Source organism: Syngnathoides biaculeatus, chromosome 5 (assembly GCF_019802595.1).
Source record: "Syngnathoides biaculeatus isolate LvHL_M chromosome 5, ASM1980259v1, whole genome shotgun sequence".
NCBI classification, from domain to species: Eukaryota; Metazoa; Chordata; class Actinopteri; order Syngnathiformes; family Syngnathidae; genus Syngnathoides; species Syngnathoides biaculeatus.
Genome location: NC_084644.1, coordinates 25,574,117 through 25,716,889, shown reverse-complemented (window position 1 = coordinate 25,716,889; position 142,773 = coordinate 25,574,117). Strand labels below are relative to the sequence as shown.

The following is a 142,773-nucleotide window of genomic DNA, read 5'->3' as shown; positions in this document are numbered from 1 at the left end:
GTATGGGAGCTAAGGTTAGCAGTATAGGTAACCTTTATTAGCTGATACACTTAATCAAATGTGGCTGTGCGCTTTTAACATGTTACTAACATAACGTTACAACATCACTACTTCATAGTACATCGTTGACAACATATATGACAGATACTTACACTTGCTTAAGGTAAAATTGAATCTTGCATTCTTGTCCCGGGCCTTGCTCAGTGTGACAACAACAAAAACAAAACAATAATTACCTGTCACTCAAAACGAATTAGCGAATGACAATACACTCCTCATAAAGCCTGCCCACCTGAGAGGTTTGTCCCAAAAAGGAAATCCAGAAAAAAATCAGGCACACATGAGTGAAGTGTCTGGGTTGTTTATGTGTACAAGGAGCTTCAAAGTAGCACTTTAGAATGGTCGTTGTTTTGCTGTTGTTTTGCCCTTTGGCTTCAATGAAATTGGATAATGGAACTTTAAAACATTACTGGTTTATCTTGAAATAAACATCTGATCATTTTACTGTGTGACAAAGTTTGTTCAAGTACAACACACAAGGAAGTGCTGACATAAGCACTTTGACCAAATATAGGTTTTGTCTGACCTCATTTATCATAATTGCAGAATTTAAAGCCGCACTGACACGAAAAGCATGATTTTTAGTATGTTTTTAATTTAAAAAAAAAGGGCAGCTGGAATGGACCCATCCATTTTTTCACCACACAACATGATTTTGACGTATATGGTTTTTTATAACTCCCGTCATAAAATCCTCTCGAGGGATTTGTTTTGGAGAAGAAGCAGGAAGTGACGTTGTCAGCAGGAGCGCACTCGGGCGGTCTTGTGTGTTTATACTAGTTTTACCAGCTGGAAGGTAGCTCGTTGTTCCTTCGTGTTAGCCAAAATGCCAACTTGTTGTATTGCTGGAAATTGTTTGCACTCGGGAGGATGGATTTACCCTCCATACTTTTCAAAAAGACCCGGTTCGTCGTGAAAAATGGATTGCACAGGTGTAAATAGTTATAATAATAGTTATAATATATATATAATATTTACAATAGTTGGGGGGGTGGGGACGTAACCCTCTCAGAACGTAACAAAAGATCTGTGTACATAAATCAGGGGTGCTAAATGTGTCGATGTGCGTGTCGGCGCCACGTCCGCCGAACATGGCTTCGGCAGTGCCTCGTCTGCTGCGGATCACTTCAGCAGCGCCTTGTCCGTCACGGACATCTTCGGTGGCGCCGTGTCCACTGAGCACGGTTTCAGCCGGGGTGGTTCATTTATACTGTTGGGGAGTCTGTTGTTGGTTACAAGTGATCTGCATATCATCTAAATATGGCTCGAAATGATAGGGTAATATTGCCCCGGTCACTTGACTCGATTGTGAGATGTTGTCCTCTTCAAAAAGAGCTTCCGTGTCCCATATCAGGGGCCACTACATGTTTTCAATGGCGAATGTCCCGGTATAACATCTGCCGATGACGTTGTAGGCAATATGGCTACCACTTGGATGTCGAATGAGACTTCTGCAACTTTACGCATGGATGACACGCTCTCCACTCATAGTATTTATTTTCTCGTATAGACATTGAAGTGAATAATGTTAAATGTATTTTTCATGACAATATCTATTTTACAATGTACTGTATATAGGGATGTCAGTGGGGCTTTAAATATCTGCCCATATTTTTATATCATTTCTCCTCATTAGGTTCTCAAGGCATGTGTACAGACAAATAACACTCAATAAATCCATGCTCACATTCATACATTTGGACAATTTAAGGACTTTGATAATTCTGAAAAATTAATAAAGGAAGCAATTTTGTCCTTTATTTTCTACTTTTTCACCGTATTTATCATTTAGTATTTGTTGTGCATGTTTTGGCCTGTTTTCAGCATTTTCGGCCAACAACTCCATTACTATTTCCTTATTTGACACATTATACCCTTTTTTTGCATTGTGCTGTGTTTCGGACATGCCATTTTATTGTTTTATTTTAGTTTTTTCTTGGCCATTGTATTTTATTGAGAGTGAGCAAGCGAGAGAGAGAGCGAACGAGAGAGAGCGATGTCTAAATGGCACAAGTGGTTTGAACCTTTACTTCTGTATGTTACTCGGCAACAAACTATAGGCTCTTAGAAAACTGGTTTGTTTACATTAAAAGACAGTCAGCAGCAAACATAATTGATGCATTTGATCCCATGCATGCTGTGATCAAGCAATCAGAATTTCATATGATTCCGGTGTCTTAATGCCGGTGTTTAGAGACTTTCATTTTGGTCCTCTCTCTTATCTGCTCGCAGCTTCACATAACATGTACACAGTGCAACAAGAGGAAATAAAATACTGCACGTCCCGTATGCTAAATGCCCATGTAAAGGGACCTCTTGCATTTACTATTTAGAAAATAATGTATACTTTAGTTATTTATATGATACTAATTATTGTATTTTATATTTCATGCACAGGACTTTGTTTCAGTGCTTTAGACATAAAGTTGACCTTAGAATCGTACCGGGCAGTTTTAGGAAAGAGGGAGGAGTCAGTACAGGAATTAAAAAAAACACAAGCGTGCAGAAATCATGCAAACACCACATATGAACCCCTGGGAAATGTCAGGAAGGCAACACTGCAGCTACAACTTGACTTATTACATTGTTGAAAATCAACTTCCTTGTAGCTACCAAAAGTATGGACTTTAAACCACAGTTATTGTTTTTTACAGTTTTATAGAGTCAAGGTAAAAAAGATGGCATACAATTGCTGAACTAAAGCAAAGTTATGGCCTTGTTTCTCCAAATCTTTGACAGTAAAAGATCTGAGGTCAGACACAATGCCTGTGCACCTCAGACTGTTAAGATTTCACATCCTTTAACTTGGATGAAGCATGAATTATACAGTGATCGTTGTGTAATCCTTGTGTTTACAATAATAAAACTACCAACAAAATAAAACCAAATACAATGATCACCATTAAGGAAGAATTAAAAAACATTGAAATCTAATGGAAAAAGACAACCTAATCATTCAGGCACTCACTAATCCGAAAATTTTGTCTGACATCATGCCTCATGTTGGTTCGATTTCTGCTTTTTGTGCACCTTTAGTGGCATATTCTTACAGACTTCCCTGCCTTTCAAGATCCCCCTACATTTGATTAACCTCATGAATAATACGTGAGAGCAGACTTCCTGCTCAGCATCAGCTCACCCGAAGGCTGTGAAGGTCCACATGTTTTTTTTCATGAGCATTTTATCATATTTAAAGTGTGTAGAATATAACTTTATGTTTGGATTTTATATATATTCTCATCTCAGTCTTATGTTACACAGCAAAATGTGGCAGGTTGGTCAACAGTTTGGTACTTCTTTTGCATTACCCAGATATTTCCTGTGTGTGTGTGACAACATGCTACGATGATGCTTATTATTTATTATCTCTTGAGTGTCAGACTGTTATTCTAAGGGAGGCTGACTTAAAGCTGCATATGTGTAAGATGACTTGCTGAGCAGGCACTGCAGCCAATACAGCCACAGACTAATGCTTCCTTCCATAAACCGGGTCCTTCAACGACTTTGTGAGCCTAACACAGGCACACTTTGAAGTGCTTTTGTGTGTTTGGCCAAAACAACACCCTCAAAAGTCTGCTCTTGAGTAACTCCAACAAACTTTGCCCCTACACTTGTCAGATAATAAAAGCTTTATTGAGTTCTGATAACAAGTACAATGATGCATAAACTCCTTCTCCTTATGTCTTTCCCAGTAGTAGAGATACGTGCACACACATTTAGACACGTACCTCAGCAGTCGTCAGAGAGGTCCAAATGATGGACTGCACGTACGCTTCCACGTGTACAGTGAAGAAAATGAGTATTTGAACACCCTGCTATATTGCAAGTTCTCCCTCTTAGAAATCATGGAGGGGTCTGAAATGTTCATCATAGGTGGATGTCCACTGTGAGACAGATAATCTAAAAAGAAAAATCCATGATGATTTTTGATTGATTTATTTGTTTTTAATGATTTATTTGTGTGATAGAGCTGCAAATTAGTATTTGAACATCTGTCTATCAGCTAGATTTCTGTCCCTCAAAGACCTATTAGTATGTCTTTAAAAGTCCACCTGCACTCCATGTATTATCCTGAATCAAATGCAGTTGTGTGAAGTCATTAGCTGCATAAAGACAACTGTGCACCCCATACAATCAGTAAGACTGAAACTTGTAACATGGCCAAGACCAAAGAGCTGTGCAAAGACACCAGAGACAAAATTGTACAACTCCACATGGGTGGAAAGGGCTACAGAGAAATTGCCAGAGAAAGTCCACTGTTGGAGCAATTATTAGAAAATGGAAGAAGCTAAACATGACGGTCAGTCTCAATCGGAGTGGAGCCCCATGCCAGATATCACCTTGTGGTGTCTCAATAATCCTTAGAAAGGTGAGGAATCAGCCAGGGACTACACGGCAGGACTTGGTCAATGACCTGAAAACAGCTGGACCCACTGTTTCCAAGGTCATCAGCAAACATAATATAGTATTGGTAGTACACTAAGACGTCATGGTTTGAAATCTTGCATGGCACGGAAGGTTCCCCTGCTTAAACCACCACTTGTCAAGGCCCGTCTTAAGTTTGCTAATAACCATTTGAATGATACAGATGAGTCATGGGAGAAAGTTTTGTAGTCAGATGAGACCAAAATGGAACTTTTTGGTCATAATTCCACTAACCGTATTTGGAGGAAGACGAATGATGAGTTCCATCCCTACTGTGAAGCATGGGGGTGGTAGCATCATGCATTGGGGCTGTTTTTCTGCACATGGGACAGAATGGGTGCACTGTATTAATGACCGTTGCCATATATTGTGAGATTTTGGAAAACAACCTCTTTCTCTCAGTCAGAGCATTGAAGATGGTTCGTGGCTGGGTCTTTCAACACGACAATGACCCGAAACACACAGCCAGGAAAACCAAGAAGTGGCTCCGTAAGAAGCATATCAAGGTTCTGGCATGGCCTAGACAGTCTCCAGACCTAAACCCAATAGAAAATCTTTTGAGGGAGCTGAAACTCCGTGTTTCTCAGCGACAGGCAAGAAAGCTGTTTGATCTAGAGAAGATCTGTGTGGGGAAGTGGGCCAAAATCCCTCCTGCAGTGTGTGCAAACCTGGTGAACAACTACAGGAAACTTTTGACCTCTGTAATTGCAAACAAAGGCTACTGTACCAAATATTAACATTGGTTTTCTCAGGTGTTCAAATACTTATTTGCAGCTGTATCACATAAATAAATTATGAAAAAAATCATACATTGTGATTTCTGGATTTTTCTTTTTAGATTATCTCTCTAACAGTGGACATCCACTCACGATGAAAATTTCAGACCCCTCCTTGATTTCTAAGTAGGAGAACTTGCAATATAGTGGGGTGTTCAAATACTTATTTTCCTCACTGTAACTGTAGCAATTTGCCACACAACTGATTGTGATTACACATACCAACCGAAAGCCACACATAATGAATTCAGACTTGTTTGTGTGCAGCCGCTTTAGGGAGGAAAAAAAACACCAATTGTATCTACTGTAACAGCAGTAACTGTGTCTGTATTTGCCATGGTTACCCAGATTCACTGGTTTCTCATCACTCCTTCAGGGATGGCAGAAACAAGTATCATTCTAAGACATTTCCATCTTTTGCTATTGGCTGCTGTAAGTCAACCATTCTGATCATACCACCCACTGGAGGGTCAATGGGCCATTTGGTGCCATTTTGAATGAATAAATTCGATTTTATTGATCATTAGAGTTTGAAAACTTTTATTTTGAAAAGCAGATAATATACCTGTACTTCCTTACTCATCAAACTGCTAGTTTCAGTCATGTCATAAGATATTTACTGTATAAAACTAAGGTCACAACCTCGTAGGGTTTGAACCAATTAGTCAACCAGTCAATGAGTCGACTTACTGCTTCACATGAATATTTGATACTTGATGTCGACTATTCGGCAATCATTTTTATTTTGGCACTTCGTCTTACAATCAGACAATTTACAGAGCACTTTCAAATTACTGGTGAAAGAAAATCCACATGATTAAAAGCCATCTTCACATATCTGCCCGGGGCAGAGAGCATGAAGATAAGATGGTAGTAGAAGAGCGTTGTCGTTCAGGCAACTTTACACTCCTGTGCTTGCGCAGTTCAAATCATCACGCGACCTACGCAGCACCTCTGCGTAGCTTGCCGCGCACAAATCAAAAAAAGTTGTGAGTGGAGAAATCCGCGATCATCCCCCGTAATCAGTCCGATTTAGTTGCATGTTGTGATGACGTAGTCACCGTTCCTCCCTGCTCCATGTACTACCTATGCCACTGCCTTCTCAATCGATTTTGCGGAATAATTAAATGTATCATCTGGTCGTTTAGGTCCATTTGTTCAAGCAGACACTGTTCCAAGTTTGCCATTATTGTTGCCTGCAAAGTCAAGTCAAGTAAAAACGGCTACCGGAAATGACCAAAAGTGCTGAGGAAATGCCACCCTGTGGTGTCCTAGCCTATACCAACCATAGCGACACATCTGATTTGGAGAGGAACTTCAGTAAAATTTGAAAACTGCGCGCTTGAGTTGCACTCGAGTATAAAGGCAAACTATGCACGGGATAGCTGCAGTGGTGTGAGCATAAAGACACCTTTAGTCACGCAACCTTCAGTTATTCCAATCGCTGCTCATCTTAAAAGATTCATCAGTGGTACCGTGGAACTGGTGGCCATCTTTGTTGCGAAAATGTTCTAACCAATAATCTGTGGACAACAACTGCGTGCTAGAAGGAGCAATCATCATCATAAAAGTTATAGGATGCAACACACACCACCATCACAACAGTTGTGTAACTTTACAACACTGACTGATATTGTTGTTGTAGCCAGGCAATCGTATTGTTCAGTCGACTTCTAGTTCCAGGAAGGCAGCCACTTCCTTCAGGCGTTTCCACAGGTCCATTACGGTCAGCGTAGTGGGAGCCGCTGCGTAGTGTAAGATGTGCTGCGTGTCGTGAGGGCCCTGTCTGCATTTCGGGCAGAGGTTGACGATAGTGTTGTCGACACGAGCCATATAGTCATTGAGAATGAGGCTTCGTCTGGAGAAGAGTTGCGACAGTTTGGATCTTGTGGCCTGCGGAAGATCAATTTCGGTTACCCTCCAAAGCAATCACTTGCTGTCTCCTCTCAATGTGTCTTGAGTACCTCCTAGATGACCAAACCCCCCATAAGCTCTTAGTGTGATCCCAGACACTTTACAAAAGGAAACCCATTTCTGCTGCTCGTGTATAATGTTATTATTTGTTTGTAACTGTTGTTGTATTGATTTTGTTTGGTAGGTTTGTCCGAAAACTTTGACTGATAGCTGGGTGACTTGCAAAATAATCAAGTCTGTCCACATTACAATAAAAGGTTAAATACAAAGGGAGAAAAGGCTTTTATTTTTTGGACCCTTGTTATTATGTCCAACAAGCTATGCTATGGAACACAATATGAACTAATTGAAGAGAGAAACATGAATACAAAAAAATTGGGGGATAGCTCTTATATGATTAAAACATATTAATGAGATCATTGATAGATGAACTTCTGCTTGACTTTCATCACATTGTAGTTGACAAAATAGTTTGTTGTTGAACTCCTACAAACCAGCAAAATGGTAAAAAAAAAAAAAAACATTTTGGAGAGCTTCTTCGTAAAGGCTAAAAGGCAAAATAATGTGACAGAAGAAGGGCACAGCAAATACTAAGAACAAAGAAACTCCCTTAAAGAGACAATATCAACAATTATACTGAAAATACTAATTACGTCGAGAGGTGAGTCTCACACGCCAGGCCCGGTTTACATAGTATGTGGCAACAGGATAGCAAATATGGTGATGAAGGCTTCATAACCACTTCAGCACATGAGTAGTCTTCTGGATTAAAATTTTAAATATTACTGAGACTGCCAATAAATTGGTGAATTCCTTGCTACCATTTTCAATATCCTGTCTTTCGAAGCAGGATTTTCCAGATAAAAGTTAAACAATTCAGGTTTCATTGGCTATTTGGCTACACATTGGCGATACCCATTACCCTAAGATTAGGCTGGGTCATGGAAGAGAAACAAGCGGAGGATTCCTGCTGATTATAAGTACATTCAGTATAATGGTTTGATGTATTTTTCTTAATATTTATTTATTTATTTTCAATGATGCTCTGTTGAAATATTACTTCCCATGAAATTGATCAGTGGGCTAAAAAAAAAAAGGTCTGTACTGCCGGACTTTAGTGTGCATTATGATGAAATAAATTTTGAGAAATTCTGACCTTAATATAAGTGTTGTATTTCTCCTCAATTCTCACAAACAGCCACGGCTCTATTAGCGCACATCTAATAGCACACACAGCTTTAAGCTGCAGTCTTTGTTGTTTTGTGCAGTTGCTCTTAAGCAGGGCTTAGCCTACTGTTACACGTCTGAAACGATGGTCCCTTACTGGCATGTAGGCCAGAGAATCACAGAGCAACAGAGCAAATATGACACACTTATCTTGTCTGATCTTTTGGGGTTGGATAGAAACAATCTGGGTGATGTTTTATAAAGGGCTGCATGTGCGCTCTTTTAGTTGCGCAAAATATCTTTTCCAGCCGGCCTAAATAGGCAAGAGGCAGAACAGCTTATGGCTCAAACCCAAAGTGTTTACTCATGCACCCCACCCAAACGCGCACACCACCCAGCCCTCAGAGACCAACAACTACCACTATTGTGGGTGGGTGTGTGTGTGTGTGTGCGTGTGCGTGTTTTTCACCCAGATATTTCGCAATGTGACATGTCATGTGTTAAATCTGACTTTCTGACCCCCTGCTAAATGTAGTTATTCATTTCTGAGCACACTACTAATCATGACTTTTTTTTGTCTTTCTCTCTCTCGCTCACTCTCATCTTGTCCTTTGCCTTGGTAATCTGCTCGGTAACGCCGAGCTGTTTCTGGGGCCATCCAAAATAAATTTGACAGGGCTCAGGTTACCCTTTACCCTCATGTTGCCCCTACCCCTTGGCTTCCTCCTTCATTGCCCCTTGCTCCATACATCTCAGTGAACATTTCCTCTCATACCAATTGCCAGTGTTTAATGTCTTTCTTTTTAAAATTTCCTGGACTTTCTGGTTCCCCCGTGGATACTGTAAAATATATGGCATAATTAAAATCACACACACTCTTAATTGGCCCTTTCCCAGTTCCCACTCATACTGTTTAACGTCACACCTCTCTCAGAATCTATGCATCTCTGTGTGTCACTGGAGGCACAAGTGGGAAATTACGGGAGCCAGAACGCAGTAAAACGCAGCGCTGTCTGGACACTGTGAGTGTGCGTGGTGCACTCATTAGCCCGTGGCCTCTCATGAGAACCCCAGGGGAGTTTAACACCTATAGACCAGCCTGGCCAGCCTGGTTATAATTATAGCAGCCAGTCTGAAGCGCAGTGCATTAACTGGCTTCTCTCGGCTTTGTAATTAGAAATGTCAGAGCTGACCTATTGTTCATCTTATCCCATCTTTCTTTCCCACTTCTCTGTGGAAGCTGAAGGGGGTATTGAACCAATGACTGAGTCCCTAGGCAATTATTTCCAGTGTGGTCACGCTGGTGTGGAGCCCAGTAAAAGAGTGATAAAAAGCGAGAGTCCCAAGAAGAAGAGTGTGGCGTCCGCACCACAGCAAGCTTGCCACAATGAAAATGTGCAATTTGCTACTCTAAGAATATTGAAAATACAGCAGCAGAGAAAAGAGTTGAACTCCAATGCCACCATACTATGCATTGCATATGCTGTCTTTTTTAATACAATGAAAAATTACAGCAAACCTCTCAGGGGGATCTGTTAGTTTCCTATTTACTTGCTTAGTGGCAAACATAAGCACATCACAGGATATTACAACTTTGAGATTGCTTGACTCGAGGGCTCTTCTTCGCCCTCGAGGTTTACCGATTAATTTCGCATTCATGCCATCCTCCAAAGTTGCTTTAAAGTCATTTCCAGCCGGCTATATTTTATTTCCTCCAATTTTTCCAGTAACTAAAATGTGAGGGGCTGAGCAGAGGCGGATGGAATTCATTTGAAAAGTTGACAGTAAAAATCCATATCGGTGCTGTGTGGTGGATTATGCCAGTACTAGAGTCGCCCGTGCTTCCCAGTGATTTTAAATCCTATTTTCGTGCAGCAAGAGTGGAAATAAATAGTAATATCTTGCTTTGAGCAATGGTGACACCCGTGGGAACTGACATTTCAGGAGCCATACCCCAATGAACAGAGATGGCTGAAGCAGCTAAATATAATACTTGAGTAAGAGTACTGTTACTTTAGAATAATATGATTCACATATAAATAAAACATAGTGCTAAAAATATTTACTTCAGTAAGAGTAAGAAAGTAAGATGTCTTCTCAACTGTAGGCTGAATTTTTCCACATTTGAGCAGTTGCAATTTAAGACTACACTACATGGCAAAATGTTGCTTTTCGGTAACTGTCAAGTAAAAACTAGAGCAGCTTTTTTTTTTTCCTGAAATGAGTCAGGTTGACATCAGTGATCATGTTGGATTGGCCATGACGTCGCCCGATTCAGAAATTGATGATGAAGTCTAAAAATAGATCATAGTAAAGAATAAATGAATTGCGAGTCTAACGGAGTAAAAAATCTATACTTCTTTTCTTAAATACTCAAGTACAAGTAAAAAGCATGGTTCATTCAAACTACTCTCACTCAAAATGTTACTTAAGTAAATGTAGGGCGCTACTAACTACCTCTGCCGAAATAATCCAAATACTATAAGTAAAATGTATTTATTTGTTGCATTCACTGGATACAAATGTAAAATAAACCATTGTCTCATACTTTCATTTATTTTTATCATTCCGTAATCCAGTGTGAGTTTTTGTCTGATTCAAGCCAATACCGGTTACCACAATACTGTCATTCACACCAAAGCCACTGACGTCAAACCCACTTAAATACAACATCCAATGTTGGGATTTCCTCTCTCACTCAAAGAAGAAGGGGTGGAACGCACTTGCAAAACCATGAAATCATCATTGTCAAGAAGTTCATTTTGATACTCCTTCCTCCTTGCTAGATGACAGAATATTGGATGGCCGAATGATCAGTACCACTTGGCTGCTTATAGTCTTTTGCCGTCAACTTGCTTGAAACGCATGTAGCTGCACCTGCCCGTCTGTTATTGGACAAGGGTTTCTTTGAGGTGCTAAGTAACCCTGTGCGGTGGTTTCCTTTTACAATGTCTTTGTTTAACCCAGTGACCTACCCTTCAAGTGTATCCACTCTAACCTGACCACCCCGAAGGTCGTGTAGGATTACTTGCCTCCACTGCATGGATGTTTTCCATACACAAAAAGTTGCTTCTCAATGGAAAAGAAGTCAAATGAATACCGAGAGAAAATGACGCTCTCAGGGTTTCGCGTGGAAATACCCTCATGTGGTTACGATCCTAGCCAAACATCTCAAACACTCCCAATTTTATTTCATTTGTCATTTCCAAACTCTCATTCCTTGACAAATTTGTCTGTATCGAACAATGCGTGACATTTAGTTTTGAGGGTGTCGTGCGTGGCGCAGGGCCAACATAGGGCGGTTACACACTCACTCCCTCGCTGACAGTCCAACAAGGTCCCACATCATTTGAGAACATTCTGTTTGAATGAGGAGATGAGGACCTCCCTCTTATTGCGACCAAAAGGCGGAGAAAACAACCTTCCCAGTCCCTAAAGCCTCTTTGAACATGTCTGCGTGGATGTCGGACTCAATCAACGTACTGGAGCCTGACACTCCACTGCGGTAGAGGAGGCCATCTGTGAGCAGTTTCCAGTTTGAGATGAGAGCACCCTCTGAACTTTCTCTCCGTGCCTGTTTTAATTCCAAATGTGACCTTCCAACAGGCCATCACCTGTTGTCATCAGCCAAGTGCTTCTGCCTGCTTAGGACCTTTCAGTGAATGCCTGTCAATAAATCACTCGAGTCAAGTATGCCTCTTAGTATGCATGGATGACCCTCAGATGACCAAGTGTGCAACATCCCACCAGAACATGTTGTACATACTGTACATCTGCACGAGAAACCATTGTAACCCCTAGCAACTGCGTGTTGTGTTTTCCAGAGACGTTTGACAAGAATCATGGGAAAAGTTAAGCATTACTGTATATTAATTTTTGTCAATTGTTTTTTCCAGTCTTATCACCGCAAAGCCCAAAATGCTCCCCACAAATGTCAGTCATGTTGCTGCATGCGCCACAAACGAGACATCCATGCTAGAAAGAAGAAAATAATAAACAGTGAGACATTGCACGTCCATTCCTGGCTGTTTTTATGATTTCTTTGGATTTTGCCACGATTTTTACTTACTGGAAATAATGGAAATATCAGCTCTTGGGTCAAACACAGCCATTCTCCAGAACCCTTCATGTACTATGACAGCAGCAGTCCCGTGATGCTCATGAGGATAAGCAGCTCAGAAAATGGATGGATGCGTGGATAGATTTGAAGTCACTTTTCAAAATAAGTCTACTAAGAGTACAAAGAGTTGTTTTTTTTTTTTTTAATCAAACACCTTTGAGTCAGACGTGAGTTAAGGAATCAATTTTTGAAATCCGTAAATCCATGCATCCATCCATTTTCTGAGCTGGTTATCCTAACAAGGATCACGGAAGTGCTGGAACCAATCCCAGGTGTCATCGGGCAGGAGGCAGGGTACACCGTGGACAGGTTGCCAGACAATCACAGAGACAAAACAATGGTCACACTCACAATCACACAGGGGGGCAATTTAGAGTTGCCAAAATTTTAATGTAAATGATCACAATTTTAGAAAATCCATGAAGCAATTTCTTTTCTTGAGTTTCTCAACTAAACATTGCAACGTCTTACCAATTTTATTGAAGAGAGGCTCATATCCCGGCACTAACTGTTATTTTAGTATTTTTATTATTAATGTTGATGTTATGTTATTTACTTTACTGTATGTTAATAGAGCTTTGAATGGATATATATACTGTAAATACCTGTACTGGTTTAAATCTTACCTTACTTGTACCTTACTTTCAGTAGGGTGGCTTTGATCTGAATCTTATGCTGTGACGGTCATTTTTCAGAGCAACCGCATTATTTGAAATCTTGTATAAGAGAGCCTAACAATTGTGGGTGCGAGATTAAAAAGTTGAGTGTGGGTGAAATTGGCTGGTTGGATTAGTTGTCTCTAATTGCACACACAGGTTTTATTCTTGAGGCACCTTCAAATTTCTGCTTGACAGGCGTGAAAGAAACAGGTAGCGGTGATTAAAAAGAGATTTGTTTTTCTGCGTGAGAGTCTAGCGGAACAACAACTTGCCCTGACATGTAAAGTGCTAGACTAAAGTTGACAATTCAACATTTGAACAATTATGCGATGAGCATGTCTATGCCAGTGATTGGGGGGCAAAAATAGAGAAGAGGAGGGAGTGGTTAAAAAAAAGAAATTCAAAGGCACACAGAGACAAATTCAAAATTTTATTTGGTCAATACATGACGGGCAGTTAGTTGGAAACTGGTAATATGTAAAATGCAATGTAAAAAGTAATAGGTGATCACTAATCACAGAACAAAAAAATACTGACATCATCAAGGGCCAATGTTCTGGCCCTGTGAGTACGACTTTGAAATCCAATTGATTAAAGAAACAGTCCAGCTGCCAATATAGCTTTTGTTACATTGGCCAACACTATTGGATCTGATTGGACAATAAAAGAATAAGAAGAAATAAAGTCATTATAACACTACACTTGGTTTCCATGGTGTTGGCCACAATGCAGTGGGCATCCTCAACGAATGGGTTTGTCGATGCATTAGGCAGTGTCAAAGATCTTAAAGACCTGAAAAGAGAATTAAGAGATTTGTCTCTAAATACAGTGAAGAAAAAAAAAGTATTTGAACACCCTGCTATATTGCAAGTTCTCCCATTTAGAAATCGTGGAGGGGTCTAAAATTTTTATCATAGGTGCATGTCCACTGTGAGAGAAATCCTCTAAAAAGAAAAAACCCAGAAATCCCAATGTATGATTTTTTAATGGATGTATGTGTGTGATACAGCTGCAAATAAGTATTTGAACACCTGACAAAACCAATGTTAATACTTGGTACAGTAGCCTTTGTTTGCAATGACAGAGGTCAAACTTTTCCTGTAGTTGTTCACCAGGTTTGCACACACTGCAGGAGGGATTTTGGCCCACTCCTCCACACAGATCTTCTCTAGATCAGACAGGTTTCTGGGCTGTCACTGAGAAACACGGAATTTTAGCTCCCTCCAAAGATGTTCTATTGGAGTTAGGTCTGGAGACTGCCTAGGCCATGCCAGAACGTTGATATGCTTCTTACGGAGCCACTCCTTGGGTTCCTGGCTGTGTGCTTCGGGTCATTGTCATGTTGAAACACCAAGCCACGACCCATCTTCAATGCTCTAACTGAGGGAAAGAGGTTGTTCCCCAAAATCTCACAATACATGCCCGCGGTCATCCTCTCCTTAATACAGTGCAGTCATCCTGTCCCATTTGCAGAAAAACACCCCCAAAGCATGATGCTACCACCCCCATGCTTCACAGTAAGGATGGTGTTCTTGGGATGGAACTCAGCATTCGTCTTCCTCCATACACGGTGAGTGGAATTATGACCAAAAAGTTCAATTTTGGTCTCATCTGACTACAAAACTTTCTCCCATGACTCCTCTGTATCATCCAAATGGTCATTGACAAATTTAAGGCGGGCCTTGACATGTGCTGGTTTAAGTAGGGGAACCTTCCGTGCCATGCATGATTTCAAACCATGACATTTTAGTGTATTACCAACAGTCACCTTGGAAATGGTGGTCCCAGTTCTTTTCAGTTCATTCACCAAGTCCTGTCGTGTAGTCCTGGGCGGATCATTGAGACCACACGAGGTGATATCTTGCATGGGGCTCCACTCTGATTGAGATTGACCATCATGTTTAGCTTCTTCCATTTTCTAATGATTGCTCCAACAGTGGACTTTCTCTGGCAATTTCTCTGTAGCCCTTTCCACCCATGTGGAGTTGTACAATTTTGTCTCTGGTGTCTTTGCACAGCTCTTTGGTCTTGGCCATGTTACAAGTTTCAGTCTTACTGATTGTATGGGGTGCACAGTTGTCTTTATGCAGCTAACGACCTCACACAACTGCATTTGATTCAGGATAATACATGGAGTGCAGGTGGACTTTTAAAGGCATACTAATAGGTCTTTGAGGGTCAGAAATCTAGCTGATAGACAGGTGTTCAAATCTTAATTTGCAGTTGTATCACACAAATAAATCAGCAAAAAAATCATACATTGTGATTTCTGGATTTTTCCTTTTAGATTATCTCTCTCTCAGTGGACATGCACCAACGATAAAGATTTTAGACACCTCCATGATTTCCAAGTGAGAGAACTTGCAATATGGCAGGGTGTTCAAATCCTTATTTTCTTCACTGAATATTATATGTTTTTGAGAAACTGCAGGAGATGACAATTATGTAGTGTTCAGTTGTGAAGCTACATCTGTAGTGTGAAGCATGCATCCACCATTGTAGTGCCCCCATTTTATTGGGCGTGGTGAAAAAAATGGGGCCCAGTGATGCAGTCAGGCCCTGAGCCGCCCCTCCCCCACTATCCTGTATAAAAACTTAAGCGCCTTTGTTCACATCAGTGTGGTTATTCAGCGCAATAGCAATGTGTAGTTAATTAGCTAACTAACACCACAAAAATGGATCTTCCCATCAGATAGTCCACTAGCTTGCTTTAGAGCGAGTGCCTTGTTGTCATGATGCCCGGAACACACCAAAATGTTGTATTCCAGTCGCCAAAGACTTTGGGCAGGTGTATGGGATTTATACATCTTAAATTTGTAGTTATAGTAAGTGTAGCTAGGAAAGATGTTTGATGAAGTAGCACGATGACAGCTGGGATTGACTACAGCACTCTCACAACCCTTGTGAGGATAAGCAACTCAGAAAATGGTTGGATTTAGAAACCTCCTTTTACAGATTCTTTTAAGAATTCAAATTTGACAGGGTTTTCTTTTCTGTGGTGTCAAACTTAGAATACATTTCCATTTTAAAGGAACTTCAACATCCACATATATACCACTACACAGGAAGCCATGCAACCAAGCGAAACGTGAACAAATGAAGACAAAATACAATTGGGGGAATAAACAACATAATTGTATTTAACAAATATTAAAAGTTGGGTTGTAAATGTAGACTGGTGCTTCTGATTGTGTTTCAGCCAGCAGAAAAGACCTTGCAAACCTTGACCACCCACCAATGGGATTCACTCTACAAACAGAGGATGTTCTCAACTATATTTGGAAAGGGTCAAGAAATGTGTGTATGCATTTCAAGAATGCGACTATATCCATGACGCACATTCATACACTTTGCCCCTGCACCTGTAACGTTGTAACCTTACCATGTGTGCATGAGCACGTGCACTAATGTAAAGTTTTAACGTCTTGGGCTTGTCCATGTGTTGATCCTTTAGGTCTATCCATAGAAACTGTTAGCATACTGTTCATGTTTGTGGGTTGTTACCCTGGTGAATTAATGCATTGAACTCAGACATCCATTACAGTTGGGCAACGGCCACACAAACTTAGCACATTTATGTATACGCGAATTCACTTAGCCCAGGAGAAATTTATTAGGTCAAGTGCTGAGGTTTTTGCGATTATGTTTGGACACTAGTTTGTCTTCCCCTTCATTCCAAAGGTGTCTCAGGGACATTATGGTCAAGGATTGTTATGGGCCGGTCAAAATGCTTAACCCAAACTTGGAGGGTACATTTCTCTGGGCCTGACTTTGTGATGAACGTACTGGTCTATAAGCCATTTTCCAGGAAACCGCAGCACATCTTACTCCAGAATTGACAGAAATTGTGATTCATGTGAGAGTTGAGAGTTGATGACAGACGGTCAGAGTGATGCATTTCCCTCGCAACATACTGTATGTGCACATACAGTACAGTAGCCATATTGGCATACATGAGCAGCCCACGTACATCTGTGTAAGCAACACGCAACTCCGCCTCCCATGGAGTTCATGTTGGTCCATCTGCGATCATTAACACTGTGGTAATGAATATAGGGCAGAGGCCAGGAGCTTGCGTGGAGAGGAGGTAACAAGAGAGGCACAGAAAAAGGATGGAGGAGGGGAATGGAATTGTCCCGAAGGTATATTTTGTTTAGAAAGGAAGAAGTAGGAAAAAAAAATGATCTGCATGAGCTTGAACAAAACAATGGCACCAAAAAGGCAACAATCGGAAAGTGAAAGTAGCCAGTATGAGATGTACTTGGTATGTTCTGACCACTGAGTGAACAGATGAATGGGGAAGGATGGATGGAGCGACAGCAGACACAACAGATGAGCTGAGAGAACAGACAGGAGGGCAGACGAGGAAGATGCAGCAGAACAAACGAAAGCCGAGCAGCGTGGTTAAATATTTCACTGGGATTGTGGTAGTGCATTTGTGCGCTAGAACGTGTGTGTGTGTGTGTGTGTGTGTGTGTGTGTATGTGTGTGTGTGTGTGTGTGTGTGTGTGAGCGAGAGAGAGAACATGACTCCCCAGGAGACAGAAAAGAGGACAGAAGTGGTGGGGTTGGGATTGGGGGGAGAGGGGGGTGAACCAGCGAAGTGTGTCTGTTGACTAGACTGGTTAATGATTCGTTTGCTTTGAATAGTGAGACAGTGTTAGCCCATCAGGGGGGAGAAGCTCATTTAACCCCCAACAGCACACACGCAAATTTTTTTTAACTTAATCTATATTAGACTTCATGTGTTGCAACGTTATGCACAACCTAAGCGTCAAACTACTCATGTTCATTTCCAGTGGTGGAAAATGACCAAATAAGTATATTTTCAGGTGCAGTAGTAGCTGGAGGTACAAGTGTCCAGTTTTTCATTTTTCGCTTTTGAAACTGTATGAACACTGAACCTCGCTGTCATCCTTTTCAATTAAAGTTAGCAAGAGCTAATATTTGGGCTACATTCGTAATGTTTGGACCAACATTCAAAAATTGTTGGCACGCAATGAAAACTTAAGGTGAACCTCTCAGGATACACACACAAAAACCTTTTCATTCAATCAAAGCTAAAATATTCAATGTGATAGACAAATTATTTTAAGGTGTGGAATGTTTATTTTTCCATTGTAGGCCACGCCCCTTAAAGGCCCACATTAACACACAAACAGCTACATTGGGTGTGTGACGTGTGTGTGTGCATGTGAAACGTTTGTCTTTATCACGCTTATAGAACCATTTTATTTCTTTTCATTCTCCATATGTTTTTATGCTGTGGATTGGTCAAGTGTGGTGGTGCCTCACAGTCCAAAAGATCGTGTGTTCAAATCTGGCCTCTGACCTTGCCTACATGGGATTTCTCTAGGTACTCCAGGTTCCTCCCACATTCCAAAAGCTTGCATGGTAGGTTGAATGAAGACTTGGAGTCTAATTGTCTATAGGTGTGTGCGCGTGTGTGTGTGTGTATGTGAATAGTTGTTGGTTTATATGTGCCCTGCAACTGGCTGGCAACCAATTCAGCCTCTACCCTGATTATTGCCCAAAGTTAGCTGCGATGAGTGCCAGCATATACAGAGAATGGATGCATTATACAGTGGCAATATTTGAAATATGATTGATGCGATTTACAAGTTTTTAGAAAAATAAGCTATTGTTTTGATGATTCGTTTTGCTTTGACTTGAGAGCAAACACATGATTGTATTGTGGCAGTGAAAACTCAGCTCGTTTCAATATAAGCCGTAGTTTGGCCGATAATTAACATTTGTTTAAAAAAAAAGAAGGATTACACATTGTGTATTGGAAATAACCAATATCCACTTACCTTAATGTTAACACAAAATGGAAAACATTAAAGACGGACTTCTCCATCAAAGGTATCAAACTCAACGTATAAAACGCAGACTGTTTGAGGTGTGGCCTTAAATACATCCCCAGGTGTGCTTTCAATGAACTCATATGTTGTCAGTTAGCCTATCAGGAGCTTCCATAGCCATGACCTCATCATCTGAGCTTCTCAATGTTCTTTATGGACAGTACTTTTTGGGTCGGTAAACTTTTGACCTCGAATAAAATATATAGACATTATCTCTGTCATTATTGTGTCATTTAACAAAACTGAATAATTTCAGTAATCCTAACTGACCTGACACAGGAGAGCTTTAGTCGGATTTGACTTCAGACAGAGACAAAAATTAAATGTTTGTTTTTGGACAGGGTATGTAACTCCTCGCTTCAACTGAATGTACAAAATGTGAGTCCTGTTACTTTGTCCAGGTCTGTTGATTGATCGATGTGAACAATTTGGCATAAGTTTCCCTTCCTGTGTGCTAATGGAGGACCACCTGTATGCAGATGGGTGGAATGGAGGGAGTGGGGGGGTAACAGAAGACATGTCTTTGTGGTGCCAGAGAGGCAGCAGCTTGTCAGAGAGTGTGGTGCAATGAGCCAGAGGGGCTCAGGCCTGCAGGGGGCCAGGGATAAAGGCAGGGGGCAGCGGGGTGACAAGCTGTCCGTGTGTGCGAGAAACAATGCCAAGTGTTAACAAGCCTAAGCTGGCGATCATGGCAAAGGTCAGCTGGACAAAAGACAGTTATTTGAAATGCAATCTGTGATCCACCACAGTCAATAGAAACATATTACTGTGATTAGCTGCTTTCATCCCCCATTCATTGCATCATAATGTTGATGTTCCATATGACTCCCCCACCCCAGTGACGGGCAAGGTTATTCACAGGTGATGTCGGGGAGGTGATGAAGAAATCTGCAGGGCAACACGTGCGCTGATGTGCGAAAACAAGACTCAGAGAGAGACGTCATCAACAGGTCTTCTCGTCTAAGAGGAAGAAAACACACCCACACTTTCTTAATTTATCCACACATGCACCAGCCTGCATTTGCCCAACCACTTTATTTTTTGTCTTTGTGAACTTCAGAATGACACTCAGCATTTCCAAGGATTATTTTTAGAACCAACACCCCTTTGGCCTCACGATATGTTCAACCGTTCACTCCACCTTAATTTGTCTTCCTCTTCTTTACTAAGGTGTTCATATATAATGAGTCACATATTTATGTGATTTTCTTTGTATGTTTCCACTTCGTCACTAGTGTGAAAAGACCAGGCTATCTTGTTAAGTTACATCTCAAGTAAAGTCTTATCCAGTCAATATGAATATTATTTTTTTTTAATCTTGTTGTTTTAGGTGTTTAAGAGAAATCACAATCTTCATCAAATGTGTTTTTTTTTTTTTTTTTGTCAAGTGCATACCAAAGCGACGGGGGAGCGCTTTGACCCCGAACCATGAGGCCATCTTAGCCAATGAGAAGCATATGTGGAAAAATAAGATAAGAGCACTGGCGACTTCAGAAATAGGGGAACATACACGTTAAGTTAGTCCTCAAGAGCACATTTGAAATCAAACCTAACAAAAAAGCATATCCGCATATAAAGATGGAAAAAAAATGACACTAAAATTAAAAAAGCAACATAAAAATGAAAAATAATGAAAAAAATATGATAAAGTGTAAATATGAGAATGAAGTCAAAATATTTCAAGAAGTCATTAAACTTAAAAAACGTTCAGGTTTTACCACAAACATGGTAATATTAGCTCAAGTTGTGAAGTTACAGTATTAAAAGGAAAATGTTTTAATTTCATATAATTATAGCCATTAATATAGTCATACTTTTAGGAGAACAGTCCTCATATGAAAATAAGACTTTGTATGTGAATAAGTCATATTATTATGAGGAAATGTGAATTTTTTTTTTATTAACGAGAATACAATGACATGACCCTGCGACCCTCATGTGGAGAAGCGGCAAAGAAATTGGATGCATGGACATTGATATGAGAAAAAAGGGAAAATGGGGGAAAAATCCTTGTATGATAAAGAGTCAAATTTTTGAGAGAATAACTCTCTTGAATAATTCACAATATTATTAAATTGTAGTTTTAGAAGAAAATAATCACCTTTATGAGAATTCAATTGAAATATTCAGAAAAGTCGTAAAAAAAATTTAAAAAGATATTTTCACATGTACAAAGCATCTTTTTACATGAAAGTCATTGTGACAAAAGTTTTAATATGATATTAATTTGTTTTATTGGATAAGTCATGAAGGGGCAAAAAGGCCTTATTGTACAATAATAAAGTTTAATTTTATGACAATAAGGATATATGAGGCAAAAAATGAGAACTATTATTATGAGGAAAAAAATCTGTATTTTGTGAGATTTAGTCATCGTACATGACGTGCTAATGTTAGGAGGAAGAAAGTTGCAACTATAAAAGTATAACATTTACATGTTGGAACAAAATGGCATCACATTATAAAAAGATAAAGACAATATTTGAAAAAAATACCATTATGAGAGAAAAAGTTAAATTTTGAGAATAACTAATTTTCTGTGTATAAGCCACAGTACTTTAGTGCCAGTTAAGTGACAAAAAAGATGTTTTGTAATTTCGACACACCACAGAGAGAAGAGTTATTTTACACCAATTACAATTCGGTCCAAAATTCTTCTCAGTCTTTGCAGGTGTTCAACACTTTAATATTTAACATATTAAAGTATATACATTACGTATTATATTTAGAAAATGTAATGTTTCAAAAGCATTTTAAAGGAAAATCTTTTGCCGTGACTTGTTGGAACATCTGCGTCACAGTTTTGAGGACCGGGGTTCAAATCCCGGCCGGCTCCGCCTCTGTGGAGTTTGCATGTTCTCCAAGTGCCTGTGGGAGTGATTGTGAGTGGGACTGTTGTCTGTTTTTATGTGCCCTGCGATTGGCTGGCAACCAGTTCAGGGTGTACACTACCTCCTACCCGTTGACAGCTGGGATAGACTCCAATACTCCTGTGACCCTAGTGAGGATAAGCAGCTCAGAAAATGGATGGATGGCTATAAAATTTTCAAACGAGGTATAAAATGTTAAAGATGTAAGTCATCCTTTTACAATCATAATTGTATGAGAATAATGTGAAAATGTGAATAGTGTTTCTTCGACAAAATGAAATGGTAAATGTTGTGTTACATCATCTGGACCAAACTCTTTCTCAATTAATGATATACCCTGATTAGTCAGTGAGAGAAGATGGCTTTTGGATAAACACTGACCCGTTTACAGGAAGACAGACAGCGTCCTCATCAGAGTGCTAAGAACTGCGCTGGATGTCGAACTCGTAGAACTAACACAGCAACACAATCAGATGACGAGCATCTGTGTGCATGCATGATCAACAACAAGGTATTCATGAAGATCAGCGGCTCTTTTTTTCATTGCTGAGCACAACCTGGAGGTGCAGGTTTGACGGGTGGTGCATTGACACTGTTGACAAAGTGGATCAGGAAAGCTCAGCTGGTAAACAAAAGTCCGTTGAGAGGGTTAAAAACAGCTGCATGGCACTACGCGTTGCCGTTGTATTAACCTCTGTGATGAAAAAAAATGTACTCCACATTGAAAAAGGGATCTGCATTTAAAAGCAGTCTACACTTTGTTTTCATTTGAAGTAATTATATGTTATGTAATTATGGAATTCCCATAGCTTGTTGAACAACACCTGCCACAGACTGTGCCGCCTGGAGACAAATTCCCAGGAAATAAACAAGCCAGTTTTACGGAAAGTTTGACACAGGGCGGTCAGGTCTTCCCTCAAATGTCTGTAATCAGGACTTTTTTTTTTTCATCTTAAAACATTTTTGTGTCTATGTTTTTTTGTTGTATTTATTTTTTTCAGAATTTCCATTACCCAGCAACCTTTTGGCATCGGATCTACAGAACATTGCTCATCTTCCATGACTAGTGTATGAAGGGAGATCCCCACCGTCTGACACTTGGCTGCTTCAACTGAGACGGAGTGTATTTGTGGATTCTAAAAGTCTAAACGATCAGGGGGAGGTGTGCCAATCCAGATGGAGTGAGTGGGGACCGTTGAACATGCGCCGTACACCCACTTTGGTGTGTGAGCGAGAGTGAAAACTGGGCGATCCAGTTGCTGGTAGTCTCAACCCTGTGAGTCACTGGCTAATTCTGAATCATTTGGAACTATTTGAAATGCATACATTCCCCAAGTAATCAATATGCAGTGTCCAGTTGGATGACACCAGTTTGGAGTGGATTGGTTACCTTTTGTGTTTGATTCTATTTCGAAGTTTTATAATGAACGCTGAGACACAACTGCACGAGTGAGCCAAAATAATAGCTATGTCCGAAAAAAAAAAGTACGAAGATGATTTTGACTGACAGTGACATAGTGTAGTGGAACAGTCATGCCCCGCTATTCACAGGGGTAAGTGACCAAGCTCCCGGAACTGGTCGCCATCCAATCACAGGGCACATACAGGCAAGAAACCATTCGCACTGACATTCATAAAGGCAATGTAAGTCTTTACTTAAACTACAATCCATGTTTTTAGGATGTGGGAGAAAAATGAAGTTCCCAGAGAAAACTCACACAGGCAAGGGGAGAACACGCAAAGCCCACGAAGGCGAAGGCGGATTTGAACTGTGAGGCAGATGTCTCACCGTAATTATTGAATCATTAATATTTTTAATTCAAATAATCGCTTTAAAAAGTGAGCAAGTAGCTATTGAAGTGGCCTGCCTGTGAATGTATTCCTTAAATGATTACGTGTGCCAGTATTTTTCCTTCACACATCATTTTCTGTTATTTTTCCCGTCACTAAAATGCAATATCTCCCACAGCCATGATTAACACCCCCTGAGTGTGTGTGAGGGATTCTGTGTCAGAGTAGTTTTGCGTGTGTGTGCTTGCCCAGCCAAGCCTAAGGACAGCAGACAGGCCCCCACCCCATACACACGAACACACACTCCCCCTATGTACATCCATGTAGAGACAATACCCCCTCCTGTTTCCCCCCGCAGCTATGGGAGACGGAGCCAGCTGACCCAGGCTGGGCTCCATCCCTGCCCCAGGGAAGTTTTCTCCTGCTGGGCCTGCAATCCCATTGACACACCACGGCCTGGATTTTATCCACTCCATCTGTGACCATGTTTTTCGCAGTCCCGTCTGGGGACGGGGCCCGAGTGGAGACCACAAGATCAGACTGATAAGAGCGTAATAATTCTTTACTACCTGACAAAATGTAATCAGCACACTCGTGTGTCTGGACTGTTGCAGCTAGGAATTAAATACACATTTCTCATGTGGGGGGTTCTCACATGAGCAGTCAAACTGTTTTTGTAGATTACTGCATTACCGTGCAATATGTCACAAGAGAATATACGCACACAGAACAATAGTGTTACAACATCTCCACATGATATAACACAATGTGTGTAAAGCAAATCCCAGGAGTTAACGCGTGGAAATTAACACATTGCAGCAGCATCGGGGGACCAATGACTCATGCAACATTAGCTCAGAAAAAGAGCTTCATTTGAATTGAACAGGTTATTGGTCCCATTATAGTGGAAAAAGTTTGGAAATTATGTTTGCTCATTTTTATATATATAGATTTGCGAAAACCTGTCACTGGAACAGGGGTAATCTTTTTATCTCGACTTTATGTGCCCTCCGATTGACCGGTGACAAGTCCAGGTTGCATGCCATTCCTCACTCAAAGTTAGCTGAGATAGTTGTCATCTCACACGCGACCCAAATGAGTTTAGACAATATACAGTGGAGGAGTGATGGACAGACTAAATAAAAACTTAAAGAACTAAAAGTTTGCAGTACACCATTAGGCATAGCTGTTGAGCTGACTCCAGTTTTTGCTTGTTAGGTACTTGAATCCCAACCAATTAGATTTGTTTTGCATATTTTGAAGGTCAAAATTTGTTTATCACTGCACTTGGGACACTTTGAAGCTATCTTTTTTTTTTTTTTTTGGGCAGCTGGTAGTACCAGCACCTTAATAAGACATTGGGTTTCAGAGTAAGAACACGTACAACGCTTGGCTTTCGAGAAAACTTTGGGAAAATATATTTTTTTCACTTTTTAATGTCCATTCCTGTCTGTTTCACAGTGTACAATGGTACATGTACATGGTTGTGTAATTTAACAAATACTTTTGTAATCTTTGTTGGGGGTAAAAATGGTTGTTTTTCAGTTATATTTACATCATGTTCTACAGAATGTATGACACGCCTAACTGTTTTTTTTATAAATCTTACAGCTTGTTGACATTTATCATCAGGCTCCAGTGGTGGCAAAAGCACTTGTACTGCATAAAAGTAAAAAGTACAGACTGAAATGTGCATCAATCTATTTTCTGAGCCGCCTATCCTCAAGAGGTTCACGGGGGTGCTGGAGCCTATCCAAGCTGTCATCGGGCAGGAGGCGTGGAATACCCTTAACTGGTTGTCAGCCGATCATAGGGCACATGGAGACAGACAACAGTCACACCCACAATCACGCTGGACTATAATCAGAAAAAGTAACTACAGTACACATGTCAATTTACCCTCGTTGTTAATGTTAGCGCCGAACATGGCGCCTGATGACAGCGGCATGGTAGGAGGAAGCCCACGTAGTGACACTGTCGACACTGCCTTGTTCGCTCATGTCAAGTTACCCACGTTGTCTGGTGAAAGTTGAAAAAAACTCGCCATTGTGATTTCCACACTGCAGAGTTGGATGGTGGTGTTGATGTTCAGCTTGCCATCTGCATGTGTCTGTAAAGATTTAATCTATCACTTCTTTTGTTTCCTCCTTTTTGGGGCATCTTAATAAAAATGTTGCCAACCTGTTTTGTAATTTGAGACACATTTTCAGGGTACAGTCTTTGTTAGCTTGCTACCAATATGCTGCATTGGTAAATGGGCATTGTTTGAGAATCTTAGCACAGCTAACTCACAGCTGAGCAGCCAGTTGGCATGATGTCACTTTGTTCTTACATAGTGAGGGAGGGAAGTCGTGCTAGAAAGTATAAGCCCCAGCCCCTGTGATGTCACGGGGCTGTGTTTTATCCTTGCCCACAAAATCAGCAAAAGTCAAAAGGTGAAAAAGTTGCTTAAGCTATATCTCAACAAATGAGAACTATGTATTGGTATGAGACTTTGCATGTTTTCAACATATCTTTGAACAAATGTAATGTATTTGGAAACAAACCATGGCTTACGGCCATGCTACCCTGAGACCGCCCAATCTCGTCAGATCTCGGAAACTAAGCGGGTTTGGCCATGGTCAGTACTTGGATGGGGGACCACCTGGGAATACTAGGTGCTGTAAGCTTCTCTCCCCGGCATCAGGCGTAAAACTGCGCCAAACAAATATGCCTTCATCTAAGATGATACGCTGTGGCGACCCCTAACGGGACAAGGCGAAAGGAAAGAAGATTTGGAAACAAAACATGTCTTTGATAAAGGTAAAGAGCCTATCAGGATAGGGTAAGGAGAAAAAAAGTAGTTTTGAATGTAACAAGACTTTAGAAAATACTTAAATAGAGATGTGTGTGAATCTGTGTCTGAAAAAAATGTAAAAGTGCAGTTATGAAATGTTTGTGTACTGTATCTTACTTCCCAATAATCAGTCATTGCAATTTTGAATCAAGGACAACTTTTGTAGTCTTCTTTTACTTTTTATTGTCCATTCCTTTCTGTTTTGGTTGCCAGTCTTTTAGTCACCATTTCTTACATTGATTGTATGATTTTTAAAATTGTATTTGTGACTTGCATTTTGTCTCCCAGCCGTATTTAAGTTTCTCTCCTATTTTAGTGACCATATGATGCTGTCAACTATTTTTCAATTATTTCATTCTTACTTGTATTTTTTTATTATTCTTGTTTTTTTTATATCCGGCGTTGTAATTCTACAACTCCTCTGGGTTGTTTTGTAGCTTTTGTTGTTATTTTTTTGTTGTTGTTGTTGTTTTTTCCAGCAGCTGGTGGGCGCGTCTGCACTTGCTCCTGCTTGGCAGGCGGAGTCTTCACACAGCCACCTCGCAATGATTGGCTGTCCGCAGAATGAGGGGCGGGGTCGTGAGGAGACAAAACACATCAGAGTCGCGCTCTGGCCAGTCAGTGGAATTTCGCTCCAGTGATTGGAACAACTGAGCTGCTTCTAGTAAACACTCTTCAATACTCGCGTGAATTTGTTGAAGCGCTTCTTGCTCGGTTAGAAATTCAACCATGGATTTGGCGAGCGTGCTGTGCTTGGTGCTGTCGGTCGGAGCTTGGTTCGCCTGCGCGGAGAGACACAGCGTCTACTGGAACAGCTCCAACCCCAAGTAAGTGTCAACGAGCGTGCACAATATTGTTTATGTCCTCTGAATTCGTATGAAGTCATTGACGTGATTTCTCATGTCCTTTGAAGAGTTTAAACGTCAGCTAAGTAGCACCATCCGTTTCATTTAGACACTTTGTTTTTTTGCGTCTGACTTTTTCCAATGGAAGCAGCAACAGTCCAGATAGTTTTTTTTAACACCACCGCACGGTTCAATGGCAATACGTACACTTGCAAAAGAGGCGCCACTAAGTGTTGTACTGCTTGCACAAAATGCTGATTGCACTTCTCAGCCCTCTGGGAGGTCAGAAATGTCATTTTAACCGGCCACTCAATAGGATCGATGCGACTGGACTTGGACGAGTGTGATTTCTTAAGCTTTCAGTGCGAGCTGTGCAAAAAAAAGAATTATTATTTTTATTTGGTCTAAGTAGGACAGTAATAGCCTTCTCACTCGCTACTCGTTCGATTAATGGGGGGGGGGGACACCAAGGCAAACGCCATTAAGGTCCATCAGTTCCCGCTTGATTACATTAGTGGCTCTCTTAATTGACCTTTAACATGTCAATGGGCCAGAAAGAGCCTAAAACAATGCCTATAATAGAAGAGAGAGGGCTGGTGGAAAGTTTGCAGTTCTGAGTTGTTTTCCAGCCGAGGTGACTCAAACGTATTGACGCACCTGAGTCACTACACCTGGAGGGGACACAGGCCAGTTTCCTGGAGGTTTAAATGAACTTCATGAAGGTTTCCATGAAAGGCACTCCCAGGTTATACATGGCCCCCATGCTTTAGGACCACCACTGTAGAATAGAAAATAACAGGAGTAGTCATTATATTATCAAAATAAAAGTTACACTATTACCAGTCGTCAAAATGTGACCTATAATCCATTTTTTGCAGCTTCTAAACAGATGACCACTTTACACATTTTCCTCCTCACAATCCTTTATTAGCATCACTTATCCTCAGTCCGGCCCCCACCCCGTGGTGATCAATCGGTCACCTGTTGAAGGGGTTCGGTAAATCCGTCAGCACCCTTTGACTGTGCCGTGCCTGTGGATAAGTGATGCTAATTGATTCTCTCTCTCGATTGTACAGCGAGTGATTTGTCTTAGGGATGAGGGCGGTGAGCAGATGGCAACAGTCTGCCCATTCATGTAGGCGAGTATGTGTGTGTGTGTGTGTGTGTGTGTGTGTGTGTGTGTGTGTGTGTGTGTGTGTGTTGAAGCAGTGTCCAGTAATGATTTAGTATGTACGTGTGTGGGTGTTTGTGTGTGTGGTTTTTTTTCCCCCTTCATGACAGGTGGCGAGGCGTGTTTTTCACAGTCAGGTCTAGTCTTGTTTTTCATGTGACATGCCTCTTCTTGTTTATGTCAGCGTAGTGGCATTAGTGAATAGAACCTATTGGTTCTGCCTCCAGCCAACTTTGAACGGGAAATGATTGGAGATTAGTTGTGGGCTGCTGTTATTGTGCACACGTCAGAGTAAAACGGGGAGTGGCCAGCAGTTCAGACATCGTCACATAGACTTGATAAATGTGTGAGTCACACTTACACACACTGTCGGGTGGCGAGAGAGGTGCCGGTGGACTTGAACGGTAATATTAGCATCAAGCAGCATTCCAGTGTTGTGTGTTTAAGAGAGGTGTTCTATGTCTGCGATTCGTTTCTTACTAAAGTTGTTTCGAACTCCTAAAGCTCATCCCGCCCGCGCATTCCCGTGATTTGTGTCACTCAGGACTCCTGTTTGACGTCTGGCCATGATTGCAGAGGCAGTCGGCAGGCCTGTCTCGGCACGCACGTTGGAGTTTAGAGGGAAGATATCGACCCCACCCCAGCCAGTGTCCCAACTCCTCCACTCTCAGCCCTCCTCTCTTCATAACCAGCCTGTCTCCTGTCTGCTCGCAGAGCCTTTTAATCCTTTGAGAATGAGAACCCACACTAACATAGATTACAGACGGTTTGTAATCTGACCATCTGACCCATAGACACAAAACTATCATCTCACTGGTTTGGCTCTGTGCTATTTTTTATCCCCTTCTGTGATCCAGTGATGTAACGTTTTGGCCCATTTCATTACATTATGTCCTCTTCAATCTATGAGGCAAAAATAGCCACAAGCATCCATCCTTGCATAATCCCCGATATGGTTTTAATACTTGGAAAGTAAGTACATAATTGTACTTTCTCTGTTTTGGGTCGATTCTGTCAGCATAGCACAATGTGTCAGCTTGCTAGAGCATCTCTTGTGCGTTGGTTTTCATTATGGTACAAGTCTTTGCTCAGATTGGATGACTCCAAAAAAGCAATCAATCCTTGACGTCAAATCAAAAATTTATCAGTAATTGATGATTGATTTATAGATGCCTATAAATCCCAGAAGATGACAGCAAAGTACAACTTTTGTATAAATGAAACTCCTCAACTTTCTTCAACACAGTTCCTTGGCATCAAGATACTACAATAAGGTGAAAAAAATACTTATGTCTAAATGGAGCTCTAAATCACTTCAACATAACTCGATGTCACCAAACTATTATAAGATAGAGGCAAATCAATATCTTTATTCCTCTAACCTGAAAACACACTGGAGAGTTTCTAAAATACACAAAACTGGAATTTGTGAATGCCATACTGAATGTATGGGTCCTCACTGTTTCATGGTTACCCCAGAGTCCAGTAATGAGCCCGATCGGGTACATAGTGTATTGTGTCACTAATGACTATAAATGAGTCCTACGTCAAACCCTTCTTTGAGCGCATCCATTTAAAAAAAAAAAAAAATCAATAACAGGGCTAAATTCTTTTTTGAGCATCACTCACTTGTCTGTGGATGTACTCTAGCTCTCTGATTGTCCTCCCCTTCTTTGTGCTCTTCCTCTCACTTCCTTATCTGTGCTCCAGACTTCCTCATCTTCTTCCGCCCCAAGTCACTTTCTCTCTCCCCCAACCTTTTTCACACAGACCATTCTCTGTTTTGGCCCTGGTATTTTTCCACTGGAGGTGGTCAGAGCACCATTCAACTCTGCTCGTATTCCAGAGGCCCCATCATTGTAATATGTGTGGCCAGGCATGCGTTATACATTTGTGTACACAGCTCACTCATTGCATTTCAGAGATAGTTTTGCAAATCCTGCTTGCAGCCCACCATCGCCCCCTAAAGGCCGGTTTTAGCCCCACAGGAGGGTTTTGTCTCGCCTTAATTAAATAAGAACTCGGGTTGAGTTTTAATGCAAACATCTTGCAGAATTTATCCTCCCACACAGACATGGATTAACTCCCACGGAATCCATCCGCCGTATTCAGCCGAGATGATACCATTTAGCCTTTTGCTGTTCATGGCTGACAGAATGCGAGGATGTGAAAAAAAAAAATACGGGAATTGGTAAAAGGATTTAGGGTGCAGAGGGGAGGAGTCAAGGTCTGGGCACAGGGGTGAGAGAAGGGTGAACTCTCTGTTGAGAAATTAGCCTGGATGAAGAGCCCTGGCACATTATGTCGACGGAAAAAGCCCGGGGTCGGGGGTGGGGGGGTCTCGTTATTGAGAATAAAAGAGAGGCAGATGAAAGGAGGAGAGTGTGGACAGTGATGGATGACGGGAGGGGAGAAGTTTTGGGGCCTTAAAAGTGCATAAAATGGCAGCAGTGACAATTTTAAACCCTCCTTTTCTGCAAATGCCAAAGAGATGGACTGTCTGTATATGTGCATAAAAGCACTCAGAAGTGCAAATAGTTTCTAGAATTGGGCTGGGCTGGTTATCCCTTTAGGAAACATTGTGCAAAAAGAAGTCTGGAGGTGCAGTTCATAATCGGATAACCTTTTGACTACATTTCCTTGATGTGAAATCAACAATTGATGGATTTGAATAGGATGAAGGGGATCTCTAAATGAACTCCCATTACCATGCCTTTGATAAATACGCACTTCTCAAATTTTATTGAGCAAAGGAACATACATGTTGTTCTTTTGACAACAAAGCCAGTTTTACTCAACTCTGGTGTGCACTGCATTTTGTCACAATCATTTCAAGACTCAATTATCTCCACCCGAGTGACACAAAAAGTAATGATCCATTATCAACTACTATTGTGCCCATCCTTACTGCATCGTATTTGAAGCTACATATATTAAAAAACAGTCAGCTGTACTAGAATGATCCAATAGTGGAAGAACCACTGACAGCTCCTTGGGTGGTGCTAAAGAGGCAGAAATCTGACACACCACAGTGAATTAATAGGGTATTAAATTAGCGCATCTGAATATGGGTCCTTGGCACTAAACCATCCAACCCGCAACCCCCTCGTCGTAACATTCCAGTACATACACACATACTTCTGATCACCTGAGTAGCAAATGGTGGTGGGAGGGTGCATCGTAGGTTCATCTGTTTAGTGTTTCACTCTTGCTGACTGCAATTTAGCTTGTGTGAAACAGATATGTGTGCTGCTGCTGACTCTGATTCGGGTGGGTGTGTGAAGCACAGCAACCGTGAACTCTGACCTCTTGACCCACGTGTTCACCAGTGAAAGAGCGTGTCAGTTGTTTGACCCCAAACTGGCCAGCCAAGTGCTCCTGAGACAAATGGAGGTACTGTAGCACAGTCAGGGTGAAATGAGAAAAGGGTAAGCGATGGCTTATTTTTTGTACGGGAGGCAGCAGAAAATGACAATGGTGAAAAAAGCTGGGTGCTTCCTACAAATGTTATCGAGACTCACGTGCCTGGCGAGAAATCTCATTAGTGAGAATTGACCAACCTCTGCCACAAACAGTTAGTCGACCTTAATAAACAGATGTGTTCATGAGCCCCGCCGGCATGAGTTGCCCTCAATAGGCAGGTTTGCACCAGACCCGATACTTCATTTCAGTACATTGCATTCTCAAACCTATTCTTTGAGCACACACTCTCCTGTTTTCATCAAGCATTACTACATGTACACTTTTTTTTCCCCAAACTTTGCATTTTACCGGGGTCCTCAGTCAATGACAGAGTTCTGTTTCTTCGGTGTTACCAGTAGGGCTGCAACAATTATTTGAATAACTCAAATAATTAGCAAAAAAAATACGTTGGCGCAAAACAAATCTTTGCCTTGACACTTCAAGACGATATTTTCCATTATGAGTTGAGGTTATCGCAGTTGGACACACTACACTCTTTGAAGAAATAAGTTGGTGTGATCATGGCAAGACTCCGTAAAAACAATGTCTAAAGTTTGGTATATTTCATACTCAACAAAGAAGGTAATGTCCATTGTGCACCACAACAGCATGTAAAAGTATTTGATTAGTCCATCCCTTAGTACTTGTTGCAATGTTTCTTATTAATGTTTAACTGTAATGAGTGAAAATAAAATCCAACTGAAGTGCAGTGCTCTATTAATGCTTGAATTTGGGTTTTCCGAGGGCTTTCTCATGAAAATCCCACATGGGAATCCTGAGCAAAATTTGGTTTTGCAACAGTGTGAGCCCACATGAACACCTGGCCCCACATACAGACGACACAGCCTCAGTATCACGTTAACGCGACTTTCACCCGCATGAGAAGTGTCAGAGCCTGTGGCAGCGAGAGATGCACCAGCCAAGAGCGCTTTGATGGGCCAGATGTAAGAGTCTGGGAAACCTAAGCCCCTTACGAAATTTGATCCGAGTGAAACATGAAAATGCAACAATCTATCGATCCTCTGAAGAAAAACATTGAAACCATAAATGCTCATACGTCAGAATAAATGTTTGATTGTTGCATTATGTGGCCTTGCTGCTACATTCCAAAATAATCACAACACTGTCTCAATTTGGGTTTAATTGAGAGAGAAAAAGCAGGCTCGGTGAGCTCATATGTCCGACATGTCCGCTCCAGTCACGGTAAAGTGAAATCTCCACGGGGGGCAAGTTATGGAGGTTTGTGGGACGCGAAGGCCTCCAGTCTACAGGGAGCCAAAGGGTAGAATTACGCCCTTTTCATTTGTCTTCCATTCCTTTTCTAGTCAACACATTGGCCCAGACCGCTTAACAGCTTTTAATTAGCTGGCCATTGGAGGTGTTGCAGAAGAGATAAATAAAAGGAGACTTTTTTTTTTTTTTCCCAATGATGATTGGTGTGAATGGAACTGGCAACACTATCCATTTGGTCCTCTTTGGGCCCACCAATATAAAGAAGACTATAGTTGGAAAACAAAGCTTGTTTAGTCAATTCGAGTTCTAATTTATGCCTTTGCTAAAACATGCATAAAAGTACAAAGGTACACAACTGATACTGTGGCAAGATTTTTGAGTATTTATTCCAGATCCATGATATCAGTCTTAACCTACATATACACTCATTATCCTTTCTAGTAAGACATTACGACACTCTAGTGGAGTGACTATGGTGCACTAGTAGAGAGGCTGTCATACCAGTAGTTATTTTCCATTACAGTATGACATTCCTGAGCACTAATAGAAAAACTACACGTTACGAGTGAGGCAACACTGGATACTCTTTGACAACTGTATGCTGCTAGCAGGCTATCTGGTACTAATGCTAATTCTACTAGTTAACATTTATCATTTCACTTGTAATACTGGTGGTGCTCGGATATGCAGATTTGTCTCTAGTAACATGGAGGTGTTCAACTAAGGTCCATCTAGTCATTCTACTAGTTTGCTGATTTTGCTACTAGTGAGGACAAAAGAAACATTGTAGTAGATGGAACTCAGGTTGATAATGAATAAATGGTTAAATGGGTTGCAAAATATTTTCAGATAGCATAGAAGGGTGGGGGGCTGATCGGCCTATTAGCGCCACCTAACAGGTTTAGAATTGTGCTTGGGTAACAAAGCATGTTTTGACTAGTGGGTTAGTGTTAACACACACACACACACAGATGTATATAAACACACGCAGAGGCAGGAAGGAGGGGTTAAAGGCCCTTGATTGGAGCCACTGTGTCTGTGCTTTGGCCACGGGGTCCGAGCAGGAGCCACAACAACAGGAGGATTTTTGGGAGTGGGGTGAAGAGGCACCACGTCCTGCGCTTTGATGCCGACTGACACCCAAATAACGCACAGGAGCTCTCGCTGCTTTCACGCGCTGCAAACCCCTCGTCCACGTATACTGAATGACAATTTACACTCTTAAGAGGTTGCCTTTCTAGCATAACCACACACGCGATGCTAGAAAGCAACACAAGCACACCGAGGAAGTGAGCAATGTGGAGACGGCGGGGCTTGAAAAGAGCCATAAAACCTAAAGGAGGAATAAAGATGAAAAGAAGCAGGAGGGCGTCAGTATGACCGAACCACGCCCCTTTTGTCTCTGTCTTTGATGGAAGCAAATTGGAGAGAAACACATTGAGACTGTTAAAAAAAAAAAAAAAAAAAAAAGTGACTTAAAGTGTTACAGTGGTGTGTGGTAGCGGAATGGCGCCAAGGCTTAACAAGTCCGACCTGACTGGTCTCTTTTGGATTGTCACAGTAATTACCGCTGAATGCTCCAATGCTGAACCACACAAATAATCTGCACGCGCACCAGAGGGTAAAGTGGCGTGTGTTGCATTGCGACACAACTAATTAAACCTCATTATTAGTGTCAACGTGGGTGCTTGCAATAAAAACATTTGCGAGGCCCTTGGTCATTAAATCCGCCTTTCTCGTCTCCCCTCAGCTTTCTCTGGGACGACTACAAGGTGGAAGTCCGCATCAACGACTACCTAGACATCATCTGCCCGCACTACGCCCACGGCGAGGTGCCGCCACAATCTGCCGAGCGCTACGTGCTCTACATGGTGGACAGGGCGGACTACGACGTCTGCAAGCCGCACTCCTTCGACCAGCTGCGCTGGGAGTGCTCGCGGCCCTTTGCCCCTCACGCCCCCGAGAAGTTCTCTGAGAAGTTCCAGCGCTTCACGCCTTTCACCCTGGGCAAGGAGTTCAGGCAGGGAGAGAGCTATTATTACATCTGTAAGTATTTAACTGAAATATTAATGAGAGTACAGAGCAAACTTTTAGCCTGCTCATAGTTCAGGATGGTCGGGAAAAACACTTTCGTATAGGAAATATAGGAAATAAAAAGTCAAAATGAAACCAAATATTTAGTACACCTTCATTAACTGTCCAGCGTTTGAATTGCAATTTCTTAACTGGCATACACTACTCACTCTTTGAAACCTGACATACAAATAACAGAGAGGGAAAATGTAACGGTTAATAAAAAAGCTCCAAATTGCTAGAAATGTAACATTGTGACATTCTTAACCGTGATTCACTTATGGCAGACTTCCGTATGTTGTACAATAATGTAAAGTGATTTAAGTAACATTATTTAAAACAAAATGGTTTCTTTTGGCTTGTCCCTTTCGGGGTCGCCACAGCGTGTCATCTCAGATGAATGCACATATATGTTTGGCACAATTTTTACACCTGACGCAACCCTTCTCAGGGAGGGGAGGCCCCAGTGGGATACGAACCCACAACCCATGGTTTATCAAACCAGTCCTCTAACCACTGAGCTACAGGGCCTCCTATTTAAAACAAAATAAAGACATAAAAGTATAAAACAAAGTTAATCATTGTCTTGTACAACTAAAGTAAAGCGAAACTACTTGCTCTTTGACACCTGACAGACATATTGGAGAGAGAATAGGTCACCGCATATCATCATCATCTATGCTTTTTAAAATTAGTTTTAAAAGAAACAAATTTGAATATTCTTACTGCCATACAAGAGTAAGACAACTACAATTGAGTAAAACTACTAACCACTTCAAGTCTGACCGAGGTAATGGAGAGAGAGAAAAGTCGACAGAAAGCTTCTAGGCATAGTACAATTGGTACAAAATAAGATTTACAACACATACACGTGTGAAATGAAGTTACTTACAGTCAAATTAAGTCAAACTAATAACCACTTGAATACGCCTGACAGACAGGAGAGAAAAGGAAACAGTTCACTAGTTAATAAAAGTGGTGAAAAGTTAACATTTGACCTTTTTTTTTTTTTTTACCTATCACAAGTGTCAAAAGAAGGTAACAATTGTATGATTCCACTAAAATGAAGTTAGAATACAATTTGAAAGTTCCTGACAGACATGTTATTTAAACACACACAACGCACAAGTGTTGGCATAATGCACCCACATCTCATTTTTTGTCTGGCCAATGTAAACAATTGTAAAAAAAAAACAACAAAACACTCAACCTTAACTTTAATAATTAGTGACGACAAAAGTTGTGAATGTTGCGTTGTGCTTTCTTCTTTTGCACTTCATCTATAGTTTGTGCATAAGTGTTGCAAACAAGCCACAAAAAGCAATACGTGTGCAGGGGTCTTTCAAATTCTGCATTCTACACGATTTTTGAGGTTGCACTGTTTCACTGTGTTTAAAAAAACATTGTATATTAATCAACGTTCCGTCTGTGTGTGTGCTCCCAACAGCCAAGCCAATGCATCACCACGGCCAGGACTGTCTGAGGCTCAGAGTGGACGTGGATGGCCAGAAAAACCTGGCAAAAACTCACACGGACAAATCCAAAGCAGAGATGGAGAAGAGCTCGGATGCGTCAAAAGCAAAATCCGCCTCAACCGGAGGCGTTCACAACCTCTCCAATCGTCTCCCGGCTGGTGAGGAATCTACTTGCTGCCGCACAAGTTTTCATGAAGTCACATGATCACTTACTATCTCGCTTGTGTTTTCAGACGACCCCACCGCGATGGAGCCCAACGTCCAGAGGAGCATCGGAAATTCAGGAACGCGGCTCGTCTCCTGCTCGCTCGCATTGACGCTCCTTCCGGTTTTGTTAGCGGCGATGCTACACTGAACAAAACAAAAACATTGGGAAACAGCCTAGTGCTGGTCACTGGGGTCACGGACACTTTTTTTATATATATATAATGACTACAGAGCTTTTATACAAACTGTGAGTGTGTGTTGTGATGTGAATGTAGAGTGTGGATCACTCCAAAGAAGAGGACCTCCATTTTTTTTTTCTAATATGATGAGGATGAAGCAGCATTTTATTTTGTTTTTTTTGGGAGCTATTTTGGTTTGTTTTTTTCCATACCACTCAGTAGGGTACACCTCCAGTTCCTGTGTCAGCTGCTGTCACAATAGCGTTTTTGTTATTTAAGATGTTTTTATTTTGTGACATTATTGTGTAGCACTCATCTGCAAGCCTAAAATCCACGTACTGTACCACTGTTCACGATGAAAACGCAACTGAACTTCTCATTCCTGTTCTGAATAAAACACAAGGCAATTCTCATATTCCAATTTTTTTAATCATCAGCTTTATTAGAACCTAAATTAGCTTGAAAAAAAGTTTAATTTCTGTACCTGCAAATCATCATGAGTCCTTGAGACCTAAGAATGGGAACAAAATGGTCAGATAATTCAACCTTATTAGTGCATAGTTTTTTAGTCAGTCTTCTCATGGTACATGCTTGCAGATGCCCCCAACGTGTCAAACCTCAAACTGAAGGGACATACATACACTGTACAGTCATTTTCTATGTTTAATATGTAAATGTGTACATACATAAACTATAAGTATTAAGATGTGAAAAACTTGTGGAATAAAAGAAAGTCTTGTAATATAAATGTCTTTGGTTTTTTTTTCCCTTCGTTTTGGCAAATTCCAAACACCCCCCCCGCCGCCGCCATCCAAGTCCACCCACAGGTCTTTCCCAACCTCTCACAGCCTCGACTTTCAATTCGTGTGCCGCAGTTTGCTCTGGCTTCCATTTCACAGACTGCAAACCAAACATGGATTGGGGGAGGGAAGGGGTGATGAAGGGGTGCGATGTCACGGCTGGTGCGGGACGAGAGCACACTGGCACACGGGTGTGAAGGTGTCACTCTTGCCTCCTCACTTGCCCCTTTTTTTTATTGTCCAGTTTTTGCCTTTCTTTTATTGCTCCTTACATCCTCCCTTCAGGCGAAAGATGAGAACATGCCCACATGTTGGAGTGAAAGGGAGAGATGGCACACAAGCCGTCAAAAACCTCAGAATTCCCCAAAAACTGTCAAAAGTCGCTATCCTCTGTAAAACCATGCAAGATATACCCTACATCCCAAACCAGAACATAAAGACCATTTGTTTGTTTTTCCATCATCATGTCATATTTGCTTGATACGTACTCACTAGAGATGAGCTAAGTCTCATATATATTGTACAATGTTACACTCTTTCCATGCTATGTCAAACTCATGGCCCAGAGGTCAGATCTTGGCCTGCCCATGATTTTATATGGCCTGTGAATGCAAATAATCTGTCAACTTCCATGATTCTTGGGAAAACCTGCACCAATATTTCAAATTGTCATATGTCATAACTGATAACTTTAAGATATTGTAAGCATTTTTGTTATCAAACATGAACAATAATTGAAAACCCATTACCCTTGATTTCTGATTCCAAAGCTAGCTTATACATTTTGTATGTAAATATGATAAGGCAGCGGCACGGTGGATCAGATGGTAAAGCAGTGGCCTCACACTCACAGACCCGGGTTCAATCTTGGCCTTGCCTGTGTGGAGTTTGCATGTTCTCCCTGTGCCTGTGAGGAATTTCTCCGGGCACTGCGGTTTCCTCGCACATCCTAAAAACATGCAACATTAATTGGACACTCTAAATTGCCCCCATGTGTGATTGTGAGTGCAGCTGTTTGTCTATATGTGCGCTGCGATTGGCTGGCAACCAGTTCAGGATGTACCCCGCCTCCTGCCCATGGACAGTTGAGATAGGCTCCAGCACTCCCCGCGACCCTCATGAGGATAAGCGGTGAATAAAATCGATGGATGGATGAATGTGATAAGGCAATTAAGGATTTTTATGGTTTATGGTTTGTCGTAATGGTCATCTCAGGAAAACCAGAATAACAATGTGGCCCACGACAAAAATGACTTTGACACCCCTGTTAAAGCAACAATGACCTTACTGAGCAGATCCCATTCTCACACAATGACCAAATTTAATATTTTAGAAACTACACTGTCCAAAGACACTAAGGTGAAGCAATAATAAAATCATAAATAAAATGTCAGAATGAAGCAAATACATAATGGAGTGGAAATTATGTGTCAAGGGCTGTTGGTAGATGTCAAACTTAATTGTTGTCAGGACAACAAGGATTCTGCTATACTTTGCAACTGAGTCAGAGCAACAGACAATAATTTCAATTCATTTATTTGATAGTAAAAAGGGACTTTTTCCCCTAAATACTGTAGAATGTATTCGTAAAATGCAGTGGAATTAAAATTCAGCATAATGAAAGAATACTTCTTGGATACTGTTCATAAAAACTGAAACCTTACATGAGATAGAAAATACATTTACTGTACAAAATATTCATTGCAAAAAGAGCATTTTTAACTACACAGTATCTCTTGTACTGGATTTGTACCTAATGAACTGTCAGTTCAGTTGAACCTCCACAAATTTGTGTTTTTTCACTAATGTGTGTATACTAAAACCGAAATTTGATATTTTTATCCTATTATATATTATTCAAACTTCAGTTAAATGCACTGAATTACTTTGTCCACCAAATCAGAAACTCGTCCTCGCAGATTTGTCAACACGGTGACGTCAGGTGGATCCGTGGCAGAAACCCATTCATTGGACCGACTTTACACCACGTGATTTGGTGGACAGCCAATCGCAGGGCAGAATCAACAACCAAACGATTGCAAACACGGAAATCCAGACGGAGCAGAAGCCTACAGAATTCTGCTTTCTAATACTCTTTAAAATAAAAATAAAAAACTAATAAATAATTATTATATTTTCATCCTTTTTATGGATTTGTTGCAGCTTTTATCATGGGCGTGCATCGTGTTCACACTCGGGATGTTCTCGACAGGATTGTAAGTGGAATTCTAATTTTTGCGGCGTGGCAAACTTTAAATCCGTTTCCATACGAATGATCATTTGGTGCGAGTGTTCGGAACATGGCGTTTTCCAGATGAGATGGATGTATTTCACGGATTAAACGCGTTGAAAACTTTTGAACTGGAGTAGCTGTCATTTGTCGTGATTAATATTTACGAGATGAACAGTGACAAATTCCCTCGACATTGACGCTACCTTATTTTGTGTGTACAGAGTCGACCTAAAGAAGATGCAAACATCCAAGAGCACCGACAACATCCAATTTCTGCCTTTCCTCACTACTTGTGTCAAGTAAGTACTGTTTAAGCAATTTACTAATAAAAAAAAAAACAACGAGCACCCACTGATGCATTTAAACAGTTTTGATGATGGGTTAAAGTGTGGATTTTTTGTTTTAATGTTTTAATGTGCCCAATTCGGCTTTAATTATATTGAAGCAATATAGAGAGCATGTATATCTTTTATGCCGGAACAGTTATACTCGACAACAAGTTTTTTTTCTTACACTGCCACTGTGCGGGTGTGTGTGTGCGTTCCTTTTTTTTTTTTTTTAAATGATAGACGCTTAATGTAAAATGAACAATGAAGTTTTAAATTGGAGTGACAGAAAGAAAATGACATGACTGAAAAAAACAAAAGATGGACACCAGCTGAAAGAATGATAAGCAAAAAAAAAAGTATTCATCCAATTTAGACACTACTTATCCTCACTAGGATCATGGGTATTTTCAGGTGGGAGGCGGACTACACCCTGAACTGGTCACCATCCAATTGCAGAGCACATACAAACAAACAACTATTCACTCTCGCATTCACACCTATGAGAAATTTAGTCTTCAATCAACCCAGCATGCATGTTTTTGGGATCTGGGCAGGAACCAGAGTACCCAGAGAAAATCCATGCAGCCACGGCGACAACATGCAAACTCCTCACAGGCAGGGCTGGGATTTGATTTCCGGTCCTCAGAACAATGACGCAGATGTACTAATCAGGCGTCCACCTACTGCCCAAAGTAGATCATATACAAAATACGATTTTGGGAGAGAAGAACTGGGTAATGTAGGGCAGGGGGAACCAAGGTGTACAACTTAAAAAATGATATAGGAAGTGAGGGGACCCAACGATACATATGGATCGGCATTGGAGTTGTTTATAGCGATTATAAAGAAAGTAGTCCCACATTGGAGAAAAAAAAACTGAGTTACATGGTGTGTGTGTGTGTCTTTGGACACATGCAAATGAATTGAAATCACGATAAACAGAAGTGACCTGCAATAGTTGTGCCAGCACATTGGTGACTGAGGAGCCCACACCACACTGCAGAAGGGTTGGGTGAGTGGTCCCAAGGGCCACCTGAGAATGGACCAGCAGACAAGACACCACCCCTACCATGGGACCCACAACGGGGTGGCATCACCAAAGCGTGCTAAAACGCAGGGGCCAATGCTGCCCTTCCTCTGACCAACTAACACCGATACCCACTGCTCCACCATCCCTGCCAGCGTCACCCTACTACACACATGGAAGCATGAAGACATCCGCCAAATCCGCAAAGGCCTTCCACTGTAGTTTGGCTCCCATCCAGTCAGAGGTGACCTGCTACTGGAGGGTCGATAGGGGGACCCAAAAGGAGAACGGCAAAGTGTCAGTCACAAGGCCTGAGAAAGGAGCCTCCTCCCCAGCACACCAAAATAATTGTGGATGTAGTGCATTAAAAAAGTGGTTGAGTGTGTAATGCTGTCAACAAGTTCAATGCATAGTATCAAAAATTGTTAATTTTGTTGACACAATCTTTAGTTGGGCATGGTGGCTCAGCTGTAAAGTGTTGGCCTCATAGTTCTGAGGCCTGGGGTTCAAATCCCTGCCCCCAGCTTTGCGAAGTTTGCATGTTCTCACCGTGCCTGTGTGGGTTTTCTCCGGGCACTCTGGTTTCCTCCCACATCCCAAAAACATGCATTAATTGGAGACACTAAATTTTCCTTTGGAGTGATTGTGAGTGTGACTGTTCATCTCCATGTGCCCTGTGATTGATTAGCAACCCAGTTCAGGGTGTACCCTGCCTCCTGCCCGATGACAGCTGGGATTGGCTGCAGTTCTCATGAGGATAAGCGGCGAGGAAAATGGATGGATGAATGAATGGATCTTTTAGTGTGCGTTCCTGTTCAAAAATCCAGTGCACACCTTGACAGAGTGAAAAAGAAATGTGGAAAAAGAGAGAAAGGAAACACTTTCCCAGCACCATATATTTAATGGCGTTATCTCTACTTTCCAGACATGGTTTGATTTTTGTCAAACCAAGTCTGCTGTTTTTTTTGTCATTTTGTCCTCATAATGCCCCAAAACGTGTTTTTAAAATGTTTGTTTTTAATTACCTAAAAAATATCACACCAAACCACATATCCAGATTTGATAATATTTAATCACTGTCCTCATATGATGATGGCACAATGACCTTAAAACATAATTTAAAAAAAAAAAATTTTGTCGAGGTGACAGTAAAACATTACTTGCATAATTGCTTAAGTCATTTTAAACTTGCTTTTTCCAAATCAGGTACTTGCTAAAAACCTTTTTTCTTGTTTTCTCAATTATGACTTAGGCAACTATACTATTAGCCAAACAACTGTGCATCACAAAAGACAGCAAAGCCAAAAGTTTTGTCTATTAACACAGACATGAGAGGGCTTACATTACAAGTGTACCTTGCCTGTTCATGATTTCCATTATCATTTTATTTTTTTCCAGTAACCTTGGATGGTTATGCTATGGGATGCTGAAGAAAGACCATACACTTATTGTGGTCAATCTCATTGGCGCTTTACTGCAGGCCCTTTACATCATCGTATACTTGAAGTACACAAAGCAAAAGGTCAGCATGGTAGTGTATGTGCATTTGTGTGTCTGTGTGTCTTACAGTTGTGTTTTGTTTTGTCAGAGAGAGGTACTCTTACAAATAGTTCCAGTCGGAGTGGTGGCGACCAGCGCTGGGTTGTACTTCATGTTGTTTCTTCCTCGTGGCGACATGCAACTCAACCAGCTCGGCCTCGTCTGCAGCGTGGCCACTGTCAGCGTGTACTTGTCGCCGCTTGCCGACCTGGTAGGGAAATTATACTTAAGGGAAGGAATGTCTAAGAGTGATTATTAATCATTAATAAATTATATTATTAATAAATATTAATACATTATATACATTATATGATTATTGATCTCCGGATGCTCCGATTTCCTCCCACACCCAAAAACATGCGTTTATTGGACACTTTAAATTGCCCCTAGGTGTGATTGCGAGTGCGACTGTTGTCTGTCTCCATGTGCCCTGTGATTGGCTGGCAACCAGTTCACGGGGTACCCCGCCTCCTGCCCGATGACAGCTGGGATAACCTCCAACGCTCCTGCGACACTAGTGAGGATAAGCGGCTCAGAAAAAGGAATGAATATTATTCTTTATAATATACTAGTATTTGTTTATAGATTTACTGTGTTGTGTTTATTTATGTATTTAAAAAAATCAAATCATACCTTGAGTCAGAAATGGCGATCCCATTCAAATCTTAACCTTGGTTATTTCGTGAAATCCCTTCTATACGTGTTAGTGTCTGCTTGGTACAAGCAATCTGTTATGTAATTTATGTTTAATTCATGGTTTTTCTCATATTGGACTGAGATGGAAGACCCTTTCTGGTTCTGTGAAAGTCACTACACTTTTTCTTTTTGCTTTTTCCTTATAACCAACTGTGGTGGCATCATAAAAAACAAATTTTATACTATTTATTACCTGATTTTTGGACAGTTTGAGTTTTTCAAAATTACTGTATTGTGGCTGTAGTTTTACCACCAGCCTATTTATGAGTAGGAGTTTGCAGTGTTTGTATTTCTGTAGCAGAGAAGAGTCAGGTGTCATGGGGCCCATCAGATGTCTTCTTTCCTGTTGTTTGTCTATGATCCTGTTTGTCTCCTTCCCTCCATCTGCCTCACATTCACATTCTTCCTGCCATTCTTCTCCTCCTTATCTGCATCTTCCTGTTTTTCCCTCAGCATTGGGCCCCCTGCCCCATCAGAGATGCCAGGTTGAATTTGTACAGTCGGCCTTATGATGTGTTGCCACTTAGCACCTCTTGATTAGTTAGAAATGCTTTCATTATTTGAGTGGCTAAAAGACTTGTTAGTAAAGATTCTTTTTGTTGTTCTTACTGTTTTGGTGAAGGTATTATGCACGAATACTCTGCAGGATAAACTGCTACAATTAACATGCAAAAAGTCCATTTCAAATACCCAAATTTATATTAAAAAAAAATAATAAACACATATTACTATTTTGTGTTTATTGTTGATTTGAAGGCGGCACATTGGAGGCTGGATAGCACAACTGGCTCACAGTTCTGAGGGCCAGGGTTCAATTCCCAGTCCCCACTCTGTGTGGAGTTTGTATGTTCTCCCCGTGCCTGTGTGGGTTTTCCCCAGGCACTCTGGTTTCCTCCCACATCCCTAAGACATTAATTAATTGAAGACTCTAAATTGCCTCGAGGTGTGATTGTGATTGTGATTGTGAAGGGTTATCTGACTCTATGTGCCCTGTGATTGGCTGGCAACCAGTTCACGGTGTTGCCCGCCTCCTACCCAAAGATAGTTGCGATAGGTTCCAGCACTCGCCACTCTTGTGAGGATAAGCAGCTCAGATAATGGATCGATAGCTTTATATTACATAGTTTTCCCCAAAAAACCTTTCACTATTTATTTGAGTACATTTTTAAATTACAATTTTATTAATTTCTCATAAGATTATAACTTTTCTAAGATAATTCCATTACATTTTCTTGAGATAATTTGTTTTTCCTGCAAAAATAAGAATTAGAGCTGCACAATTATGGCCAAAATAATAATTGTGATTAATTACTAATCACCATTATTCCTCATGTTAGGCAAGAACCTTTTTTTTTATTGCACACCTTTTTAACAAACAGTATGTAGCCATTTTTAGTTCAAAACAAATCTTTAAATAGTAATCATTGAAAGATAGTTGAAAAAATGTACCCAAAAATGTACGTTAGCAAGAGCTTGCTCAAAAAAGTGTTTTTATAAAGTGCAATCACATACAGTTAATGCACAGAAGGCAATATCACTGGGCTGTAAGCCCCACTTTTTATTTTGAAAATTCCCTTTTCAAGAATGGTAAATCTCTGTTCTGCTTTTCCATTGGTCAGTTGCATGGTCACAAACTGGAATTCCGCAGTTGGGCTTTCCCTCTTTATTTACTCCCATTGTGTTCGGGGCAGCTCTACAACAATTGTTCAAAGTGTCCTACTGTGACATTCCACCTTTTCATCAAAGTGCTGAGTGGCCCAACGTCAAAATAAAAGCTTGGTATATTACTACATTAGACACGAATGTCATTTCCGCTTTTATTTTGAAGTTGGCGGTGCTTAATGAAGCCTTAACCATGCATTCAACCCTGGTGGCTGGCTGACTAGGTAGCGGCCACTGCTACAAATGAAGCACTTTTCAGTTGCTGCAGTATCCGCATTAGGTGGGAAAAAAATTGCAATCAGGCCCAGTTTTGTTGAGGTTGCTCCTTCTATTGCACTAAATGTTGGTGATTAGAATATTTTATTGATCTTCTCCTTAAGGTGGATATTGTGCGCAGTGGTAACGTACAGCGGCTGTCCTTCCCTCTGACAGTGGCTACATTCTTCACCTCCACTTCCTGGTTCTTCTACGGCTTTCAATTGGATGATAATTACATCATGGTACGGCATACTTGCACCAAGCTACACACAATTTGTTAACTTACATCTGTTGTTGTTATTATTTGTACGGTGGTGCCACAACTTAAGTTTGGTTCAAGTGTTAAGTGTAGTTTACGTCGTTCCTTGACCATGCTTGTAACTCAAATTACTTGGCGCACAAATCAACTTTTCCTCATTGAAATGAATGGAAATGCACAATGGTTAATCCATTTCAGCTTCACATAAAATACAATTAAGAAAAAATAGCACTCCATTGTCAAACATTGTAATATAACAATAATTATAGTAATAATAATATAAAACCTAATAAAAGAGAATGTTAAGAAATAGACGAGTTTCAGTAAGCGCCTCTCGCTCAAAGTTAGCTAGGAATGGTTAAAGGACACCTGCTATGGAAGTAAATATGTGCCACCAGGATTTGAATTTGAAATGCCATAGAAAACGGGATTTTAATTTGAAATGTGAAGTGATCACATTATCAATCGTTCTATTTCAGTGTAACTTTTCAATGTTAACTATTCAACTGGCTACAATTTTCTGTCTGAAATTCTATTAGCTAGAATTTGCTGTCTGAATTTCCCCGTCTGTGCCACCAGGCAGGGTTACTTAAAGTCAGAACCAAACAGCCAGCCAATCCAGTTCCACTTTCTTAGTATGTGACGTCACGTGACCAAGAAAGCATAATTGCGATTGGCTGGGTGTTTGGTTCTGACCTGAAGTAACCCTGTCTGGTGCCACAGACAGTGGAATTTTAGACAGCGAATTGTAGCCAGTTGAATTGTTAAGATTGAAAAGTTACACAGCAATACAACTATTGAAAATATGATCACTACATTTCAAATTCAGATCATGTTTTATGTGGCATTTTAAATTCAAATCCTGGTGGGACAGATTTACTGCCATAATCTGTGACCCTAATGATGATAAGCAGTATAGAAAACGGGTGGTTGAGTAAAACCCAAAGTCGCGTGCACTGACTCTGTAGTACATTTGTATTTTGTGCCTTTAAATGCTGTGACCTGGAAAGTCCCTCATAGCTGTTTGCTCTGCCCACAAACTGTGGGGAGTTTAAACACACAATTTAAAGTCAGGAGATGGGAGGTTACTTTGCTTGACACATTTCCAACTTCTGATAGTTACAAAGTGTGACGATAGCATTGTAAAATTTTGCTCAATTGGTGTTTAAAGTGACAAAGATATAATATCTAACCCTTGAATGAGACGTGTCAATGGTGTTTCATGTGCATGCCAGAAAGCGTAATTTGTGAACCCAAGTAATATTAGCCCAATAATAAGTTTAATAAGTGTCAAACTCCAGATCAGGCCTGCCACATGATGTTATGTGGCCCACGAAGCCAAATTATCTGTCAAATTCCGTGATTCTTGTGAAAATCTTTACCAAAATTAAAAAATGTCATATAACATAAATGATGATGTTGAGATATTATAAGCATTTTTGTGTTACCACACATGAACAATGGTTGAAAAACTCATTACCCTTGATCTGTGATTCCAAAGCTAGATCATAGATTTCGTGTGTAAATATGAGGCGACTAGAGTTTTCTGGTTTCACAGTCATAATGGCCCTCTGAGGGAAACCATTACTACATCATAGCCCGTGCCAAAAATTAATTTGAGACCCCTTTTCTTAACCGATTTGTTAGTAAGCCATGGCTCCACAATGAGGTTCCACCTTTTTCGCTCTTTTTTTTTTCCATTGTCAGCGTGAAGCTCAGTCGTAACTCAAGTCAGTCGTCGCATTGAGACAAAAAAAAAAAAAAAAGTTAATGATAGTTAATAAAGGAACTCGTAAGTCAAGGTACCACTGTCGTATATTACTCCCTTGTTTTGCGTCTGTGTTTTCATTTTAGCTCCCTAACCTTCCTGGAATCTTCACAAGCGTCATCAGATTCTACTTATTTTGGAGATATGCCGCTGTCAGCCCTTCCTATAAGTCCATGCAGATATGACCACATCATATACAAGTGCCAGCGGGTAACAGGTGGCAATAATGTCTACATTTCATAAAGCGGCACGAAAAGCCTTTATTTTCCAAGGATGTATTCAAGATTATATGGGGAAGAAAAACATCTAGACTTGTCCCCTTCAAGTGCCTTCTCTTTGGTGCGAGGGACTACTGGGGACACCCTGAAAAGAAAGATAAATAGTAAACTTGAAAAAATAAATGTTTTTTTTTTTTAAACAAAAACATATGGGAATAATGTGGCAATGTTATTAAAATAATGTCGGAATTTTTTGGAGTTAACCTCTGCCTCACGGTTTTGAGGAACAGGGTTCAAATCCTGGCCTTACCTTTGTGGAGTTTGCATGTTGTCCTCGTGGCTGTGTGGGTTTTCCCCGGACACTGCGGTTTCCTCCCACATCCCTCCATGTGCCCCCCCCACCCCATCCCAAAATTACGTGGAAAAAAAAAATCATAAGTGAAAAACTATACTGCCCATAAGTGTGAATGGTCATGTGTTGATATTTTCCCCGTGATTGGCTGGCAACCAGTTCAGAGTGACCCTAGTGAGGAGAAACAGTATGGAAAATAGATGGATTGATCTTTTGAGAAAAAAGGGAACCAAGTCATCCCCCACCATGAGATTAAAGTCAGAATTTATTTTATTAAACGCTTAGCTGTAGTCTTTTGAAATTAAGGGATAGATATTAATAGATGGCAGCACAGTGGCACAGCTGTGAAGCGCTGGCTTCACAGTTACGAGGACCCAGGTTCACTCCCTTCCCTCTCTGTGTGGAATTTGCATGTTCTCCTCGTGCCTGTGTGGGTTTTCTCCGGGCAGTCCGGTTTCCTCCCATATCCCAAAAACATGCAATATTAATTGGACACTCTAAATTGCCCCTACGTGTGATTGTGAGTGTGACTGTTGTCGGTCTCCATGTGCCCTGCGATTGGCTGGCAACCAGTTCAGGGTGTACCCTGCCTCTTGCCCGTTGACAGCTGGCATAGGCTCCGGAACTCCCGTGACCCGTGTGAGGATAAGCGGCAAAGAAAACGGATGGATTGATTTTAACAAATTAATCCCAATTCTCACAAAAATTTCACACTTCACGTAAAATTATAACTTTCTTACACTTCGTGCTAAGTGAAAATAAATAGCAGTACTGTATAGCTTGTAAAGTTAGCACATCATTGAAAAGAGTGTTGTTAACAATCCTGCCAAAATTGAAATGATTAAAAAGATAGCCAGGGATGTAAAATGACTTAAGTGAGGCTTCAAAATCGTGAAAATATCGGTCATCGGCTCAGCGTCTCCTCTGAATGTGCCTGAACTCTGCCCCCTTCTCTACCTACTACGTGTAATGTCTTTCTCATCGCTACAAATCCCTCCACGTTTGAGCCGTGAAAATTTATCTACTTAATGCCTCCGATGGTTGCAATACATCCCAGCAAGTCGTCGCCAGGCTTTCTGCACCCTGACTCGCCATCCGCTGGCTTGTGAGCTAACAGCCTACCGGAGTCTCCTCAGAGCTCTCACTTCCCTGAAAGTCAGCCATTGTGTACCCACAATGCTCTGTGTAACACAAAATACAAAACATTACGCAGTTTAAATAACCTGACTCAGCTGTTATATAAGTGTGTAGGCATAGTTAAGTTGCAAATTGCATACTGTAGAAGTGGAAGTCATGTACATGGAACATTCATTCATTCATTATCCTCACCGCTTATCCTCGCTAGGGTCGCGGGAGCACTTGAGCCTATCCCAGCTATCTTTGGGCAGGAGGCGGGGTACGCCCTGAGGGTATCGCCAGCCCATCACAGGGCACATAGAAACAAACAAGCATGAGCACTCACAATCACGCCGAAGGGCAATTTTTAAACGGTACAGGGAGTTCAATACATAGTGAAACTAAGAAATGCAGTACACACACTCTGAGTTTAACATTTATTTTTTTTAGTATATAATGCTGTGAAAAACTATTCTCCTCCTTCCTAATTTCTATTTTTGTATTTTTAAATCCGTGTTGCATATGTTTGAAGTCATCAAACTAATTTTATTATCACTGAGAGACAACCCAAAGAAATACAAAATGCAGTTTTCAAATGACAAATTTATGAAGGCACAAAAAAAAAATCCACACCTTTCTGACCCACTGTGAAAAGGCAATTACCCTTTTGAACCTAATAACGGCTTTTGCCACCCTTGGCATCAATAACTGAAATCGATGATTGGTGAGGAGTCATCACTCTGGAGGAATTTTGTCCCACCAAAGAATCCCAAGTTGATTTAAATCTGGTCTTTGACTTGGCCACTCCAAAACCTCATTTTTATTATTATTTTATTTATTTATTTTTTTTAATTATTTTTTTTTTTTAGCCATTCAGAGGTGTCCTTACTGGTGTGTTTTGCATTAATGTCCTGCTGAATGGTCCAAGAGCACTTGAGTTTGAGAGCACGAACCGATGGCAGGATGTTCTCCTTCAGGATTTTCTGGCACACAGCAGAATTAATTGTTTGATTAACCACAGCAAGTTGTCCTGGTCCTGAGGAAGCAAAGCAGCCCCGGACCATCACACTGCCACCATCATGCTTCACTGTTGGCATTATGTTCTTTTTATCAAATGCTGTGCCACTTTTTACACTGGATGCATACCATCCAAAAATCTATTTTTTTTTACGTCAGGCCGCAGAATGTTTCTCCAAAACTCTTGAGCATCGTCCAGATATTTTTTAGCAATATTAAGATGAGCCTTTGTATTCTTCACTGACAGCAGGGTTTTTTACCTGGGTACTCTCCCATGGATGCCATATTTGGCTTTTGTCTTTCTTATGGTAGAGTGATGAACACTGATCTTAACTGAGGCCAGCGAGGCCTGCAGATCTTTGGATGTTGTTGGAGGTTCTTTTGTGACATCCTGTATGAGTCGTCATCACATTGCTGGAGTAATTTTAGTTGGTCGTCCTCTCCTGGGAAAGTTTGCCATTTTTCACAGTTTTCTCTATTTGTGGATAATGGCTCTGACAGTGGTTTGCTTGAGCCCCAAAGCCTTGGAAATGTTTTTTTTAACTGTTTCCAGACTGGATTTTTCTTTCATTTCATTTTTAATTTCTTAGGATCATGACATGATCCATTGGTTCTTGAGATCTTGTACCCAATTCCGCATTCTCTGATAGATTCTATTTAATTGATTTTTTTTTTTTTTATTAATCAAGTATGGTGGTAATCAGGGTTGTGTGTGGCTTGTGAAATTGTAGTCACCTCTCACAAATTTGTAGTTAGTCAGTGACTTTGTGATTTAACATGGAGTGGGAGATTAGTTTTCCACAGAGAGTTGGAAAGGTTTGGATTTTTAATTTGTGTCTTAATATTTGAATTGTCATGTGAAGACTGCATTTTGTATTTCCTTGGGTTGTCTCTGGGTGATATTCAAATTAGTTTGATGATTTGGAATCTTTGTTCCAGAAATCAGGAGGGAGGCACATTGTTTTTCACAGCAGTCAACTATGAAGATATTTTTTCATGTAGAAATTCGCTCTCTCATAAAAAACCATTAAACCATGTTTTTAATGACTCAATATAATGAGTGAATATTGATATATATATATATTTTTTTTAAATCAAATTCTATTGTAATGAGAAGGACATGGCAGGTGACACATGGTGGTCTCCCACCTACGTCACCGGGCAGCTAAAGTTTTATTTAATGGGTGAGAGCCGGCTCATGTTGGACGACAAAGTGTATCAATGTTCCCCATTGTAGCCAAGCCCCAAAAAAATGTGGAAAACTGCAATGTTGAAAAACTTCTTTAACACTATAGCGCCAGAATTCATTGCTCCGGAATTCTCGGTCTTTGCACATACTTTTAGCAGTTATCTTTAAACTTGTTTGTTGTAATTACAAATATTTCTCTGAATTCACTTTGCAGTGTTTTTATTTACTGCTTTTTTAACTATACTGAGCATACTTCTCTCATGAGATTAGGACTTTTTCTCAATATTAAAAAAAAAAAAAAATCAGGATTTGGAGTGTAAAAAGGTTTCTGTAAAAAAAAAAAAAAAAAAAAAAAGCATTATCTTCTTTTAAATTACTTAAACTTATTTTCCCCAAAATGCAATTGTGTTTTCCAGGAAAGTACTATTTTATTCTTTCATTTAAAAAAAGGGAATTTATTTGGTTAAGATGACAACTTTTGTCCCAAGAAAGTAGTTTTATTCTTAAAAAAAAAAAAATCTAATTTCTTGTCGCCAAACAGAGAGCATTTTCCCATAACATGTTTACATTCCATTGTATATTTTTTCATTTCAGTCTGTTTTCAATACTTGTGTGTAGTGGTTCTTCTTTAAAAAAAAAAAAAAGTGGTATTTTCTGAGCTGCCAAGATTTTCAAATGTTCCTATCTAATGAGATTTCAGTGAATTGGATTGAATTCTTTTCTAAAGTCCAAAGATTTTGTTGTTTACAGGCTGCTATACTGAAAATAGGGTACTCCTGTGGAGCATTTTCTTTCTTCTGTCTTCTATCGGAAAAAAATATTTTTCTACTCTATTACTTCTTGTACTTGTCATTATTAGACAACATATCAGTAAGTTGTTGGAGTTTTGTATTTTTTTTTCCGTTGCTGACTGTTTACATTGGCTATTTTTGCAAGCTTTCTGAGAGTTTGTGTGAAGTCTTTTTAAAAAGGGGCAAATAAGACCTAAGAATGAATAAAGGCTGTTTGACAATAAAGGATGAAAAAGTGGCTTTTTTTTATATCATCAAACCATCAATTGTATTGCATGAATAGATAACCAAAATATTAGGAACATCTGTATAGCGCAACATCATGGCAGGGAATTGAGCAATTAAGGCTTTGGTCTGTCGATTTTTGTTTGAAATCTATCTCGTTCTTATAATTTCAATTTTAATACGATAGAGCTCACAAGCAAGCAACAAAACGTTCCGTAGCTTAGTAAGCTAGTGCTCGCACTAGTGGTTGTGTGTAAACATGCTGCCATCCTGTTGAACACATGTGATCAGAGCGATGATTTACAACCTTTATGGAGCCAAGGAACATACATTACAATTGAAAAATTTCATGGCACACCAACAAACAAAAATGTGTCAAAAAGAATATACAGTACATTCATTTCTGGATGTATGTACTGCCATCTAATAGAAGACTATTGTTCTGTCTGTCACTATGCTTCACTGGCTTAGATGGGTGAACAAAGATACATTATTTATCCATACACCCATCCATTATTTATTCTAAATGGGATTTTAGAATAATTAAGGACACTAATATATCCAGTAAATGAACTGGTCATTTAAATAGACACATTAACCCATCTTGTAACTGGATCGGATATTGTTTTTTTGTGTGTTTTTTTTTTTTTTTTTTTAAACTCGCTGATCGGTGGTCGGCCTGAAAAATCCTGACCGTGTAAAGCTCATTTTATTGGTTTGGGGTGTAGCCCGCCCATTGCCCAAAGTCAGCTGGGTTAGGATCAAACATGCCCTAGTGGGGATAAGCGGTACAGAAAATAGATGGATTGATTTAAAAGTTTTGTGTTATCCTGATTTTATCATTTCAAGCTGCATACAATATGTTGTTACATACTGTAGTTGGCCAATACATTCTGTTATTGTGATTTTTCCATTATAATGCCTGTTGGCTAATACAGAAATATTCTTCCTTTTTGTTGTATTTGTAGCCATTTTAAGCATGCGATGCTGTCATAGCAGCCATATTTACATATTTTGGCTCAAATTCAATCTTCGTTCTTGAAAGTCTAGAGAATTATCATTTCAATACATGTATGCACTGTGGTGACTATGGGGTGTTCGTCACCTGTTGTGCTGCCTCGGATGGCGGCCATTTTTTATCCCTGAGCTTATTACTCATACATACGCAAGGTTGACGACATTATGTTTTTAACTGCATTTATTGAAGATGTGACAGACAACACATCAAGCCCAGACTGACTACTAGGCTAACTGGCATACACACATCATGGAACTCATGACTGCGTCACATAGGTGCAGTGTTGTGCCCTTGATCTTTTGCTCTATGTGACAGACATCACGAAGGAGGAGCAGTGGGATCAGACACTTGTCTGCTCAAGACACTTCGTAAATGTTTAGTTCAGTTTTATTTTTTTTAGTAAGGTTGTTGTAGCTAACGAAATTTGCTGCAGTGTGTGCTGAGCTCTGTAACGTCCGTGTACCATTCCTTGTTGATACAAAAGCATTTTCCACCACCTTTCATTTTCTGTTTTAGCATACAGGTAAGTGCCCATATAAAAAATATAGATATGGCAATTACCTGTATGCTAACACAGAAAATGAAAGGCGGTGGAGTATTATTTTTTTAATATCGATGCAAACTCCATGTATTCAATTTTTTTTCAAAATGTAAAACCTGTATATTAGTTCACCACAAGTAAAGCAAAATGTTTATTATTTGTTTAAAATTGGATGGCAATGGCAGAAAGACAAAAGAAAAAACAAATCCAGTATTTCACAAAATTCTCGAATCTTTCAAGTGAATAACAAAAAAAGGATCTTAACTGTAATGCTGGCCTTCTTAAAAGAGTATCAATTAAGCTTGTTAGCTCAGCGACACGATCAGCACGATGAAGGTTGAACCTGGGCAGCGTGATAGCAGCGTCGGGTACTCGTCCACAAAGCCAAGTCTCCGTGAAGCACAGAGCCACAGAACGTCCAGTCTTTCGTCGGAAGCATTAGATGATGTCCCCGCTTTTGAAGGCGGACTTGTATCCCGGATCGCGAGCCTCTTCGTCGCAAAGCTTTGAAGACACTGGAAAAAGCTTCAGCGAATTGACCCCTCCGTGGATATTGTGCAATCCGCGTCACTGACCAATCAGAGGCCAGAGATCTGCATAAACCACGCCCCTTTTTGCTCCCGCCATTTTCTCTGACAACATTGAATGGTCCAGTATAGGTTTTGTTAGCGTTTTATCGCGTATTTGGGTTCTTTAACAATAGATATAGTTAAGAGTTGTAGTCACGGACTTTGTAATAGTGACGAGAGGTATCCTGAAAGGCTAGTTGGTGGAGTTCGATTCGTACCCTTTCCAAAACCAAAGACCCAGTACGAAAAATGCCTTCGATGGATCAAACTTTGTGGAAGACAGCATCATCAACTAAATCCATCTAATATCAACCGGAACACATATGTTTGGACGAAGGTATGCCCTATATTTGATTTTCAATACATGTCTCGTATAAATGAATTTGAAGTTCTTCGCTAGCATAACACTGCTGTGTGTGAACGATTGACACACTTATTCTTTGTTGAGAGATATTTAGTGATGATGCGACTGCACAAACGTATTGATTTCTTGCCGGCTCGCGGCCGAAGCTTAACCAGACTGTGTTTGCACGAAGATATGCCCTATATTTGATTTTCAATACACGTCTCATATAAATGAATGAGACGTTCTTCGCTAGCATAACATTGCTACGTGTGAATGATTGAATGAAATCAGAAGCATGGCGTCTCGCTCAGTTAAGAATGTATTGTATTTAGAATCTATAATATATTGTTGATTTGAATGAAATCAGAAGCATGGAGTCTGTCTCAGTTCAGAATGTATTGTATTGTATTTGCCATTTTTACTGTTTGTTTTACGTCAGCGCACGTGGCGTGACGTCACTTCAGGAGGCGTGGTTAAGTGCCCAGTACGGAGGGGTCAATTGGCGAGAGTTCAGGTCAGAAGAAGGCTCTCTGATCGTTAGCGAGTCCTCTCTTGTGTACTTGAGTCTCGAGACGCCCATGAAACAGAAAAACACAAACAGTATTGGAGAGCATTCCGGAGGCTACGACACTGGTAAGAATTAGGAAGGGAGATTAAATGGCGGCGCGCAGTGGTGTATGGGCAAAAAATGTGACGTCAGTGAAAGTAACTCATTGTGCCACTCGTATCTTCAAACAAGAACAGCATGTTAACAGTTGCACTATATAATATATATATATATATATATATATATATATATATATCTTCTTCTTCTTTTCCTTTCAGCTTGTCCCGTTAGGGGTCGCCACAGCGTGTCATCTTTTGCCATCTTAGCCTACCTCCTGCATCTTCCTCTCTAACCCCAACTGCCCTCATGTCTTCCCTCACCACATCCATAAACCTTCTCTTTGGTCTTCCTCTCGCTCTTTTGCCTGGGAGCTCCATCCTCGGCATCCTTCTACCAATATACTCACTCTCTCGCCTCTGAACATGTCCAAACCATCGAAGTCTGCTCTCTCGAATCTTGTCTCCAAAACATCCAGCTTTGGCTGTCCCTCTAATGAGCTCATTTCTAATCCTATCCAACCTGCTCACTCCGAGCGAGAACCTCAACATCTTCATTTCTGCCACCTCCAGTTCAGCTTCCTGTTGTTTCTTCAGTGCCACCGTCTCTAATCCGTACATCATGGCCGGCCTCACCACTGTTTTGTAAACTTTGCCCTTCATCCTAGCAGACACTCTTCTGTCACATAACACACCAGACACCTTTCGCCAGCTGTTCCAACCTGCGACCCGTTTCTTCACTTCCTGACCACACTCTCCATTGCTCTGTATTGTTGACCCCAAGTATTTGAAGTCGTCCACCCTTGCTATCTCTTCTCCCTGTAGCCTCACTCTTCCCCCTCTACTTTTCTCATTCACGCACATATATTCTGTTTTACTTCTGCTAATCTTCATTCCTCTCCTTTCCAGTGCATGTCTCCATCTTTCCAATTGTTCCTCTGCATGCTCCCTGCTTTCACTGCATATGACAATATCATCTGCGAACATCATGGTCCAAGGGGATTCCAGTCTAACCTCATCTGTCAGCCTATCCATTACCACTGCAAACAGGAAGGGGCTCAGAACTGATCCCTGATGCAGTCCCACCTCCACCTTAAATTCCTCTGTCACACCTAAGGCACACCTCACCATTGTTCTGCTGCCATCATACATGTCCTGTACTATTTTAACATACTTCTCTGCCACACCAGACTTACGCATGCAGTACCACAGTTCCTCTCTTGGTACTCTGTCATAGGCTTTCTCTAGATCCACAAAGACACAATGTAGCTCCTTCTGACCTTCTCTGTACTTTCCCACGAGCATACTCAAGGCAAATAATGCATCTGTGGTACTCTTTCTAGGCATGAAACCATACTGTTGCTCGCAGATACTTACTTCTGTCCTGAGTCTAGCCTCCACTACTCTTTTCCATAACTTCATTGTGTGGCTCATCAACTTTATTCCTCTATAGTTCCCACAGCTCTGAACATCCCCTTTGTTCTTAAAAATGGGAACTAGAACACTTTTCCTCCATTCTTCAGGCATCTTTTCGCCCGCTAGTATTCTGTTGAATAAGTTGGTCAAAAACTCCACAGCCATCTCTCCAAATTGCTTCCATACCTCCACCGGTATGTCATCAGGACCAACTGCCTTTCCATTTTTCATCCTTTGTAGTGCCTTTCTAACTTCCCCCTTAGTAATCATTTCCACTTCCTGGTGCTTCACTCTTGCCTCTTCAACTCTTCCTTCTCTCTCATTTTCTTCATTCATCAACTTCTCAAAGTATTCTTTCCATCTATTTAGCACACTACTGGCACCAGTCAACACATTTCCGTCTCTATCCTTAATCACCCTTACCTGCTGCACATCCTTCCCATCTCTATCCCTCTGTCTGGCCAACCTGTAGAGATCCTTTTCTCCTTCTTTCGTGTCCAACCTGGTGTACATGTCTTCATATGCCTCTTGTTTAGCCTTTGCCACCTCTACCTTTGCCCTACGTCGCATCTCGATGTACTCCTTTCGCCTCTCCTCAGTCCTCTCAGTATCCCACTTCTTCTTCGCTAATCTCTTTCCTTGTATGATTGCCTGTATTTTGGGGTTCCACCACCAAGTCTCCTTCTCCCCTTTCCTACCAGATGACACACCAAGTACTCTCCTGCCTGTCTCTCTGATCACCTTGGCTGTCGTCGTCCAGTCTTCCGGGAGCTTCGGTTGTCCATCGAGAGCCTGTCTCACCTCTTTCCGGAAGGCCGCACAACATTCTTCCTTTCTCAGCTTCCACCACATGGTTCTCTGCTCTACCTTTGTCTTCTTAATCTTCCTACCCACAACCAGAATAATCCTACATACTACCATCCTATGCTGTCGAGCTACACTCTCCCCTACCACTACTTTACAGTCAGTAACCTCCTTCAGATTACATCGTCTGCACAAAATATAATCTACCTGCGTGGTTCTACCTCCGCTCTTGTAGGTCACTATATGTTCCTCCCTCTTCTGGAAATAAGTGTTCACTACAGCCATCTCCATCCTTTTTGCAAAGTCCACCACCATCTGCCCTTCAAAGTTCCTTTCCTGGATGCCGTACTTACCCATCACTTCTTCATCGCCCCTGTTTCCTTTACCAATATGTCCATTACAATCTGCACCAATCACAACTCTCTCGCTGTCTGGGATGCTCAGAACTACTTCATCTAGTTCCTTCCAGAATTTCTCTTTCAACTCTAGGTCACATCCTACCTGTGGTGCATATCCGCTAACCACATTATACATAACACCCTCAATTTCAAATTTTAGTCTCGTCACTCGATCTGATACTCTTTTCACCTCCAAGACATTCTTAGCCAGCTCTTCCTTTAAAATAACCCCTACTCCATTTCTCTTCCCATCTACTCCGTGGTAGAATAATTTAAACCCTGCTCCCAAACTTCTAGCCTTACTACCTTTCCACCTGCTCTCTTGGATGCACAGAATATCAACCTTTCTCCTAATCATCATGTCAACCAACTCCTGTGCTTTTCCTGTCATAGTCCCAACATTCAAAGTCCCTACACTCAGTTGTAGGCTCTGTGCATTCCTCTTTTTCTTCTGACGCTGGATCCGGTTTCCTCCTCTTCTTTGTCTTCGACCCACAGTGGCAGAATTTCCACCGACGCCCTGCAGGTTAGCAGTGCCGGGGGCGGGCGTTGTTAACCCGGGCCACGACCGATCCGGTATGGGATTCTTTAGATGAGCGCTCATATTTGTTTGGCGCAGTTTTTACGCCGGATGCCCTTCCTGACGCAACCCTCTGCATTTATCCGGGCTTGGGACCGGCCTACAGATTGCACTGGTTTGTGCCCCCATTGGGCTGCATTATATATATATATATATATATATATATATATATATATTGTATTACATTGTTGTACTACAGCATAATAATCATCAAGAAAATCAATTCCAGAGCGAGCTGTGGCACCGTAGCAAGTCCTTAGCAAAGGATTCCAACTGTTTGTGTGTGTGTGTGTGTGTGTGTGTGTGTGTGTGTGTGTGTGTGTGTGTGTGTGTGTGTGCGTGCGCGCGCGCGTGTGTGTGGGAGACAAAAGCTTGTTTCATGGTGCAGCAGTGCGAATGAGCTTGTTTGTGTGTGTGTGTTGATACTGAGAGGTCAGTGGTGGGAAAGGCCATGCTAGAGGTTCTCATCCAGTGTGTGTTTGTGTTACATGAGTCGTTTTCCTGATCTCCAACAGCCCTGACACAACACACACAGACACAACACGACATTGTGCTGCTAAGTGAGTCTAGGTGGGAAACAAACGTGCTTGAATGAGTCGGCTGCATATTGAGCGTAAGGCAGGCCCCAAATCAAAGGGAACACTGAATGTAAATGTCCCCTGAATGTCATTTTTGCCTACCATTCAAAAGTGAATGTCAACAAGCAATCAAGCACCTTTGAATGTGGGTTAAGATAATCTCAACTGGTACAAATATTTATGGGACATGCTCACAATATATCTTCACTTGTCACTAATCCGCAACAAGTGTTAAAAAATTGTAATTTGGTCTGGTTTTTGGAAAATATAACCTGTTGATCTCTAATTACAAGTATTTAACTATGAACTCACTACCCGCAAAACCCATAAATGGTATGGTAATAACAATAATGCCCCACTGCTATATTGGTGGTAGACATACAAGGACCATTATAGTTTGGCGGGCTCCCTCTAGTCCAGGGGTGTCAAACTTTTTTTTGTCACGAGCTACGTTGTAGTTATGACTTCCATTAGAGGGCCGTTATGACTGTGAACCCATATAAATGAAAGATTACATCATATACTGTATTAAGTATAGGATATGCAAACACTGATGAATAACCAGTTTGGAAATCAGAAGCCTATACAAACATGTTTGTCAATTATTACATTTCTTTTCAAAAGGAGATTGGTCACAAAAAAATGCTTTTGCAAAATATTTCAATGGCATTACACCAAAACACAATGAAGAATTTTGAAATTGGTTTTGTGGGCCACATAAAATGATGTGGTGGGCCGGATCTGTCCCCCGATTCCCCATTTTCACACATGTGCTCTAGCGGTACGCAAAGAATCATTGAATTAAATGTTTAAAGTTTGGATAAAGTTACACCGGCTTAAACGTTTGTTGTTGATCTTGCTTTTAAATCCAATATAGCACATTTGTTAAGTAAAGTCTATCACGAACCAACGGTGCGGGGGCAGACCCAAATGGAGGACTCCAAGATGAGGACATAATGTTAGATGTAGTTTTATTTCGGATGCAGGTCGATACCAAAAAGCATTCCAAAACAAGGCAGAGGCACAAAAACGCTGCGCTAGGCAGGATCCAAAAAGACATTCAGTAAGGTCCGATGAATGTTGGGCAAGCGAACAAGCTTAATATGCCGGGATTAACAAATGGGCACCGAATCATTGTGTGGAGGATAGCTCAACACTAAACTTACTCTTAGTGGTGGAGAATCCAACTGGCTGTGAACGCAACACACTGACGCAAGACAACGAACTAGCAACGCTAGTGACAAAACTCCAAACTTAAATACATGGTCTAATGGCTGTGTCATGCCATGTGACATCACACTTGTTCATCAGGGTACTTGACCACCATTGTTGCAGACAAGCAGTTAGCTGTCCATTGTCATGATGCCAGATTTTTGTTGCGTCTATGGATGCGGAAATCGCGGAAAGAGAGACATTGGGAAGCGATTTTTCCGTGTTCCAAAGATTAGATTGCACAAAGGAGAAGATGCAATCGAGTTATCAAAAAAAAAAAACCGGCTACAACAGGGGCTTGCAAATATACGACGTGCAGATCTGACCAAAGTTTCAGTACACAAGGCAAATGGTTATTTGAAAGTCTGTTCTGATCATTTTGTAAGCGGTTAGCATGTGTATTTCTAGTGTCCGGATATTCTACTTCAGGGAAGTCTTTCAGATCCTTTGAAAGTACGTCATTGTGGAGAGTATACGGATCGATATCTTCACAGAGTTTCATCTTCTGTCCATATCTAGCTTTGGCGACATCATCAGTGAATTCAAGTAGGCAGAAAACATCTGGTGCTCGCCGCTTACACATGGGTCTGTGGACGTTGCCATAGTGATGTCGTCCGCAACGCCGAGCTTGTCTGTAGAAATGGCGGTGATTATCACATGATTGCAACTCAAGAATTAGAGTCCATATGGAAAACAGCTGTGGCTGGTGACAGGTGTCAAAGGTGACACAGCCCAGAGCAATGACCAAGCCACGCCCCTCTTGCCAGTGGTCGAGCCTTGTTCATGACAAAGTCCAGTTGTAATTTACTTTTAAACATCCATCCATCCATTTTCTGAGACGCTTATCCTCACGAGGGTCATAGGAGTGCTGGATCCTATCCCAGTTGTCATCGGGCAAGAGGCACGGCACACCCTGAACTGGTTGCAAGCCAATCATAAAGGCACATAGAAACGAACAACCAGTCGCACTTACAATCACACTTGGGGCAATTTTGAATCCCCATTAATGTTGCATGTTTTTTGGATGTTGGAGGAAACCGGAGTGCTTGGAGAAAACCCACGCAGGCACAGGGAGAATATGCAAACTCCACACAGGCAGCTCCAGGATCGAATCTGGGACCTCAGAACTGTGAGGCCAATGCTGCACTAGTGTGCCGCCGCAAAAATTTAACTTAACACAATTTCAGATAATGTAAACAAAGGCCTTTCCTTTTTGCTGAGGCATATGAGTTGCCAATTTGTCAAACTGCTGGATTGCAGTCCCACTATAGGTGAAGAGGACATAATTATTACTTTTTTTTTTCCCCAAGTATAGGCGTCTTATCTCAGCTCCCTTTATGAGAACTTGACACTTTGAAGTTAGGATGGTATCAAAAGTCAGCCGTCCCTTTTTTGTACAGTAAATAAATGTTCTATACTGGCAGCAGTTCTACCCAAGAACATATTTGTTCCTTAATTTCTATTGCGGGGGATTTGTTTTGTAAACAGAAAAAAACAATATGGACCTCTGTGCACAGAAGAGCTTCACTGTATGGAAGGTGTGAGGAGAGAGGACCGTGAAAAGTGCAAGAAAGCACATTCCTTCATGTCGAAAACAGCAGCTGGGACAGGTGTGCTTTTACTGGGACGGGCTATGTCTGCCTCCCTGCGTGGGTGCGAGTGTGCTGATCCTTTGTGTGCGTGTCATCACTTTGTGGAAGCTGTACAAGGTGCTTGCATCCAGGGCCCCCAAAGTGCGGAGCCCACGAAGAGGCAGGAAACAGAGGGATCCTGTTTGCATCTTCAGTTCATTGTTCAGCTGATTGTACCCCCCAACCACCGCCAACCGCCGTCTTCACCCTTACTCCACTACGACACGCTCACACGCAACAAACAAGCCCACTGTAGTGTTTACTCTCCTTTAAGCATAGTAAACACTCCAGATAAAGTGCACACTGTACCTTTTAAAGGAGGGAATGTAAGGCCTGCGTGACAAAAACCTGAGATAAGGAGTACTTCCTTTGTTGCTGAAGTTTTTCATAGTTATAGTCCCCAATCCTGACATGTTACTTTATGTACACACACACATTGTATTTTCTTTTTTTAGGCCAAGAGCTGCAAGTTTTTTCTTTTTTTTCTTTTATGAGAGCTTTAATTGGGCTATTCTTAGTATTCCCACACTGGACACCTTCTCCACTTGGTTTTGCTCTTAGATTCAGCATTTTTTCCTCTGCCAGCCTGCACAGCTGAGCGCTCTCGTGTGCGCACGTATACACACACACACACTCAGGATACACATATACAGTATTTGCATGTGGCACCCACATGCAAGCAGACATAAAAAAAGGTGCAGAAAAACTTACACATATAGTGTGCACAAATATACACGCACGATGCACACACACACACAGAAATAGTACACGTATACAGCGCACAAACACACATATATACTACAACATATATTGTAGGCACAAATGCACACTTATACTCCACACACCCAGACAGACACGCATACTGTCGAACACACATACATGACAGTGGCCACGCATAAATACAGTACACGTACTCACATGCAGACACACTCACGCCATTCACATACATGGAAAGAGACTAACATACATTGCGTACTTAAAAACAGTGTGCACACACAAACATGTAAACATGTATAACGCACACACACATACAGTTCAGACACTAAGTGTACACACATTCGCAAAAATTATGAACATAAACACACACACACATTTCGCATATTAAATGTGTGGAAAAACTGTCAGAGCAAATGAGGACTCCCAATACAGTTAAGGTAAATAATTTAAAAAAATGTTTGCTTTGACAGCAGTCCTCCCCAAACACACTCACACACACACTGTGTATGCCCTAGGCTTGGAGCATGCCGAAGCAGGCAGGAGTAAAGTTTGTTACGTGTCATAGTTCTAACCTTTCATTAAGCCCACAGTCACATAATGCGGGACCTGTTAAGTTCACAAATTTGCTGCATTTTCACAGTAAAAAATCTGGATGAATCTAATTGTATCTGGGTGTTTGTGTGTGCGTGCGTACGTGTGTGTGAGTGCGTGTGCATCCGTATGTGTGTGTGTGTGTGTGTGTGTGTGTGTGTGTGTGTGTGTGTGCGCATGCCACGGTGAACGACTGGAGTGTCTCACAGTTCTGAGAACCAGGGTTCAAATCCTGGTTTCGCCTGTGTGGAGTTTGCATTTTCTCCTCGTGCATGCGTGTGTTTTCCCCGGGCACTCCGGTTTCCTATCACTTCCCAAAACATGCATGGTATGTTGATTGAAGTGTCTGAATTTCACAAAGGGAAGTGTGTGTGCGAGTAGTTGTTTACGTGTGGCCTGTGATTGGCTATATATCTAATTCATCCATTTTCTTAGCCGCTTTTCCTCACAAGGGTCACAGGAGTGTTGGAGTCTATCCCAGCTATCAACAGGCAGGAGAAAGGGTACACCCTGAACCGGTTGCCAGCTAATCTCAGGGCACAAAGAGACAGACAACAGTTGCACTCACAATCATGCCTCCAATTAATGTTGCATGTTTTTTGGGATGTGGGAGGAAACCGGAGTGCCCCGGAGGAAACCCATGCAGGCACTGGGAGATAATGTAAACTCCACACAGACGGGACCGGGATTGAACCCGGGACCTCAGAACTGTGAGGCCAACGTTCTTCAGCTGCATTAAAATGTCACTATATATATATATATCCCACATTGGTATGCTTTCATGACAGAAGGTTGGCACGGCTTCCCCATTTTATTGTAGGTGAGTGCTCGTATATAGGCTAGCAGGCTACGTGTCTACAGCTGTGTTATCAAGCTTGACATTGGCTGTTTTGATGGCGACAGCACCTTCACTGCCAGCTAACACTTTTATGCATTATCCTAAAATATTTGGGCCCATATCTTTTGTCAGTGTGTTTCTTTGGTGTTTCTGACCCAGGAGCATCTTGGGTGGTTTTATGATATGGGAGAAGTGGGAAGCCTCCTGTGGTTCCATAGCTCATTGGTCATAGGTGCGCAATCAAGGGTGGCCCCACAGGGTGCCATTCGGTCCACGACCACCTCTGGCGCCACCAACATTGTTGCAGCTCAGCTGGCTGCCACATCACTATCATTAACTAGTCGAGTGAGTCTAGTGGCAGAATGCCACGTGACCACAGAGAGACAATCACAAGCGGCTATAGAAGGAGGATGTTGACATGAACAAGAAAGTTTATACATGAGAGCTTTTGTGGCGATATTTCAAATGTGACTAAAATTGTAATCATGGAACTTTCCAAAAAAAACATTGATTTGATAACACATAGTCTCCCAGTAATGTAATGTATTCCAATTTCCCACATAATGTTGTTACACGGAATTCGCTACTCCTCAACACTGAAACCGAGTAAATCCAACTAATAAAGTATCTTTATTGAGTCGTCTGTGTAAGCCGAGATGTGTGCGCGAAGATGATTTGTATGAAATGAAGACGACTGGACGCACAGACAAGGGAGTCGTCCTGCTCTGACAGCTTAATGAGCGTCTGTCACCTCGCCGCCGCCTGCCTCCGCTCGGAAGGGCAGCAAAACACCGGGAAGACGAGAAGGAAAGTGGTAAAACAATCTGGCGTGCGATGCACCACCCTGAGGACACACACACACACGCACACGCACACACACTGAGGCTGGATTTTGCCTGTTTATCTCTCGAGAGCAAAGGTCTTTAAGTGCATCTTTAATTGACAACTGCTCACAGTACTGCACACAGCTGAGGACTCAGGTTTCTCACTGCGTGTTTGCGTGTGTGTACGCGTTTGTACGCGCGTGTGTGTGTGTTGGGGGATTCATTGCAATAACAGACGGAAACATTTCCAATGGTGCTATTTTGTAGCCTCCGATCTTCAGGGGAAATCATTGACTGACAGTTCTAAACGCGTTTTAATGGTCCCCACAAACAAGGTTAGTAATCCCCTGTCTATGGATGCCTACTTGTCTCTGTATTATGACTGTGATGAGACATGATTGCGTACTTGCTGTGTCGGTACAAAGCAAGTGATGCAAGTTAAGTGTATTTGTGTGCACGTGTGTGTACTTGACATTATGACCAGGTGTCAACAGGAATTGAATTGTTATACTCATTATATGGCGACCACAATCTTTGTGGAGACCAACGATTTGGTCACCGCCAACGAAAACCTGATGTATGTCATGTATATCTGTGTTTATGTGCCATTTTTGTGTATACTTGTTGAAATAACAAAATGGAACCAGGAATCAGATGCCATCGCCACTATATGGGGACCATAAAACTGAGCACCACCAAACAAAGCGAGGGATGCACATTAGGTACATGAATGTGTAGTTTCAGTTTTACTGGTTTGAGGAACCAAATCTTATATGGCGATCATAAAGTTGGATCCTCACCAAATAGAATAAATCTTGCAAGTGTGTGTGTGTGTACGAGTCAGTACATGTGTGCACACTTGCCATTATGACAAAAAGGGAATAGGAGTTTTTTTGGGGGGGGAATCTTCATGGGGACCCTAAAGCTGGTCACAACCAAACAAAGTTGTACACTTTGAGGACTTGTGCTTCTCATGTGGCAACTGAGAAACATTTTTGGGGGACCAAAAAGCAGATCCATGCTGTTGTGATCCACACTAAACCAAGTTAGTGATTGAAGTTGTGTGTCTGCATGCACGTGTGCGTTTGTAGGACCTCAATGCTGAGAAAATACCCCAAGGTAAAACCAGGACCTGAACAATATATGTCAATTCTGTGATGGACCTGCCGGTCCAGCCCTGGCCATGCGGGTTCCAGCCTCATGCTGGCTGATTGACTCAGGTAGATGTAGGACCCAGGGGACGACTGGTCTTCGCCAGATCGTTGCAACTTATGCCCCTTTCCTGCATTCCCGTATGCCTGATCGTAAACTCCTTTGTATCGACATCCGCCTGTTCTCCGACCGACCCCGTAAGCCTGACTCTTTTGGCACTCCTGCCTTCTTACATCGATCTCCCATGTACCGACTCCTGCCTGCCTGCGGACCTGCTCTCTAAGCCCGACGTCCTGACTACCGCTGCTGCACCTGATTGTCTGCCCGATCCCCGACCTTGGAGCAATAAACGTTTTTCCCAAATTACGTCTGCATCTCCCAAGTCCTGCATTTGGGTCCTCCCTCACTATCAATGGGTCGTGACAGATGCTTGCAGAAGAGCCACCAAGGTGAATGTCATATTGTGCTTCGTGCAATTGTGCCTGCAAATGATTCTTGAAGATATATGTGCAACTATAACAAATGTCGTGATTATAAAACAACAAAAGATCAAATGTATATATTTTTTTTACGATTCCACACTATCATTTATGAATCATATATGGAGTAGTTCTACTAGACCACTGATTAAGGGATTATGCTATAAATATAGTCCCGATAAATTGATAATCAGAGGTAGCAAATCTATCAAAGCGGGTTTGCTCTGTTGACCTGAGTACAGTGATGGTATATGTTGTGCTTTATTTGTTTTCCTTTTTTAAATGAGCACTGAGTTTTTTATGAATGTAAGCCAGTTTTCCCCACTCCATAAACTTTATTGCGCTAACAGTTGTCAAACTTAAACGCAATAATTACCCAGATTGTTTAAGTTTATTTGATAAACTTGAATAAAATGTTTCACTATTGTTACATTTTCTCTTGAAATACAAAATGAGCAGAAGTATTCTTGTTTGCCAACCTTTCTTGAATTGAGGCACATATTTTACATGACAACAATATGACAACAAGGATACATGATGACTATGCAGTGGCGCCTTGAGTTGAGTTACAATGATTCTTCTTAATGCTCTAATTCAAAAGACATCTCAAATCATGTTTATGGATTGAAATTAATTGAATTGCCATCAATTTGTTCCAGCGTCACCCCAATAATATTTTTTTCTGTTTTATAATGAGGAAAAATATCAATCTATTTCATACTCTTTAAAATATAAAATAATTACATAATTTAATACAATTAGAAATAATTACATTTTTGTCACCCTTTCTCCTTCAGTGCACATTGTGCTGCTCACTGTGAATGCCTTGACCATGTGGGGGCAGTATAAAACAGATATGCAGTTATACTGTTCTGGAGACTATAAACTCCTCTGCCTGGTTGCAAATGGCAAATTAATGACATTTCCATCTATTTCAATAGAAAAAGATTTGATTTGATTTATGAATGTGATCACAGCGCAAATTAAACTCATATCTCTGTACATTGGTGATACAAACGGATGAACATACATAATTTGCAGGAGTTTATTTACAATTTTTCAATCAAAGACGTGAAAATGCATAATTTCCCAGGGCACATCGTAGTTCACACTCATTGTCTAGAACTCGGCTAAATTTTGTAGATGATTCAGCGTTGGCATGGCAATGAAATCCATGCTATTCTCCTGATTGAAGGTCAGTCAAAGGTCCGGCTGGAAACAGGACAAAAAAAAAAGTCACCCGACTTTGAAGCCTTTATTAATTAAAACACTAGCAGTGAAAGTGGAACCTATTTTGCCAACTAACAGCAGACAATAGGAAAACCAATAAATCACAATCAATGTCGCCTCTGCGTGGTTCATTTGAAACATTGCACTTGCCTGACAAGCCATTCGAACAATGGATCACTAATCAGTTACTGTTTACTTTCAACAGCTCCTGGGGGGAGTGAAAAAAAATGCAAAAACATTGTCATAATATACAATTTGACATTGTTAAAATGATGCACTCACTTCCAGTCCAACTGGTTCACCTGCAACGTTCTCCTTGCCTTTAAACATGCTGACAGTAAGTCACTGTTTAGTGTACAATCTCATAAGAAAACTGCTAAGCACTTTAATTCAAAAGTGCTGATCATGCACAAAATACATTATGTTTGAGCATACTATATTGTATACAGATTGATGAAAAAAAATCTAAATTGATCAAAAAAGCAAGAAAATAATTGCTCAAGTTCATCCATGCATTTTCGAAGCCACTTATCCTCACAAGCATCGCGGTAATGCCGGACCCTAACCCAGCTAATTCCAGGCGATAGGCGGACTACATCCTGAAGTGGTTGTCCAGTCAGTGATTCAAAATTTTGGATTCGCTTACCTTTCACAAACTCTTTCCTCCTGGCTCGCAGTCCATGTGGGGGAAAAATGATCAGTGCAAAATCTTGGGATACGATGAAAATCTGTCCGATTTAAAAAAAAAAAAAAAAACCTGCAATGTAGTAGGAATGCAAAAAGCTGCCAATACAGCGATGGGACAATTATCTAAATCACAAAAGACTTCCTATACTTTACGGTTACCGCTGACAGTTTGTTTGCGCCTATGTGCTTTGTCTGCCTGAAACGCCTGACAGCCATTATATTTTTAGTCCCTTTGACACAAATTAACCTGTCAAGTCATTCATGCAATTCAAGGAAGTCGTTCCCCCACACTGAAGATTGAGCCACTTAATCACACTGTGTTGTTCATACCAGGAGAGTGGAAATTTCCTGATATAATCCGTACTTGTCTTATTAGTCGATCCCAAAGTTCCTTTGTAAAACGCACCAGCTGTCTGCAACTAAAGCATTTATTGTAGCTCGAAGGTGCAGACATATCAGGGAACAAAGAAAGATGTTCAGGTGTGTGTTTCCTCTTCCACATTGGACAAGATTACCCGTCGGGTTACCAATTATTTATTTATTTTCCCTTGGCGTCATGATTTTTTTTTTTTTAAAAAAGCATACAATATCACAATAGCCGCTACAGCCTATTCCACTCTGTTTTTCTACTGCACACATTCACTAGATAAAACTTCATATACAATCAAGCCCAAATCATCTGGAAATATTACAATACAGTATAGACAATCTGTGCTGTCAGACATAAACAACCACTTCAACCTACACAATGAATACAAAAACACAAGAATGGTCATGTTGATTGAGACGATTACAGAGGTATTATAGGATAAGTAATGTAGCACGATTACTATTCTTAGTAGGGATTTGGTAGGTATTGTCGCTAAATGATAACAAACTAAATGTTGCCTTAATTGTCTGTGAGTGGAAGCTAACGCTTACATTTCCACACACATACAATAAGTCATACATTCAGACAAAACATGCGACAGACAACTGAACTGTAGATGCGCGGTCAAGACGTCTGAGGAGGCAAATATGAGCGCTGAAAGACTTTACAAGATCTTTCCAAACTGCAAACAAAATATATAGAACATACAGAATGGTCATATTTTGATTGAAATAAATCTTGAGGAGGACAATCACTTTTCATACATTTCATTGGTTTCTCCCCCTGGTCATTACAAATCAACTCTTAGAAATAGCACATCTGTGGCGTTATTATATGACAACAGTTATGATATTAAATGTCTGAATCTGCATATAACAAATTCTTGTCAGGCGCACATGCATTGTTTGTCCAATATATGATTTCTGCATAGTCTAAATTTGTTTGAGCCACGTTTACGTGAATTAAAAAGCATGAAAACAGGCTAGTACAATGTTCAATGTATCATTGTGCAATAAATTAATATTGTTTTTAGGCTTAAACGAATGTTAACAAATTAGAAAATTAGTTGGACAATGACAGACTTTTTTATGATTATGGCATAATACACCATCTCAATCAATTTGGGATAAAACGACGACTTCAATGATGTGTGTAGACTTTCTACTTTAATTTGACATTTGGTCCAAGACTGCCTGGCAATTAGTCTCCTGCCCGATGATAGCTGCGATACGCTCCCTGTGAGGATAAGCGGCTCAGAAAATGAATGGATGGATGGAATTACAAGGATTTCATGCCACCTTCCCGGAAATGCTTTGCCAGGCCTTGGTTTGCTCCTCATTTGTGAAGGTTGCTTCCTTTAGTTTTGTCTTCACTGTGTAAACAGCAATGCCCCAAATCAGGTGACAGATTTAATTTCTTTGGCTTCAGAAAGTTCAAAATAATGTACTGGCCCCCAGTACATTATTTTGCCATCACCCACATTAAAAAGAAATTTAATGTGAGTGATGGCAAAATAATGTACTGGGGGCCAAAGTGAAGAATGTTCTGGAGTGGGCGTATTATTGGCAAATTCTACTTTGTACAATTGATGGATGTAAAAACACCAATTTCACACAGAATACAATGATTTGCAAATCCTTTTCAATCAAATACATGAAAAACAGATTTGTAATATTTACTGATATACATTTAATTTTCAAATATTTAGTAATTTTGAACCGCACTAAAAAAAAATGGGACAGGTCCATGAATACCACTATGTTACGTAACCTTGCCCTTTTAATAAGCATTTGAGAACCAAGGACACTAATTATTGAAGCTTTAGAGGTGGGATTCTTTCCATTTCAATGGTAGACAGGTCTGAATTGTTGAGAGGCCAGTCGAGTACTTGCACTCTTTTACTAAAAATCCAGAGTGATGTGTGTAGAATGTGGCTTGGCGTTGTCTTTCTGAAATAAGAATGGAAATCCCTGCTTGGATGGCAGCATAAATTGCTCCAAAACCTGTATATAATGTACCTTTCAGCATTAATGGTAATTTGGATGTGCAAGTTTACCAATGCTATGGGTACTGACAAACCCCCCGCAACATCACAAATGCTGACTTTGAACTTCAGGCAGCTAATAATTATTTTTGCACCAGTGGAGACAACTTTCATGAATTCCAAAATCAACCGCGGTATGGGCACGTGGACATGTGCAATCGACAAATTGTCCACACCTTAATCAAGAAACAAGATGAATGATAGGCTGCAATCTTATTTTTTTTTTTTGCTGCGCGATCGACGCATTGAGCACGTGTGTCCTATAGAATCACACTACTACTGCAGTTTATGAGACATGATTCAAAAGTCGTGTACTTTTTGTTGCTCTGTTAACAGGAAACCCACATGAGAAAAATCCAATTAAATGTGTAACAAAAGCAGCAAGTGACGGTCAAGCAAAGCATCTCCACAGAGAATACTGAATTCCTCACTGCCCCACTATGTATTAAAATTTTTGTGCAAATATTTGTGTGCCCCTAAAATGGATGAATTCTGTATAAGTGGTGGACTTTTTGTCCTTACTGATAAATGGAAAATTATAGCTGAAAGTCTACATGGAAAATTATAGCTGAAAGTCTACACTGAAATGATATACTTTTTTAAAAATCCTTTTAATCATGTAAAGCACATTGATTTACCTTGTGTAGGCACTGTGCTATCTAAATAAATTTGCTTTTCTGCTTATGATCCAAAAGTGTGAAAAGGGAAAATGCTGTATAGTCATAGTCTAAAAGCTCCTGGACCTACAATAACGGTAGGTTATTGTAACAGAGACATACATTGCATCATTATTTACTTCGACTGGTTGCACAAGTTTTGATGATCACCCTCCGTGGTGGTGCCTCCTCCTCGATGCTCCGACTGGCCACCAGGTCTTGCAGTTGCAGGGCACCACCGCCAATAAAACAAAAGGCAGGGCACACGGGGGCTGAGCAGTCCACATGGCCCTCCCACAACATGCGTAAGGAGTGAGCGTCATAGAAGGCCACTCTTCCTTCGTCGCAGTCTAGGCACACGCCTAGTCTTGGTGGCAGTGGTGTCGTGTAAGGATGGGCGAGCTTAGCATTCGTCTGTGCATGGCTTCGGGGTAGAAGGATCTTGCCCATGCCCATGGTGAGAAAGCAGAAGGCGGGCGAGTCCTGGCCGTCCTCTGCCTCGCTGTCATGGCCGCTGTCTGGGTCATATCTAAAAAATGCGAAAGAAGCATTTGGTAAAAAATGACATATCTAGCCAGTCATCCATCTGTTATTGTCTGTTGAGGATTGTAGGGAGTTAGACCCTAATGCAGCTGACTTTGGGTAAAAAATTGACTAAATCCTGGACTGGCTGCTTGTGTGTTACAGGGCACATAGAGACTGAGACAGACAACCATTCAGACTCACATTCACACTGTCACTCAGAGGCAACAGAACCAATGCTGCTTTCACGGAATTCTGGAAAGTGAACCAGTACATTGTCAGTGATGAAAGGACGTAAAAATGTAATAAAAAAAAGCCATCTCCCGTTACACGAAAGAGTTCATTCCTTTGCACCATGTAAACTCATTATATCCCATTGTTACTCTGGGTTCTACCATTCTAAACAAGAGGTCCAAAGGCCACTTTAAAAACGTTTACAACAAAAACAAACAAGGTGAAAAGGAAAATAGTTAATGATTTTCCAGGATTTTTGGGTGGCCAATAGCTCTGTATTCTACTGAGTCAGAATCACCTTTGTACTGACCAGATCACTTCATTCAAAACACAAAAACGAGCCATCAATAGTAATATGACAATCTTTAAGGTGATGTTACACTGTCCTTTTTTTTCTTATTATTTAAACCCGATTTAGTTGATGTCATGCGCTGCCAAAAAAGGAACACCAGGCTTCAAATGGCCTGTAGGCCAGACCTTACACCACATGTGTCAAACTGGTGGCCCGGGGGTCAGATCTGCTCCTCCACATCATTTTATGTGGCCCAGGAAAGCATATCAGATTGCTCATTGCGTTCTGGTGTAATGCCAGTGAGATATTTGGGAGCATTTTTTTGTGTCCAATCCCCCTTTAGAAAGGAGTGTAATAAGTTTCCATTGGCCTCTTATTTCAAAACTGGCTATTCATCACTTTGTTGTGCATAGAACAATCTTTCATTTATACGGGTTCACAGTCATAGCGGCCCTCTGAGGGAAATCACAACTACAATGTGGCCAAAAAATAGGTTGACACCCCTGCCTTACCCCAATAAAAAAAAGACATCTGCACATTAAATATTTGTCTTGTTTTTGTATTAGTTGGTGCACACAGAACCAATCTACTGATACTGATGTGCTATACATTAAGATAAATGGGAGGTTGCTACTTATATGTGAATTTCAACCCTACAAAAAAGGATTTCAATAGACTTGATTTGACTTCATCATGTGCAGTAGGGTTCGTGGTTAGCTAATCTCCCACAGTTCTCAGGTTTCTCAGTTCAAATCACTTTGATTTGTGTTTTTCGCCAAGGTTTAAGTCACTGCTCATAAGAATCATTTGGTGGTCCATCCATATGTTAGTTGCTATTCATTGCGTCGCACTACCAATACCCAGCTCATGGTAGTGGGGAAGCTAGAGCCTATTGTAGCTGAGAGGCAGGGTACACCCTGGATTCATCCCCTGTCAATCACAAGTGGCATAGTAAAGAAGTCTTACCGTGGACTGGCCATGTCCTGTGGCTGATGGAACCACTCCTGAAGCTTCACCTCCTGTCCTACTCCAACCTTTACAATGGACGAAAGAAAGATTAATTTCATAAAATGCTCCATCTTCTCATAAGATGAATTTTATAATTTTAGGTAGGTCTCACACACGTCTGTGATTTTTTTTTTTTTTGCAAAATACCACAAGGACTTACTTGTACTTTTTCTTTTTTTTTGTCTCCCTGAACTCAGCGTGTTTTGAGGGGTTGATCTTGCCACTCCTCACCCTGTCTACCTTTACGGCAGTGCCAACAGAGAGTACAGCTTTTGCTTCACCGTCACGTGAACAACTTGGCCAAACATTTGTGTTTGTGAAACTTACAAATTAACTCTAATAATGTTAGCTAACACCACCATGCATGTTTCTCAAATGTGGGGGAGAAAACCCACGTAGGCATGGGGAGAACCTGCAAATAGACTTGTTATTGGTACCTTGAATCTAAGAACTGTGAGGCAGATGTCCTAAACACTACACCCTTGTTGTCTGTGAATTGTGGGGTGGGTATTGTGTAAATTATCCCCACCATTATGTTACAATCCGACAAAATTCACAATCGTTCTTTTGCAGACATTTTCAGCTAATATAAGATTGACTTGATTGTTCAATTTCCCACTTGAAAAATGGGCAAACCTTCAAACATAAAAAAGATGGAAAGAAAGCATTTGATAAATATGTCTTCATAATATGTTTCCTTCAACGACTCCGCGTGTAGCAAACTCTACCTTAATCAGGTAGGAACCGGGCTCCACCGAGCACGCCCAGTAGTGCCTGCCTTGAGAGACGGCCAGGTCAGCCACCAGGAGGTCGGCGGTCAGGTGGCAGGAGGTGAGCGTGCGGTCAGCAACCTTCAGCAGGGACAGGCCCGGCACGCTGCGGGCATATGTCTGACCCTTGCCCAGCGCCAGTCTGTCAGAATGCAAGCCCCAGCGAGAGTCCAGCGAGAAAGACAACACTGGCGAGAAAGAGAAAGAGAGGAGGGGGCAGAGGGCATAACAGGAAGGATAGACGGGGAGAGGAATTCTCAAGCTGAACAAACAATGGAGAAAACAACAGGAAACAATGACAAGAAAGGAGTGTAATAGGAAGGAGGAGGGCACGTGGAGGCAAATATAAGTGAGGGGTGTGTCATGACAGTATTTTATCCCATTTGGCCTTTGCAAAGAAATATTGCACATCCTAATAATACTACTTTGAATACCACTACAAATGAGCAGCAGAGAGTCCAAAAGAAAGGAAAAATGAACATAGCAAATGTGGAGTACGGATAAAAAGTCGGGCCATTTGATTTGATTTCATTTAAACCAGATTTCTTTGGGAAGAATATTATAAACACCTGTAGGACTAACTTTACTACTACTACTAATAATAATAATAATAACAATAATTACAAAAATATTGATGAGGATGATGATAATAATATGTATATGACTATGTAGTATTTTTTTATTAATTTGATTCAATTTATTTAAAAAAAAAAATCTCATTTTAGTAGGACTACAGTTCATTGTATTGTTTTATTGTTGGCAGTAAGTGTAAACGAGAGGATTTGAAAGACAATTTACCAGGAGCTGGTGGCGTGCGGAGGTACACTTCCTCACTGTAGTCTCCAAAGCCGGCCTTGTTACAGCCTCGTACCCTCAGCACATAAACGCTATCTATCTGCAGTTGGTCTACGATGGCACTCGTCCCTCGCACTTCGTCCAGTCTCTGCCACGCAGTTGAAGAGTTGGGGGATCGGGTGCCGCCCCAAGTGTCTCCGGATGCACCCGTCCGACTTTGGTACTCGACAGAGAAGTGCCAGGCTGGGGCTGAGTCCTGAGGCAAGCGCCAGCACAGGAAGAGCTGGTCGTAGGCCAACGTCTTCTGAGTGTCGATGACTGGGGCTAGAGGGGCTTCCGGGCATTATGCAAAGGAGATAGTCGCTAGGGTTTAGAATCTCTGGCACAATCCTGATTCAATAGATAGCTAGACACACAGCTAGCGATTCGATTCAACAAATATCTTTAGAGGCGGAACGATTCGATACAGTTCAATTCAGCATGCAATTCTTGATTTGATTTGATGCAGAAAAAAATTCGATAGTTAACATTTGTGTAAATGTGTAAATAAAAGAACCTTCACTTAACTTAACCCACTTCAATAAAATTACATTTATCGAACCTTATTTTCAAACTATTACATAAAAGACCATTTAACCCTGAATATTGTTGCTTTATGGTAAACTAAAAAAACTAAACAATTACTGCATTAGTCTTTTATTCAAATATAAAATGTTTTAAATCGACCACAACACAAAAATTTATTTTGAAGATTTTCCCTCTCACAAACTCAAACAGGTCGGGTCTCACACACCATGCCAGTCAAGCAAGAACCGCCAATGCACACGCACACTCCTTTTTCTTTTCATTTTTTTTTCCTTTCCTTTTTTTGTTGCTTGCTGAATGCTGATTAGATTTTTGAATATTTAAGTTGTAATGACTTGCTTAGTTCAACTGACGATTGTTATGTCAGTTTAGGATCGTCTGTCTGTCTCTCTTTAGGGTCGCACAGTACCAACTCGAAACGATAAGCGGACTATGACATGCACTCCTGCTTGGACAATGGATGGATGGATATTTATTTTAACATATTTCACCATTTATCTCAATTATTTCAAGTTTTATTTAAGTTTTCGTATTTTAATTGTTTAATGTCCCCTTTCCATTTTTGTCTTCTGAAGCACTTTGCCGCATTCTGTGAAACTGCTATATAAATACTGTAAATTATACTTTTTCAGCGGCACGGTGGGTCAGCTGGAAAGCGTTGCCCTCACAGTTCCGAGGACCCAGGTACGATCCTGGCCCCGCCTGTGTGGAGTTTGCATGTTGTCCCCATTCCTGCGTGGGTTTCTCCAGGCACTCCGGTTTCCTCCCACATCCCAAAAACGTGCAATATTTGTTGGACACTCTAAATTGCCCCTAGGTGTGATTGTGAGTGTGACTATTTGTCTCGATGTGCCTTGCAATTGGCTGGCAACCAATTCAGGTTGTACCCTGCCTCCTCCCCGTTGACAGCTGGGATAGGCTCCAGCACTCCCCACGACCCTCGTGAGGATAAGCGGCAAAGAAAATGGATGGATGGATATACTTTTGCTAGTTGTTTTCTCACGCAAGAGCGTTGGCCTCACAGTTCTAAGGACCGGGGTTCAAATCCCAGCCGTGCCTCTGTGGAGTTGGCATGTTCTCCTCGTGCCTGCATGGGTTTTCCATGGGTTTCCTCCCACATCCCCAAAAACATGCAATAAATGGAGACTCTAAATTCTCCCTAGGTGTGATTGTGAGTGTGACTGTTGTCTGTCTCTATGTGCCTTGCAATTGGCTGGCAACCAGTTCAGGATGTACCCTGCCTCCTGCCCGATGATAACTGGCATAGGCTCCAGCACTCCCACAACCCTTGTGAGGATGAGGAGCTCAGAAAATGGATGGATAGTTGTTTTTTGCTCTGCAAGAGCATATGACAGACTTATTTTGGCCTCCTACCACTGGGTGGACTGTAGAATTCATTTTAAGATTATTTTATTTGCTCTTGTTAAAGATTTCTGAATTGTTTTATGTTTGATTTTTATTTACTGGCAAGTGCAGCACTTTGTCTCACCTGTTGATGATTTTTTACAATATCCAGTTGAGTTGAGTTGAGGATTGCAGAAATTTGATTTCAAACAAGATTTTCAAAAATGCTGCATTATCAAAATGGAAACCACTTGTTTAAATTGCTCCTAGTTTCTTCAGTCAAAGTAACAAAATCACTTATTAGACTACTTTCCAGCACAATAATAAAGATAATGTTAAATGAACAGTTCCAGAGTCTTTTGAAAAGTGGATACTATTGGGTGTGCTTAGGTGTAACATGTGAAGTTTCCAGCACAATACCTACCACGTATGAACTCCAAGCTGTTGATGAACTTGACCTCTTTTGTTGCGTCCAAGTGAAAGTGTTTGAATGAGGGATCGGCAGATAGGGAGAAGCGCTGCAAATTTGCGATGGCCTTCACCAGCCTGTCCAGGGAAATCAAAACAATTGTAATTTGGGCAAATACAGGAAAACAAACAATCCATACATCCATTTCTGAGCTGCTTATCCTCACAGGGGTCACAGGAGTGCCAGAGCCTATCCCAGATATCGTCGGCCAAAAGGCGGGATACACCGTGAACTGGTTGCCACCCAATCGCAGACAAACAAACAATGTCAACAAATGTATTTAACAAGCTACCTGTTGTGAGTTATTCGCGCTGCTTGCACGAAACATGGCTGATCGGTCTCCTTGAGGAGCTCGTGAGTGTAGGCCATCATGCCGGCGTTCTCCAGCATGTCTCGCCTGTCAGACGCTTGCCCAGACAGCGCCTCCTCCCTGCAGCCATGTGAACCCTCCAGGGCCACAGACAATACCCTCTGACGCTCAGCTATGGACGCCGCTAGATCCTGCATGCAGCGGCTCAGATGACTGAGAGCTACAGCACTGTTGGCCTGTAATAATTAAATAACCTATTACCAGACAAAGCTGATCATGTTCGTTGTTTACATTTCACTGTAATGCAGAGACTGGGATTTGCTGCTTTACAGTCTTAAATGCAGCATGTAGACTTAGTAGACCAGTGATTCTCAAAGTGTGGCTAGAGTATCACAAGTGAAAGAGTCACTGAAGTACAGTTCAGGTGTATTAAACTTTTAAGATCATCCATCCATTTTTTGACCTGCATATCCTCACAAGGGTCACAGGAGTGCTGGAGCCTATCCCCGCTATCTTCAGGCACGAGGTGGTATACACCCTGAACTGGTTGCACATAGAGACAAATAACCATTCACACTTACAGTCACACCTAAGGGCAATTTAAAGTCTCCAATGAATGCATATTTTTTTCATGTGGGAGGAAACCGGAGTGCCTGGAGAAAACCAACGCATGTACGAGGATAATATGCAAACTCCACACAGGTGGGGCTGGGATTTGAGCCCCCTGTCCTCAGAACTGTGAGGCAGACGCTCTAACCAGTCATGCCACCATGCCGGCCCAATGCTTCTTGGCGAAGTCATATTTATTTCAATACAAAACTAAAGTCTGACCTCCATGTGTTTGAAAGCTGTCTCCAACTGTGTGATCTGACTTTGTATGGTTTCCTGGTTGGCCAGGATGTAGTTGACTTCCTTGGTGAGTTGATTCTGCAAGAACATCATCAAAAGTTATTACTCTGAGGCTGATTAAAAAAAGTAAAAAATAGGCAGGTGTAGTAGACAGATGAGCGGCACCTTGAGGGCCTGGTAGGCTTGTGTGACCGGCAATACTTTGTGGCCCTGATGGATGCGGCGTAGCTTACAAAGCGGGCACAGCAACCTGCGGCAGGTGCAGCAGTACCACTGCAGTCGCTCCTGCTCGTGTTCCGTGCACGTCAGCACCTTAAGGGACAAAAAACAGATTCAACGGAAAGTATTGCTTCGAGGAAATGGCTTAGAAGAGAGACAAACCTTTGGGCGAAAGTTGTTGGTGGGGAGGATGTGTTCGTGCTGAGCTCGAGGGGTCCCCCAGGGATGGTAGAGTTTGAAACATTCATTGCAGAAGTTGGCTTTGCAGTCGGCGCAGCCCTTAGTGGCTTCCAAAGAATGTGGAGGCTTACAGAAAGCGCACATGATGGCTATGCTGCCCAGACTCAGCGTGTGCCTGTACCTGACATAAAACAATGAGTGATGCCTTTTATTGTGTGTGCCTGTGTGTGTACTACAGGAGGTCAGTTGTAAATATCCATCCATCCATTTTCTTACCAGTTTATCCTCACAATGGTCGCAGGAGTGCTGGAGCCTATCCCAGCTGTAATCGAGCAGAAGGCAGAGTACACCCTAAACTGGTTGCCAGCCAATTGCAGGACACATCAAGACAAACAGCCACACACACAATCACACCTCGGGGCAATTTAGAGTGTCTGATTAATGTTGCATGTTTTTGGGATGTGGAAGGAAACTGGAGTGCCCAGAGGAAACCCATGCAGACATGGGGAGAACATGCAAACTCCACACAGGGAGGGCTGGGATTGAATGGAACTGTGAGGCCAACATTTTCCAGCTGCGACATTGTGCCGCCAGTTTGAAGTAAAATGAGTTAAAATAAAGGTGCTTTTCAATTTATTAGGACATTGTGGAAAACTGAATTTTCTGAGCACATTTCTGTAATGGGCCACATTAGATACGACTCCCCTTCAAAGCCCATTTTGGCTATGAACCCCCACCCCACCAACCCACCCACATATTTCCGGTCTGGGAACTGTGGATTCACTTACACTATTAATAAATTCACCTACAGTATTCACAATTTTTTCACCGTATTTTTTTAATTTCATGTTTTTAAATGTTGCCATTTTTTTCAATTTTATGGTATACCAATCCTGATAATTTTTGTCGATTTATCCCCTGTAATTCTGTTAAGCAATTATAATGGGTGTTAGTTTTATGTGGATTTTCGCTTTGTGGTCTGGCCCAATCCCCTCCTAGTGAGGGTCCAATAAAGATTATATACCATATTTTCCGCACTATGAGGCACACCTAAAAGCCTTTAATTTTATGAAAACTCGACAGTGCGCCTTATAATCCGGTGTTTGCCTTATATATTCATCACTGTGGAACCTTTAGCACAGCTCTATCTAATGGATGCATAACGTAACCCCAGCCTATACTGTAGCGTCTATTCTATGCGCCTTATATGTGTAAAAAGTTTTAAAATAGCCCATTTGTTGAAGGTGCGCCTTATAATGTGGTGCGCCTTATACTGCGGAAATACGGTATATTATTGCTTCATATACTTACAAGAAATTGATGGATAACTACTTTTGAAATCAGAAGCCTATTAAAAAATGTATTTTAATTGTAAGGTTTCTTGTGAAAGGGGGATTGGTAAGAGAAAATGCAGTGTCTCAATGTTATTAAAAGTGAAGACAATTTGCTAATTTGGTGTTTTTGCAAGAAACATGAAGTCGAGATACACGATTCGCAGGCCACATAAAATGATGTGGGAAGCTGGATCCGGCCCCTGGCCCACCAGTTTGAAACCTGTGCCTTAGTGCAAAACGAAAAGCAAAATACACAGCAATGGTTCTCAATGTGCGTAGCACTACTGGTAAGTGGACTGCTGAAAAATCACGACGTTAAATGTTTGCACCGCATAACGTTGTTGTAGTTCAAACTGATTTTAAATATATTATAGTACATTTGTTGATTACAGTTGCATTCACCTTAAACGTAATACATTTGAATTAACTGTTTGGGAACTTTTTTTATGGTCCAATTTTAATTGCTTTCATCTTATAATGAACACTTTTGCCTATTTAAATTAAAGTGGTCCTTGGAAACCTAGGTATTTTTTTAGGTAGTACTATATATAAAAAGTTGAAGAACCTCTGGCATACAGAATTTTATTTCCATATTTAAAAAGCATTTTTTTTTAATATTATAGCTTACAGCGGTGCAACTTTAACTAACTGGTAAGCACATCTGCCTCACGGTGAGGAACCAACTTCAGATCTAGTCTTCCCTGTGTGCAGTTTCAATGTTCTCCCTATGCCTGTGTGTGTGTTTTTACCAGGTACTCCAGTTTCCTTCAACATCCCAAAAACATGCATGGTAAGCTGATTGAAGACTCTAAATTTCCTGTAGGGTCTATGGTTGTTAATTTACATGCGCCCGGCAATTGGCTGTCTACCAATTCAGAGTGCACCCTGTCTATTCCGCGAAGAGGGCTGGGATAGTGTGGTCAATAAATCTACATCATGTCCTACACAATTGAAAACGAAAATGTACACTACATTCTAATTTATTGAGATGTGTATGAGTACAAATATTAATACATGTTTACTTAAATCTAATAAATGTGTAGCAAAAGTCTGACAGGAGCTACCATGTTAGTCAGATGATGATGTAAACTGCATGTCTCCTCTAGATTTAAATAACCATCCTTGCTAATTCCAATTCCAAAAGTGTTTTATTTTAGTTACCTTTCCACAATGCGCTCTAGAGTGAGGTTGCGGGGACAGTCCGTCAGGCCTTTCTCGCCCAGCTCGACATCCTCCTGACAAGAAGGACACGGGAACAGCATGGGGGGAGGGGCCGTGTCCCTACGCCGCCGCCCAGGGTATGTGCTGCATACTTGGGGGAGGAGAATGCAGGAAACCAGATGGAATATGATAAATAACGTTAAGGAATAGAATATTTACTGACACACAAACAAATGTCTTCATTTGGGTGTGTTTTGATTGGGGGGGTTCCTTATGACTATTCCAAAAAGAAAGACTGCCCTCATTGGTGACTTCACACGAGGTGTTCGTGTACGTTACAAGCAGTGCTAGGAATATCCATTTTCTGAGCCCCTTATCCTCACAAGGGTCACGGAAGTGCTGGAACCTATCCCAACTGTCATCAGGCAGGAGGCGTGGAACGCCCTGAACTGGTTGTCAGCTAATTGCAGGGCACATAGAAACAAACAACCCTTCGCAATCACATTCACACCTATGGGCAATTTAGTCTTCAGTAAATGCATATATTTGGGATGTGGGAGGAAACCGCAGTGAATGTGGAACAGTGGAGCATCTGCAGACCATGGGCTTCACAGTTCTGAGGACCGGTGTTCGAATCCCAACTTTCCATATTCTCCCTGTGCCTGCGTGGGTTTTCTCTGGGCACTCCGGTTTCCTCCCACATCCCCAAAAACATTCATTAATTGAAGACTTTAAATTGCCCCGAGGTGTGATTGGGAGTGCGGCTGTTTGTCTCTTCTATGTGCCCTGCGATTGGCTGGCAACCAGTTCAGGCTGTACCCCGCCTCCTACCCGTTGACAGGTAAGATAGGCTCCAGCCCTTCCGCGACCCTCAGAAAATGGATGGATGGATGTCAGCAAAATAGCACATGGCCAGAGAGAGCTAATCACAAAAATCTGCTTTACAAAGAGGAAGTATAGATACAAAAAACATCGAGAATTCATACAGCTGTTTTAGAAAAGTAATAAAAATTGGACAACTTCCAAAAGCAACTTAAATTGAACTACACGTTTTCTCCCGGAAATTTATGAGATTACATTTGCACAAATTTTGGATGAGAGTTGAAGACATTCACCTCATATTTCTTCTAATTAATGTATTCGCCATGAATGCGGGGGTTTGCTCCAGTGCTCTGCTCAGGTGCTCTCCACCTACATGTGTAGGCTAACTGAAGACCCTCAATTGTTAAACCGTGGGATTCTGAGCCTGAGTGGTTGTCGTTCTGTGATTGGGTATTAAGCTTTGATCGGTTTGAGCTCAAATCACAGAGGAAGCTCAAAAACTCCTCTGTGACAAAATAAAACTGCTCCAGCATAAAGGAGATGCAGATTCTCAATTCTGCTTGATCCAACAGCCGAACAGGACACACACACACACACACACACACACACACAAGATAGGCTTCAGCTCAGCCGAGAACCCAAAATTTAAACATCCTAAGGGAGAAGTTTTGATTCCTCAAAAGACCGCCATCATGGATGGTGCCATGAGACCTCAGCTCAGAAAACAAGGATTTTGCTGTCTGTTTTAATTTTTGTTTGGCTTTTTGCAGCTTTTTCTTGACATATATATCAAAATTAAGGACTGTTTTAATGCATGGGTGGTACATTATACTTCAGGGTACCTTACAAACCTGAGTTTGGCATCTAACTTGGGACATCTTCGTATACTTTCATACATACATACATACATACGTCCACCTATAGAGTTTCAAAAGTGCTTATCCTGTTCAGAATCGCAAGGTGTGAGAGTCTTTTCCAATTAACTTTGGGCAAAAGTTAGACTACGCCCTGAAGTCCTCATCATGATTTGTTATAAGCTTCTGATTGTTACTTCCCTATGCTGATGCGCCTTTTGTTGAATAACTCCTTGTTTACTTGCTCATTTTGATAATTGTCTGCTTCTTGTGGTCCACATTTCAATGTAATTGACCAATCATAACACATGTAGACATAAACAGTATTGACACTCACATACAATGAGTGGGAACTGAACCTATGCTGTTACACCCAAGTCAGGCAACTCACCATCAATAGCTACTTTGTCTATAGAGTGTGACAAAGCAACAACAAAGCAACAACAGCTAAAAGGGATGTTTTGGACCAACATATGCAGCCATCCAAGCAACATCTATTTAGCAGAAAATACTACAACAGAGACTCCGGAATGTTATGCAAATTAAAGTTGCACATCAAGGAAAGAATTCCATTCGCAAAGCTTCAACAATGTTCCCAAATGCTTATTCAGTGTTACTAAAAGCAAATTTATGTAACACTGTGGTAAACATGCCAGCTGTTTTAGAACTTGTTGCAGGCATCAAATTCAAAATGGGTGAATATTTGCCCACCACCCACCAAAAAAAGTATAAATTTTAGCATTATATATCGATATATAATCTTTGTGAATAGGGTTAGTAACCCTAATATATATATATATATATATATATATATATATATATATATATATATATATATATATATATATATATATATAATGATTGCTAAATCATTGTATCCTGCTTTTTTTTATTCACATTCTATAAAAAGTCCTGACTTAAATGGAATTATTATACCTTTGGACGATGAGATCCCTCTGATGGTGTAGAACCTCTCTGGGGACCATGGCCTGTGCTGTACAATATCGCTACAAAAATGTCAAGAAAAGCCTATAACTTGACATTTGGGTGTGTTTTGCTTTCTGCAACTTTTTTTTTGGTGCTTTTCTCAAATGCCTGGGTGATATAATTCCTTCTGCACTATAGCTTGTTGACATCATTTCTCAGCACTTTGGAATATTCACTTTCTAATAAAAATGATTGTGTCACTCATGACTCACATGAATCCTGATGACACCACCACACACATTGGCCCTTTTAACACATATACTCACACATACATTACATGTTCAGCCTCTCTTACCGGTTCTGAGAACGCGCTCCAGGTGGTCCGGTGTCCGAGGCACGGGTCTGCGCGGCTGACGCGGCGAGCGGGTGTTGGGCGTGGAGGCCGGCGACCGTGGCTCAGGGGGGAGGTCAGGCGGAGGGAACCCCCTTTGTATCAAGACGTCGGCCGCGCACAGCAAGCATACGCTGTGCTGGCACGGCAGCAGGATGGGCTGCTTCACTGTGTCATCACAGACAGGACAACGCAGTTCCTGCTCCATGCTCTTCATGTTGGACTGGAATTAGAAAATTATACTATCACATCATTCAAATAAACGTGGCTCATCTATTTTATTTCATATTAAGCACTAACTCGAAGCAGCATCCCGTTTCTATGACAACGTGCATCACCGCCACCTTCATCTTACTGCTATCTGCTATATTTAAACACATTTGTAATATGTTTGGACGCACATACGTATGTTTTTGATCCATTACAAACCTTCTGTTAGCAGTAAATAGCGAAAGAAAAGGCTAAACGTGTGCGCAATTAAGGCGTTTTAGTTTGAAATGTCATAATATAGCTATGAAGGTGGACGTTCCTTGATTAAATAAATACATGAGGAATGTTATACTCACGCTAATACGAAGCAGAGCGTCCATGATGGAAGTGAAGCTTTTTAATTCCGTGTCTGCCATACCTGCATGAAGGAAAGCCGGTGCCAAGGATCCTTGTTAACGTCTGTGCTAGTCAAGTAGGCCGGCACACAGCCCACTGACGTGCGACTATCAGCGTCTACGCCGTCATGTAAACTATGCTGGTGAGGTACAGAAAGGAAAGATGCGAAACGTCGGGGTGGATTGGGCTAGGACGCATTCTTCGAACGAGCATTCATAGCTCATCTCATTATGCGAGGTCACATCTTCAATAATGTTTTGTTGCTATATTTTTCCTGGATAATGGCAAACAACAATGCAAGTGCATTCGAGTTTCTTTTCCTTAAAATATTTCTAGATTAGCTCTGCGATTGTCTGGCATCCAGTTCAGGGTGTACCCCGTATCTCACCCATTGGCTCCAGCACGCCTGCGACTCGAGTGAGCATAAGCAATACGGAAAATGGACGGATGAAAACCTTATTAATTATTTTTTTTAATCTCGATGAATACAAACATCTGGTGGCTTAGTTTCTCGCGTCTCCGGTAGATGGCAACATTGCACACTGCACATTAGATGAAAATTTCACGTCCCCTAGCAATTGTCGTCCGGTAGGAACCATTAAATGTGATTTTTTTGTTTCATGCGGTTGGCGATCAAAAACGCACCTTTACCTCAGTTGCTGTAGCAACTGGTGTTGCTTCCGTTTGGAGCCGAACTAATGTTAACGCGGCGGCAGATTTAATTTGCTTTGTGTGTGTTTTTCTCGTGTTCTGCGCTCTTTGACAAGGTGACTAAATGTACTTAAAAGAAAAGGGGCTGGATGTAGTTAGTTTGTTGGCGAATAATCGTTAAAAATCGACTAATCCACAAAACGAGACAACTACTGTACTGATAAAAGGCAAGCGCCTCTTAAATGCCTCGTCGTACTTTCAGGAGTGTTTAGACGACAAACATCTTCAAGCTGCTTTCTGTTTTGCTGCGAAATATTGAAATCCTCGTTGTTATTTTAATTTCCAATAGGTAGCTACAAAGTTAAGATGTCGGCCATCAGCAGTCTTATTCCTGCACGGTTCCTGACCATCATTGCCCATCTTGTTATTGTCATCACCATCTTTTGGACAAGGGTGAGTTCATTAATACTCGGGCTTCATTCGTTAAAACATTGCAACCTTTTTTTCTTTTGAATCAGAAAGGTCCTTAAAAATAAGATGTGGACTTTTGAGTTGGTAAAAATCACAAGGCTCTACCTAATACATTCTAGTGAGTTATATTCAATCTTTTTTTTTCCAGATGATCCAATTCATTCAGGTGTTAGCTGTTACTGCCTGAGTCCGAGATGATTAAATACCACATCTGTTGCTTTCATAGGAATATAACGTGAAGGCCTGCCTGCCTTTGGAGTTCACACAAGAGCAATACAACAGTGAAGACTTAAAGTAAGAACAACAGTGTTTTATACATGCCCAGTGAAATGCTTACATCATCTATGTGTGTGTTGTGCAGGTTGGTGGTGGCGCTCTCTGTCACACTTGTGCTGTTTGTGATCGAGCTAGCTGGGTTCTTTTCAGGAGTGTCAATGTTCAACGGCAGCCAAGGGCTACTATGTATCCTTCATTTACTTTTACATGTTCCTGTACATATGAACATATATATGGTGTACATATGCACCAAAATAGTAAACACACACTTGACAAATGATAGCTGAACCTCCAAAGTTAAATGCTCCAGAAATTGAACAATCAGAAGTTCAAACATATAAATATAGTGCGATTTCCATTCATGAATTAATTCACAAGTTATTTTATTTATTACATTTTTAAGGGGAGGCTATCAAAAAATTGATGGCTAGGAGGAAAAAGTATGATGATATTAGTTGAATCATAATCTGGACTCATTGTGACATAGGAAAGTATCTGGTTGCTCACTATACTATTTTACCAAACAAATGGTAAAGTCATCAGGCAGTAGGGGTTGCACCATTTCAGATTAGTTTCTTAGTGTTGATGTTGACTGGTCGCTGGTGACGTTTATATATTTTTTTCAGTACACTAATGTAATAAAAAAAAAAGAGCGAGAGGAAGACCAAAGAAAAGGTTGATGGATGTTGTGAAGGAAGACATGAGGACAGTGGGTATGAGAGAGAAAGATGCACGAGATAGGCTTAGATGGAAAAGGATGACACGCTGTGGCGACCCGTAGCAGGACAAGCCGAAAGGAAAAGAAGAAGACACTAATGTAATAAAAAAAATACAAGAGGCAAATCATGACAATCTATATAGCTATTTTTTTTTAATTCTTTTTAAACTCCTAAAATTCTTGAAGTCACGGATAAACCATAAAAAACTTGTTCTGTTGGCTCTGGGTTCTGCATGGTAAGCAATTGCGGTGTTCGCAACTAAATTGTTCTTCGTGTCCAATTAAATAATTTCCTTTCCTTCCACTTTGACAGCATGGTCTGAAACGTTTTTCTAAATCCTGCACAAGCCTAGCTTTTTGAAGAAAAACTAAATAAATCACGTACCAAAGCTACGCATTCAGAAAATTGGAACAAATTAAAGTAATGTGGGCAGCATGCTGTCTCAGCTGGAAAGCGGTGGCCTCACAGTTCTGAGGTCCTGGGTTCAATCCCGGACCCGCCTGTGTGGAGTTTGAATGTTCTCCCCATGTCTGTGTGGGTTTCCTCCGGGCACTCCGGTTTCCTCCCACATCCCAAAAACATGCAACATTAATTGGACACACTAAATTGCCCCTAAGTGTGATTGTGAGTGCGGCTGTTTGTCAAGATGTACCCTGCGATTGGCTGGCAACCATTTCCATGTGTACCCTGCCTCCTATCCTTCGACAGCTGGGATAGGCTCCAGCACTCCCCGCGACCCTTGTGAGGATAAGCGGCAAAGAAAATGGATGGATCGATAAAGTGATGGACTCATTTCATTCGGTGCCCTAATTTGCTGCTTCTCTTCTGTGTGATTACCGACTAGATATCAGGCATCATTGTGAAGTTGTAAACTCGACTTTTTTTTCAGTTGTACTGATTATAGGTCACCGTGCTTTTCTTAGTCTTAATGTTACTTTTTTTTACATACTACTGATTAAAAAAAAACATTTTAACAGGGGTGTTCCCTTCCTATACCTACTGTAATCACTCTAGCAAGTTTACTATGGAGGAAATAATATGAACAAAAAAAAACCACATAAAAATTCGATTATATGCAGTGCTAACTGTCATCATTTGTATAATAATTCCATGACTCTTGCACTAGCAACAGGAGCCCATGCCAGTGGCTCGGTGGCTCTTCTTTTCTTTCTATTTGAACAGTGGGATTGCGCCATCTACTGGTGGATTGTTGCGTTCTGCAGGTTAGTTTTCCGTAATTTTCCAAAACGTTTGTTTTTTTTTCCCTGACATCAGCGTCACCCAGCACTGACAGTCCACTGCAGCGCATCCGTGTCCTTGTCTTTTTTTGTGTTTGAGAAGTGGGAGTGCTGGACATATTGGATTATTTTTGCCCTCTGCAGGTTGGTGCACGTGGGCTGATTTGGTTCGATTTGTATGCACAAGTCTCAGGTTTTGGGGTAGACTACAAAAGGAAAATATTTGTCTGTGATTCCATATCGATCTCTGTGTTTTCTTCTAGTGCGCTGCCTGCCTTAATGGAGATTGTTCTGTTCATTGGCGTTTTTGGACTGTCGAAGAAGCCATTATGAAAGGCTGCTTTAGTATGAAATCCCACAAACTAATGTGAGACCACGCGTATGGACATAATGGAGAAAAGGCATTTGTTGTATTAAGTTCATCATGTTCACATTTAGGCAACTCAATAGCGTCGCAGTTACCACATCTGCTTGCCTCACAGTCGTGAGGTTCTGGGTCCAAATTTCAGTTCGAGCCTCTCTGTGGAGTTTGTTTGGTCTCCTTGTGCTTGTGTGTACTCAGACATCCTCTCACACTCCCCAACACATGCATCTTGGATTCACAGAAGATTATAAATTGTCCTTAATTGTTAACATGTGTTTGAGTGCTTGTCTAAAGGTGCCCTGCAATTGGCTGGTGACCTGCCCACAGTGTATGCATCTGCCTCTCAAAATCAACTAGTAAAAGTCTCCATTTCACTTGCGATGCAAATGAGGGTGAGAGTTTTTAAAAAATGAAAGGATGTATAGCCACATGTATTGCTTTTGTATTTTTTGGTAGAAGTCTGTCACTGCAGCTGCGAATGTATCACAGACATTTAAAATGATGAATAAAATATGTAAAAAAAACAATTATAATTGACTCTTTTAGTGTTAGTCTTGTATTTAATATTAATATATACTATCTATTATTAGTTAAAAATACAGTGGGCCAGGCTTGACACAGCGCCAACTGCAAATATTGAAACAAGAATGTAGGGCCATTATGATTGCATTGAGAAAAAAAGGTTTAATCCAAAACAGTTCTTGAATAAACAGGCCATTTACTACCAAAAAGAATTGTCCATGAAAAATCGGCATTGGTTCACTTGTCTGCCCTATTCACCAAAACAGTTAAACACATTTTTTTAAAAATGTTTGTGTAATTTTTTTTTAAGAACTCCTCTGGTGTCAGAATGAGCTTCACTGTATTTTATTTAATAAATTATGGTGGTATTTTTACATTTAGATTTTGTTTTTATTTTAATGCAATTACACATTTTTACTAATACGCTGATAAAAAAAAGATTTTTTTCGATTAAATGTAATTTTATTGCTATATTTTTATTTTCCCTCGTTGAAATTGTATATTTATAGGTATTTTTTTATTAAATCTCACGGACTTCTCATCATTGCCTGTTATTTCCGTTCATCTATGTGTTATTTTCAGTATTATTAACTTTTTTTCTTATACTGTACAAATATTCAATGTTATTGTTAGTATAATTATTATGGAATTGGAGACCGGGCCCACATGTAATTATTTCCGGGTTAAGGCTTCTTCTATTCCGGGAGGCAAAGTGTTACTCATTCGTCTAACTGAGCGAGGTTAAATTGGACATTTTTAAAATAATAATAGCCACAGTTACGAGATAATTTAGAACCATGGGTATGTATTCCACTCTTAGGGATTATATATTTATTTGGGGATGCAGATATCCAGCCCCGTGGCTCCGCATAAGTTAGTCACTAGCTCGTCCAGGGCGCCGGTTAGCTAACTAGCACCGATTTACATATTGTTCTGATTTCGAACATTAGCAAGATGTTTGATCGACTGTAATAAGCCTTACTCTGAATACTCACCTTTTCTTTAACATAATTACTGGCGACTGTGTGAACTTGATGTTAGCTTGAGCTGAGCATGTGGTCGGCTGGCGCTTGAGCACTGACGTGTCATTAGGGAAGCCGTTAAATTGAAGTTGAGAACAGTTTTTGAACGAGAATTGCATACACCGCCTATATTTAATTTCAATAACGGCACAAGATGTTCCGGAACACGGAAAACTAGGTCAATACAAGAGGTATATTTTTCAAACGCCTGTACAATTGACAGTGTATTGGATTTTTTTTTTAATGCATCTACGCTGTGTTCCAAATTATTATGCATGTAAGATTTGATTGAATAAATATTATTTGAAGTTTTTGCACGTCCTGTTTCTCCATGTTGGTTGAGTTCATTGGTATCTGATACTGATACTAAATATCAAACAGAAAACTATGCCTTATATTTTCATCTGGCAAATAGCCCTGAGCTCAGGTTATGTTAAAGTTAAGCTTATTTGTTTAGTCAGTTTGTAGTACTGAAAGTATGGACTTTTTTTAAAACAAAGTGAAGTAACATTATTCATTGCAACTTTTATGTTTACCTTCAAGTTATGGTAAGTGGAAACCAAGGGAGTCCTAGACCCAAGTTCAAGAACCACTGAATTGTAGAAGCTAAAATGCAAGCTGTGACATTCACTGTAAATTGGATTGACTAGTTTGGAATGTCATATGCTTAATAATTTGAATGATAGTGTATTCGCTCTTTTTTTGGAGAGATTTTTTTTTTTTTGCTCTTATAACTAGACTTAGTCACTATGTCACCGTTGTGTAAAAAGTGAATTAGCGAACTAACTTATTTGTGTTTGTCCTGGCAGCAGTAAACACGGGCACGTCTCTGGTGCTTTCCAGTCTGCTTTCGGTGCTTGTGTTTACCGGCATGCAGATGTTCAGTAGGCAACTGGCCTCCACTGAGTGGCTCACCATCCTGGGGGGTTTCTTGGGTTCAATCCTCTTCATTTGCTCCCTCACAGTATCCTTTGTCCACGGGACTGATCACTTGACACCCCCCCCCCCCCCCCATTTATGTAAAGTTCGCTACTACAAATGCTTAACCTTAACTCAAGTTTCTTCAGGCATTTAGTAATCTGGAAAATATGTTCTTTGGGAAAGGATTCCAAGCCAAGATCTTCCCAGAAAGTAAGTAAAAAATAAAGTAATGCAGAAGTTTTATTGGATTTATGTTTATATATTTACTTTGTCATAGATTCAATGTTACCAGTTTGTTTTCAACTTGATCTATTAGTAGAAGTTGGTTGTGTTAACCATCTTTGATGTTACATATTTCCTTGAATGAGATGGAAAAAAACATACTCAACTTAAGAGTGCATTAGGCTTTTATTGGAGTGGAGGCCTGTATTTCTACAAATGCTATTTAAGTTACAATATTTAGTAACTTATATTTCTCATATTTTTCCAAATAATTCTGAATTTCTCATTTTTCATACAATATATTTGTTTGCAGTATGCAAATAATATGCAGTAAAATACAGTTGAGGCCAGAACTTTCCTTACATGGTGCAAAAACACACTTCATTTTTTTTGTCTCACTGTCAGAAGTTAAATCTGATGAAACCTCTCCTGTTTCAGGTTAGTCAGGATCACCAAAATTATTTCATTTTGTTAAATTACACAATAATGAGAGAGAGGATTTCTTGGAGAATTTTATTTTTTCTTCAAGGTCAAAAGTTTACCTACACAAAGTGTACTATGTCCAGAAATAACATGGCCCAGATAATTAGGTCATGTCTTTGGAAGCTCCTGATAGGTTAACCGACAACATGTGAGTTAATTTGCGGCATACCTGGAGATGTATTAAAGGTCAAACCTCAAACTCTCTTTCTTGTTTGAAATCATGGGAAAATCAAAAGAAATTGGGAGGGAAATCAGAGACCACCTCTGAGTTGCATTGAAAACGTTTCTGGGATATAACAGAGGTAACACTTGGGTATCCAACTATACTAAGTATGATATTGTGATTTCCTTTGAATTGATCTAAATTCTAATGTTAGACTAGTCTGTCCGTATATCTAAATACGAACGGTCATTTTCCCCGTGGTACGCATTATCTTGAAGTTGAAAACTTTTCCTCTCTACATACTTTACATAGATCTACTGCTAGCTTTTATCAATGGATTGACAATAGATCTACTTTTCCTTTCAGCTTGTCCCGTTAGGGGTTGCCACAGCGTGTCTTCTTTTTCCAACTTAGCCTATCTCCTGCATCATCTTCTCTAACCCCAACTGCCCTCATGTCTTCCCTCACCACATCCATAAACCTTCTCTTTGGTCTTCCTCTCGTTCTTTTGCCTGGCAGCTCCATCCTCAGCACCCTTCCACCAATATACTCGCTCTCTCACCTCTGAACATGTCCAAACCATCAAAGTCTGCTCTCTCGAATCTTGTCTCCAAAACATCCAACTTTGACTGTCCCTCTAATGAGTTCATTTCTAATCTTATCCAACCTGGTCACTCCGAGCAAGAACCTCAACATCTTCATTTCTGCTACCTCCAGTTCTGCTTCCTGTTGTTTCTTCAGTGCCACCATCTCTAATCCGTACATCATGGCCGGCCTCACCACTGTTTTGTAAACTTTGCCCTTCATCCTAGCAGAGACTCTTCTGTCACATAACACACCAGACACCTTTCGCCAGCTGTTCCAACCTGCTTGGACCCGTTTCTTCACTTCCTTACCACACTCACCGTTGCTCTGGATTGTTGATCCTAAATATTTGAAGTCCTCCACCCTCGCTATCCCTTCTATCTGTAGCCCCCCCCCCACCTCTCTTATTCATGCATATATATTGTTTTACTTCGGCTAATCTTCATTCCTCTCCTTTCCAGTGCATGTCTCCATCTTTCTAATTGTTCCTCTGCCTGCTCCCTGCTTTCACTGCATATCACAATATCATCTGCGAACATCATGGTCCAAGGGGATTCCAGTCTAACCTCATCTGTCAGCCTATCCATTACCACTGCAAACAGGAAGGGGCTCAGAGCTGATCCCTGATGCAGTCCCACCTCCACCTTAAATTCTTCTGTCACACCTAAGGCACACCTCACCATTGTTCTGCTGCCATCACACATGTCCTGTACTATTTTAACATACTTCTCTGCCACACCAGACTTACGCATGCAGTACCACAGTTCCTCTCTTGGTACTCTGTCATAGGCTTTCTCTAGATCCACAATGACACAATGTAGCTCCTTCTGCCCTTCTCAGTACTTTTCCACTAGCATCCTCAAGGCAAATAATGCATCTGTGGTACTCTTTCTAGGCATGAAACCATACTGTTGCTCGCAGATACTTACTTCTGTCCTGAGTCTAGCCTCCACTACTCTTTCCCATAACTTCATTGTGTGGCTCATCAACTTTATTCCTCTATAATTCCCACAGCTCTGAACATCGCCTTTGTTCTTAAAAATGAGAACTAGTACACTTTTCCACCATTCTTCAGGCATCTTTTCGCCCGCTAGTATTCTGTTGAATAAGTTGGTCAAAAACTCCACAGCCACCTCTCCAAAATGCTTCCATACCTCCACCGGTATGTCAACAGGACTAACTGCCTTTCCATTTTTCATCCTTTGTAGTGCCTCTCTGACTTCCCCTTTACTAATCATTGCCACTTCCTGGTCCTTCACACTTGCCTCTTCAACTCTTCCTTCTCTCTCATTTTCTTCATTCATCAACTTCTCAAAGTATTCTTTCTATTTAGCACACTACTGGCACCAGTCAACACATTTCCATCTCTATCCTTAATCAACCTTAACTGCTCCACATCCTTCCCATCTCTATCCCTCTGTCTGGCCAACCTGTAAAGATCCTTTTCTCCTTCTTTCGTGTCCAACCTGGTGTACATGTCTTCATATGTCTCTTGTTTAGCCTTTGCCACCTCTACCTTTGCCCTACATCGCATCTCGATGTACTCCTTTCGCCTCTCCTCAGTCCTCTGTGTCCCACTTCTTCGCTAATCTCTTTCCTTGTATAACTCCCTGTATTTTGGGGTTCCACCACCAAGTCTCCTTCTCCCCTTTCCTACCAGAAGACACACCAAGCACTTTCCTGCCTGTCTCTCTGATTACCTCGGGTGTCGTAGTCCAGTCTTCCGGGAGCTTCTGCTGTCCATCGAGAGCCTGTCTCACCTCTTTCCAAAAGGCCGCACAACATTCTTCCTTTCTCAGCTTCCAACACATGGTTCTCTGCTCTACCTTTATCTTCTTAATCTTCCTACCCACCACCAGAATCATCCTACACACCACCATCCTATGCTCTCGAGCAACACTCTCCCCTACCACTACTTTACCGTCAGGAATCTCTTTCAGATTACATCGTCTGCACAAAATATAATCCACCTGCGTGCTTCTACCTCCGCTCTTGTAGGTCACTATATGTTCCTACCTCTTCTGGAAATAAGTGTTCACTACAGCCATCTCCATCCTTTTTGCAAAGTCCATCACCATCTGTCCCTCAAAGTTCCTTTCCTGGATGCCGTACTTACCCATCACTTCTTGCCCCTGTTTCCTTCACCAATATGTCCATTACAATCTGCACCAATCACACCTCTCTATCTGTTTGGGATGCTCAGAACTACTTCATCTAGTTCCTTCCAGAATTTCTCTTTCAACTCCAGGTCACATCCTACCTGTGGGGCATAGCCGCTAACCATATTATACATAACACCCTCAATTTCAATTTAGTCTCATCACTTGATCTGATACTCTTTTCACCTCCAAGACATTCTTAGCCAGGTCTTCCTTTAAAATAACCCCTACTCCATTTCTCTTCCCATCTACTCCGTGGTAGAACCCTGCTCCTAAACTTCTAGCCTTACTACCTTTCCACCTGCTCTCTTGGCTGCACAGTATATCAACCTTTCTCTTAATCATCATCATGTCAACCAACTCCTGAGCTTTTCCTGTCATAGTCCCAACATTCAAAGTCACTACACTCAGTTGTAGGCTCTGTGCATTCCTATTTTTCTTCTGACGACGGATCCGATTTCCCCCTCTTCTGTCTTCGATTGACAATAGATACCCCGGTAAATTATAATGGTACATCACGATTGCCGAAAAGGAATGTTTGTTCCAATGTATCACTAGCTAGTTGCCACAAATGCCGATTATGTTGAACTAAACTTTCACCATTTTCAAAAGATTGCGGGTATAGACCATTTATTTGTGTTTATTCCTTGACAGACCAGTGGATTTAACTTTTCTTCAGATAACATTTTTATTGATGGAAATTTTTAAATACTGATTATCATGTTTTACTAATATCAGTTGAAATTGGAAGTTCTGAAGTTTGAGTTTGACATTTTTTGTATTTGTTTATTTTATTTTTAATTTCCGGTTTTGCTAAATTAATCCAGTAAGTTATTTTAAGGTCTTGAGATTCCATCCCTAATCACAACAGCAACTTTATCTGCGGGCATGACTGACCACACCCGTACATTTTTCAAATGTGAGTGACTGACAAAGCCTATTGTAAACTATCAAGTGCGGATGACCTCATGCATGTCTAAATTCCTGAAACAAAATATAAGAAAGGACACGTATCACGTTTGTTTTGGGGTGAGATTCAAGGTACACCCTGGACTCATAGCTAGCCAATCACAGAGCACATATGTACACACAGCCATTTATTGTACACTCCCATTCAGACATCTTCAGGGAACCTAGCATGTTTTTGAAATGTGGGAGGAAGCTCCGATCCGCACCAGGACCTCTCAACTATGACAGAGACTTGCTAACCACTTGAACATTTTTAAACTTGCATGTTTTTAAAATGGGGGAGGAACATCGAGTATCTGGAAAATTTCCACACAATCACAGAGGCAGGAGCTGAGATTCCAACCAAGGCCTCAGAAATGTGAGGCAGACATGCTAACTACTTCATTAGGATGATTCCAAGTATGACCGTACAAGATTACTCTCAAAAATAGGTACTCAGTCCTGGCGCGTGCAAATGTGACCAATTGACTCCCACAATATTTTTTGTAACTGCCTATATTATTTCAACTATACCATTAATTATGAGCCCAACACAATTTACTACAATTTCATACTCTTGCATAGTGCTTAAAAGGAAAAGTACAAAAGGTTATTATGAAAATGAAGTGCACATGCTGCTACGAAGTATTTTTTTTTGTAACTTTTGCTAACAACCCAGGCAAACCTTACCTCCTCTCCCTTATATTGCTCACTCAACATGTATCACTTCAACATCACACTCTGCTTTTACATATTATATACCTGTGCCCTGTAATTGAGGGTGTACCCTTGCTCCTGCCCAATGATAGGTGGCATACGCTCTGGCATCCTATGACTGTTGTGATATGATAGTTTTCCTCTAAGTGAAATTTGTAGCAATTTTATCAAATAGTTTCTATTTATTTAAACACCTTTTAAATGGAAAATGCAAAATAACAAAGGATTCATTCAAATTCAATGAAAAGAATATCAAGTGGAAAACTACCATGCACTATATCTGGTACCTACCGTGACATCACCCAAGGTGAAAAATTGGTTAGTACGCATGACTCAATGTGTGAGCTGGGTTGTATCTCTGTTGGACAGCTCTGTGTGGAGTTTATTTTCGCTGAGACTTGTACGGGTTTTCTCCAGGTACTCCATCTTCCTCCTTAATTCCTAAAACATGATGGTCCATTGAAGTGTGGGTATGAGGTTACAATGGATTTTGTTTGCGATTAGTTCAGAGCGCACCCCATCTTTCACCCAAAGTCACCTGGGATAGGCTCCAGCTAACCAGGGATAGTAAAGAAGAAAATTGATCAATTTAAGTAACTTGGTAAAGGTAGAATTTCTTAGTCTTTTTAATAAATTAGAGCTCATTAGATTGTGCAAGTGTACCCAACAAAGGGAGAATAATATTTTCACATGTTCAACTTCCAGTTCTGCTGTGCTTGTGCCTGTCCCTGTTTGCATCCGGTCTGGTTCATCGTGTGTGTGTCACCACATGGTGAGTCACCTCCTTTTCACTTTACTACGCTCCACATACGCTTATTTTTTTTCTTTACATTACTATTCCCTCCACACAGCCTGATCTTCTCCCTCTTCGCCCTGTACTACATCAACAAAATATCCGCTGCCCTCTACCAGGCAGCCGCACCGTTGGCACCACCCACGAAGGTGACCACCAAGGGCAAGAGGAAGAACTGATAAAGAACTGATGGATGAAAACAAACATCCTGCTTCTGATAGAAACTTTTATTGGCCAGCTCCACATTCCAGTAAAGAGATTACGTCAACCCATCGAGTTACTATTTGTTCAACGCATTTTCATTTTGTAATTAAATTCCTCGAAAACCTTACAATGTGTCTTGTCTCATGGTAATAGCATTGGTTTGTTGAGCAGAGGTTGGTATGTTAGACGACTCATGAGCACATCTGCGTCACAGTTCTAGGGACCTGGATTCGTATCCGGCCTTACCTCTTTTCTCGCAGTGCCTGACTGGGTTTTTTCCAGGTACTGTACTCCCGTTTCCCCCTACATCCCAAAAACATGCGTGGTAGATTTATGGTGGTGTCCAACGAAATAGACAAGCCTGTGTAGCGATCATTTCATTTCAGGTAGGAATTATTCCTGTCAATCTCAAATAACCAAGAAGTATTTATAATGCCCAGTTGACTCATTTGAGAACAGGGTTTTAAAAAAAAAAAAGTGTCGCAGAGAGGTTTACAGACAAAGGTTAATTTGTGGCCGCAATACGCTTGTGTATGGAGGAGATGATGCCCTGTCCTAATTTCTTTCCCAATCATAGTTGATGAATGCAAATTAGTGTAAAACTGGGGGTCATTCATTTAAATATTGGTATTTGTATTGAAAAAAATTGAGTCGGTCTATCACGATGTGGGATTTATTCCTGACAACAGATCCAGCAACGAAGTATTTGTATGAGTCCAGACTTTTATACGCTTTTGAACTTTTCTGTGTAAATCTTGGATGACTTACCATATCCAGTTGTCCAAGACAAGCAGAAGCAGATTAACAGACTACTTTTTTTCTGCAAAAACATCGACTTCGGCATTAAATATGGATCCTCTTACTCTCATTTTTCCATGTACCTTTGTTTATTATCACCTTCTAAATGTTGAACGGTATCTCACAAAACTGTGGGTGTCGGGCTATAAAACATATTTCCATTTTGTCTCAATGGAATTAATTTGCAACAATTCTTTCTCTGACCAGCAATAAGGCGAGTCATGTGATTTTTATGACTTAGGCGCACGAGCTCTATTAGACCCCCTTGTTATTTCTCCATCCAGGCAAGATAACATCATACCCAAAGGTATTTACTCAACTCTCTTGGCTCACACGATTTACATTTGTATCCTATTCTAAATCCAAATGGTTAAATATGATGTTGGTCTACCCTTTGTAGGCTTAACAGCTTCAATTCTTGAGGGGAGGCTTTCAACGAGGTTTAGGAGTGAGTTTATGGTAATGGTTGCCCATTCTTACAGAGGCATAGAGTATTTATGATTCTTATTTAGGACAAGAAGGCTTGACTCACTGTCCACTCAAAATCCACCCAAATATGTTTTATTGGGCTTAGGGTAGGACTCTGCGGGCCAGTCAAGTTCATCCATACCAAATTATCTCATCCAAGTCTATTTTCACCTTGCTTTGTCCACTGGTGCAGCTGTTTTGGAATAGAAAGGATAATCCTCAAACTGTTTGACAGTCCAAAATTTCTTGGTATGGAGAAGCATTCAGAGTACCATTCATCGGAGGCCATGGGGAAATATTTTGGACGTTTCCAACTTCGTGGGAACGGTTTGGGAAATGGCCCCTTCCTGTTTCAACATGTGGATGTGGATAAACTTGACTGGCCTGCACAGTCTTGACTTCAACCTTACAGAATATTTTGGATGATTACAGTGGAGACGGAGAGCCAGGCCTTCTTGTCCAAGATCAGTGTAACCTTGCAATTGCGCTCATGGTAAAATGGTCATAAAATCCCATAAACACACTCCTAAATGTTGTGGAAAACCTTTGAAGAGTTTAAAAATGTTATTACTTCAGAGGTTAGACTGATGTCGTAGTCAAAAGCTGTGGATTAAGAAAATAAAATCTCTGAGTCAAGGGAAGTGAGCAAATACTTTTGTCAATATGGTGTATTTTGAACATATGCACCAAACTTGGTGGGAACTAGAGGCTCACACGAGTATTGATTTTGACTCCCAGTCCCGCTAACCCGAGATTTATCATCCTCGTCCGTCCCAATCCCGAGTGAGTTTTATTAAAAAAAAAAAAAAAAACACCCACTCCTAAAAATATTTATTCTGTTCTCTCCTAAACCACACCGAAAATTTGGCAGAATCCCACTTCCATCCTTCCCACCCCTATGTTAACTTTTGGTCAATCCTGCTCCGATTTTATTCATACAGTAACTTGAAAGTCTCCAAAGTGGATAATCCACTCCTGTCATGGTTTCCACTCTCGGTAACGTTTTCATCATTCCCGGTCCTGTCTGCCCCCAGTGACTCTCGCTATCGTTCCTGCCAAATTCTGAGATTTATCGAATTTTGCTGTTATTGTTGTAATCACATATTTGAACAGGGTGTGGCCAGTCCAGGGTGTTCCCCACTTCTTGGTCAGCTGGGATAGGATTCAGCTCACCTGTGACCCTAATAAATACAAGTGTGGGGGAGAGAGAGACTGAATTCTACACTCACATCAAAATCTTCATTAAAAAAAGATATGTACATTTATTTTCTTTACTTTTAACCACACAAATGGTTTGATGCAAAGCATATGGTGTTTTTTTTTTTTTTTTGAGGCAAGACTTGATACAATCTGCTTCTGATAATTAATAGTAACTTTAAAGGCAAGTACTTATCTATTTCTCTCCCAATTTAAATATTTTCCAAGGTGAAATGCTTCTGTCAAAATGAAGCAAGAATCAAGACTTGTAGAACACGTCACACCGTATTTCTTTACTTCCTGCGACAGCCCTCACGCCATAGCTTACTGTATGTGGCAAGTCTGGCTTTCACTACCATGACGACCATTGGGAGATGCACAACATTGCTACTAGATTGCCATCTACTTGCTGGAGAAGGGCCTTAAATCTGGTTTGAAAACAGCAAACGCATTATTTCACATTTGATGGGTGGGCAGGCACTGCATTAACCCAACTTGAATATAATTTACCCAGTTTGTATGCAATCCATTTTGTAAAGGGGTTATGGAGAATGGAGAAACGGAAGTACAAAAAAAAAGTTATTTGTGCCGTCAGAGAACAATACAAGGAAATTGAGGTTTGGAATAATCACTACCTGAAATAACAAACCTAGTACGGAAACTTTATTGGAGAAGTAGTGTGAGTGATGAGCGTCACTTTTCTGAAAGGGGTAGAAGCACAAGAAAGAGAACCAGCGAGTGACCGGCGTTTCCCTCCGCGCCTCGGGAGTGCATGCTCGGCGGCCGCAAGAAGGCTGACGTCAGCCCTGGAGCACGGTGGATTGGGAAAACGAGTGGCAAGAGCAGAGAAAACAAGACCGGTTGCTACGGGACTTCTTGTCCCCCACCCCCTGCACTCGGACATTTCGGTACGGAGAGCCCCAAACCATCCTTGCGGATCCTGCGACGTCCACAGGAATTGCTGCTTTCATATGCGTCGGTTGCTCAGTGCTGAAGATGGACGTTCGGCCGCTGGCAGAAGTACCGAGGCAGAGGCCGGTGCCTGTGTTAGCTCGCTTCCTCGCTTGAGAAATGAGGCGAAGGTTCCAGGCAGCGAGGATTTCCGGAGGGAGAAGCGCCATCTTCCAGCTGCACACAACAATAACCTGACAGCCAGCGCTGTGGTAGAGAGCCACTTCATTCATATAAGTCACAAACACTCAAAACTACTCGTCACGTAAAGTTTCTCCAACAGGTTTGTATTTCTAGGTAGCGATCATCTGTCTTCATGGGTCTGTTTTCCTGTGTTAGATATGAATTATATATGTACACGTCCACACTCCAAACATAGCTTTTATTTTGGTACTTCCTATCAGGGTTAGTGTTTTTGTAGGCAATCCAAAAAAAAAGTGGAGAAGGCAAATAGAAGGGAGCAGGGAAGAAAGGCAGAAGTCTCCAAAATGGGCAAACAAGGAACATGGAAAACACTTAACCCTTAAACAATGTCCCACAAGTGAACAAATAAATCTAAACCCAGCTACAGAGACAATGACACCTGACAATAGCAATGAGCCAACAAGAACTGCCCAGAACCAGAGAGCTAAATTGAACAGACTGACGAGACGAGGAGGAACACCTGGACAAGACACAATTAACTAACCTGTGTGGGGGTGGGGAAAAATCTCCATCCCCCATTTTCCAATGATTGGGCATTTGACTATCAAACAGAAACAAAGTGAAGGGACCTCAGGCAGCTGAAAGAATTCAGAGGGAATCTGGTAATTGAAACATTTCTACAGTGTTTGCACCTACAATTGTGAAACTTTTAATGATGTCAAATATGCTTTTTAGCAGTTAAAAAAAAGTAATTTGTTTTTTGTTGAACACGCCGGCTTATTACGTTATTGTATTTTATCGTGGGTCATTATGGTGACACTTGGGGGCTCGAGTAAGAGTTTTGAATCCAGCCCCTGATTTCACAGCATGAGAAATTTTCTTTTCAAAACTACGATTACAGAGTGTAATTTTGTCTTTGCGCCCCAGTAGGAAAAAGTCAGCTATGTGGTTTGGAATATTCGAGAGAGGAGGGGCACATCTTGGCAGTTGTGTTCAAATGCGTGTGTGGAGACGTGAGCTCATTATTTGCTCTCTCTCCCTCCCTCCCACCACTTCTTTCTTCATCTCTCTCCCGGCTCCTCTCGGGGCGTTGCCCGGCTCACTATATATACAGTACTCGAATAAACTCCTCGTGAACTCTTGGTTTTCTTTCAAACCCGTCCTGCACACTCAGCCTCCTCCTTAGTTCGGTAAGTCCCTGCTTGTTCATTTGACGCTTTTTAGGGAGCTTGCACTCGTTTTACGCTACTGTTGTCCTGGAAGCTGTAATTTAATACGGATCATAGGAAAAGACGATTGCAGAAGCGTAAAATAGCAACTATCGATTAAAGTGAAGGGTTTGGCTGTGTTCTTCAACGTTAATTAGTCGGTTGCACGTCGGCCACTGGGTGTGTTTGCTATGCGTCATTGGGTGGTCTTCTGTGGTTTGGGTGCAGTGCACTTCTCCGTGTGACAAGTAGCTGCCGGCCCGCATCCTGTCCTTTTTGTTCTAACTCATTCCACTGTGGTCCGTCTTTTTAACGACTTTTTGTCTTGGTTAAATCCAGTAGGAAAAAGGCGGATGCGGAGCAAAGGGCAGCGGCCATGAGATAAGGATGTCTGTTACGGAACATTTGGTCTAATATTAAAAGAATTTGCTCGGAGTGCCAGTGACAGCAACACCCGTATCCTCCCTTAGTGCTCCGCTATTTGTATTGGCTGTGGATGATATAATGAGTTGTTTGTTTCTACGAGACAATCGCAACTCACAGCTGCTGAATTAATACATAGACAGTGTGTAACATTCACTCTAAGTGTCATCATTCCTGAATAAAACTCAAAATAACCAACCATTTGTGTGAATTAAAGCCCAATGGGCGTTTTCTATCAAATAAACTGTACCAATAAAATCAAAGATTTTCTATACAAGAAAATACATAGATTATACGGGCGGGGCATCATGAATCACAGCTTTCTTACAACACTGAGTCGATTTAGAACTGGCTCCAATTTTGCTGTCGTCACTGTGACTATACATTGAGATATGTGTGACTCTTACATATGTTGTAAATCTCCGTATTGACCCAACTGAGTTATATGTTTTAAGTTTTTCATTTTCATGGCTACCTTTATACATGGGTTTTGTTCCTATATCTCGTCAATCATAACAGTCGTACAGTTGCAGGAAAGTGATACTATCAGTGTCATTGGACAATAACATAGTATCATGAGCTATTCTGTCGTTCCTCCTGCTTATAATTCCCGCCTTTTCTCCATTTGCAGCACCTACCTGCATCTGCAGCCATGACTGACTTGGAGAAATGCATGGAGAACCTCATTGTCATATTCCATCGCTATGCCAAAGACGACGGCGATGGGAAAACGCTGAGCAAAAAAGAACTCAAAAAACTGTTGGAGACTGAGTTACCCACATTCCTTTCGGTGAGAATGTGCTCCCTGGATGCAATGTTGGGCAACCTACTTACAAAATATTACATATTACTAGCTACTCTAATTTGAATATAAATAATTAAATTGCAACATTAGTAACTCTGAATTGGAATGTCTTAAACTACTTTTGAGGTGCTTTCATGAAAAACTGCTGCGTTCAAACCTATCGGGAGCATGTTGGATTAATAGTTGCCATGGCTCCCCCATACATAGTCCTGAGTTTGGGTTTTGACTCTGCTTTGGTTGTTTCTGTGCAGAATTTGGATGTTATCACCATGCTTGCTCTGTGTTTCACCCACATTCCAAAAACATGCATGTTAATTAGTAAACATTTAAATTAGCCGTGGGAGAAAATGTGAGGGCTGTTGTCTATATGTGCCCTGTAAATGCAGCAACTGTTTCAGGGTGTACCCCACCTCAGCTCACAAATGACTCTGAGCGGTCAGGGAAAGTGATAGATGGATGGACTGACAGACAGACACTGATGGACTTTAACAAGACAACAATGCTAGACTAAAATAATGAGTCAAAATGTAATTGCAATTCTGGGTAGTTGCAAGTTCAACGGAAGTTTAAGATATAAAAGTAATGGCTTCCATTATTGCCTACAACAAAAAGCTATAATGCCTACGGTTTGTGATGTACCATTGCCATTTGAAAGACCATCTAAAAAAATTTCCATTCAAAATTGTCTTGTGAAAATGGCCCTAGTGGTCTTCAGTTAAAAGAAACCCACATCCCGCTCCATATGTAATCTAATACATTAACATTTACCAAATTAATTTTGGGCCGAACAAACTAGAAATTCCTACAATGCTAAATAGGAGCACGCGAACAACTGTCACCCACCCAAAATGTTAATTCTGGAAGATCTTGTCTCATAATGGACAAAAGCCCACGAAATATACAGGTCGAAAGCTAACATGTAACGACGTTAACACATGGTATACTAACAAATAGCCAGATAGTGACAGGAGTACAGAAAGCTTTATGAATGTCACCCCATAGCCTGTGATCAGCTGTTGTTTTCCATTATTAGGGGGGGAAAAAAGCTTACAAATCTGACCGACCTAGACCAGTCCAGATCTGATTTAGACTGGATAGTTGTTTTGTCATCTTACCTATTCCTTGTTCCCAAAACTAAGTGTGTCTCTTTTTCCTTTTTTTTGAAGACTCAAAAGAACCCCAAAACGGTGGACTGCATCTTGCAGGACCTGGACCACAACAAAGACGACAAGTTGGACTTTGAAGAGTTTCTCCCCCTGGTCGCGGGCATCTCTATGGCCTGTGAGAAGTGTTACATGCTGCGTCAGAAGAAGGGGAAACAATAGATGAATCTTACACTTACTCGTATGTTTTGGAGTGTCTGAAGTGTCCAGAAGGACAAGCAGAGCTTTGACTGAATATCACCTTGTCTGTCTGATTAGCCCCACCACGAAACGCTGTTTTTGTATTTTTATTCTGCATGATGTGAACACATGGATTCATTTTAGTCCAAAGACCCCACCCTGCTCTTACTGGCTCTGAAACTCAGCTGGCGGCCTAAGAATTCTTTGGCACTACTATCTTACTTTACTCACATCTTTTTCTTCTAACGCATATGTACTGAATCACAAAGCTAACAAATACTGTAGGTCTAAATAAGTCATAATTATAACTTTCACGGCTGAAATAAAATATTAGCCAGCTTGCAGAATTGCTTCTCTGATTTTTCTTGGGTCACAGTTGCATGACCATTTGTTGCTATGCAGACTTTCAACAGGTCTTCCAAACATGCATGGATTCTTGTTGGTTTAAAAAAAATCAGATCAGACCCTCGCACCTCGTTTTCATGGCCAATTCTCAAAGTAATCTACTTCTGATCACGTTACGCTCACATTCAATGGCGTGAGAGAAAAAAAAATGCAAAAACAATTTAGCACTGCCTGTTTGTAGAAATCTAAGGTATTGTTATTAAGATATTTGTCCTGATTGGCACTTATTGGGAAAATCCCCATCCCCCCTTTGAAGCTTAATCCTTAGAAATCAAACCAAAATGGCCAATTTACTATTCAATTTCGGGCATGGGTCCTGAATATTTTTTTGTGCATCCTTTGATGATATACATGTCTACCCAATTTTATGTTGCTAAGTGAAACTTTTGAAACTTTCCATGGGACTCTGTTGAATGAGTTTTAAGGTTCACGTTTGAGACCCCCAGAACAGTAACTACCAACCATTGTTCTGTGAGCGACCATCACATGTGCTGTGGCAAAGTAGTCTGAACATTGTTTACAACAAAAAATGTCTTTGTTCTTCTGTGCCATTGACGTATAGTGACAGGCAAAACAATAAATGCTCTTCCACGAGATGCCAATTAACGTGTATCTGCTTTTTGTGCCATGGGAGATTTTTTTTTCTTCTGTAAAAAATGTGGCTTGGCTCAATAAAGGCTGTGAAACACTGATGAAGACTAATTTTTTTTTTCATGAATACAACAACCCGCTAAAATTGGTGAGGTTTCGGCCCCCAAAAGGTGATTCATCCATCTTAATAATTATCCGCACTACCAAGGGGGCTAGCTACAGGACAATGAAAAGCAATACCCTGCTACACAGCAGAGAAAGGATGGGAAAGCTTGGCACGAACACAACAGAATCATTCCAAGGACACCCCATTAAGAATTATATAAAGTTTATTCATGTTATACACATACATACAGCCCTACGATTGGCTGGATGCTGGTCCTGGGTTTACTTTCCTCTTGCTCAATGTCAGCCAGGATAGAGACCACCTGACCCTAGTAAGGATGAGTGCAATAGAAAATGGATGGACAAAATACATACAATATCCTGATGGGGCACAGGGCTTCCAGGATGATGTGTGCACCAGAGGTTTGGAAATGGTTTATAACACACCCTTAGAAAACAGCATAGTTGTACTGAGGAATTTAAAGCGTGACTGTACCTCATTGCAATGTTAACGTTGCTTGTGAGCAAACAGTCTTTGCACTGATGTTGATCCACAATTGGATCCATCAGTTTCAATTGGATTACCGTAATTTCTGGCCTACAGAGCGCACCTGATTATAAACCTCACCCAGTACATTTGTAGAGGAAATACCATTTGGTACATACATAAGCCGCACCTGTGTAAAAGCCACTAGTGCTCACATTGAAACACGAGATATTTACAAAGAAGAACAATACACAGAAAGAGTTTTTAAAGTTTTAATACCTTACCTTAACACAGCAACAACACAGCAGAACGAATAGGGCTGTCAAAACAAACAAACAAACGTACTGGTAATGAAAAACAGCCGCGGCAGCTCCACAGTAGCAACACGGTAGCACAGCACTTACAGGGTCAGTTAAAAAAACGTACCTAAATCAATGAGACACGGCAGTAACACAGCAGCAACACGCTAGTACAGCGCTAACGCTAGCGCAGCGCTAAGAGGGCCGGTTAAAAAAAAAACGGTAAAAGTCACTCCCTGGGCGCATATATTCCACAGGCCTGGCTCTTACCTTTTCCGCTCGAGTACCACCTTGCGGCCGTTGCACAAATTAACTGCATCACCGCATAAACATGTGGTTTATAAACCGGAAACTTTTTCAACCTTTTTTGAGCCACGGCACATTTTTTACATTGGAAAAATTTTGTGGCACACCACTAACCAAAAATGTTACAAAATGACACTCTGTATTGTAAATTTAATTACAATATAATTTCTCAATTTATTTATACTCAGTCAGTGAGAAACCTGGGCCTGTTTAGATGAACACAAAGCCGATATCCTGGCAGGAATAGAAGAAAGACACACACGAAGCTCTTCTTCAACAGCTCTCATTCTCTCTCTGTTTTTAGTTTGTATAGCAGTTAGGCTTGAAAAGCTCAGCTCACACAGATATGTTGTGGAAAATGGGAGCAATGTCAGAACAGCTTTGTTGGGCAGAATGGGGAACTCCTTGGCAGCAGTCAACCAAAAACTATCCAAAGGAAAATCAGCAAATCTTAGTTTTAAACCACGATCCTGTTTCAGTTCAGTTAGTTCCTCCTGCTCTTGTAAAGTCATGTCCTTTCCAACAACTGATGCCGAGCTGTATGGGTCCCTAACCCAGTCAAAGCATTCAGTGGAGGCTGAAGAGAAATAAAATGACAACTTCTCCTCAAGACTTTTCAAATGTTTACCTATGACCTCAGACAGTGCAGCAGTGTTGCTTTGCCGTTTGTCTGTGAGTGGGAACATCTCCAGGTTGGCACGTTGCACATGTTGTTGCCAGAGGTGCACCTTTAAACGGAATCCATTTATTTTATCTGTGCTTGTAAGCAGGCTTTCATTTCGGCCCTGCATCCTTGTGTTCAGTTCATTAAGATGATGAAATATATCAGCCAGGTATGCCAGTTTTGCGCACCACTCATCACTTGCAAACAGATTTGAGGAATCAGACCTCTCATTTGTCAGAAACATTTTAAGTTCCTCTCGCAGCTCATACACACGGGTCAGCACCTTACTACGCGACAACCATCGGACCTCCGTATGGAGCAATAAGACTTTCTGCTCCGCTCCCATTTCCTCACACTGTCATGATCCTGCCGTTCCAGCACGAGCTGGGCGGGTGTCCGCGCAGGTGCTCTGATTGGAAGGTGCACACCTGCGCCTCATGCAGCCTGATGATGCTGTGGATTTATATGACGGCGATGACAACTGGCCGGCGCCAGTTCGGATGATCTTCATGTCCCGTTCGTGTGCTCCGGTATCCCTGATCGAACCTGTGTGTACCGACCTTTGCCCGTTCTCCGACCACCCTTGTAAGCCTGACTCCTTTGATACTTCTGCCTGCGTTGATTGTTCTCCTGTGTACCGACTCCTGCTGCACCGGACTGCCTGCTCGATCCCCGACCTCGGCATATAATAAACGCGTCTCTTCTTGAACTACCTTGCGTCTTCCGAGTTCCTGCATTTGGGTCCTACTCTCGTTCCGATGGGACGTGACACACACAGAGATGCGAATATATGGCTTTTCAGAGGTGGTGTCTTTACAAAGTTCACTATGCGCACCACATCGTCCAACACAGGAACCATTTCTGCTGGTAATGTCTTAGCAACGAGGGCCTCACGGTGCAAAAAACAGTGTGTAACAATCAGATCTGTGTTTCTTTCCTTCACTCTACTCGTGAAGCCTTTGGTGCGCCCGACCATGGCTGCAGCTCCATCAGTGTACACACTTGTGCAGTTTTCCCACGTAAGTCCTCCCTGGTCAAGATATTCCGATGTGACCTGAAAAATTTCCTCTCCAGTCGTTTTTCCTGGCAGTGCCTTGCAAAATAGGAAGTTTTCTCTAATGGCATCTCCATCCACAAAACGCACATTGGCCGAGAGCTGAGAATGTCCACTAATATCCGTAGACTTGTCAACTTGCAACCCACATTTCCTACTGATCTTTTCCAAAACATGGCTTTTGATGTCTGTAGACATGTCATCAATACGCCTGGCAATTGTGTTAGCAGAGAGCGGGACTTTAGCTATGTCTTTAACCACATCAGGGCCTAGCATCTCGTTGACAATGGCTTTACAGGCAGGTAGTATTAATGTCTCTGCCACAGTGTGCGGCTTTTTTGATTTAGCAACAAGTTCGGCGACTCGGTAACTAGCTTTGAGCGCTTTCTCATTTACCTTTGTGGTTTTTCTCATAAACGTTGCCTGTTTCTCTGTGTTTACACGCAGGCGAACAAAATAGTCTATCGGCTTGTTTTGAAGCGACGGGTGTGTCGTTTGGAGATGGCGTTTAAGCTTGCTTGGTACCATGGCGCTGTTTGGATAGCTTCTCGCCACACACCAGGCATAACGGAATAGGTGTCGTCTCATCCCCGGTGAAAGTAAATCCAAACGAAAGATAGCTTTCACTATATTGCCTTGAGCTCACCGTCTTTGCTTTCTTTTTCCCACCACTCATACTAGGGCCTTCATCCGGGTCAGAATCTTGTCCAGGGCCCAGTTTGGAGTTTGCAGTTATCCTTTTTAAAAACTTCTCTATGACTGTCACCACGGCCTCTCAGGTGCATCACTAATTCTCTTGGAGGAACGAGGCAATCAGCTAGGTGTTGCCACACGGACGAATATTACATTACTCTGCCAGCCTTTACAGCACGGACACTGGACAATGACATATTTACAGAAAATTATTAATAAATGTTAATTAAAAAAAAAGTGATATTGGATAATTTCTCGCGGCACAGTGGTTGAAAATCACTGCATTAATATATGTCAAGACTCCAATGCACCTTTTTTTGTTCCTATTATACAGTTTTTATGCTGAAAATGAATCTTAAATCCGTTATAAAGGAAACATTTTTATTTTTATTGATTATTTGTAACAAATGGTTGAACATTGCTGTATCCGCTGGAAAAGGACAGAAACGTTGCGGGAAAAGCCGATCAAGGCGTGAAGTAAAACGTTGTGACAACAACATGGATCCCGTAGGAACACACTGGAAGAACGTCGATGAATTTTCCGATAATTCGAGCAAGGTAACATTATTCTGAAGGGTCGCATGAAGACGGTGAAGAATACAAACTTTATGAAGGCATTAAAGGTTATGAATTTGAGCCAGGTAGAAAGCACACACGTTCGAATTCACACCAAGTAGCTGGCGATGAAGAAGCCGACACAGCAGTCAGACCCATCATGGAGGATGTGCCTCATATTGGAAATATCGACTGGTAAGCATTTGTGATGTTCTCGTTTGGTTTAGTTAGTCATAAACTGATAAATAGTAACGGTTTTGATATTCTGAATGTATATACGAAGTTTTCGGTCTTGTTTGGAAATTGTGCAAATGCTGTGTATTTAGTGATTTGGTACATGACAACCGCGACAACTACTTTGCGTGAAAAATGCTTATTATTGCACCAAAAGTTTTTGCTTCTATCATTCAACCATGTAAACAGTGTTCTATGTTTTCAGGAAAAAAAAAACATACCTCCGCAACTTGTCTTTTGACAAAGCTCTCTGCATTTTTGGTACTTAGCATGGGGATGCGGGTGGGGTGAGCTTGTTGAATCGTGTCCAGGTTCGGCGCCTGATCCAAGTTCATGTTTTGTCCCATGAACAAGAGCGATCTGTTCTGGTGTCTGAACTGGCTGTATCGTAGGCACAGCTCCGGGTTTTAACAGTTTTTCATATTTAAAACCCATCGCAGATATGAGTCAGCCAGTAAAAGAATCCGGGGTAAAATGTTCACTGCAGATGACAGACTGCTGCCCGGGTTCTGAAAAATCAGCTCTCTTCATTTGCACAAACCTTACCCACTGTCTTCTGAGGCTTGGGTCTTTGGGAAAATAATGTAAAGTGTGACCAGTATAATTCAAATTCCAATTAAACTGAACCACACACGTCGTCACCATTTTTACGGATTAGTCTGTTTACAATCACTGAGGAAATCTCGAAACACGTTTTTTTTCTTCAGTGTGAATACAAAAGACTCCCAGTTTATCGTCGTTCCAAAACAGCTGATCCCAGATTTTATGACATCAGAGGTCCGCCCACTAAATGAGTCGTTTTGCAGGTAAGAGAAACTTGGTCAGTTTGCGGACATTATTTCATAAACACTTATTTTTTTGGTAAAAACATCAAACAGGATATGGATTTTATGGAATAGTTTAACATATCTTTTCATCTAGATAAAATAATTTGTGTTAGAAATTACAGATTGCACACACTTTAAAGGATGTAAAATGCTAACAACAAAAGTTACTATGTTAACATATCTGTGACCTTAATGAATTTAGTACAAAAAATGCTAAAGATGGATTGGATTATGGATTTCATACTTTTTCCATCAGGTTCTGTTTCTAATGCCACCATACCTGATATCATACCTTAGAACAAAAACTCCCAAGGAGTTTACACATTTCAGTTATCAGGTACTATTTCTAATGAAATACAGTTTGTAAGATAAAAAAATAACATAGGCGGACTCAGGGTAACAGCTGTGCTCAGGAAAATGGACGCAGATGTTTTCCCTATGGTCAGCTAGTCACGAGATTTGATGTAATCCTAACATACCAACACTTGGTACGCTAGCATACAACATGGTAGCAACCTGAGAAAAAAAGCGCAAAGAAAGATTTCACATGTTGCCCTGTAGTCTTGTCCGAATGAGAATTGATAAAATGCTAACATGCTAATATTTAATGAGAACTAAAAACACTAACAGCTAATTAAAGCTGGTATGCTAACACATGGTTCCAGCACATGACCACGTAGGAAAGCAGTATTGATACAAGACTTACTGGGCTGGGGAACACAAACAAAACACCAGGTGGCAGCATTGTTCTAAATTGACATGGTGAGTTGGAGAAAGTCAAGTAGATACTGATTATTATTATTATTCACAGGCGTATCCCATGCGTTGACATGAGTAACAGTTGCTAGATGAATTGTCACCAAATGGAAACTTATAATTACACTATTGCGGGGTCACAATTTTTTTACCTTGGGATGTAAAAGTAACGACATTATTAATCCCATCAGGTGAATTAAGGAGGTCCTACATGTATTGTTCATTAAAAAAAAAAAAAAATACAAACAAAAATGTATTGACCACATGGCCCAATAATTTTGCCTATTCAGTATAGTGGAAATAAGTATCAATCTGCTCCATTTGAAACTGACATAAGTGACATGTTCATTCTTAGACATTCATCGGATTTCTACAGTAAATAAATGGCAACACTACTCCTTGTAAGTTGAAACACAGTAATTTAGTTTATATTGTGGTGCTTTCTGTCACACAAGATTAACAGAAACTCTTTTAGCTTGCAGACGAAGTAGGCCAAATTGAGCAATCATGAGAAAGTACATGCTTGTGCCTGATACAGCTGATAAATCATCTGGTAATTCTTAGTGTAGCTTCATTTAACTCAACAGAAGAATTGACCGGGCACAGAACCCACAGTCAGGGTTTCATGGAAAAAAGTGCAACATCAATGTAACGTGACATTTTAATACGACACACTTTCAATGAACTACAGGAAAATGAATGGACATCAGAATCAGCTTTTTAGCCAAGTATGTAACAACACACAAGGAATTTGTCCCTGGTAGCTGGTGCCGGCCTCGTACGAAATACATGTTGAGTATGGAGGATAGTGAGGCAATTGAGAGGTAATTGTTTTTTTCATATAAAAACTCACAGTTGTGCAAATTGTGCACGATCAATGTTTCGTTAATCCTTATTGTTAATGAATATTAACAAAATCTTTATTATGGCAACAGTTCAACATTGTATGATGGAGTGAACGCTGGGAGGCGCACATTCACACACACGCATTCTGATGCGCGGAAAATGCACATTCAATATCTGTGTGATGTTAAACAAAATCCGGTAATGCAGTGGAAAGTGGAAACTTTAGTTAATTTAAATAATTTTTTAAAAATTTACATTTACTGCAAGTCATTTACAGGAATGTCTAACATTACTGGAGAGTATACCGGTTTTATAGGACTTGTTTTGCCAACTTGTCACACACCTTTTGTCATTTTACTGAGCTTTAAACCAAAAGTCATGTCAAAAGTCATTTAGAAATGCCAAACTCCCTCCGAAATGAGTCACTATTCAACAAAATTGTAAAATAATAATTACTGAATTGTGTAGCTAAATGGAAAGACAACTGTGCTATGTGCCTTTTAAACATAACGCAGCTCGTCACACATGCTTACTTGGCTTTCCAGCATTCCAGCAATTCTAAAAAGAACCAACGTGTGTCCGTAAGTGTGTGCACTAACAAGTTCTACAGGTCTTGCTCTAATTATTACCCTGGTAATGAACAATAAAAGTAAAATGAGACACTTTCCTGAAAGAAAGCTAATCTCTGCAGTTTGTCCAACTTTAGGCGGCATGGTGGTACAGCTGTAAAGCGTTGGCCTCAATGTTCTGGGGATGTGGGTTCAATCCTGGCCCTGCCTGTGTGGAGTTTGCATGGCAACACCCAACAGCAAAATTTAAGCGTTTAGTCACCATTATGATAGCAGTCTCACTCCCATGTGTAACCGGACTACAGCGACCTTGGCAGTGGGAATGAGAACAGCTATTTTACAAGTGGCCAATAAAAACAAATTAGTTTTGTCTGTGTTAACAATGGTTTCAAAAGCAATAACTTTCCTACAATCAACAAATGAACTCAAGTACCCCTGTTTGCAATTTTTTTAAGCTGTTTGGGGTTGTTAATAACTCCTGAAAGGGATCCACTTGTGTGTTATTTTTTTTTTTCCTTCATCATTCGTCTATCTCTCATTGTGTGGAAACTATTGGTAATTTGTATGGTCTCCCAAACAGTGTTTTGAATGGAATGAGACCCTTACGTGCTTGTAATGTATGTATAGTTAAACTAAATCTATCATTGTGTCCAAATTACCCCTACGTGTGATTGTGAGTGCGGCTGTTTGTCTCCATGTGACCTGCAATTGGCTGGCAACCAGGTCAGGGTGTACCTGGCCTCCTGCCCGTTGACAGCTGGGATAGGCTCCAGCCCTCCCCGTGACCCTTGTGAGGATAAGCGGCTAAGAAAATGGATGGAGGGATGAATGGATGTGTAGCTTGAGAAAACTGACCACGTTTTGGATGCACATTCCCTTGTGGATTATGTCGCACACAGATCAAACAAGCCCTACAAAAAAGTTTTTTGCATACAAGTTAAATCCATGGATCATGTAATGCCTTTGTACCAGGGCTACCATTCCCCCTGTTGACACCTGAGACTTCCCATGGCTCAAGATTGCCGCCCACTTAAAAAATGTTTTTGGTAGAATTTTTTTTGTATCTGTGCTGACATAATTCCCATTTTGTAATATAGTACCTTTATTTTTTTCCACATTTTTAGTTCTGCTGGTAAGCTTTGTTGCATATTGTTTAACACATCAAAGTATGTCTTCATTTGCTACATGGTCAGCTAATCCCATAAAGGTTTTGGCTGCTGCGTTTTTTGCTGTTTTATCTGTAAATCCATTTCCTAATGATTCTTTGTCTGTATTTGATGTGTGTATTGCACATTTACATATGGCTATTTCTTTTGGTAATTGAACTGCTATGAGCAAATTTTGTAGTAGCTCTGCATGATTCACTGTGTTCCCTGTAGTTGTCGCTATTCCTCTATTTTTCCAGTATTGTAGATTGTGATACCACCGTGAATACAGCAGCATCTGGTCTCAGATTGTTTAAGACTGTCCAATAAGATATTGTCTGTACAGTTCAGTCGTCCCAATCCAAATCTGGTTCATTTTCTGTCCAATCAGAAACATTTCGTACTACCAAAACAAATTGTCCCAAACTCTTCCACTCCCGTTGTAATGACGTGTGTGGTGGTGTCCATTCCTTGTGTAGTGCATTTAGTTTGTCAGTCAGTCTTGTTCCTGCAACCACAACTGATATACCATCTGAGTACAGATAATCCTGATTTTGTCTGGTGTGGGCTGTTATAAGTTTACAGTATCTTATACTACATAGTCACGTGCAATGAGTCACTTCCTATGTCATTTTGTGGCTGTTCAATCACATCTTGAGCTGTTTGCAGCAAGAAATCTCCTGTTCTTGTGGGAGGTTTGTTTGGAATATCAAACGTGTAATAATAGAGTGCTAGATTCCCATTTTGTAAGATATTTAACTGTCCTCCCAGTAATTCCTTTTTTTCTTTTTACTTCTATTTTTCCTGTCAGAGAGGGAATTAAGACCAGTCCTAGTTTCAGCAAGCCATCTCTTCCCAACAAACATACGGGGCAAATTAAAAATTTAGAGCCTTGAATTAGCGCATGTTTTTGAGATGTGGGAAGAAACCAGCGTGCCCGGAGAAAACCCACACAGTCATAGGGAGAACATTCAAACTCCACACAGGCGGGTCTGGGATTTAGACCCCGGTCCTCAAAACTGTGAGACCAATGCTGCACAGCTGCGCCACTGTGCCATGTGATTAAAATGTCTTAATGTTTCTGTAATTAACTGATCACAATTAATGTGTTTGGAATGTGTTCCAGCATTCTTAACACCGCTTATTCTGTTTAGAATTGTCCCTGCTAACTTCGAGCAAAAGCCGGACTACACCCTCAACTGGTTGCCAATCAGCCGCAGGGCACATATAGACATGGACAAAAGTTTACTCTCACATTCACAACATCCTTGAATGGGAACTACATCATGCTGCCCAGACTGAAATCAGGCAAAAGAACCACTATACAAACAGGGATTGTCCAACTCTCATGTTTTTTAATTATTGAACATGTAACCTGGCAAGGGAAACCAAACAACTGTAAAGTCTATTGTATGAAAAAAAGATATTGCTCACCCTCACAATTTATTTTTTTCTCAAATGCACAACACATACACACATAGAGGGTTACGTCTGGACCAGTAAGACCTGTCTGGGCGATGAGTGCACATGATCAGAGCATGAGTCATTGTTTGCATGCTCAAGTGACTTTAAGAGTGGCAATGCAGTCTCTCCAGTACAATAGGAGAATTCCATTTCACCCACATTGCTGTATGTACATACTGTAAGTACTATCTATCTATCTATCTATCTATCTATCTATCTATCTATCTATCTATCTATCTATCTATCTATCTATCTATCTATCTATCTATCTATCTATCTATCTATCTATCTATCTATCTATCTATCTATCTATCTATCTATCTATCTATCTATCTCTATCTATCTATCTATCTATCTATCTATCTATCTATCCGTCAGACTTTCCAGCCTCCCGGAGTAGCCATGGGCGAACTGGATCAAGCCATCAAGAGTTGCGTGGATGTCTTTGTGAAGTATAGTGGCGAGGACAGCGACTGTTTGAGCGCTGATGAGTTTAAGACAGTGTTGGAGAATGAGATCACCGCCTCTGACTTTAAGGTACTTAAGTCCTCATGTCAATGTTTATTGTTGTGTTCATGCAATAGTCATTTTAAGTTAACTTCAATTTGTGTTTTGCAGGGGAAGCTCTCTCTAAGCGATGTTGACGAGGCCTTTAACAAGGTGGACAAGAACGACAATGGTGAAATCAACATCCAGGAGTATGCCAGATGCATCTCTATGCTGATAAAGGCTTACTACCACAAAACTACTAAAGCCAAGAGGGGTGGCAGGGGAGGCCGTGGCAGCAGAGGAGGTGGCAGGGGGGAAGGTGGTGATGAAGATTAATGTTTTTAATCGGAATGTTTTCCACCTATTTGTCTTGTCTATCCCGATATTGTTTTTCAAGCATTGTCAGACATTGGCACTAAATAAAAACAATTAAGATTGATCATTTTCACACAGTTTAATTCTTTCTGTTTATTATTATTACTGGCTCAAGTTGACCAGATCTTGTTTGACTTTTTTTTTTATTGCTAATATTGATAAACAATAAGGAAATGCAGCACTTGCTTCATCTCTTCATATCTCATATGATAAAGGGCACGAATGAATATAATACCATACTATTCCATCGCATGCCATGCAGGCCATATGCATGTTTGTGGAATGTAGGAGAAAGCCAGAGCACCCAGGAGTTCATTCGAAACCTCTAAGTGTGAGATTTGAAACATTAACCTCTGATTTGCCTATGCTGCCTGTTTTTTTAAAGTTTTTAAAGACTATCCACATGAACCTTGAGTTGTACAAAACAAAATGGAAGGAGACATTAAGCTAATGACAGTAATCTTTGAAGTTCGTGGTAACTGTACACTTGTCTTCAATGACACACGCAAACACTCACACACACACACCCACATGCACTTCCCAATTCATTAGAGACCTCAAAATTTATAATGCAATGATGATACATTACATCAACTGCAAAAAATAACCAAACTTCTTTTTTTCCTGGTGGTGACAAATTTGGTATCTTATATTAGTGACAAGTGGTTTAAATTAGGCGAAACACTTTGCGAGGTGAGCCAGCGGCCACCTTCCCTCATGAGCCCCCATCAGACTGAATGACTGACAGCTCACACTTTTCATACCTGGCCACGTTCTGACTTTTCTGACAGGCTGAGACATTCACTTTCTCCAAATAACATATCAAGCATAGAGGAGCCTCCATGGGCTATCTTAAAACGAGAAACATCTGATACTGTATATCCACCGCAGAACCTTTTGTTAGGATTCCCACATAGTTTCTAGGCTGGACACATCCAACTACATTGTGATTGGCTACTACGTCATGATTAGGGTAAATTAGACAAAAGTAACGAGATTACAATTGCAAATGTATCAGTTTTGTACAAAATAAAAGCAAATATGTTTTTTATGGTAAAGTTCAGGCCCAGGGTTGGGCTTGAGGCTGTTTAGGATGGGTTAATGTTAGGATTATGGTTGGTGATGGTTAGTGGGAAACATTAACGCCACCACACTTTCCCATCAGGATGAAGTAAGGTGTGTAATTATAGTGCAGCAGCGCATCTACTGAAGCTAGTAATATTGGGGCAGGGTGTGTCTTGCCTGGAAATTATGTGTGAAATAAGAAATATCTTATTTAAGTACACCCAAGAGATGTGTTTATTGCATTCACGTCACTTTTTTTCAAAGGCCAATAAACACCTAAAACACTCCAATCGCATTTAAACACATAATATATTGAATGAATGAATGAATAATATGTTAAAAGGGAGTCGACACACATCCATCACTTTTAAAGTGCAAAAAACAAAACATGGATAAGGACTTACAGAAACACAAGTTACTCGATTTACTGAAATTATTGATTGAAAAAACAGTTCCTTGACCAGACCGTAGTTGGTGTGTGTGTGTATGTATGTGTGCATATGTGTTTGCGTGTGTTTGTGTGTGTGTGTGTGTGCGTGTGTTTAGGTGTGTATGTGTGTGTGTGTGTGAGAGGGAGAGAGATTGAGAGAGAATTAAGCATGCACCCCAAAGGATGCACATTTTGCAGTTACTTATGACAACCAAATAGGGCTGATGTTAGCATATACGCACATCCAAAACAACAACAAAATACATCTGCAACTTACCGTAAGGTGTTTTATCAAGTTAAATGGGGGTTGATAATTCCACATTTAGTCAGACACAGATAACAAGGCAACAAGGTATGACAAAGCCTTTCATTTTTGTGATATGAAATGTTAATATGTGTTGCAAGCTGCTGATTCATCCATTCCTTTCGGCCACTCTTCACATAAATGAGTCCTTTGGTAAGAATGCAAAGACTGTGTGCGCAACCATATGATTGCCTCACCCGATTTGGTTTGTGAATGGAATAGAGGTGCGACAATTTTTCAATTAATCAAGCTTTAAATTAAATGACAATGATTTTGGAACAGTGGTTACGTCTGCCTCACGGTTCTAAAGACCAGGGTACTATCTCGGCCCCAACTGTGTGGAGTTTGCATGTTATCCTTGTGCCTGCGTGGGTTTTCTCCATGCACTCCGGTTTCCTCCCACATCCAAAAAACGTGGATTAATTATCCATCCATCCATCCATCCATCCATCCATCCATCCATCCATCCATCCATCCATCCATCCATCCATCCATCCATCCATCCATTCATTTTCTTCGCCGCTTATCCTCACAAAGGTCACGGGAGTGCTGAAGACAATCCCAGCTGTCATCGGGCAGGAGGCAGGGTACACCTTAAAATGGTTGCCAGCCAATCGCGAGGGCACGCAGAGACCGACAAGTCACTATCACAATCACACCTAGGGGCAATTTAGAGTCTCCAATTAATGTTGCATCTTTTTGGGATGTGGGAGAAAACCCACGCAGGCATGGGGAGAACATACAAACCTCAGACAGGCGGGGCCAGGATTGAACCCTGGAACTCGGAACTGTGAGGCCAATGCTTTACAGCTGCACCACTGTGTCGCATGCATTAATTAAATACTCTAAATTTCCTCTATGTGTGAATGTGAGTGTGACCGTATGTTTCTGTGTGCCCTGCGATTGCCTGGGAACTGGTTCAGGATGTACCCCTCTATAAACACCTAAAGCAATACAAACACATTGAAACACACTATAGTGAGAGAGTGCAACAGCAACGGCTAAAAACTGCAGGTGAGAAACAACTGTAATACAAAAAAACCCAAAAAATCCTCAATATAGCGGGGCCGTAAAGCAGTGTGAATTACAAAGGTTACTGGATCTGTTTTCTGTGATAAGTTGCAGGCCCTCGATATACCTGGTGTAAAAAGTTCAAGAACCACTGCATTACATGCTCTATATAAAAGGACTTGTGATGACTTCTTATGGCAACCAATGATATGTCTATGTGTGATAAGACACGAGATAAGATGATGTATCATTTCTGACCGTTCTTTTAATATAATGACCAATAAAAGAAGGAATATCAAATGGGGTTATGTCAATTTTGTGTCAACAATAATAAACAGAGAGAGGATTCATCTTGATTGATCATCACAGTTTTTTAATTTAGCGCCAATGTTTTATTGACAACATCAGGAGAAACAAGTTAAACAGGTGCATAGCTTTCACCTACATGTTTGTTAATGATGACATATGACTGATGACCTAATTGTTACCCTTTCACTTGCCACATCCCTTGCCAGTCTTTTTGCAGTGGATATGTTTTATCAGTAGACCTATGATTTTGATGTACTCGTCCAAATCGAGTTTGCCGTCGTCGTTCTTATCCAGCTTGCCAAAGATCTTGTCGACGTCGCTTGTATCGACTTTTCCCTGTGGAACACAAATGGAGCTTTTGGAGAAAAAGAACCAACAGACAACAAGATCTGCTTTCTGAATTATGTACAGTACCTGGAGCTCTTTTTCCATCATTGCTCTAAACTCCTTCCTGTCCAGAGCGTTGTCATCGCCCGAATATTGCTCAAAGAGCTCCACCAACCTCTCCATGCACTGCAATCGATTGTTCATGGCTACTTGGGGGAGTCTAACAAATCGTGTCTCGGTAACTGTTGTGGAGGAACAGGAGAGAAATGATTGAAAAATGCCACATGTTCAGCTGAATTTTTTGAAACGGGGAAGGCTTGAAAATGTCCTGGTGGTGTGGCAGGATTAAGATTTGGGGTTCGGGTTAGGACTAAGGTACAGGTTAAAGTTACAGCTGGCTAAAATTCACTGATTCATATAACAATGGCTAATTTGAATGAGAATATCCCACCCTGTTCGACTGTAAATCATATTCCGGATTTATTTTATTTAAGTTTTTTTTAAAGGCGCTTGAGCTCGATGAATACAAGTATATCTACGTAATCCAATATTAATAACCTTTACAGTTTATAATTCGGATTTTCTAAAAGTTAGCACACTGCAAAGTCACCAATTGACAAAACTGAGTCAAACGCTTTGATGAATACCAAAATGGTCTAGAATAGATCAACTCAAAGGCAAAAAGAAGATTATATAAGATTATTTTGGAAATCATATATGTGGTTACTTTAGGGAGGCTGTGGTGTAACCTATATATTGTATACATACAAATATGTACACGCCTCCACACACACACGGATATATACAGTACTTCAAATTCCATTAATACTCACGGTATGTTTATCAGTTGAAGTGATTCTTCTCTGGTTCTCCAGCAATGTCAGTGTGTGATGAGGCTGAAGAGTGAGGCGAGTACCTTTATATACTCGTCTGAGGATCTGATTTCTGATTTGATGATTCATTCTCTGATCAGGTGTAACTCCCTACAGGTCTTACCATCTTTGTTTGGTGGTCAATGTTTGTGAAAAGAAAGCATTGTGAATTGTTCTGCCTTTATAACTGGAGGAGAGAACTGGAATTGGAAGAGAAATTGAATTTATAAAAAAATGAGTTTGTAGTTTCATAATGTGGTTGGTCAATAACGGCCATTGTTACAAATTCCTTTGAATTAGGGAGTGGTTGTCTCAATTTCCTTTTAAATTTTCTGACAAGGAATTACAGTAGGTAAAACCTGTAGGTTTGTTGATGCCATCAGTTCACTTCTCTTGAAACTTCCTCTGGTCATCTTGTATGCCCTGTATGGTTTTTTATTCTTTTCACACTTTGCTTTGCTGGCACTTTACAGTTTTTCCTCAGAACCTGTTACAAAGCTGTGTCTTTGCTCATCTGATTTTTCTGCAATTTTCTGGCTGCTTCTCACAGTAGCCAGCTCATGGACCTAACATAATCTAAAGACAGTCAAGTCTGACTGTGTTGAAAATGTAAACAATGTGTGCTGTGTTTAAAGGTTTGACAATTTCACCTTCAGGAGACAGCATTAATTAAAGTCAAGGTAATTTAAGGTGAAGTCTAATTACGTGGCTGCTGCACCACCAGGATAGAAAAGGACATCATTCCAGATTTTGACTTGAAGAAGCAATCGTGTTTCCTTTTGAGTTAGCTGACAAAGTGTTAAGTAAAACTTCTACAACTTGTCCGTGTTCTGTCAGTACAGAATTTGACATGAAGAAGCAATCGTCTGGCAAGGTGTTAAGTAAAACTTGTACAACCTGTTAGCAATACAAACACTCCGCAACCCTTCACTGAATTAATAGCATGTCTTAATCAATGACCTTTGTATGTACATACAAAGAGCAAAGGAGGTGAGAGGTAGTGCTTACAAGTATTGCACCTGAAATTGAGTGGATTCCTTGAATGGGTTTCTTCACAGCTATTGACCCAGTTGGTTCATGATACAAAGTTCAAAGTGTAAATAGGTTTACTTCATTATGTTCATTTTTTTTTTGTATCATTTTGATTCCTGTGTCGTATACTAATTTGCTGTATCTTTATTTTAATATTTGTATGTGTCTTTTAATCCTATAAAGTGATTTTAAATGACACGAATATTTGGCCAATATACAGCGGCCGACCTAATTATCTAAGACAAGGGTCACCGACGCGGTGCCCGCGGGCGAATGGTAGCCCATGAGGACCATATAAGGTTCCTGCTCAGTATGTTCTAAAAATACCATAGGCCACAAATTGTTACTATTATTTGTGATTTAAATTCTGAATCTGACTTGCGTACGTGAATTGAAATTTTAAAATACCTGTAATGTCATTTACTACAATAAATTAAAACAAAAATATTTTATGTACGTGTAATGAACCCTTCATACAATCGATGGTTGCTGAGTCCTGATCTAACACGTCACCAGTTTTCTCACTGAATGGCTCACTAGTAAATGGACTGCCTCTGTCTTGTCAGACTGCTGCACCGTGAATATCCAGTTTCCAGAGTAAACCACATTGAAAATTATGCCTCTGCCTCGAAGTCCTGCATTTGGGTCCGCCCCCGTACCATTGGTTCATGACAGAATGAACTGGCCTGAACAGGACCCAGGGGGATAGTCGAGGCATCGCTGGGCACGTCGCTGGGGACGCCGTCCGCCCAAGGACCAAGCATCTTCTGTTCGGGTGGGATCTGTTATATCGTCCTCACCACCGCATATCCTTTTGGACCCGGATTTTTCGGACTTTGAGGAAAACCTAAATTTATATGAACGACTGCCAGACTGTGATTTGGACATTGTGAATTTCCTCTCCCTGTGATCAGTCCCACTCTGTTTGTGTCGCCGCCCGGCGCCTCCAGCTTCTGAGTGCCTTTGCCCTGTAGGTTCGAGTCCTCGTCCTCCAATTCTTTTTGGGGAACCCGCTTGGCCCCCTTTTGCCTCCTGCAGCGCAGTGAGGCCGACTCCTCGGCCACCCCACGCTCCCGTTCAGGCGGGGTGACGACTCCACGGCCGCCTCCCGCTCCTGTCCCGGCGGCGGAAACAGGCATACTGCTGCCTAAAGTTCCTGTCGAGGCAGTGGCAAAGGCTCGTCAGCCACCTCACGTTCCTGTCCCGGCAGTGGTGACGGCTTATCGGCCGCCGCACGTTCCTGTCCAGGTGGAGGAGAAGGCTCGACGGCTATCGCACGTTCCTGTCCAGGTGGTGGCGAAGGCTCGTCGGCTGCCTCATGTTCCTGTCCAGGTGGCGGCAAAGGCTCGTCGGCCACCTCACGTCCTGGCCGACCTTCTGACCTGCCTGACTGGACGCCTCGCTTTTGGTGGTCTGGACGGTCGCCAGACATCCTGAGGGTTGGAGGGGTTTGTGTTTGTTTTTGGGGGTTTGTTGCGTCTGGGATCCGCGCCTTAGGGGGGTTTTGTCATGAGCAAGGCTTAGCCACTACCAGGAGGGGCGTGGTCGGGCCACTGCTCTGGGCGGTGTCATCTCTGATACCTGTTGCTGGTCACAGCTGTTTCCCATGAGGGACTGTGATTAGACCAAGTACTTAAGTTGGAGTTGTGTCACTGGCATTTGCCAGTTCGTTGCTTTGTGTTAGTGAGTATACTTCACCGCATCCCGGGTTACTCTGCTATTTAGCTTCTTAGTCATCGAACCCTGATTCTTGTTTTTTGGATCCTGTTTTCTTGGACTGTGGAATTGTGCATCTCTTTTGTTAAGAATGAAACCTACTGACATTATGCCTTCGCCTGGGAGTCCTTCATTTGGGTCCGCCTCCGCACCGCTGGGATGTGACACAACCCAATTAATCCACAGATACAAAGAAAGTACAACAAATAAAGTTAGAAATTGAGTCTGTGTAAAACTGTGCTATGGTACGGGAGAAATATTGAACACATGACGATAAGGGGGCGGTACGGTTCCCCAACTGGCTAGACCGTTGGCCTCACGGTATTGAGGACCAGGGTTCAAATCTCGGCCCCACCTGTGTGGAGTTTCCATGTTCTCCCCGTGCCTGCTTGGGTTTTCTCCAGGCACTGTGATTTCCTCCCACATCCCAAAAACATGCATGTATCGGAGACTATAAATTGCCCCTCGGTGTGATTGTGAGTGTGACTGTTGTCCATCTCTATGTGTCCTGCGATTGGCTGACAACCAGTTCAGGGTGTACCCCTCTCTTGCCCGATGACAGCAGGGATTGGCACCAGCACTCCCGCGACCCACGTGAGGATAGGCGCCTCAGAAAATGGATGGATGGATGAATAAAAGAAGGTGCCAAAAGGCATTGAAAGTCAAGACAACACCAAAAATCTATGAATAATCAAACAGCAATCCAGCCCCTTGTCACTCCTAATGAATGTCACCTGGTTGGTTCAGTCCTATTGCCAAGGCCTGAGTCAGGACGCAGTTCATAATCATTAAAAGCAGAGCGCTGTCCCAAGACTATCGCAAAGTAATTGTTGCAAAACATAATGCTGGTGTTGGTCACAGGTGCATATCTAAGCATCTGAACATTCCAGTGAGCACAGTTGGGAGCATAAGACGTAAGTGGAAAGCCAATCATATCACCATAAATTTGCATTTATCAGGTCACAAATCTTGCAAGGTGTGGTACGGCTAGGATGGTGTAGGGTGTGAAAGTACCCTTTTCCAATGTGCATTCAAAGGCATTCAGTTGTCAGCCCCAGTCCTTTATTGTTCTCTGCTTGGGAGGATGAAGGTTTGTACTCACCATATTGAATCAGAATCATGAGCAGTAAACTGGTTTTCTAGCTTTTCCGTGATTTCTTGGGATTTAGTTTGTCATCTGGTTTCTGTCCTGATTGTACAGGGCTGTTTTAATTCCACTCCGATAAGTGTCGTCTTTAGCCCGCAGAGGTTGTTGTTCTTGAGCATTTCAAATGACTGGTGGTACACACACGTCTTCACAGAAGCTGATGTAATGTCCAAATATTTAGGAGTTTGAGTTTTTTATTTGAGTTGCCAGTCGAAGTTTTAAAGACACTCCAATCTGTGGAGTCTCATCAGTGTTATAGTTCCCTCTTTGCTTCATTGGTCCACTTCTTCACTGCTTTCACCACAGGCTTTGTAGATTTAGGTTTGTGCCTATATTTTGACATTTAGGGAGTCTTTACTGGTCTTTGTGATGAGATGAAGCTCATCCATTTTGTTGGGTCGAGAGCATAGATTTGAGAGTTGAATCAATGGAAGCTGTTTTTGAACTCCTCGGTATTGCAGCCAATCCAGGGCACGAGTTCAATTCCCCATATGCCCTCTGCGTCTGTTCCATGTGCCAAAACAATGCAGTTGCTCCACTGGTTACTAAGAGTGAGAGAGAAAAAAAACCACATTTGTTTCATGCAAGTTGTCAGAAAAGGGTTTGGAAGGCATTACTCCTGTGCGAACAAGTCTCTCCCCATATAGGTGCTGTAAATTGAAAGTAGACATAAATGTTGATCATTCTTTTCCAAAGTCAAAGCAGATGTTGGAAAATGTCAGATTTGTACTCATCACAAAGATAAGCAGTCTGCTTTCATGGAGGCTGACAGAAATCCAAGAATTCAAACTGTTGAGAGGCTGAAACTCTCAGGATTTAAGGAATTTTAACTTTAACTGCCTCTTAACTGACTAATGTCAAAATCATTCATCCATCCATCCATCCATCCGTCCATTAACTGAGCCACTTATCCTCACAAGGGTCACGGGCATGCTGGAGCCTATCCTCGTTATCATCAGGCAGGAGCCTGATTCCCAGTGATTGGCAGGGAATCAGTTCAGGGTGTACCCTGCCTCCTGCCCAATGATAGCTGGGATTGGCTTCAGCACTCCTGCGACCCTTGTGAGGATAAGCAGCTAAGTAAATGGATGGACAGATGGATAATTAATGCATGTTTTTGGGATGTGGAAGGAAACCTAAGTGCGTAGAGAAAATCCATGTGGGCACGGGGAGAACATGAAGACCCTGTTCCTCAGAACTGCTAAGCAGTTGGCCACTGTGCCAAAATCATTGTCAATTAATTTAATGCTCAATTAATTGATAGATTGTCGCACCTCTATTCCATTCCACAAATCAAATCGGGTGAGGCAATCACATGGTTGTCTTTGTTAGTCTTTGCGTTCTTGTCAAAGTGACTCATTTATGTGAAGAGTGGCCGAAAGAAATGAATGAATCAGTAGCTTGCAACTCATATTATTATTTCATATCACAAAAACGAATGGCTTTGTCATGCCTTGTTGTCTGTGTCTGGCTAAATGTGGAATTATCAACCCACATTTAACTTGATAAAACCCTTATGGCTGACAACGAGTTGCAGATGTATTTTGTTGTTGCTTTGGATTTGCATATATGTCCACATCACCCCTATTTGGTCACAATAAGTAATAAGTAATATTTCCTTTGAGTTTTGGAGACACTACACAATTTACCTCTTTGGGGGGAGACTTGCTGAGCACCAGGGAAATGCCTTCCAGACCTTTTTCTGACAACTTGCATGAAACAAATGTTTGGGTTTTTTTTTGTCTCACCCTTACTAACCAATGGGGCAACTGAAAATATATATGTTCATTTTTTGGCAGCTGTGGCTCATTCGGGGGAGCAGGTTGTCCAATGGCCAAAGGGTAACTGGTTTGAAACCCTGCCACGACTGTCCACATATCAAAGTGTCCAAGGGCAAGACAGTGAACCCTAATTTGCTCCCAGTGAGCCTGGCAGTGCCTTGCATGGCACCAGTCACCCATTTGTGTATGAATGAGTGTGTGTGAGTGGGTAAATGTGAGACTTTGTAAAGTGCTTTGGGCACTGTCATGGGTTAGAGAAAGTGCTGTGTACCCTAAGTGCAGCCCATTTATTAGTTTACCATTCAGTGAGAAAACTGTTGACGTGTTAGATAATAAGTTCGGCCGCTGTATATTGGCCAAATATTTGTGTCATTTAAAATCACTTTATAGGATTAAAAGACACATACAAATATTAAAACATAGATACAGCAAATTAGTATACGACACAGGAATCAAAATGATACAAAAAAAATGGACATAATGAAGTAAACCTATTTACATGCAAAAGAATTACTGAACTTTGTATCATGAACCAACTGGGTCAATAGCTGTGAAGAAACCCATTCAATGAATCCATTCGATTTCAGGTGCAATACTCGGCCAGGACAGCAAGCATCAGGGTCCCCAATGGGGCATTCGGCTGGACGTCCTCGAGGAGGAACCCAAAGGCGAAGCAGGAACCAGACGGGAGCAGGCGACAGCTCTGGCCGAAGACCTCCCAGGAGGTGGTCGTGAGGCGGCTGCGGATCAGTCGTCCGCGAGGCTAGGTCGGGGATCGGTCACATCTGAGTTTTGATTGTGAGGAGGCCCGGGATTGGTCGCCACCGAGGCTTGGTCGGGGCGGCCAGGAATCGGTCGCCCTTGAAGCATGGTCATCAGATGGCTGTGGACTGGTCGCCATCAAAGCAGGAGGGGGAGGTGGCCGCCGTCGAGACAAGGGTGTGAGGCGTCTGTATACCTGTCATTGTCGAGACAGGAACGTGAGATGGAAGAATACCTGTCGCTACCACTACCGGGAGAGGAACGTGTGTCGGCTGAGGATCCTTCCCCGCCGCCAGGAGAGGAACGTGAGGCAGCTGACGAGCCTTCGCCGCCACCAGGACAGGAACGTGAGGTGGCCGACGAGCCTTTGCCGCCACCTGGACAGGAGAGTGAGGCAGCCGATAAGCCGTCCCCACCGCCGGGACAGGAACGTGAGGTGGCTGACGAGCCTTTGCCACTGCCTCGACAGGAACTTGAGGCAGCAGTGTGCCTGTTTCCGCCGCCGGGACAGGAGCGGGAGGCAGCCGTTGAGTCGTCACCCCTGCCTGAACGGGAGCGTGGGGTGGCCGAGGAGTCGGCGTCACCGCGCAGCAGGAGGCAAAAGGGGGCCAAGCGGGTTCCCAAAAAAGAATTGGAGGACGAGGACTCGAACCTACAGGGCAAAGGCACTCAGAAGCTGGAGGCGCCGGGCGGCGACACAAACAGAGTGGGACTGATCACAGGGAGAGGAAATTCACAGTCATTGTCCAAATCACAGTCTGGCAGCCGTTCATATAAATTTAGGTATTCCTCAAAGTCTGAAAAATCCGGGTCCAAAAGGATATGCGGTGGTGAACGGGTCATGGTCGGAACTTAGCCGTGACGCACAGGCGGTAAGGATGACCAGGCAGGAGAGGACGATATAACAGATCCCACCCGAACAGAAGATGCTTGGTCCTTGGGCGGACGGCGTCCCCAGCGACGTGCCCAGCGATGCCTCGACTATCCCCCTGGGTCCTGTTCAGGCCAGTTCATTCTGTCATGAACCAATGGTACGGGGGCGGACCCAAATGCAGGACTTCGAGGCAGAGGCATAATTTTCAATGTGGTTTACTCTGGAAACTGGATATTCACGGTGCAGCAGTCTGACAAGACAGAGGCAGTCCATTTACTAGTGAGCCATTCAGTGAGAAAACTGGTGACGTGTTAGATCAGGACTCAGCAACCATCGATTGTATGAAGGGTTCATTACACGTACATAAAATATTTTTGTTTTAATTTATTGTAGTAAATGACATTACAGGTATTTTAAAATTTCAATTCACGTACGCAAGTCAGATTCAGAATTTAAATCACAAATAATAGTAACAATTTGTGGCCTATGGTATTTTTAGAACATACTGAGCAGGAACCTTATATGGTCCTCATGGGCTACCATTCGCCCGCGGGCACCGCGTCGGTGACCCTTGTCTTAGATAATTAGGTCGGCCGCTGTATATTGGCCAAATATTCGTGTCATTTAAAATCACTTTATAGGATTAAAAGACACATACAAATATTAAAATAAAGATACAGCAAATTAGTATACGACACAGGAATCAAAATGATACAAAAAAAAAATGAACATAATGAAGTAAACCTATTTACACTTTGAACTTTGTATCATGAACCAACTGGGTCAATAGCTGTGAAGAAACCCATTCAAGGAATCCACTCAATTTCAGGTGCAATACTTGTAAGCACTACCTCTCACCTCCTTTGCTCTTTGTATGTACATACAAAGGTCATTGATTCAGACATGCTATTAATTCAGTGAAGGGTTGCGGAGTGTTTGTATTGCTAACAGGTTGTACAAGTTTTACTTAACACCTTGCCAGACGATTGCTTCTTCATGTCAAATTCTGTACTGACAGAACACGGACAAGTTGTAGAAGTTTTACTTAACACTTTGTCAGCTAACTCAAAAGGAAACACGATTGCTTCTTCAAGTCAAAATCTGGAATGATGTCCTTTTCTATCCTGGTGGTGCAGCAGCCACGTAATTAGACTTCACCTTAAATTACCTTGACTTTAATTAATGCTGTCTCCTGAAGGTGAAATTGTCAAACCTTTAAACACAGCACACATTGTTTACATTTTCAACACAGTCAGACTTGACTGTCTTTAGATTATGTTAGGTCCATGAGCTGGCTACTGTGAGAAGCAGCCAGAAAACTGCAGAAAAATCAGATGAGCAAAGAGACAGCTTTGTAACAGGTTCTGAGGAAAAACTGTAAAGTGCCAGCAAAGCAAAGTGTGAAAAGAATAAAAAACCATACAGGGCATACAAGATGACCAGAGGAAGTTTCAAGAGAAGTGAACTGATGGCATCAACAAACCTACAGGTTTTACCTACTGTAATTCCTTGTCAGAAAATTTAAAAGGAAATTGAGACAACCACTCCCTAATTCAAAGGAATTTGTAACAATGGCCGTTATTGACCAACCACATTATGAAACTACAAACTCATTTTTTTATAAATTCAATTTCTCTTCCAATTCCAGTTCTCTCCTCCAGTTATAAAGGCAGAACAATTCACAATGCTTTCTTTTCACAAACATTGACCACCAAACAAAGATGGTAAGACCTGTAGGGAGTTACACCTGATCAGAGAATGAATCATCAAATCAGAAATCAGATCCTCAGACGAGTATATAAAGGTACTCGCCTCACTCTTCAGCCTCATCACACACTGACATTGCTGGAGAACCAGAGAAGAATCACTTCAACTGATAAACATACCGTGAGTATTAATGGAATTTGAAGTACTGTATATATCCGTGTGTGTGTGGAGGCGTGTACATATTTGTATGTATACAATATATAGGTTACACCACAGCCTCCCTAAAGTAACCACATATATGATTTCCAAAATAATCTTATATAATCTTCTTTTTGCCTTTGAGTTGATCTATTCTAGACCATTTTGGTATTCATCAAAGCGTTTGACTCAGTTTTGTCAATTGGTGACTTTGCAGTGTGCTAACTTTTAGAAAATCCGAATTATAAACTGTAAAGGTTATTAATATTGGATTACGTAGATATACTTGTATTCATCGAGCTCAAGCGCCTTTAAAAAAAACTTAAATAAAATAAATCTGGAATATGATTTACAGTCGAACAGGGTGGGATATTCTCATTCAAATTAGCCATTGTTATATGAATCAGTGAATTTTAGCCAGCTGTAACTTTAACCTGTACCTTAGTCCTAACCCGAACCCCAAATCTTAATCCTGCCACACCACCAGGACATTTTCAAGCCTTCCCCGTTTCAAAAAATTCAGCTGAACATGTGGCATTTTTCAATCATTTCTCTCCTGTTCCTCCACAACAGTTACCGAGACACGATTTGTTAGACTCCCCCAAGTAGCCATGAACAATCGATTGCAGTGCATGGAGAGGTTGGTGGAGCTCTTTGAGCAATATTCGGGCGATGACAACGCTCTGGACAGGAAGGAGTTTAGAGCAATGATGGAAAAAGAGCTCCAGGTACTGTACATAATTCAGAAAGCAGATCTTGTTGTCTGTTGGTTCTTTTTCTCCAAAAGCTCCATTTGTGTTCCACAGGGAAAAGTCGATACAAGCGACGTCGACAAGATCTTTGGCAAGCTGGATAAGAACGACGACGGCAAACTCGATTTGGACGAGTACATCAAAATCATAGGTCTACTGATAAAACATATCCACTGCAAAAAGACTGGCAAGGGATGTGGCAAGTGAAAGGGTAACAATTAGGTCATCAGTCATATGTCATCATTAACAAACATGTAGGTGAAAGCTATGCACCTGTTTAACTTGTTTCTCCTGATGTTGTCAATAAAACATTGGCGCTAAATTAAAAAACTGTGATGATCAATCAAGATGAATCCTCTCTCTGTTTATTATTGTTGACACAAAATTGACATAACCCCATTTGATATTCCTTCTTTTATTGGTCATTATATTAAAAGAACGGTCAGAAATGATACATCATCTTATCTCGTGTCTTATCACACATAGACATATCATTAGTTGCCATAAGAAGTCATCACAAGTCCTTTTATATAGAGCATGTAATGCAGTGGTTCTTGAACTTTTTACACCAGGTATATCGAGGGCCTGCAACTTATCACAGAAAACAGATCCAATAACCTTTGTAATTCACACTGCTTTACGGCCCCGCTATATTGAGGATTTTTTGGGTTTTTTTGTATTACAGTTGTTTCTCACCTGCAGTTTTTAGCTGTTGCTGTTGCACTCTCTCACTATAGTGTGTTTCAATGTGTTTGTATTGCTTTAGGTGTTTATAGAGGGGTACATCCTGAACCAGTTCCCAGGCAATCGCAGGGCACACAGAAACATACGGTCACACTCACATTCACACATAGAGGAAATTTAGAGTATTTAATTAATGCATGCGACACAGTGGTGCAACTGTAAAGCATTGGCCTCACAGTTCCGAGTTCCAGGGTTCAATCCTGGCCCCGCCTGTCTGAGGTTTGTATGTTCTCCCCATGCCTGCGTGGGTTTTCTCCCACATCCCAAAAAGATGCAACATTAATTGGAGACTCTAAATTGCCCCTAGGTGTGATTGTGATAGTGACTTGTCGGTCTCTGCGTGCCCTCGCGATTGGCTGGCAACCATTTTAAGGTGTACCCTGCCTCCTGCCCGATGACAGCTGGGATTGTCTTCAGCACTCCCGTGACCTTTGTGAGGATAAGCGGCGAAGAAAATGAATGGATGGATGGATGGATGGATGGATGGATGGATAATTAATCCACGTTTTTTGGATGTGGGAGGAAACCGGAGTGCATGGAGAAAACCCACGCAGGCACAAGGATAACATGCAAACTCCACACAGTTGGGGCCGAGATAGTACCCTGGTCTTTAGAACCGTGAGGCAGACGTAACCACTGTTCCAAAATCATTGTCATTTAATTTAAAGCTTGATTAATTGAAAAATTGTCGCACCTCTATTCCATTCACAAACCAAATCGGGTGAGGCAATCATATGGTTGCGCACACAGTCTTTGCATTCTTACCAAAGGACTCATTTATGTGAAGAGTGGCCGAAAGGAATGGATGAATCAGCAGCTTGCAACACATATTAACATTTCATATCACAAAAATGAAAGGCTTTGTCATACCTTGTTGCCTTGTTATCTGTGTCTGACTAAATGTGGAATTATCAACCCCCATTTAACTTGATAAAACACCTTACGGTAAGTTGCAGATGTATTTTGTTGTTGTTTTGGATGTGCGTATATGCTAACATCAGCCCTATTTGGTTGTCATAAGTAACTGCAAAATGTGCATCCTTTGGGGTGCATGCTTAATTCTCTCTCAATCTCTCTCTCTCTCTCACACACACACACATACACACCTAAACACACGCACACACACACACACAAACACACGCAAACACATATGCACACATACACACACACACACACACACCAACTACGGTCTGGTCAAGGAACTGTTTTTTCAATCAATAATTTCAGTAAATCGAGCAACTCGTGTTTCTGTAAGTCCTTATCCATGTTTTGTTTTTTGCACTTTAAAAGTGATGGATATGTGTTGACTCCCTTTTAACATGAGTTTGAATGTGATTGGTTACTTTTGAATACTAGTACATGCCATGTGCACCCTTATGCAACCGCAATTTTTTAACTTGTTTATTGCTACCTTCCAAGAATCGATTGACAGGTTTTAGGTCTCTTAATGGTGGAAAAGGTTTTTAAATGATTTATCGTTGTCTCTCTTTTTTTTAAACAACTACCATAATTTCCCTACTATATGGCGCACCGTATTATTAGGCGCACCTTCGATGAATGGGCTATTTTAAAACTTTTTTTCTCATATAAGGCGCACCATATTATAAGGCACAGAGAATAGACGCTACAGGAGAGGCTGGGGTTGCGTTATGCATCCATTAAATGGACCTGCATTAAAGGCTCAATATTGATCCATATGTAAAGTGCTTGTAAGTGATTATAAGGCGCACCGTCGACTTTTGAGAAAATTAAAGGCCTTTAGGTGCACCTTATAAATACGGTAGTCACTTTAAACTGCATAAATTTTTGTAAACTCTGTCCCCTTTACACAATGGTCATTACACCGGACTTTTGTTCTGTTACAGGGGTTTTGTCACGAGCCACATTTTAATTACGGTTCCCCTCAGAGGGCTGTTATGACTGTGAAACCATAAAAATCTAGAATAGCCTCATAATGCATCTATCCATTTTCTTAGTCACTTAGCCTCACAAGGTTCACGGGAGTGCTGGAGCCTATCCCAGCTATCAACGGGCAGGAGGAAGGATGCACCCTGAACTGGTTGCCATCCAATCGCAGGGCACATAGAGATAAGTAGCCGCATTCACGATCACACTTAGGGCCAATTCAGAGTGTCTAATTAAGGTTGCATGGTTTGGGGATGTGGGAGGAAACCGGAGTGCCCGGAGAAAACCCACTCAGGCATGGGGAGAACATGTAAACTCCACACAGGCGGGTCTGTCATCGAACCCGGGACCTCAGAACTGTGATTGCCTCATCATACTTGCACGGAATTTATGAACCTGTTTTGGAATCAGAAATCAAGTCTAATGGGTGTTTCAATGATTGTTCATGTTTTGTCACACAAAAATGGCAATCGTTTCTCAACGTTATCATTTATGACATATAACAATCTGATATTTTCACAAGAATCATGGAAGTTGAGACATGATTTGCCTTTGCGGGCTGCATAATTATTGTGACGGGCCGGATCTGGCCCCCGGCCTTGCGTTGGACACCTGTGTTCTATTAGTTATTTCATAATGCTAGAGGACTCTGCATGTTTTTGCACAATTGTCAAAAAAAAAAAATTGGACCGCCGTTACCACATTGCTTGAAACCTTTTACACAGTGAGTGTTTTCATATTACTACGAGTTATTCAGAATTAACAAGATGGCACCTGCATGGCTCTTGGGATCAGTGATGCACTCTCTCGTATTGTCTTTGTTTTTGTCATTTTCTTCCGGCCCTATCTAGTAACTGAACCATGATGGATTCATGTTTATGCATTTTTCTGCACTGTCAATTTGAAATAATGTGCTGTTTTTGAATAAATTGATACACATTTTGAACAGGATGAATTAAAATGTCATTTATCAATTATTAAAATAATCATGAACTGCTGCCTGAAAATAGAGTCCAACTCTCACAACAGATGGAGGTTGGACCCAAGACCAGTCGAAGGCTGAGAGATTGTAATGAAAAGTTTCCTAAAAAAAGGGAAAAGTAGATAGTCTTTGAGTGGTGCTGTGGAGGCAGCCGGTGACGAGTGCAGGTAGCTGGTTTGGCAGTGTGGTAGTGATGGGCAAATGAAACTGAGGATTTGGACCTTATCTCAATCGTCCTGCAGCGAAGTGATTCGAAACACCGTGTCGGAGCTTGTATCAAAACACCAGTGTCACAATACCATCTTCGCTGTTTTGCTTTGCACTTAGCACACCATCCACCCATCCAACCATTTTCTGACTCGCTTATCCTCACAAGGGTCACGGGGAGTACTGGAGCCTATCCCAACTGTCAATGAAGTGGTTGTCGGCCAAAAACTGGGCACATGGAGACAACCAGTTGCACTCACAATCACACTTAGGGGCAATTTAGAGTGTTGCATGTTTTTGTGATGTGGGAGGAAACCGCAGTGCCGGGAGAAAACCCATGCAGGCACGGGGAGAACATGCAAACTCCACACAGGCAGGTCCGGGATTGAACCCAGGATCTCAGAACTGTGAGGCTAACGCTTTCCAGCTGAGCTCCCATGCCACCCCATTTGCGCTTCCTTCCTTTAAAATGTTTTGAAGCTTAAAATTGACTCATCCCATTCTGAGCCAATGACAGCCTGACAGATTCGCCAGATATGAGTGATGTGGCACCATACTCGCTGTATAAAATGCACCATTGAGGAGATAAGACATTTGGAAAAGTGAGAGTATTTTGGCAAGTCAACCACACATGTCCACGAATGACAAACTGTTATTTTTATAGGTTTTCCTTAACAACACAACACACGCATGCACACACAAACAGTAACAAAAAAAAAGTTTCTGAATTCACACTGAATGATGATTTGCAACGTTGGAAGGATCTCTTACGCTGTTTGGGACTTTTAGTATAGTTTTTAATTAAAGCTCAAACGTTTAAATAAACCCTTCCCCACATTTAATATTTAAAATAACTTGCATTGCTCCATCCTTTTCCCAAGCTGCTTATGCTCACAATGGTCACAGGAGTGCCGGAGCCTAACCCAGCTAACTTCGGGCAAAAGGTGGACGACACCTTGAACTGGTTGCCAGTATCACGAAGCGGGAATCAATCCCTCGCTGAAGTCAGTGACCCGATTTGCATTTGTTCTTTAGGTTAATATGTGTTAATGTGTTTAAGAGTACCACAGAGAGCATCTGCAATTTTGCTTGTGATGACGATTTAATCATTATTTGGTATGAATGAACAAAACATGTTAGGGAATATAAATACTGAAGTGAACTTTTATTGATGTCATGGGAAACAGCGTCAGTGTTTCAGTCCTGTTCTCGAGAGGTTGCTATGGCTTCAGTTCTCTGCTAGATGTCCCTCGGCAAGGATCTTGGAGGGAGCACTAAAGAAATGGAGGGATACGGAGGGAAGGAAGCACACAAGGAATTGAGTAGGGTTACTTCAAGTCTGAGTAACCGTAGTTCCACTGTAGAAGCGTTGATACTCTGGTAGATGGTATCCAGGCAGCCTTGAAAGCAGGTGTTAGCGAGGAAGAACCAAAGAAAGAAAGAAAGAATGAAAGAAAAAAAAAAAGAAGGGTGCCGGGGGAGCGCCAAACAGGCTCCAGCACTTGAACTGCAGGATGGCTCATGACACGAACGTCACGAGTGGTTCCACTGGATTGGTGAACAGTATCTGATGAGGAAGTCTGGCTGACAAATATAAATGGGTCACACAAGCGATTACTCGGAAATCAAAGTCGCGAGCACAAAGTAGCCCAGCATAATGGTATACATTAAAGAGCTGTTGTTTAAAAGTAAAAAAAAAAACAAAACGTTGCATTAAAACTACTTTGCCAAGTACAATTTATCCCAAAGGTTACTTTAGTAACTATAATGGAGTAAATGTCGTGTGTTCCTACCACCTCTGACTACACGATCTAATCCAGGCCCTATAAACGGCTGACAGATATTATTTTACTGTACCGGCTAACTCTTTATAATATAAAAATTGTACACTAATATAACATTTATTCAGCAGCAGAGTCATGGTTTCACAATAATACAAGTTAGCGGTAAACAAGCATATAACTACACCTTTCAAGGAAATCCCTCTTAAGGGACAGTCAAAATTATACCTGCCATGGCAACCCGAGACGACCTGTTTTTAGTCTGTCTCCAAAATACAAAGTCAAAGGACTTCAGAGGGAAATGCACCAGCATGAGAAAAAGAAAAAAAAAGAAAAATCAAAGCCAATTATGTGAAACAAAGGCCACGTTGCATAATTACTCATTTTTGTCAGGGAATACAAGCTGTTTGTTATGTGCTCAGTTATACACCTCACAGCTGAAGGGGCAACCCTTGGGGAAAAAACAAAACAAAAGAAAGCAATGTTTTGTTTTACAGAAAGTAATCATTTTATGTGCCTTGAACCCACGACCATTGATTTGAGAAGGTAAATAAAGTATGGGAGACACCAAGTGAGTGTTATTTTGATGATAGTAGGTGTACAGCTGGAGAAACTCCCTTTATCCTCAGCAGTCATGACTCATGCAAGTGGTTTCGTTGGACTCCAATTGGACTCAGCATAAACTGTACTGGAAGCAAAACAAGTGGTGAAACCAGTCTAGGTGGAGTGTGAAACTTTACTCACATTTAAATAGTATGCGTGTGCGTGCCAGATGAATTGGAGTAACCATCCATTCCAATATAAGACGATGCATCTCGCTGGAGTCTGTCTGACATCTGTGGAGAGTCGCACAGCTCATCTCACCTACTGAACATAAAGTGAGTGCTCAAAGAAGTTGTGTGGTGGAGTTTAGAGGGGAGATGCTGGATGCATTTTGTCAAAAAAAAACCCAAAACAAAACAAAAAAAAAACCAACCACAAAAGTAATTGCCAGCTATGTTCAAATCAATTGTTTTATTTTTAAGAGAATGTCTCTTGTTTGTCCAAAACATTTCCAGGAAAAGACATTTCCCCAACCCGAGGAGCAATGGGCCGTCTGGATGAAGTCATTATAAAGTTGTCCGACCTCTTTACGGAATACAACGTTGACGATGGCAAAAAACGTTTGGACAAGGAGGAGTTCAACGCCTTGCTGCAGAAAGAAGTCAACATTGACAACTTTCAAGTGAGGGACTGTCGCCAACGCAATGAACATGGGACGCATTTGCAAGCATGTCCAGTATTCTGTGTGACTTGATGATTTCTTGATTTGGGGTTTCACAGGGAAACATCACTATGGAGAATATCACGGCCATGTTTCAGCATGTGGACAAGAACAAGGATGGCGAGGTTAAACTCCTTGACTTCTGCAGAGCTGTTTCTCAGCTGGTAGTTTTGTACCACCGCAAGAGACAGGGTCATGAAGATTAGAACAAAAAAAAAAAAAATCATAGTCATATGATCGGGGATAACTATGTTGTTGTTATCATAGTGCTGGAAGTGACTACAAAGAATTTATTTCATGTGGGTTTGTTACAAAGTTGCTGGCCTTGACTTTCTGTATGTTTCTTTTCAAGCCAGGAAGTAAATAAAAAATAAATAAATACATAAAATAATTTTTGGTGTTCCTGGGATTTTATTGCAGTGGTTCTGAAACATTTTTGAACATGTATTGGAAGAATGAACGACAACAATTCACAACCGCTCAACAAAAAAAAAAATGTGTAACTTAAAAAACATAACATTTAAAACAAAATTGTAAAAATATAATAATACTCAGGCGGCATGGTGACTCACCTGGTAAAGCGTTGGCCTCACAGTTCTGAGGTCCCGGGTTCAATCCCAGCCCTCCCTGTGTGGAGCTTGCATGTTCTCCCCGTGTCTGCATGGGTTTTCTCTGGACACTCCATTTCCTTCCATATCCCAAAAACATGGAGCGCGACTGTTGTCTGTCTCCATGTGCCCTGTGATTGACTGGCAACCAGCTCAGGGTGTACCCTGCATCCTGCCCATTGACAGCTGGGATAGGCTCCAGTACGCTCCCCGACCCTTATGAGGATAAGCGGCAAAGAAAATAGGGTAAAATAGCGCATAAAATTTGAGGATATAGTAGGATTTTAATACTTTAAGTTAATTTTTCATTAGTTTTGACTATTATTTTTCAAATTCATCCATCTATCCATTTTCTGAGTCACTTATCCTCACAAGGGTCACGGGGAGTGCTGGATCCAATCCCAGCTGTCATCGGGCAGGAGGCGGGGTACACCGTGAACTGGTTGCCAGCCAATCGCACGGCACATCGAGACTCACAGTCACACCTGGGCAACTTTTTCGTGTCCAATTAATGTTGCATGTTTTTGGGATGTGGGAGGAAACCGGAGTGCCGGAGCAGAAAACCCACACAGGCTCGGGGAGAACAAAACTCCATGCAGGCGGGTCCTGGGATTTGAACCAGGGACCTCAGAACTGTGAGGCCAACATTTTTCCATCTGCTCCACCATGCCACCCATTTCAAATTCAGTTTGTTTTAATTATTTTTAGGTCAGGTTTGTTAGCTTTTATTAGTTTTTTGAAAGATTATTTGTTTTAGTTTATTTTTTTATTAGTTTCAATATTGTTTTTTGTTTTTTATTTGAGGTACTTGTGAACTGTGAGAGTAAAAAATAAGAAGATCACAATGAGCATTTATGATAACAACTCAACATAAAATACCATTTTAAACAAACTATTTTTTATCTTGCTTAACAATAATCCACAAATCGAATACAGATACTGTATAGCAGTCCAAAGAATTTGAACTGCAATACGTGCAATGAATAATATTGCTTGTAAGATTAGATTAGATACATCAAATTTTTACAGTAAAACCTTTCATGAGATAGGGTGTAGTAATGTAAAGTAAAATGTGGTTATATGTTTAACCGAACAAAAAACTCAAGCTCTTATTTGTTTGTTTTCCTTCCATTGTTGCTAAGATGCAAACCTCTGAAGTGAATTTTCAGGTTTGTGACAAGCTAGATAGAAAGCAAGCTTGCTTTTGCCTCCTGCATCTTGAGTGAAAGTGCATCCAGTCTGTTTTATCCGTGGTTGTGGTTGACTCTGTGAGTATTGTGACAAAGGTTTTCAGTGCTTTGAAAATGTCTTGTTGCTGCAGTCGTTCAATGACCTGCTGAGTCAGCCAGACAAATTCCACGTCTGCTTTCACATCTGCCTTTCGTGGTTGAAACAACAGCATTTTGAGACTTTTGGCAGTTGTCAGTTTCTTTGAGTTTTCCCCAAAAGGTGCTCAATCAACGTGCAGGTCGGTGGTGGCACTGAGGAGTCAGTTGCCGTTTTAAGGTCACTCACTTTATACTCTTGCCGTTGCCCGGCCGATGACGCCCGCACTGCATCACGTGACTTACACATTGCCTCGTACAGCACCTCCGAGTCGCCTTCTATACGTCTCAAATAAAGTTGCTGCACGGGGAAAGCCACAGAGCTCATCTCCCATGATTGGCTCATTTTGAACACATGCTGTGATGAAGTACTCGCAGGTCCTGCCGGCTCCACGTACCACTGCCTTATTGATCGATTTTGCAGCATTATGAAATATATAATTTGGTCAATAAGGTCCATTTGTTCAAGCACTCGTCTACGGCCACCATTGTTGTTGCTTTGTTCCTTGTTATGGAAAGGAAAGTGAAAATGGCCACCGGAGATGACAACAATGGAACGTGGAAACTCCACACTCTGTCGTCATCCCCAATATCAACCATAGCGACACTTCTGACTTGGGGAATAACTGCAGCACATTTTCAAAATTGAGCATGTCCATTGCACATGAGTATAAAGGCAAACTACGTGCCGGAAACCAAAGTGCCCAGAGATAACCCACACAGGCACGGGGAGAACATGCAAACTCCAAACAGCCAAGGCTGGGATTTGAACCCCAGTCCTCAGAACTGTGAAAGAGATGTGCTAACCAGTTATCAATCGTGCCATCTTGACTTCATCAAAAAATACAGCTTTGCAGCGGTCCTTTAAAAGTTTTTCACAAATGTTGTCCATCAAATCTAGGTTACAAACTCTTCTGTTTTCTCCTGAATCTTCGAGTATTTCTGCTTTTCAATGCTATTTCTTGCAGTGTACACTGTCTTAATTGTAATTTTACTTTCAAATGTTTTTATTTCTTTGTATTTGAATGCTTTTAATCATATAAAACCCATAAATGAGCTAAACAAATAAATTTGCTTTGCTCTGCTTATACCAACTGCACAGATCAACAAAAATAAACCAGCAAAACCTGAATAAGTGGCGCGTGACACATCAGAGAATGAATCATTTGATTGTCTGATTGTTAAAATGCCATTGAGACTTAGTCATCTGGCTTTTGTGTTGTTTGTATAAAAGGATTCCACTTAATTCACACACTGGCCTTGCTGGAGAACCACGCCAGGGAGCCAGACTCAGGATACCGTAAGTACTGCTGGAACTTGTTTTATGTATAAATTGCGTGTGCAACTATCTATCTTTGACATAATCTACATTATGTACATTACCTGTCCATAAATAAATAATGAGGCACATTTGCAACAAGATATTGTGAGTTTTTAACACATCTTATACACATGATGACCATCACTAGGCCTAAACCCTTGATCATAATTCTCATCTGTCCAAACAGATTTTCTCCCCATTTATCAAGAACAGATTTCCCCCCCTCTGATGCAACCATGCCTTACATGCAAGACTGCATTGATAAATTTGTGGATCTCTTTGAAGAGTACTCCAGTGAGGATAGTGACTGTTTGAACAGGGATCAGTTTAAGGCCCTGGTGAGCGACGAAATAAATTCCCCTGATTATAAAGTAAGTGAAAAAACTCAATCCAAGTTCATTCTCAACACAGAATGTGGTTGGATGTCGTCTCCTCGAACTGGATTAATTTTTGTATCCACAGGGAAAACTTGAGCTATGCGACGTCGATGAGGTCTTTGATGAGCTGGATAAGAACAACGATGGCGAGCTCACCTTCCAGGAGTACATCAGTTGCATGGCAAAAATGATTAGATGCCATCGCAAAAAGGCTGGCAGGAAGGGTCGCAAGGGAGGCGGTGGTGGTAGATGGGGCGGTAGAAAAGGGGGTAAAGGACGAGGCAGTGAGAGCGACGATGAAGATCATGGTGGTGGCCCGGGTGGCAAAGGTGGACGAGGAAGGCACAGTGATGATGATGCAGAAGAATCCAGCACTGGCAGGGGCAACAAAGGGGGTGGCGGCAGGGGTTCTAGGGGGGGTGGCAAGGCCGGCAGGGGCGGTTTTGATGAATGATATACCATTAATTCATTCGTGCTTTTCCTTCAGTTTTTGAGCATTGTTAATGCAAGTAAATAAATACAAAACAATAAAGATTAATCAGTTTGGTGATCATGTATGTATGCCCATGTCTTTATTATTGCATTCCCTCCTCAACGGTTATCATGTCATTTTTTTTTATCTCATATAATAAATTATTGTATGCCATGTTGTTATGTCACAGGCAGTATAGTGGAAGAGCCATATCATGCCATGCCATGTTCTCAACTTGCTCTTGCAATGGAAGCTGCCACGGGAGCAAAAAAACATGCC

At 41.2% G+C, this 142,773-nt stretch overlaps 11 protein-coding genes and 1 pseudogene across 20 annotated transcripts; 10 read left to right on the top strand and 2 right to left on the bottom strand.

Annotated features, from left to right (window-relative positions):
- The first annotated feature begins 26,196 nt into the window (after window positions 1-26,196).
- LOC133501564 (5S ribosomal RNA) lies at window positions 26,197-26,315 on the top strand (annotated as a pseudogene).
- A 774-nt stretch (window positions 26,316-27,089) lies between these two features.
- efna1b (ephrin-A1b) lies at window positions 27,090-37,875 on the top strand. The gene is made up of 4 exons (XM_061821013.1): window positions 27,090-27,309; window positions 34,944-35,239; window positions 36,714-36,899; window positions 36,975-37,875. The coding sequence occupies exons 1-4, from the start codon at window positions 27,212-27,214 to the stop codon at window positions 37,094-37,096; spliced, it is 702 nt and encodes a 233-aa protein (XP_061676997.1). The 5' UTR covers window positions 27,090-27,211; the 3' UTR covers window positions 37,097-37,875.
- Window positions 37,876-39,978: 2,103 nt separating this feature from the next.
- Window positions 39,979-52,589, top strand: slc50a1 (solute carrier family 50 member 1). Its single transcript, XM_061820960.1, has 6 exons — window positions 39,979-40,143; window positions 40,382-40,459; window positions 42,915-43,038; window positions 43,105-43,266; window positions 45,794-45,913; window positions 47,785-52,589. Exons 1-6 carry the CDS (start codon window positions 40,076-40,078, stop codon window positions 47,881-47,883), a joined length of 651 nt encoding a protein of 216 aa, XP_061676944.1. The 5' UTR covers window positions 39,979-40,075; the 3' UTR covers window positions 47,884-52,589.
- A 15,694-nt stretch (window positions 52,590-68,283) lies between these two features.
- trim46a (tripartite motif containing 46a) lies at window positions 68,284-90,897 on the bottom strand. The gene is made up of 14 exons (XM_061820315.1): window positions 90,799-90,897; window positions 85,523-85,584; window positions 84,921-85,179; window positions 81,963-82,113; window positions 79,450-79,648; window positions 79,234-79,380; window positions 79,051-79,146; window positions 78,202-78,455; window positions 77,865-77,986; window positions 75,515-75,844; window positions 74,675-74,904; window positions 73,905-73,972; window positions 72,031-72,419; window positions 68,284-68,341 (listed from the first exon to the last, which is right to left on the bottom strand). Exons 2-14 carry the CDS (start codon window positions 85,580-85,582, stop codon window positions 68,319-68,321), a joined length of 2,328 nt encoding a protein of 775 aa, XP_061676299.1. The 5' UTR covers window positions 85,583-85,584; window positions 90,799-90,897; the 3' UTR covers window positions 68,284-68,318.
- On the top strand, window positions 86,160-90,344 carry LOC133500989 (transmembrane protein 107-like). Of its 3 annotated transcripts, none has more exons than XM_061820317.1 (6): window positions 86,160-86,440; window positions 86,563-86,666; window positions 86,911-86,978; window positions 87,046-87,146; window positions 88,806-88,902; window positions 89,181-90,344. In XM_061820317.1, exons 2-6 carry the CDS (start codon window positions 86,580-86,582, stop codon window positions 89,248-89,250), a joined length of 423 nt encoding a protein of 140 aa, XP_061676301.1. In that variant the 5' UTR covers window positions 86,160-86,440; window positions 86,563-86,579; the 3' UTR covers window positions 89,251-90,344. The 3 variants fall into 3 exon arrangements, with proteins under 3 accessions (XP_061676301.1, XP_061676302.1, XP_061676300.1); XM_061820318.1 differs by lacking the exon at window positions 88,806-88,902 and adding an exon at window positions 88,965-89,061 and having other exon boundaries at window positions 86,161-86,329; XM_061820316.1 differs by lacking the exon at window positions 88,806-88,902 and adding an exon at window positions 88,965-89,061 and having other exon boundaries at window positions 86,163-86,440.
- On the top strand, window positions 90,453-98,159 carry krtcap2 (keratinocyte associated protein 2). Of its 3 annotated transcripts, none has more exons than XM_061820319.1 (5): window positions 90,453-90,604; window positions 91,635-91,789; window positions 91,893-91,956; window positions 97,729-97,795; window positions 97,875-98,156. In XM_061820319.1, the coding sequence occupies exons 1-5, from the start codon at window positions 90,601-90,603 to the stop codon at window positions 97,993-97,995; spliced, it is 411 nt and encodes a 136-aa protein (XP_061676303.1). In that variant the 5' UTR covers window positions 90,453-90,600; the 3' UTR covers window positions 97,996-98,156. The 3 variants fall into 3 exon arrangements, with proteins under 3 accessions (XP_061676303.1, XP_061676304.1, XP_061676306.1); XM_061820320.1 differs by having other exon boundaries at window positions 90,468-90,604; window positions 91,638-91,789; window positions 97,875-98,159; XM_061820322.1 differs by lacking the exon at window positions 90,453-90,604 and adding an exon at window positions 90,877-91,016 and having other exon boundaries at window positions 97,875-98,158.
- Window positions 98,160-102,080: 3,921 nt separating this feature from the next.
- Window positions 102,081-106,454, top strand: s100a10b (S100 calcium binding protein A10b). 3 transcript variants are annotated; one of them, XM_061820731.1, is made up of 4 exons: window positions 102,124-102,240; window positions 102,693-102,768; window positions 103,841-103,999; window positions 105,181-106,454. In XM_061820731.1, the coding sequence occupies exons 3-4, from the start codon at window positions 103,862-103,864 to the stop codon at window positions 105,337-105,339; spliced, it is 297 nt and encodes a 98-aa protein (XP_061676715.1). In that variant the 5' UTR covers window positions 102,124-102,240; window positions 102,693-102,768; window positions 103,841-103,861; the 3' UTR covers window positions 105,340-106,454. The 3 variants fall into 3 exon arrangements, with proteins under 3 accessions (XP_061676713.1, XP_061676715.1, XP_061676714.1); XM_061820729.1 differs by lacking the exon at window positions 102,693-102,768 and having other exon boundaries at window positions 102,081-102,240; XM_061820730.1 differs by lacking the exon at window positions 102,124-102,240 and having other exon boundaries at window positions 102,294-102,768.
- A 2,267-nt stretch (window positions 106,455-108,721) lies between these two features.
- LOC133501406 (protein S100-A6-like) lies at window positions 108,722-117,253 on the top strand. Of its 4 annotated transcripts, none has more exons than XM_061821154.1 (3): window positions 108,722-108,799; window positions 116,736-116,894; window positions 116,976-117,253. In XM_061821154.1, exons 2-3 carry the CDS (start codon window positions 116,760-116,762, stop codon window positions 117,180-117,182), a joined length of 342 nt encoding a protein of 113 aa, XP_061677138.1. In that variant the 5' UTR covers window positions 108,722-108,799; window positions 116,736-116,759; the 3' UTR covers window positions 117,183-117,253. The 4 variants fall into 4 exon arrangements, with proteins under 4 accessions (XP_061677138.1, XP_061677140.1, XP_061677137.1 ...); XM_061821156.1 differs by lacking the exon at window positions 108,722-108,799 and adding an exon at window positions 111,545-111,556; XM_061821153.1 differs by lacking the exon at window positions 108,722-108,799 and adding an exon at window positions 112,230-112,339.
- Window positions 117,254-120,383: 3,130 nt separating this feature from the next.
- On the bottom strand, window positions 120,384-121,632 carry LOC133501138 (protein S100-A11-like). The gene is made up of 3 exons (XM_061820651.1): window positions 121,501-121,632; window positions 120,755-120,909; window positions 120,384-120,676 (listed from the first exon to the last, which is right to left on the bottom strand). The coding sequence occupies exons 2-3, from the start codon at window positions 120,869-120,871 to the stop codon at window positions 120,524-120,526; spliced, it is 270 nt and encodes an 89-aa protein (XP_061676635.1). The 5' UTR covers window positions 120,872-120,909; window positions 121,501-121,632; the 3' UTR covers window positions 120,384-120,523.
- A 3,299-nt stretch (window positions 121,633-124,931) lies between these two features.
- Window positions 124,932-129,920, top strand: LOC133501017 (protein TsetseEP-like). Its single transcript, XM_061820390.1, has 2 exons — window positions 124,932-125,201; window positions 127,803-129,920. Exon 2 carries the CDS (start codon window positions 128,084-128,086, stop codon window positions 128,831-128,833), a length of 750 nt encoding a protein of 249 aa, XP_061676374.1. The 5' UTR covers window positions 124,932-125,201; window positions 127,803-128,083; the 3' UTR covers window positions 128,834-129,920.
- Window positions 129,921-130,606: 686 nt separating this feature from the next.
- On the top strand, window positions 130,607-131,855 carry LOC133501206 (protein S100-A11-like). The gene is made up of 3 exons (XM_061820787.1): window positions 130,607-130,738; window positions 131,330-131,484; window positions 131,563-131,855. Exons 2-3 carry the CDS (start codon window positions 131,368-131,370, stop codon window positions 131,713-131,715), a joined length of 270 nt encoding a protein of 89 aa, XP_061676771.1. The 5' UTR covers window positions 130,607-130,738; window positions 131,330-131,367; the 3' UTR covers window positions 131,716-131,855.
- A 9,710-nt stretch (window positions 131,856-141,565) lies between these two features.
- On the top strand, window positions 141,566-142,536 carry LOC133501287 (protein S100-A9-like). The gene is made up of 3 exons (XM_061820933.1): window positions 141,566-141,624; window positions 141,833-142,016; window positions 142,108-142,536. The coding sequence occupies exons 2-3, from the start codon at window positions 141,882-141,884 to the stop codon at window positions 142,474-142,476; spliced, it is 504 nt and encodes a 167-aa protein (XP_061676917.1). The 5' UTR covers window positions 141,566-141,624; window positions 141,833-141,881; the 3' UTR covers window positions 142,477-142,536.
- Window positions 142,537-142,773: the final 237 nt, after the last annotated feature.

Bases quoted from the DNA above. Each gene is read 5' to 3' on its own strand.
- trim46a (XM_061820315.1), bottom strand. From the start codon at position 85,582: ATGGCAGACACGGAATTAAAAAGCTTCACTTCCATCATGGACGCTCTG. The intron at 85,180-85,522 runs GTGAGTATAACA...TTCTAATTCCAG, and splicing joins ACGCTCTGCTTCGTATTAGC to TCCAACATGAAGAGCATGGA. The intron at 75,845-77,864 runs GTAGGTATTGTG...AATGCCCGGAAG, and splicing joins CAGCTTGGAGTTCATACGTG to CCCCTCTAGCCCCAGTCATC.
- LOC133501287 (XM_061820933.1), top strand. From the start codon at position 141,882: ATGCCTTACATGCAAGACTGCATTGATAAATTTGTGGATCTCTTTGAA. The intron at 142,017-142,107 runs GTAAGTGAAAAA...TTGTATCCACAG, and splicing joins TAAATTCCCCTGATTATAAA to GGAAAACTTGAGCTATGCGA.
- LOC133500989 (XM_061820317.1), top strand. From the start codon at position 86,580: ATGTCGGCCATCAGCAGTCTTATTCCTGCACGGTTCCTGACCATCATT. The intron at 86,667-86,910 runs GTGAGTTCATTA...TTGCTTTCATAG, and splicing joins TCACCATCTTTTGGACAAGG to GAATATAACGTGAAGGCCTG. The intron at 86,979-87,045 runs GTAAGAACAACA...TGTGTTGTGCAG, and splicing joins TACAACAGTGAAGACTTAAA to GTTGGTGGTGGCGCTCTCTG.
- s100a10b (XM_061820729.1), top strand. From the start codon at position 103,862: ATGACTGACTTGGAGAAATGCATGGAGAACCTCATTGTCATATTCCAT. The intron at 104,000-105,180 runs GTGAGAATGTGC...TTTTTTTTGAAG, and splicing joins AGTTACCCACATTCCTTTCG to ACTCAAAAGAACCCCAAAAC.
- LOC133501138 (XM_061820651.1), bottom strand. From the start codon at position 120,871: ATGAACAATCGATTGCAGTGCATGGAGAGGTTGGTGGAGCTCTTTGAG. The intron at 120,677-120,754 runs GTACTGTACATA...TGTGTTCCACAG, and splicing joins TGATGGAAAAAGAGCTCCAG to GGAAAAGTCGATACAAGCGA.
- LOC133501017 (XM_061820390.1), top strand. From the start codon at position 128,084: ATGGTCATCAGATGGCTGTGGACTGGTCGCCATCAAAGCAGGAGGGGG.
- krtcap2 (XM_061820319.1), top strand. The intron at 91,790-91,892 runs GTATCCTTTGTC...AAGTTTCTTCAG, and splicing joins TCTTCATTTGCTCCCTCACA to GCATTTAGTAATCTGGAAAA. The intron at 91,957-97,728 runs GTAAGTAAAAAA...TTCAACTTCCAG, and splicing joins AGCCAAGATCTTCCCAGAAA to TTCTGCTGTGCTTGTGCCTG.
- efna1b (XM_061821013.1), top strand. From the start codon at position 27,212: ATGGATTTGGCGAGCGTGCTGTGCTTGGTGCTGTCGGTCGGAGCTTGG. The intron at 27,310-34,943 runs GTAAGTGTCAAC...GTCTCCCCTCAG, and splicing joins TGGAACAGCTCCAACCCCAA to CTTTCTCTGGGACGACTACA. The intron at 36,900-36,974 runs GTGAGGAATCTA...TTGTGTTTTCAG, and splicing joins CTCCAATCGTCTCCCGGCTG to ACGACCCCACCGCGATGGAG.
- LOC133501406 (XM_061821153.1), top strand. The intron at 116,895-116,975 runs GTACTTAAGTCC...TGTGTTTTGCAG, and splicing joins TCACCGCCTCTGACTTTAAG to GGGAAGCTCTCTCTAAGCGA.
- slc50a1 (XM_061820960.1), top strand. From the start codon at position 40,076: ATGGATTTGTTGCAGCTTTTATCATGGGCGTGCATCGTGTTCACACTC. The intron at 43,267-45,793 runs GTAGGGAAATTA...CTTCTCCTTAAG, and splicing joins TGTCGCCGCTTGCCGACCTG to GTGGATATTGTGCGCAGTGG. The intron at 45,914-47,784 runs GTACGGCATACT...TTTTCATTTTAG, and splicing joins TGGATGATAATTACATCATG to CTCCCTAACCTTCCTGGAAT.
- LOC133501206 (XM_061820787.1), top strand. From the start codon at position 131,368: ATGAACAATCGATTGCAGTGCATGGAGAGGTTGGTGGAGCTCTTTGAG. The intron at 131,485-131,562 runs GTACTGTACATA...TGTGTTCCACAG, and splicing joins TGATGGAAAAAGAGCTCCAG to GGAAAAGTCGATACAAGCGA.